The sequence below is a fragment of the Vigna unguiculata genome, chromosome 6 (genome assembly GCF_037176805.1).
Source record: "Vigna unguiculata cultivar grain cowpea cultivar isolate G323 ecotype 2 chromosome 6, ASM3717680v1, whole genome shotgun sequence".
In the NCBI taxonomy this organism is placed as follows: Eukaryota; Viridiplantae; Streptophyta; class Magnoliopsida; order Fabales; family Fabaceae; genus Vigna; species Vigna unguiculata.
The window spans coordinates 2,114,163-2,236,058 of record NC_140797.1 but is presented as its reverse complement, the minus strand read 5'-3'; the positions used below and the strand labels follow the sequence as shown (position 1 = coordinate 2,236,058).

Below are 121,896 nucleotides of genomic sequence, written 5' to 3'. Positions count from 1 at the left end.
GCCTACTTCAAAGAATAAGACGTAATAGGTTGATAACACTAAATTTAGAATATTACAGACAAGACCCCTGGTATCAACAAACACTAACACAGGGCTTGGGCCAAGCTTAGGCCCACCTAGAATTCAAGTATAGGCCCAGTCCATAAAGGTGACAACCACAATTAATGATTCTATAAATACACGTGGACCCTAACAATTAAGGATTATGCTTTCATTAATTCCCTAATCCAAGATTTGATTTTGAGAGACTTTTTTGGCTCACTCGATGTCATGTACAAACCAAGAAGGAGCCAACTCGAGAGGATGAGGATTGAGGTAAGGCATTGTTTGTGTTCCTAATATCTATTATTTGTTTCCACATAAATATATATATATATATATATATATATATATATATATATATATATAATTAAATAAATAAAAAATTAGTATACATTTTTTAATTTTGTCTTTTTGTAAATAATATTTTTTAAATAAATAAATAAATTTATTGATATTATATTTTAATTGATGTTCTCTTTTTTAATTCAATTATATTTTTCGATTGATTTTTATTTTTAAATTTAATTATTTTTAAAAATTAAAAGAAATTTTTATAATAGAAAATTATTTATAAAATAAATAAAAATTATTTATAATACAATTATGAAAATTATTTATTTTTATAATTATAATTTTATTATTTTTAGATTACTATATATATATATCATAAAAATATCATTTTCCTAAAAATATATAGAACATTAGTCAACTCGTTTAGTACCTCTCACCTCCAAATTTGCGGGACCCATCTATTTTTGTTGAATTGAGTTCAAGGGGTAATTATGTAAATTACTACTGTTTCAAATAAAGAAAAAGTAATCAAGAAAGAAAACTGAAATATGACGGAACAGAAGAGAGTATAACACAAGCGCATACCTTTCTTTCTGATTTATTTTATTACGTAAATATAAATATAAGCAAATATTCATGCTTTTACAGTTCACTTTATATCTGCACTTTATTTTGTTCTGAATTCTTCTTCTCTGTTTCCTCCTTCCTTCCTTTCGTTTTCTTTTTCACATGTGTATGCTTTTCTACTTAGTTTCCTTTCTCCCTAGAAATTCTTTCTCTGAATAAGCTTCAACAATGGCTGACATTACCCACCCGCCAATGGAACAGCTTCAGGACCTCGAGTACTGCATAGACTCCAATCCTCCATGGGGTATCTTGTTTTGTTCCTCTTTCTCCCTCATTATTGGGTTTGTTTGTTTTCAACTTTCCACACACAATCCACACTCATGCTAAACTCATAAAGGGTCCCTTCTCTTTCAAACTTTCTTATTTAACTCCTCTTTTTACACTTTATTTTTAGTTTCAAATGTTCCTTTCCATCCCAAAACAAGAGTTTGTTAATGTGACCTGTGTAAGCTTTTTTCTTTTTTCTATCTGCGAGCTCCTTGACGACGCTTCTTTAGGCAAATTGATACCTTTTACGGTAAAGAATTCCAATGGTTTGAAGAAATGATTGAAAGCTCTTTGCTTTACTTGAATTGAAGCTCTTTCGTGTGTTGCGGTTTTCTGTGATATGTCACTGAACGTTTGTTAGAAGTGTAAGACTACGCTGTTACGTTAGTTCCGAAAATGTGGATTTTCAGTTCAAAACTTTATGTTGTCATTTAGATAGAGTGAGACTCTGCACTTTTCTGTTACACTGTTTTTAAACATGTTCTCCTTTTATTAGAACCTATTCTTCTTTCTGTTTGCCTATGATTGCTCAGGAGGTTATTCTTTTATTTGAAACAGTGATAAGTAATAAACATAACAAAATAAAACTAGTAATCGTGACATTATATGCAGTTACCATTATGCCCTGTCAATTTTTAAGACAATTTCTACTACTTCTCGAGTAACAATGTCTTTAAAGCAATAGCCCGACTTATACTAATGTATTATTTACACATTTATTTCAATGGGTTATCTGAAACTAGATAAGTTTGAGGAACATGATACGATGTAGTAATCACTTCTGCTACGATGGAATTAACTAATATATGATGATTTTAATTTTCATGACCTTCACGGACAGTAACTTCCTTGGAATTTGGATTCTACTTTTTCTCAGTTATGAGAAAAGAAGACAATTTTTTTGCTGTGGCATGATCCTCCGCTAATTATGTTGGTGTCCAACAGTTTTGTTCAAAAGACTTGTGCTTTCTTTAAGGTCACTCTCAGCTATTCACTACACGATGGAATTTTGAGATCCGTTTCTCAGCTGGTTTTTTAAACAGTTAGTATACCTATAGTAAGCTCCTTAATTTAGTTTTGCTTGTTGAGAATAAAATATATGTTTTTCTTCTTTCATTTGGTCCTTTGCTAAAAGAAAGAAGGTTTAATTTTTCTGATGACTCTACCGAAGACAGATCAATAGAATTTAAACGTCTTCAATTTTCAACAAGTGGGTATCTCTTAAGGCTACAGTGTTCATGAGAAGTGAGTATCTAGGGCCACTCCCGATTTTGAAAACTAATCCTTATTTTTTGTGCTAAAGTTGTAGACAAATTCTTCAGTGTTGGGGATTGTGATATTGCTATTGGTCTGATGTTCTGTATAATTTCAAGGATATATTTTGAAAGTTAAAATCTGCAGTTACGGGGTTGATTCTCATACATCTTAATTGTTGCTACCGAGAAATCAATTATCTATTACTTTTCTACTTCCCTCACTGAATAACTTTTATCGCAGTGGAAACTATCCTCTTAGCATTTCAAAATTATATATTGATGCTTGGCACAAGTGTGATGATCCCTTCGATGCTTGTTCCAGCAATGGGAGGAAGTTCTGTAAGTTGAATTTGTGTTATTGTTAGTTTAGATGTTCTTCATTCACAAAGTGACACTTAGACATGCATTTGTTCTGATCTACTTGGTAGGATCATATAATATTCATTCATTGTGTCTCAGTTTAGCATTTGGTCTTGTAGGATTTAATTTTTTGTCCAATTTTATTCTAAGCGGTTTTTTCTTTACATGTTAATATTTTGGAAGGGATGATATTTAGTAGGATCTACCAGTTCATGTGTAAATCTCTTGTTTCTTTTCATAGTAATTTGATACCGATTTTAAATGTTACTGATTTTGTTTCTTGTTGAAACAGGGTGACAAGGCACAAGTAATACAGACACTGCTTTTTGTTGCTGGTATTAACACACTTCTCCAAGCACTCTTTGGAACGAGACTTCCTGCTGTAGTTGGAGGCTCGTTTGCATATGTAATTCCAATTGCTTATATTATTAGTGACTCGTCCTTGCAGCGAATTAATGATCCTCATGAAGTTAGTTTCCTGCTCCATCTATTTATATTCTTTTTGCAGTTTGAAAAACAAATATATATATATATATATATATATATATATATATATATATATATATATATACATGAACTTTGTTTAATCCATATTATGAGGTTGTAGATGACTGGTAGAATCCCATGATTTTAAGCATCATCTCTTGTTTAGGTTGAAATAGTCGTCTACGGATTTTGGATATGTGATGGATGACAGATATTCTGATAGAACTGATATATTCCACAACACTGTAAATTCTTCTTTATTGAACACAGGCTATTTTCCTATCAAAGTGACAGGAAGAATAACCAAGACTACAACGAAGGTTTACAAGAGATGCCAATGTGGTATTCTGAGAGACCTATTCTCAGCCCTTCCCAACAATTTCCTAAAACAAAAACAGACTAAAAAAAACACCAAAGCCCTTAACAGATAAGTCAGTTACAGTTATAATTTCTAACTGTTTCCGCTGTCTGTTTTTCCCTTCTTTTGTACACAATACCATATCATATTCTCTAAATGCCTTTTTGGGTCACAACCATTTCATAGGTCACAGAAGCCCGAATTTGATATTCTGCACTAACATCGGACAAAATAATTCAAAAGGGAAAATAGGAGGATTATAGTTGGGTATGTGTTAAGGGATTTTGCGTCTTTGTATGAATGGGTTAACCTTTTCATAACAATGGTATCAAAGCCTTGCAACAAATCCAATGTCTCGAATTCGAACCTTGGGGAGAAACCTACTCCAACAAAGGAGAGTTCCAAATTCACCAGGCTAGGCTACCAGCCCCAGCCTCTGAAGGAGGGGCGTTTGTTAAGGGATTTTGTATGAACGCGTTTTCTTAATACGATATGCCTATTGTTGTTGATAAACTCTGCAGTTACTTGACAGTATTTATGAATTTCATTGAATCCATATGACGAGTTTTAGATGACTTGTAGAATCCCAATACGATATGCCTATTGTTGTTGATAAACTCTGCAGTTACTTGACAGTATTTATGAATTTCATTGAATCCATATGACGAGTTTTAGATGACTTGTAGAATCCCAGGGTTTTTAAGCATCATGGTACTAGGTAAGTCCCAAATCATCAAACTTGACTTTAGTCTCAATATTTAATAGGTTTTCTGGTTTAAAATTATATGTTTCAGTGACATGTGAACAAGATGTTTGGATAGATGATTAGCAACCTGAACTAATTGTTGGGTTTTTAATAAACTTAAATGTATTAGCCATTATGGGTAACTAGCCGTTGTAAGAAACTAGCCATTGTGGGTAGTTAATGCACTAGTCGTTGGAGTTTAGGTAGTTAATGAGTTAGCCGTTTATAGCCGTTTATAGCTGTTTTTAGTACAACGGTCAGAAAATGTGACTCTATAAATTGTATTGTGTATTGTATGAATAAACAACAACAGCAAGAGGTGAATAAAGTTTTTTCACAAGTAGAGAGTTGTTGTCTACAAAGTGGTAACAAAGTGGTACTAAGAGCCAGTTAGCTTGAGTGTCTGAGTGGAAAAAACAAAGAGCTAGAGAGCTTGAGTGTTTGAAAAAAGAGAGCAACAGAGCTAAGTATTTGCGAAAAAAAGAGAGTGAGATGGCTAGTCTTACAAACAGTGTTTCCCTACCCAAGTTGACAAAGGCTGTCAACTATGACAATTGGAGTTTAAAAACAAAGGCTCTTCTTGGGAGATGGTTGAAGATGGTTTCGATGAACCAGCCAACACTACAGGTTGGTCAAATGCTTAATTGAAAGTGCTGAAAGAAGCATGTGTGAAGGACAAGGCAGCTTTGTACATCCTATACCAAGCTGTGGACGAGTCTAGCTTTGAGAAGATTGCAAGTGCTAAATCTTCAAAAGAAGTGTGGGACATATTGGAGAAGACATATAAGGGAGATGACCGAGTGAAGCAGGTGCGACTTCAAACACTCAGGGGCAAGTTAGAGAGCATGAGGATGAAAGAGACCGAAGGAGTAGACGAGTACATTACTCGAGTTGAATCGTGGCGAACCAACTTGCTAGAAACGGAGAGACGTTACCCGCTAGCCAATTTGTGGAGAAGATCTTGAGGTCATTGACAAACGACTTCGAGAATGTGGTGTGCGCGATTGAGGAGTCCAAGGACCTATCAAAGCTTACGGTTGAAGAGCTTGCAGGATCTCTTGAAGCACACGAACAACAAAAGAAGAAGTGGGAGCCACTTGATCAATTACTCCAAACGAAGATGTCAATTAAAGATGAGAAAGCTTAGAACACTCAAGGTCGAGGACGATATCGAGGAGATATAAGAAGCGGTCCTGGTGGTAGAAGCCAAGGACAAGAAGAGAAAGAACAATCCGGTCAACAAAATTGGCATGGAAGAGGACGAGGTCCATGGAGAGGAGGTCAATCAAGTAACTAAAATGTTGAGTGCTTCAAGTGTTGCAAGTATGGTCACTATGCAAAGGAGTGCTACTCAGGCAAGTGTTTTAGTTGTGGTAAGTCCAAACATTTTGCCAAAGATTGTGATCTGAAAGTAGAAAGGAAGAGAACCTCACAAAAGATGTTGAAGAAGAAGCGACATTGTTGATGATGGTGTGTAGCTCGGGAGTCGAGCATAAGCAAGTGGTGAACTCGGCAAGAAGACCGAGTAGCATGGAGAATTCAACAAGAAGGCTGAGTATAGTCGATAACTTGACAAGACAGTCAAGTAGTGTGGATAGCTCGGTAAGACAACCGAGTCGGTTGCATAGGATGGTGAGACAAGCAGATAGCCCACACAGGATGGTGGAGCATGTAGATACCCTGGACACCATGGTGGAGCATGAGGCCAACTCGGTTAACTTGGTGGAACGCCTACATAGCTCGGATAAGTTGGTGGAGCAAGTGAATTACTTAGATAGCTCGGTGGAGCACGTGAAAAGCTTTAGTAACTCAGAATTTGAAGAAGAGCTTCTAATCCAAAGGTTAGAGATTGTAAAACGAGACTAGCAACAAAGTATTGAAAAGGAGGTTAGAGACAATTTAATTCTACAAGCAAGCTTAGAGAGAAGAAAACAGGCTTTGCAAAAGTGGCGCTTGGAATTTGAAGAAGATGTTTCAAGTTTGCAAGAACAGTTACAAGTTGAGAAGGATCTGAGAGCTGCACTGGAGGTGCAAGATGAGAAGTGGCGACTTGAAATGGATGAAGAGATTGAGCACAACAATATGTGGGTGTGGTCTGATCTTTCAAAAGGAAGTCTGCCTATTGATAAGAACTTAGTTAACGACAAGTCGGCCACAAAGACAAAGAACCTAATGAGTAACAATTTGGCCAAAGAGAAGAACAAGTTTGCTAGTAAGAATGCAAAAGCTGAGAGAGTAGAGAACAAGTTAGCCACAGGGAAAGCGAAGTACAGGTCGACCATGAAGAAAGCGAAGAACTTAACTATTCATGAAAGGGACAAGCACAATGTGAGAAAAGTTATTACATGTTGGAAGTCGTGATGAAGAATAAAGGAACAAAGATGGAGAATAAAAGAAGCATTTAACTTTACGGGGAGTTTTGTTGGGTTTTTAATAAACTTAAATGTATTAGCCATTATGGGTAACTAGCCGTTGTAAGAAACTAGTCGTTGTGGGTAGTTAATGCACTAGCCGTTGGAGTCTAGGTAGTTAATGAGTTAGCCGTTTAGTTGTTTTTAGTACAACGGTAAGAAAATGTGACTCTATAAATTGTATTGTGTATTGTATGAATAAACAACAACAAGAGGTGAATAAAGTTTTTTCACAAGTAGAGAGTTGTTGTCTACAAAGTGGTAACACTAATTTGGGGATCTTCCATAAAATTAATTATGTTTTCTTTGAAATATACTTAAAATAATTTCTTATTTGGTGGGGTATTGAAAGAGATCTTGCAATCTGATTGGTTTGCAGAGATTTTTACGAACCATGCGAGCTATACAAGGAGCTCTAATTGTCGCCTCCAGTATTCAGATAGTCCTTGGTTACAGCCAAATATGGGGTCTTTTCTCAAGGTATTCTAGTTCCTTGAAGTGTGTTCGAAATTTGAAAATAGCAAAAAGAGTGTTCAAGCATTTATTATATGTATTTGTCCAGATTTTTCAGTCCTCTTGGCATGGCACCTATTGTTGGTTTGGTTGGATTAGGGTTCATTCAACGAGGATTTCCTGCGGTAGGTGTGGCTCAATCTATTTTATTTTTCATGGTTGTTTAACACTTGCAAAATGGTGTGGCTCAATATATTTTATTTTTCATGGTTGTAAACGCTTACAAAATGATCTAAAGGTAAATGTCTATCTTAGAACTCTAATACCATTTTGATAAGCATCTTAGCACTTGGAGAACTCACCTTTAAAAGTTAGCGGTTAAGAGAGGAGAATCAAATACTTGAATACTCCACTGAGCATCCCATACTATTTGATGTGGGGTTTAGGAACCCCATAATATCAAGGTTTAATCTAGGTTGTCTCCCTGAAAACATTGCATAATTTGTCAACTAGCACTAGTGTGGACCGAGTTTTCTTCAGAAAAATATTTGAATAACCATGCTCACTATAGCCTGATAAAAACAATTTTTCCAAACTATTTTCATAACTTTCTTTATTACTTTTGGTTTCAGTTGGGGAATTGTGTAGAAATTGGCATACCAATGCTGTTGTTGATTGTTGGATTGTCACAAGTAAGTGATTTAGTATAACCAGAAAGTGGTGTTCACAAAATTATTAATATTTTTCCTACAGGCAAGCTAATTTGGTTTAATTTGCAGTATCTAAAGCATGTGAGACTGTATAGAGACATTCCTATCTTTGAGCGTTTTCCTGTTTTGATTTGTGTCACAATTGTTTGGATATACTCTGTCATCTTGACTGCCAGTGGAGCTTATAGGCACAAAGCCACCATAACACAAAACAGTTGTCGCACAGACAGAGCTAATCTGATATCTACTGCACCATGGTACCCGGAAAAACTAATTTTGTATAATCTGATTTTCATTTGTTTTGGTGAGTTCTCAGTTTACTTATTTTCTTAAAACTAATAGGTTCATGTTCCCATATCCTCTTCAATGGGGTCCACCCACTTTTTCTGCTGGTCATTCATTTGCAATGATGTCTGCAGTTATTGTATCAATGGTGGAGGTATCTATTTCCTTCCTAGTAGTCTCTTATTTTGTTCCCTTCCCAGACAACTGTTATTTGGGTTTGCTTTTGGAACATTACTATATTCACCTGTATATTGCTTCTATAACTTCATTATCACAGTATTCTCATCTTGAAACCTGCTTAAGTTGTTGTAATGTATTTTACCGTAATCATGGTTAGAAGAGACAAAGTAATACTTTCAGATGGCCTCATTTGGTTGAATTTCCAACAATGGCTTGACGATGCAGTTTTCATGCAGTCAACTGGTGCATACAAGGCAGCATCTCGTTTGGCAATTGCTACTCCACCTCCTGCTTATGTGTTGAGTCGAGGCATTGGTTGGCAGGTAAGTTTACTTTGACGAGGGAAGGGAAGGGCATGTTTGAACAAACATCCATGTATGGATTTATAAGAGAAAAATATAACAAAAGAAAGGAAATTAGTTTTCCATTTGCTAAAAATTAGCTCATGTTCAAGTTAAAATAAAAATCTTAATTAAGTTTTAAGTCCCTTATAGTGCCTAAAACTTTTAATTAGATTGACGTGGTCATTATCTTTTTCATCTTTTCACTCGGAAGATAAGAATGACAAAATTAAATTTCAAGTTCTTCGCTGGTATTTTTAATTGAATCCCTGTTAATAATTTTCGTTCCATTAAAAAATTTTGTTTAATTGAAATATGTAAAGATTTTGGATATGCAATACAACGATTTTTTTATAAGGTGAACACAATTGAAAATATCCAAATTTACGAAGAACTTAAAATTTAGGTTAAATTATTTTTTTAATTATTCTATTTGTTAAATATGGTCCTCAAATTTTTTTTTGTCTCAATTTAGTAAAAAAAATATATAACTTTTGGACACACAGTAAAATAGAAATACCCTACTGAAATACCCAACTTTATGAAAGACTTAAAACTTAATAAAACCGAACATAAAATTTTACAAAAGTCATATGAGAGAACTTTTGCATAATCTAATTTTAACATTTGGTGAAACTTATTTCATTATTTTGCTCTTATTTTTCTTTTCTAGAAGTCCTTATAATTATAGTAATAATAATTATAGATGTATCTAAGAGCTTATTTTGTTTATGAAAGGGGATTGGTATCTTGCTTGACGGTCTATATGGAACTGGGACAGGCTCCACTGTATCTGTGTAAGTTGCCCTTTAGGAATCGCTAATACTAGTTTGTTCCCTGAATATGACCGTTATATCTTTCTATGATAGCTTGATGAATTGTGATGGTTGGTTAGGGAAAATGTGGGACTCCTTGGTCTAACCCGTGTTGGAAGTCGCAGAGTTGTTCAAATTTCAGCTGGTTTTATGATATTTTTTTCTACTTTAGGTAAGTATTGATGTTTCATACACAAGTTTCGAGTATAATAAGAGCAATCTGGTTCCAAATCATTTGATCAATCAAATCTGTTTCACTTTTATTACCTGCAGGAAAGTTTGGAGCTGTGTTTGCATCCATTCCCTTCCCGATATTTGCTGCAATATATTGTGTTGTGTTTGGCCTTGTTGGTAAGTAGTGAGATGCATTGTCACAATTTGTTCCTGCTCATATATATATATATATATTCACTAATACTTTCTCATCAGCTGCAGTTGGCATATCATTTCTTCAGTTCACAAACATGAACTCTATGAGAAACCTTATTATCACCGGGCTCACACTGTTCCTCGGAATATCCGTCCCTCAATTTTTCAATCAATACTGGACCAGTTCACACCACGGTCCTGTTCATACTAATGCTGGATGGGTGAGTGTTTGTTAATAATAGCTATGGACCTTCATTAGCTTTGCTAGTTACTCACATTAGGACCCATGTTTTTGGCTTTCCTAGTTACTATCACTAGGATAAATCATTGTCATAATTATAGTAACTACTGTCATTGTATTAATTAGTAGTTTTGTCTAAATGCAGTTCAATGCTTTCATGAACACCATATTCTCGTCCCCGGCAACGGTAGGTTTGATCGTAGCAGTGTTGCTTGACAACACTCTTGAGGTTGAGAGGTCGAAGAAGGACCGAGGAATGCCGTGGTGGGTAAAGTTTAGAACATTTAGAGGAGACAACAGAAACGAAGAATTCTACACTTTGCCTTTCAATCTCAACAGGTTCTTCCCACCTACTTGATGGAAAATGAGAACCAGCCAAGGTAGTTTAGGTTTTCTGAGTTGCACATGCCAGAATTCGTTACGATTTAACCCGATTTTTTTGTTGTTCTTCCTCCAGCAGAGGATTGTAAAGCATTTGGGACTATGCTGTGTAGATTCAATAAACTAAACTTTTCTCATCCCTTTGTGTGTGGGTACGAGATTGGCAAGGTTCTTCAAAGTAGAATCACAAGTAAATTTATGAATAATAACTTGTATGCCAACAATTGAATTTAGTCAATTTACTTTATTAATATCATAGCATGGTTGGGAAGGTAACTTTGCCTATGGTTTCATTGTTTATTTAAACTGAGTGTTTCTTGGATCTCAAATAATTCTTTAGTATCTTTCATTTATTTGAATAATTCTTTAGTATCTTTCATTTATTCTCAAATTACATCAGTCGAATTTGCAGATTTTTATTATGATGTGAATTGAAGATGTAACATCTAATTTTAATAGTATAATATTACTAAAATATAATATTTTATTATGAATATTCATAAGAAAGATAATTTAATGTATATATATATATATATATTAGTACAATTTTACCAGATAAAATTATAGTAATATTATATATATATATATATACTCTCAAGCTATTATATCACAGTTCTATTATAAAATTATACATAATTTGATCTAACATCGCTGAATCATCCAGATAGTTGACTCCTCAACATCAAGAAGTGTCTTTACATTAGTATCTCCATTTATTCACACCAATAAGGTGATCATTGCAAAAGAAAAGCACAACACATACAAACAACAAACAAGAGAGGGTAAGCTACCTATAAAAGAACAACCATACCTCACAAATAACAAATTTTATTACATGTATTGTATTAAACTCTTCAGAACTCTTTACCACACACAAGGTAAATCTTTTTTACTGTCATAGAACCTTGTGGTCGTTCCCATTACAGGACTTCCTACCACTCTCACTACCTAATCATCCTCCTCTACATGAGTATGAATGACTAGTAGAGTTTAGGACAAATTCCAAAGATGTAAGAGTTCTATCCTCAATGCACACCCTAAAGATTTAAGCATTAGATGAGATTGCCTCCTTGGGAATATCTTCACATTATCACCAATTTCTTCAATTTCAACCAATTACAATTATCGTAACAAAATATTTTTACAAGATCCTTATACCCACAATCATACATCAACATGCCTTATCGTACACATTTTTCATCAATTATTTTATACAACTTAGCTCATCACACTAAAACATACAATAACATATGCCTCAATCATTCATTATTCAACACAAGTAACAAATGTAAGGCTATCAACAACCTAATCTATGTGAACCTCATGAGGATATAGACCTCTAATTCGAGATTTGACCAGTCAAAGTGAAGAACTATGTGTCTAGGACCTATTGTTAAAATTTCAACTCGATCTAATGGTTAACGAAGCCGGAATCTGGATTCTACTAAGAGAACACAGTGTAGAAAAATTGGGTAGCACCCACGTCCGAAAGTGGCACCCAACGCTAGTTTGACAGTAAATTGGGGCCCAACAGTGAGAGGGTGGCGCCCGCCTGACACCACACGTGTAGTGGCTTCTATTTTGGGTTTCAAAAACTAGCTCCTAACACCTCATCAATGCAACTCACCTCCATGAAAAATTGTCGAAACTCCTCCTTGAGCTTGATTTGTGAAATCTGACATTCTTTGATCCAGTCCTTAGTTCAAAACATCTATGATGATAAATTTCATGATTTCAGGCTTAAAAAATGTCGGATCACACAAATTGAAGCCTCACAAAGAGAATTTATTTAGCTCAATCAAAATTCCATATACAATCTATAAATAATTACCAATCTAACCAAACAAAATACATCTAGTCATACTCACACCACATCAAATCCATCAATACAAACAAAGTATTAACTTATAAAACACAAGATTTAAGCTAGATTCCTTTACTTGCTAAAACTGCTCAACATGCTCTAATACACCAAAAACACCTTTAGCTCCATGGGATGCTCTATCTGTACCTAGGAGCAACATAAGAACGATCAGGACATACCGTTAAGATCATTGACCAACAGAGATTCAAACTGATGATTTAAAGAGCACATGCAAGCATGAAAAACCCATATGTAAGACTACTGGTCCAAATTGAAGAGCTCACAGCGAGGATTACTCCTACGGTCTCATATCTTAAGTAGGCGATTAGAGAACGAGAGCTCCTAGAGAGAAGTCAGATAACTCTAGAAAAGTGATTTCTAGAGTGATAATGTGTTTTAAAATAATGAAACTCGTTTATAACAAAACTATTTATACTAAAACCTTTTAATATTAAAATAATTGAGTCTCACTGTTTTTAAACAGCTATCACTTCTAAAAATTCCATTTTTATGGTTTTATAGAAATACATTAATGTAGTATTATTCACATTCCAATTTTGTCTCAAAAGAAGTATTGGTGGATTAAGATAAAACTATGTATATAAACTATTACGTGTCTTCACTTTTAAGTGATATTATAAGTTTTGGACTTATTAGAAAATATGCTTGGATTTATTTTTAATTTTTCAAAATTATATTAAATGTAAAACTTTAGAAAATTGTGTTTTAGAAGTGATAATGGTTTTAAAATAGTGAAATTTGATTATTTTAATATTAAAAGGTTTTATTATAAATAGAATTGTTATGAACGAGTTTCATTATTTTAAAACATATTATATCTCTAGAAACCACTTTTCTAGAGATCTCTGACTTCTCTCTAAGGGTTTACCTCCTTTGTTCGCCTGATTGAAGATCTGAGATCGTAGGAGTGATCCTCGTGGAGAGCTCTTCAATTTGGATCGATCAGTTTCTTTGTTCATGTAAGTTAAGTTTCAATCGTTTATCTTGGTCTTCTTTTATTTTTGTTCCATGTGAGGTTTTTTCTGCTTGCATGTGAGGTTTTCATCTTCTATATGAGTCTCTGTTGATCAGTGATCATAATGTTATGTCCTGATCGTTCATATGATGTTTCTTTGTGTAGATAGAGCATCCTGTGAAATTAGAAGTGTTTTGGTGTTCTTAGATTTGTTTGGGTCTGTGGAGCCATTTGTCAAGTAAGGGAAGCTATGTTTATGTTGAATTGATCATCTTGGTAGTTAATTGTGATGTGGTGTGTTGACTTGATGAGTTTTATGTTGAATTGTTTGATATTTGATTTGTGTTTGATCTTGATTTGGGGAAAAGTTTGAATTTGTGTTTTGAGTGAATGAGTATCAGTTTGAACTATCTAAAATCATTTGGAATCAAAAATACTAAAAGAAAAGGTGCCCAATTAGTCAAGTAAACAAGATCAATGTGTCCAAAATTGTTGTTTCTGATACACCGTCGGACATCGTTACAATGTCGTCGAGTGCTAGGTGTAAAATCCTAGAAAAGTAGGTAATTTTAAGAAAAATGTGTTTTATTTTAAATATTATTTAGAATATTAAATGTAAATGATTAGTAAAGAATGGTTTAGCATAGTTGGTTGGAACTTATTAACATAATTAGGAGAACTTGGGTTTGACTCCAAGGACATTCCTTACACTTTTTAATATTGTGGTTAAATGTTATTATGGATATAATGTAGGACTGCGTCGAAATAATTAATAGTCCACTTGGTTTGGTACTCGTACCTTGAATTGTAGTGCAGGGGTTCAATTCCTAGAAAGTTGGAAAGTTTTGAGGTTAAGAGCTAAACTTGTTTTGTTAAAATTATTTTTTTATTCAAGGATGTTATGAAAACTTGTTTTATAATATGAAATTGAAGTCAGAAGGTGTTTTATTTTTTAATTGTTATTTTTATAGAACTTAGACTTTATATATATATATATATATATATATATATATATATATATATATATATATTATTCAAAAGAAAATGCACCAGAGCCCTATATTTTTTATATAAGAGATAATATGTTGTTGGTGATATATATAACATGTATAAAATATTAGGAATATCTGGGATGATTTCCGGATGGTCTTGCATGATTGGATTTTTAGGCATGTAAGGGGTGTTTGATGATATTCATGTATGGGTATTCAAAGCATGAGCGATTTGACTTTTAGCAAAAGGTGACATAATATATTATAATTGTTGTAGATAGAAATTTTGAGGTTGGTAAATTGTTTTATATTATCGTTGTAGAGACAAATTTGGGAATTTGGTGTTTAAATATTACGTTTGGGAAATTTATTTCAATGTATTTTCTTTACTTGATAAAATCTGAATTTTCATAAAAATAAACAATTTAATTATTATTATTATTATTATTATTATTAGGATAAAAACGTAGTCTAATAGTGTTGTGGTATATAATGTATATAATTATATAAATATTTTGTTATTACCTTTATGTAATTAGTAAATGTACATTTTGTTTTGTATAATTTTTTTTAGTAACCGGCGGATTATATATTTAATTATTAGAAACTTAGTCATGGTATTGGATTTTATTAAAATACAGAACATACATAAATTCCAGCCTTCTTTAGTCATTCGCCGCTTGTCTATTATTTGTTTGGTGGAAGCATAAGCATGCATCAACGTTGTTTTTGAATGATTGATTAGAATTTCATTTGGGTTAAATATCTTTTTGTCTCCCAAATTTCAGTGAAATTTGAAATTTATCCATCTTTGAAACTTTTGACCAATTTAGTTTTTTATTTTTAGAAATGTATGGATTTAGTCCTTTTAACCAGATTTTGTTAAGTTTATCTAACGTTTCAAGCGCATTTCATGATATTATTTGAATTGTTTACATTGTTTGACCCATTTTCGATTAAATGCTAACTCAAATATTATCATAAAATGCATTTGAGGAATCTTCGCAGGTGGCCAATGCGTATCAACTCTTCAATCGTATCTTGTAGCGCCTTACACTCGTATGTAGTATGGCCATTGTTGCGATGGTACTTGCAATATTTGGTCATGTCCGCGTTGGGTGGGTTGAGGGTTTTGCGGGGTGGAGGGATAAGGTCCGCTTGCAGGGCTTCGTTTAGGAGGCGGGACCAGGGAACGCTTAGGGGGACGTATCTCGAAAATTGGGGTGGTCTAGGCTCTTTAGGCCTAGAGTATGATCTTGAGGGTGTTTTGTCGATTTTAGGAACTGAGGGCGTGTAGTCGGTACAGAATTTGGTGCGTAGGGTTTTCATTTCCTCCATACGTATGTAATCGGCGACACGCAACTTGAGTTCGTGCATAGAGGCCGGTGGTCGGAGATAGATGTTATCGGTGAATGGGCTGGGTTTAAGTGTGAGGGCCATGCATTGTAAGATCATTTCCTGGGTTAAGTTTGGCATTCGGAGGGCAGCTTTTCTGAAGCGGTCTATAAAGGCCCTTAGCATCTCGTCTTTTTCCTGTCTGACGTTGAGGAAGGACAAAGGTGTGGCTTCGCGAGGGTGGCTTCCTGCGAAATGGGTGGCGAAGAGATGGGAGAGAGTGTCGAAATAATCGATGGAGTAAGGGGCAAGGAGGAGAACCATTCCAGGGCTAGTCCTTTTAGGGGGTGGGGAAAGCCTTGCACATAATGGCATCTTCACTTGTCTATAAGGCAACATGGGTAACATACATTTTAAGGTGCTCGTTGGAGTCTTTGTACCCGACGTATCGTTCCAGCGTGAAGGATTCCCACTGGGTGGGAAGAGGGGTGGTGGGGATGCCATCAACAAAGGGATGGCAACGTTTGTGTGGATGCGCTAGTATGGGGTGTCAGATGATGGTGGGGAAGGTTGTGGTGTAATGATGTGGGGTGGGTGGATGATGAGTAGTTGGGTGGTTTGCGGGGAGGGTGGGCGTGTGGTGGGTGGTTGCATGGTGGGCAGATATGGTGGACGTGTGGTGGGTGGTGGTGAAAGTGTGTGGGGTAGGATTATATTCACTTCCCTCCTCACTAGTTTGGTGTACTAGGGTTTTGGAGTCCTCTTGAACCTCCTTGCCTTTCCCCTTCTGGGTGGGATTAGCTTTTATCTTCTTTCTCAGCCTCGAGTTCTTCTGTCTTAGTGCCTCCATCTCACCAACATTGCGCTTCTTAAAGTCAGTGAGCTCTTGTTGCATCTTGGCCTGCCCTTCCAGGATAGCGGCCAAATTCAGGTTGTTGCTTGCAGGCATGCTTGGTCCTGCCTCAGGTTCCTTTGAAATTCCAGTTCTGCTACGTGTGGAAACCATCCTTGCAAGTTCTCGGATTACTATGGTAAGATACTAACTCGGACCCCACGGTGGGCGCCAATTGTTTCTGTGGAAACAATAACAAAATATCAGGGAGCACAAATCATATCTTACCCCAATCACTAACTTCTCGAGATGGCTACTCCTTGGTTTAGATGCATCTTCTTTTAGTGTTGGCGGATTGGACCCTTAGGGGGTTACCTGCGGAAAGGACTCTGACGATCAAGTCAGCAAAGGCTCTCAAAAGTCAAATCACATATTAGTAAATTAATGAAAACGTATCTTTAATTGTTGGGGTCCACATGTATTATAGAGCCATTAACTATGTTTTACCCTTCTTATGGGTTGGGCCCTTCTTTATTGCATTGGGCTAATGTTCAGGCTTTGAATGGGCCTGGGCTAGGCCCAAGTTCCAAGCTTATAATCTGATATCAGAAGCCCAACTGTTATTTCCTAAGTTTGGAGTGGGTGACTTTTACTCATGCGTTATTTTGGAAGTAGGCAACGTTAGCCGTTATGTATGTGTCATCATTTTGCGTAGTTAACCAATTGTTCCTTTTTATTCTAGGACTATACGTTGGCGGTTTGGGCAAGGTAGTTAGCCATACTAGTCCTAACTGCCTAGGTATAGTACAATGATGTTTAAGGAATTTCATGGAGGATTTCCTGGTGGTGATGGTTGTGGTGGTATTGTTTATATATGTCTTGATATGGGAGAATGACTAGGGAAGTGGTACTAAACTCTAATAATCATTTATATTCAAGTATAGTAGAATGAGTTATGTGGTGAGAGTAGCAAGAGATCCAAGCCTTGGGACGTATTGGATCCTAAGCATGAATGAGATTAATCTTGTGTGTGGTTGGGTGGTGACTCCTTATGGCCAGACTCTACAAAATTTAGTAACCATCACAGGTTCACACCTCTTGTGTACTCTATATGAAAGATAAGTATCCTGATAATTGAGTTTAGTGCCAACTACTTGTGTGATTATAAACATAGATATATTTTATACCATATTTGTAGGTTTTTGACATATTTACATATAATTATGAATAATCCTTTTATACACTAGCTACCTTGTGTGTTTTGTGTTGTTTGTCTCTTCTTTTGTGATGATCATCTATTTGGTGAGAGCAAATGAAGTTGCAGGTGTAGAGAAACATCTAGAGTATGAGGAGCTATCAGTTAGAATAGGTAAAGGTTTCAAGGAGCTTTAATATTGACTAATTTTTTGTATAGAGCTTGTTGATTTAGTTAGTTTGTACAAATGATATGTTTTTTATAGTCCTATCTTTTGTAGAACTATATTAATATACTTTATACATTAGAATAACTGCTTTGAATATTATAAAGAAGCGTCCTATTTTATTAATTTTAATCTCTTAAAATGAGATGTTACATTAAACACCATATGTTCCCACATATATTTTTTTCTTATTTTTCAAGTCATGTCTAATTTATTACAAACATATGGATAACTAAATCAAAAAGTTGAATAAAGTTAGGAAAACCTAAAAATTGAAGATTCTAAATCTCTAATGGATGCGAAAATTTTTAAGCACCAAAATTGTAGATTTTGTAAAACATGAAAATAAATTTATAGGAGAATATTTTTTAATTCTTTTTCTTTCGTTAAAATAAAAAACTAGCAAATAAAAACATGTGAAAGATTTTTACATAATTTATTTCCTTTTGTTAATTTGAATATCCTCCATCTCACTATTTTTCAAGTTCTTAATTAGGTCCAGACATGATAAGTGCATGATTTATGCGTGTTGTCATTGTGTCCACGGATCCCCAAGATATTTGTCATGTCATTAGTTTTTAACTACGCCAATGTGATAGGAAAAATTATTTACTACATTTGTAATGAAAGAAATAATCAACTAAGAACTATAAAAATAGGGAGACGATGTTGATATGAATTTAAAAATTGTGTAATGAGACGTATTATTAAGTCTCATAATTTACTCACAAATTTAATATGAAAAAAAAAACTATCCTTATAGTTTCTTATAGATATCTCTAGACTTTATAAATTATAAATTTAAAATAAGCTTAATTATATTTTTAGTCCCTAAAAAATATGTGATGTAAGGCCCACTTTTTCTGTCATAAATGTTTAAGGGCCTAGCCTTAATTGTTGGGCCTAAGACTAGCTCATAGGGTACCCCAAGACCCCTTACAGCCACTTGTTTCCTCATTCTGCTTAGTCTCGCAAAATAGTTCCCCTTCCCTCACTTTCTCTTTTCTCCAACAGAGCTCTGCTAGGGTTTGGATCCTGTTCTTCGCCAAGCTAGCCAAACTCCATTTTTATTCCACGTAAGTTGGTCCTCAACTCATACATTCTCTTATCTAGCTTTATTTTCATGGTTCCAACTGAGGTTCATCTTGGTAACCTCATTTTCGATCTGGTATCAGTATTTCCAGCTCACGAATCTGCTCTTGGAGCTATAATGCTCATCTGTTGGGTGTTTGTGTGTCTTTTGATAACCTTTGTTCAAGTAAGGGAAGCTAGAGTTACACTGTTTTTACGATATCTCGCCTGTTAGGTCTGTTTTACGTTATGGGTGTGTCGCAACCGAAATCGCGACGGGAAGGCAAACCAAAAAAGAAAACGGGTTTTCAAAGAGATTTGGAGTCGCCACCATAATTATTCTGGAAAACTATGGAAAACCATGAAAATAAGACAAGTCTGCAAAAAACCAGATTTTGGATCTGGGAGTCGGTTACGCATAGGGAAGGTGTTAGCACCCTACCGTGCCCGCTCGAGGGCGGTGCCTTTAATTAAAAATGCAAAGTTGATGTGGTTTTCAAAATATTAATTTTCCCCAAAAATAAAGAGACAAAGATGCTAAAAAGAAACAAAAATATTGTTTTTATCTTATTAAATAGATAAAAACAATAATAATGAAAATAGGTTGATTCCACTACTTTTTCAAAATAGGATTCATCATTGATTTCCTAAAGATTATTGTTATTGATTTTTTTTTTAAGATTTCAAATTAATCGATGCAACTTCTCAATTAATTTGATCCTTAGGTGTAATGTCAATTTCAAAATATCTAGACAAACCATCAAGAAAATAATAATGGGATTTACCTACCAAGCACTTAAGCATTTGGTCAATGAAGGCAGGAGGGAGTGATTCTTCCTTGTTACTTGATTTAACCTCTTATACTCGATGTAAACTCTCTAGAAATTTTGCACCCTAGTGCGGATCAATTCATCTGTCTCATTCTTTATCATAGTGATAACATTGTCGTTGATGCAATCAAATTAATACTACTTATCTATAACAACTTCACTATTGTTAAGAAAGTAGTCAACAAAATAGAACAGGTAAAGTCAACCCTAAGTCGCGTCCTAGTGAACACGAAATTGATTTCTAACAAATTAGTACTTATAAAAACTATACAAAAGAGTTAGTGAAATAAAATAATAAAAATATAAGAGGATTAAGATAAATAAAGAAAAAAATAGAATTGAAAAGATAAAAAGAGATAAAAATAATAGTAAAGAAAATAGGTTGATTCCACTACTCTTCAACCCTGATTATTAGGAAGGCAAATTTTGTCTCTGAATCTCATAATACCATCAGTTCCCATCGCAAAATCCATAGCCTGACTTGTTCCAAGCAACTCCATTGTTTTCTGCAAACTAAGATCCTTCCTCTGTTTTTCTCTTATTAAACCGAGTAAATCATTTGATATAGTCATATGACTACACCTAATGACGTATTCTCCTACAGTCACTTGTAACTACATGTCTCTGAACTTTTCCACCGGCTCCAATTCCTTAATCATCATATAGGACACATGCACCTTCTTTCTACTCAATGCATTTGCCACTACATTTGCTTTTCCGGGATGATAGAATAGATCAAACTCATAATCCTTAACGAATTCTATCCACCGTCTTTGCCTCATATTCCATTCTTTTTTTATCAAACAAATACTTTAAACTTTTAAGGTTACTGAAAACTTGAAACCGAGGCCCATATAGATAATGCCTCCATATCTTTAAAGCAAAAACTACATCTGCTAATTCCAAATCATGAGAACGGTAGTACTTCTCATGAATTTTTAACTGCCTTAAAGTATATGCTACCACTTTTCTATCTTGCATAAGCACACAGCCTAAACCTTGATAAGAGGCATCACAGTAAACCTCAAAAGATTTACTTGTGTCAGGAATTATTAGTACTAGTGCACAAGTCAACCTTCGCTTTAACTCTTGAAATCTCGCTTCACAAGCAAACGGACGATCTTTGCGAGTTAGCTATGTTAAAAGTGCCACTATTTTTTAGAATTCTTCTATAAATCTCCTATAGTAGCTAGCTAAACCCACAAAACTCCTTATATTAGTTACAGATTTAGGTCGCTCCCAAAGCAACACAACCTCTACCTTAGATGGTTCCACTGTTATCCCTTGAGCCAAGATCACATGACCCAAGAATTGTACCTCTTTCATCCAAAACTCACACTTAGATAGTTTGGAATATAATTTCTTCTCTTTTAGTATGCCCAATACTGCCCTCAGATGATTAACATGTTCCTCCTGTATTCTAGAATAAATGAGAAAGTCGTCTATATAAAGACTACCACAAATTTATCTAGAAACAGTTTGAAAATTCAATTCATGTATAACAACTTCAGTATTGTTAAGAAAGTAGCAAACAAAATAGAAAGGGTAAAGTAACCCAAATTCGTCTCCCAATGAACACATAATTGCTTTTTAACAAATTAGTTCTTATTAAAACTATACAAAAGAGTCAGTCAAATAAAATAAGAAATTTAAGAGGATTAAGATAAACAAAGAAAGAAATAAAATTTAAAAGATAAAAAGAAATAAAAATAATAGTAAAGAAAATAGATTGATTCTATTGCTTTTTCAAAATAGATTCATCATTGATTATTTAAAGATTATTGCTCAATTAATTATTGTTCTAGATTTGTAAATTAATCAATGTAAATTTTTAATTAAGTTGTTAGCGTTCTCACTATTAACCGAAGTAAATTCTCAATCAAAAGCATGAAATTTGTAGATTAATCATAGTAAATTTAGCCAAATTACATTCTCAATTAAATATTACTATCCTTAATCATGTCCATTCTTTTACCTATAAAATCAAGCAAATAGATAATTAACCAAAGTACATTCTTGATTGATTCTAGTTAAAGTTTTCTCCTCTAATCAAAGTACATTCTCAATCATTGGCAAAAACTCATTCAATCACATGAAAGTTTCTAAATTTAATTAAAGTACATTCTCAACTAAAATTAAAAACCCTTGAGCTCATATGATTGATATGTTATGTAGATTTAACATCATGCTAACTTGCTACAATGTAAAAATCATTACTTTTACTTGATTAAAAGGCAAAAAACATAGATGAAAATAAACCGCAATAAAGAATCAAAAGAACAAACAAATTTATTCATTCTAACCTCAAAATCCATAATGAAATTATAATGGAATCAACCCAAGAAGTTTAACACTTCATGAAATCAAAATAAAAGAAATATAGAAGAAGAAATGAGAGAGAAAGAAATTAGCCCCCTAAGGGTTACTAAATTCTGAAGTGTCAAACTTGTCCTCTTCTACTCCCTTGGGTCTCTTTATATAGGCCTTGATTGGACTTGAATCTTATATTTTCTATTGCTGAAATCTTTTATCTTTTGATATAATATCTCTCATATAATTATCAGTTTCTAAAATATTTGGAAGATTTCCTTTGTTGATAATTTAAGATATATCAAAGATAATTAATAAAAAATCTTTAATTAATTATATTTCTGTCAAATTTTCATTTTTGCCCCTCTTATAATCTCCTCCAATTATCTTCTAAATAATCTAATATCTTAAAGATATATTCTTAAAGTGGAGATCTAAAAAGATTCAAGAAGTCTTGCCATATTTAAAAAAGATTTGGTAGTTATTATCTTTTGATATTTTATGATATAATTAAATAAGATAATTATTTAAAAATATTAATTAAAATATTTAAAAATATATTTTCCCAAATTATCTTTTATCATAAATTATGAATTATCAAAGCCCTTCTTTCGAAAAAAGATAGAGAAAATCGCAAGGTCCAATTTTTATTGCCCGTTCCCTCTTCTTGGCTTAGCCAAACTTCTTCACTTTTTCAAGCTTTTCTTGTCATCTTCATGCAATGCTTGGCTTGGATTTCTGTGATTTGGTAATTTCCTATTCTTGGATTTATCTTTAAGGTGTCATGAAGCTTTCAGCAATTTATTTCCACCCCTCCATGAGCTCAACTTAGCTACAACTGCACTAACACACCTCAAAATATCCAAAGAACATTTATGCAACTAAAAAGCTATTTTTATCATCTTTTTGTATCTCATTCTCAAGAAACCCAAATTAAAAAAATCCTAATTAAATCAATCTTTTAAGAACAAAATTCAATTAAAAATCCAATACTAAATACCAAATGAGGGCATAAATATGAACTCATTAGTCGTCTATAAAGACTACCACAAATTTATCTAGAAACGGTCTGAAAATTTTATTCATGTAGTCCATAAATAAGGCAAGAGCGTTAATCACACCAAATGGCATAACTACATACTCATAGTGACCATATCTGGATCTAATGGTCGTTTTCTGCACATCCTCAACCTTAACCAAAATCTGGTGGTACCCCGATCGTAGATCTATTTTTGAAAACACTATCGCACCGTGTAGTTGATCCATCAAATCATCAATTCTTGGTAGGATACTTTTTCTTGATAGTTAACTTATTCAGTTGCCGATAATCTACACATAGTCTTGAACTACCATCTTTCTTCTTCACTAATAGCACTGGTGCTCCCAATGGCGACACACTTGGTCGAATAAACTATTTTTCCAACAAATATTCTATTTGTTTCTTTAAATCTGTCAACTCAGCTAGAGCCATACGGTAGGGAGCTATTGATACTGGTCCCACTCTTGGCACCAAATCAATAGAAAACTCTACTGCTCTTTTTGGAAGTAAACCGGGTACATCATCAGGAAAAACGTCTGCAAACTCCTTTACCATTGGTATATCATTGTTTCTATCACCTGTCTCTACAGATAATTGAGTCAGAATGATGAAACATTGTGATCTTCTTTAACCTCTTTGATCACCTGATGAGGATACAACAACTTTACTTCTTCCAAACTTGGGAATAACAACTTCTTTTCTCTATAGTCAATAAGAATGTGATTGTTGATATGACTGAACCAATAAAACTTAAACGGCGCTATCAAATTCCATTTTAAAATTAGAAATATAGACTTAAAAAAGTTAGTAAATTTGAGTATTTTTAAATGAATTTTTATTAATTTTTTTATTTATTCGATACTAAAAATATTCTAGTTTTTAAATTAATTTTTACTATTTAATTTTTGTATTAATCGAGTGAAATAGTTTTTGTCTTATCAAATTTTAGACTTTATTAGTGTAATTGTTGATCACATCTTTAGTGGGTTATAAGTGTATCAAAAACTGGTATGATCATGTGATAACTCTCATAATTTTGTTATGGATTACAAACTTAAGTTTTGCTCCTTTGAAGGGCTCTTTGGTCAGGTTGTTCCAAACCTTGGTTTCATTGCCAAAGGTGTGTCGTTGCAACCAATACCATGAACATGATTACGTCTGCTTTTGTAAAAGGTTGGATGAATTTTGTGAAGTATGTTTTGATTACTCCTGAAGAACCAATATTATCTTTGAAAATTTGAGCTTCTTAGTAAGTGCTGGCAAGATTATAGCAGTCGTTGGTCCTGGTGGTTCCAAAAAGAGCACGATTATTTCATCGATTCAACCGTTATTTAAGTACGATGATTAGGATAATGACTCTAAATGTAGAGTTGTGTTCTGATATAAGAAATGATAATATTGCATTTTTTTTCTTATATTTAAACCTTATGTTTAATTAATGTAATTATCAAATCTATTTCCATGTAATTATTTTGTTATGTTGATCAATAACTAAAAGTTTGTTAATTTTATTGTAGTATCATAATTTATTTATATATTTTAAGTTGTCATTAAACTAATTTTATTGGAAGTACTTAATTGAATAAGAACGATCATGTGTTCAAAATGTAATAACGAGAAAGAGAGTTACTTGTACACAAAAAGATATTTACGTTTTTCACTTTCATGGGTACTATGGTATTGAGATAGCATTTGAAACGTGCTTTTGTGTTATAAGTGAAGGTGGGGTTGGTGAAGCTAATAATGAAAATTAGCAGCATTTTAGGAGTGAACATTTATTGTTATGGGAACTACTTAATTAAATAGGCACAACCTTATGTACCAAATCTTATTAAAGAAAAAGATAGAAGATTGTACACAGAAAAGAACTTACATCCTTCACTCATACATAGGTATGGAGTAAGTCTTTACAATGTGCTTTTGTGGTGGCAGTAATCGGTTCAGTTGGTAAAACAACTAATGAAAATTAATAGCATATTGGGAGTAACTAACTAGTGTTATTGGAATTACTTCATTGAATAAACGCGACCATGTGTACAAAATCTTACAAAGAAAAAGACAAATAATTGTACATAGAAAAACACTTACGTCTTTCACTGGTGTTGTGGTATAAAGTAAGCCTTTACAATGTGCTTTTGTAGTGGTAGTGAATACTTGAGTTGGTGAAATAACTAATGAAAATTAATAGCATATTGGGAGTGACTAATTAATGTTATTAGAACTACTTCATTGAATAAACATGAACATGTGTACAAAATGTTACGAAGAAAAAGACAAATAATTGTACATAGAAAAACACTTACGTCTTTGATAACGTTGTCGTTGACTCGATCAAATTAATATTACTAAACTATAGGAACTTCAGTATTGCTAAGATAGTAGTTAAGGAAATAGAAAGGGTAAAGTTAACCCTAAGTCGTCTCCCAATGAACACGAAATTGATTTTTAACAAATTAGTTCTTATAAAACTATACAAAAAAGTTAGTCAAATAAAATAATAAAAATATAGGAGAATTAAGATAAACAAGAAAGAAATAGAAAAGATAAAAAGAGATAAAAACAATAGTAAAGAAAATAGCTTGATTCCATTGCTTTTTCAAAATAGATTCATCATCGGTTATCTAAAGGTTATTGCTCAATTAATTATTGTTGTAGATTTACAAATTAATCAATGTAAAGTCTCAATTAATTTGTTGGCGTTCTCACTTTTAACCAAAGTGAGAATATTTTAGATTATTCACAGTAAATTCAATCAAAGTACAGTCTCAATTAAACTTTACTATGCCTAATCATGTCTATTCCTTTCTTTTCTCACCAACTAGAAAAACTTAATTAATCAAAGTAAAGTCTTGACTAATTTTAGTTAAACTTATTACCTTTGATCAAAGTAAAGTCTCAACTATTGGCAAAAACTTATTTAATCACATGAATGTTTATAAATAAAATCGAAGTAAAGTTTCAATTGAGTTTAAAAACCTTTTAACTCATATCATTAGCATGCATGTAGATTTAAAATCATTACTTTTTACATGATTCAAAGATAAAAGACATAGATGAATTAAAACCTCAACAATAATAAAAAGAACAAAGAAATTATTTCATTCTAACCTCATAATCCATAATAAAATTACAATGGAATCAATCAAAGAAGTTTAACAATCCATAGATTGCGAAAGTAAAATAAAAATAGAGAGAAGAATAGAGAGAAAAAGGAAACGAAATTAGGCCCCCCTAAGGGTTCCAAAACTCTAAAGTTTCGAGCTTTTTTTTTTCTGCTTTCCCTGGTCTCTTTATATAGGACTTAGACTGGTTTTTTTTTTGTTGCTAAAATCTCTCAAATATCTTTTAAAATAATGATAAAGATAAATATTTAAAAATATTTGGAGAGATATAGACTATTTGACAAATATAGTTGGTTGATAATATCAATATCTAATATGATTAAATAAATTAATTACTTAAAGCTATATGATAAATTATCACCAATTAATATTTGTATTAATATTCCAAATCAACCCTTTGCAATCTCCTTAAATTATCTTCTAAATAATCCAATATCTTTAAGATATATTTGTTTGTTGTGGATCTAAAGAGATTCAAGAAGATATTGTCATATATAAAAAGATTTGGTAGTTATTATCTTTTAATATTTTATGATATAATTAAATAAGATAATTATTTAAAAATATCAAATAAAATATCTAAAGATATATTTTTCCCAAATTATCTTATATCATAAAGATAAAGAAAATCGCAAGGTCCAATTTTTTTGTTGCTCTCTTCTTGGTTTAGCCAAATTTCTTCACTTTTTCAAGCTTTTCTTGTCGTCTTTATGCAATGTTTTGCTTGGATTTTTGTGATTTTGATAATTTCTTATTCTTGGATTTATCTTTAAGGTGTCATGAAGCTTTAAGCAATTTATTTCCACACCTCCATGAGCTCAACTTAGCTGCAGCTGCACTAACACACCTCAAAATATCCAAAGAACATTTATGCAACTAAAAAGCTATTTTTAACATGTTTTTGTATCTCATGCTCAATAAACCCAATTATAGGAAATCCCAATTAAATCAATCTTTAAACACACATATTCATAATTAAACACTGAATGAGGGCAAAAATACGCACTTATTAGTCTTTCACTGGTATTGTGGTATAGAGTAAGTCTTTACATGTGCTTTTGTGGTGACAATGAACAGTTGAGTTGGTGAAGCAACTAATAAAAATTAATAGCGTATGAGGAGTAACCAATTAGTGTTATTGGAACTACTTCATTGAATAAACACGACTGTGTGTACAAAATTTTACGAAGAAAAAGACAGATTATTGTACAAGAAAAGCACTAATGTCTTTCACTAGTGTTGTGGTATAAAATAAGCCTTTACAATGTGTTTCTGCCATGGCAGTGAACAATTGAGTTGGTTAAACAACTAATAAAAATTAATAGCATATTGGGAGTAACTAATTAATGTTATTAGAACTACTTTATTGAATAAACATGACCATGTGTACAAAATCTTACGAAGAAAAAGACAAATAATTGTTCATAGAAAAACACTTACATCTTTCATTGGTACTATGGTATAGAGTAAGTCTTTACAATGTGCTTTTGTGGTGATATTGAACAGTTGAGTTGGTGAAACAACTAATAAAAATTAATAGCGTATTGAGAGTAACCAATTAGTGTTATTGGAATTACTTCATTGAATAAACACGACCATGTGTACAAAATCTTACGAAGAAAAAGACAGATAATTGTACATAGAAAATCACTTACGTCTTTCACTGGTGTTGTGGTATAAAGTAAGCCTTTACAATGTGCTTTTGTGGTGACAATGAACAGTTGAGTCGGTGAAACAACTAATGAAAATTAATAGAAAATTAGGCATAAATAGTTTGATGGTACTCACTTTCGTTTTGATGTTTTAGTTTGCTCCTCACTTTTAAAAAAGTTTAATTTGCGTCAACTTTTGAAAAAGTACTTCAATTAGGTCTTTTTTCAGAAAAATATTTTTAATGGCGTGCCACGTGTCAGTCTCTGAATTTTTTTCATTTTTATTATTTTTTATTTTTTTAAAAAAATTTAAATTTTTTTTGATTTTTTTGTGCAACATGTCAGGTCCCTAGTGTGACACGTGACAAGGTACTGCCACGTGTTAGTGTCACTACCAACGGTCATTGTCTTGATTTCAATTTAATGCCTAAATATGTCTATTTGTTTCAATTTAGTCCCCACATATGTCAATTTTTTTTTCAATTTAGTCCCCATGTAACACCCCATTTAAATAATAACTTTAATTTAAATGAAATGCCAAACAAATAGAAATTTAGAGACAAGTCCTGGAGTATAAACGCTACTCCTTACAATATCCAGAAAATGCTAGGCGAGCCAAGGCACTCCATGCTGCCAGATACAAATGAAATCCAAGGAGCTAACAATAGTTAATAGAGTAATAAAGAGTAAAGCAGTACATGGGTCATAGCCCTAAACAAAAGCCCAATTAGAACATGAAGTCCAGTCCAGGCAGACTATGCAGCGGAATCATCCCTTCCTTATTGACCTCGAGTGCCTCTCGCATCTGCTCAAATCAATAAATTGATGATCATCGCAAAAGGAGAAAAACCACACTTAAGACAACCAAACAAGCAAACAGGGTAAGCTAGAGTAGAAACCGTTTATCAAGCGGTCACATGCTATTACCCAATCCAAACAGTATTTATCAACCAATCATGTTACGACTCCTCAAGCAATACACTAGACTCAGACTCGACTCATCCGGATTACATATAATCTGGTCGGATTCAGCGGATGCTTGCACTTGTGGTGGATATCTCTGCTCACCCCCGAATTGCTCACCCCGAGCTAAGTGTTACAAGTGTTACAATGTCTCAATCCCCCCACACAAGGTTAACCCTTAATGAGTTTCAGGCCTCCTGTTGCAACTGCAGCGACACACCTCGAGCTCCCACGCGTTCTCGCTTAGGCGAGCATCTCTTGCCTGAGCGAGATAGTACCTCGCTCAAAACAAAAGCACTCCACCTGAGCGAGAGCTCGAGTGCGAACTAGGGTTTGTTTCTATAAGTCTCACCTAGGCAAGACAGGGTCGCTTGGGCAAAAATGTCAGGTCTCGCCACTGTTCTCCCTGCAACAGTCATATACTCGTGCCCAAACAGCAATACCTTTCTATCCAAACGTTTACAGTAGCACATCAACCACACAATCATGCAAACATTGACAAAATAAGCATGAATCGAGCTGACATGAAATCCCTAGCTTCCTTTACCTGGAAAAGGGTTGATAAGGGACTTTGGCAAGCAAACATAGAGCACAACAGCTCTGAAAATAGGCTTGGAACACTGGAAAACAGTGGAACAGATCTTAAGATTGAGCCCACTACAAACCCTAATTGGAAAAACATGAAACATGCTAAGAAAAGGTGATATGAGTTGGAGAGTAACTTACATGAGTGCGGAAACAAGTTGAACTATGGTGAAGACAATAATGTCTCAAACCCTAGCAGAGAAACGACAGCAGCTCTAAGGAATGGGAGAGACTGTTTTCTAAAAGTGAGGAAATGGAAACGTTAGGCAGATTAGGGTCGTGTTTTCCTCTTTGGGCCAGCCCTTAGGCCCATTAGATTAAAGGCAGCCCTTAAAATAAAAGGTTAATATTTAAGTGGGCCTTACATTCTCCCCAACAACAAAAATTTTTGTCCTCGAATATGAAAACTTACCAACCAAAAAGATGTGGATGTGATTTCCTCATATCCTCCTCCAACTCCCACGTATTGTCACCTGTCCTCCGATCCCAGATGACTTTGACAAGATTGACAAATTTTTCTCTGTGTTCCTCAACTTTGCTATCCTCTAAAGCAACTGGTGGTACCTCTATAGTGAGATCCTCTCTAATATGCACATCCTCGGCTTCCAACACATGAGACGGGTCAAAGACATACTTCCTCAACTGTGATACATGAAATACCGGATGAAGATTTGCCAACTGAGGAGGCAAAGCTATCTCATAAGCCCCGGGCCTAATCCTCCTCGAGATCTGATAAGGACCAAGGAACTTAAGAGAAAGCTTCCTTGAGTGGAGAGCCCTTCCCACACCGGTGGTTCAGGTCACCCTCAAGAACACGTGATCTCCAACCGTGAACTCCAAGGGTCTTCTCCTACGGTCCACATAGGCCTTTTGCCTACTCTGAGAAGCCTGCATCTTGTCTCTCACCAATCTCACTTTCTCAATGGTTTGCTCTAACAACTTCAGTCCAACCAACACTGCCTCCCCATCCTAATGCCAAGATAAGGGAGTCATACACTTCCTGCCATAAAGAGCCTCATAAGGCACCATGCCAATGCTCGCGTGGAAGTTGTTATTGTAGGTGAACTCTATCAAAGGTAGGACTTCATCCCAAGCACCCAGATGATCCAGTACATGTTTTCAACAAATCCTCAAGCGACTGAATCGTCTTCTCAGACTAGCCATCGGTCTGAGGATGATAAGTTGAACTCATGGTGAGCTTGCTACCCAAAGCACTCTGTAGCGTCTGCCAAAACCGTGAAGTGAATCGTGGATCTTTGTCTGATACAATACTCGAAGGCAGTCCGTGCAGCCTCACAATCTCCTTAAAGTACAACTAGGCCAACTTGGCCATTGACATCCTCAAGTTCATTGCAAAGAAGTGAACACTCTTGGTTAATCGATCCACTATAACCTAGATGGTATCATGCCCCTTAAAAGTCTGTGGCAAATGGGTCACAAAATCCATGGAGATGCTATCCCATTTCCACACTGGTATTTCCAAGGGTTGTAGAATCACATCGGGTCTCTGATGCTCAACCTTCGCCTTTTGACACGTTAAGTAGGCTGATACAAATTGTGCTACGTCTTTCTTCATACCCTGCCACCAGAAGTTCTCCTTGAGATCTTGGTACATCTTAGTCACGCCGGGATGCAAACTAAGACGACTTTTGTGTCCTTCCTCAAGGATCAACTTCTTCACCTCCACGTCGCCAGGTACACATACTCTGCCTTGGAACCTCACTATACCATCACTACCCAAAGCAAATTCTCTCGCTTCATCTGACCCAAGATGTTCTCGCACCTAGTTCAAGCTGGCATCTAATAACTGCCTCTCCCTAACTGAATCCAAGAAATCACTATATATAGTTAAGGTACTACACCTAATGGACTCGGATCCCAACTCCACCTGTAGCTTCATATCCTTGAACTGCTCTAGTAGCTCCACCTCCTTTATCATAAGATGCGCGACGTGCACTGTCTTCCTAGTCAAGGCATCTGCTACCACATTTGCCTTTCCCGAATGATACAAAAGTTCAAAATCATAGTCCTTCAGAAATTCCATCCACCTTCTCTGCCTCATGTTCAACTCCTTCTGATTAAACAAATACTTAAGACTTTTGTGATCGCTGAACACACGGAACTGGGCACCGTAGAGGTAGTGCCTCCAGATCTTCAAGGCAAACACAATAGCCGCCAACTCCAAGTCATGAGTGGGGTAGTTTCTCTTATACACCTTGAGTTGCCTCGAAGCGTAGGCCACTGCCTTATTCTTCTACATCAACACACAACCCAACCCTAGATGAGAGGCATCACAATAAACCTCAAAGGGTTTTCCAACATCAGGGATCACTAGGATTGGAGCACTCATCAACCTCCGCTTAAGCTCTTGAAAACTCTCCTCACACTTGTTTGTCCAAGTGAAAGGTTGATCTTTCCGAGTGAGCTATGTCAGAGGTGCCACTATCTTGGAGAATCCCTTTATGAATCTCCTATAGTAGCCAGCTAACCTCACAAAGCTCCTGATCTTGGTTGCTGACTTGGGACTTTCCCACTTAACCACTACATCCACCTTTGCTGGATCCACCGCTATCCCCTGAGCGGAGATCACATGCCCCAAAAACTGTACTTCATTCATCCAGAATTCACACTTGGACAACTTGGCATATAGTTGCTTCTCCCTCAAGACACCGAGCACCAACCTCAAGTGTTCTGCAAGTTCTTCCTGAGTCTTGAAATAGATGAGTATGTCGTCTATGAAGACTACGACAAACTTATCTAAGAAGGGCCTAAAAATTCTATTCATGTAGTCCATGAACACCGTTGGAGCATTGGTCACACCAAAAGACATAACCACATACTCGTAGTGTCCATACCAGGACCTGAAGGCCGTCTTCTGCACATCATCCGCCTTCACTAGGATCTGATGATATCCCAACTGCAAATCTATTTTTGAGAACACCGACGACCCATGCAACTGATCCATCAAGTCATCAATTATCGGAAGAGGATACTTGTTCTTGATCGTCATTTTGTTTAACTGCCTGTAGTCCACACACAGACGTGAATTCCCATCTTTCTTCTTCACTAGCAACACTGGTGCTCCACATGGCAAAGTACTGGGTCAAATGAACTATTTCCCCAATAACCCCTCTATCTAATTCTTAAGCTCGACTAACTCTGCCAGAGCCATGCGATATGGGGCCATCGATACTAGACTGGTTCCAAGCACTAGGTTGATTGAGAACTCCACCTCTCTACTAGGAGGTAATTGTGGTACTTCATTTGGGAATACGTCTTCAAATTCTTGCACCACCGGTATGACAGACTTCATCTCCCCTCCCTCCACCTCTAAATGTGTGAAGATCATGAAACATTGCACACCGCCTTGTAGCTCCTTCCTAACCCCATGAGATGATAACAACACAAGTTCCTCTCAGTTGGGAAATAACAACTTATTCTCTCGACAGTCTATAAGGATGCGATTGGCAGGGAGCCAATCCATTCCTAGGATCACCTCCAACTCCTGTAGAGGTAGGCAGATCAGATTTACCTTGTACTTGCGTCCCTCCACCTCCACTAGACACCTAGCACACAAGGACGACGTCCTGATTAAGCTTGACGCTGGAGTAGATTCCACAAGTTCACACTGCAGCTCACACACCAGCAGACCCATATGTTTCACACAAGCATCTGACACAAAGGAGTGTGTCACTCCAGAATCATACAACACAAAACATTTCACCCCAGCAATCACAAAATACCCCATAACAAGGTTACTTGAGCCTACGACTTCCGCTCCCATCATGGCGTAAACTCTGCCTGTCGCTTGAGGCCTGTCGCCTTTATTTCTTTGCTGACACTGGTGGGGAGTCTGAACTGGAGGGCGTGTGACTACCCTAGCAAGAGTGGGGCAATCTTTCCCAAAGTGGTCTTCCTTCCCACAATTGTTGCACCTACGGTAACCTTCCATGCGTGGGCAGGCGCTCCTCAGATGAGGGCCCCCACATATGTAACACTGCACTCGACCCTACTGAGGAGGAAAGCTCCTAGGCCCTTGGGACTAATGGTGGGGTCTATCATACGGTCTTCCCCACTCTTCATCTCTCGACTTGGACCCAGACGGTCCACCAATCCTCTGTGGTTATTGTGGTTGTTGTGGGTGCTGACCTTCTATTTCACGCTTCATCTTCTCCATCACTCTGGCCTTTTCCACTAGAGCAGCAAAATCCTTGACGGACAATGGAGCCACCATCAAGCGGATATCACCGCGGAGACCATTCTCAAATTTGCGGCATCTCCATTCTTCGTCGAGCGGTAGAGTGTAGAAGTGGCTGAGGTGCTTAAACTTCTCAGCATACTCAATAACAAATTTCCCTCCCTGGGTCAACTAGAGGAATTCTACCTCCTTGGCATACCTCTCGTTGTTAGGGAAATATTCAGAGAGAAATTTCTCCCTGAATGCCTCCCAAGTCACAGGCTCGTCTTTCTCCTCCATGATGGATTTGGTGTTGATCCACCAATGCTCCGCTTCTTCGGTGAGCATATATACAGTAAATGCCAGCCTGTTATCTACCGGACACATCTTCGCATCAAAGATCCTCTCCATATCCTTTAGCCATTGGTATGCGGCGTCAAGACTCGTCTTGCCTCCAAACTTCATGGGGTGATGTTTCAGAAAGTCCTCCAGACTCCACTCCCTAGCTGTAGGTCGTGGCTCGAGACCAAAAGTAGGTGCAGTTGTCCTGTTCTCTTCCAGCTACCGGAGAGCTTCCACTCCCTACTCTTGCAGCCTCTATCTGTTACATCACCAACTGTTGTTGGTCTAGCGACGCTGTCTATCGCTGCATTGATGCCTCGTGTTGTTGCATCATGACTGTACTCTGTTGCGTCATGGCAGCTACCATCACCTCTATTGCCCTGGCGATATCGGGTACTTCACCTTGGGAGGATTGCGGAGTCCTACGAGGAGGTGCCATAGTTCACTGACACATAGGAAATCACTTGGTTAGGCTTGATAAGATAGGAATTTAACTAATAACACTCAAAAAGACACATAGAAAGCTAAAAGGACATCCAAGTCCACAGACCTAAGGAATGACCGCTCTGATACCATAAATGTAACACCCCATTTAAATAATAACTTTAATTTAAATGAAATGCCACACAGATAGAAATTTAGAGATAAGTCTTGAAGTATAAATGCTACTCCTTACAATATCCAGACAATGTTAGGCGAGCCAAGGCACACCATGATGCCATATACAAATGAAATCCAAGGAGCTAACAATAGTTAATAGAGTAATAAAGAGTAAAGCAGTACATGGGCCATAGCCCTAAAGAAAAGCCCAATTAGAACATGAAGTCTAGTCCAGGCAGACTATGCAGCAGAATCATCCCTTCCCTGTTGACCTCGAGTGCCTCTCGCATCTGCTCACATCAATAAATTGATGATCATCGCAAAAGGAGAAAAATGACATACAAGACAACCAAACAAGCAAACAAGGTAAGCTAGAGTAGAAACAATTTGTCAAGCAGTCAGTCCGCTCTAAGTGAGACTAATTGACTCCTTAGAGTGTCAGGATGCAACCTTACCTTGAATCCTTACCAAATTATATAGATGGGGAACCACCATGAATTCTCACTAACAGGGGTCATGGAATTACGTCCCGACCACTGAAGCACGACTAAGAAGTCTCATTTAGAGACTCATTGATTTATGTATTGACCTCATACCAAATATATTCAAAGAACCAAATAATATCAATCATGCATATAAAACCTCATGCCATCCTTATTCATATTCCATGTTTAATCCATACCATCTCATTCTTCCCAATTCGTGAATATAAAGTTTCATCTCATACCAATACCATTGCCACTTTAATACCAACCATATCATTCATTTTACACGCCAAGATCACACCAACATATCAATTCAATTCATAACTACATATATCTCATGCCTTTATCAAACTTCATATTTTAAATATGTAAATCAATCAACCAAACAGTCCATAACAACCAAGTGCAGAAAAACAGCGAGGCCTACAACAGGTCTCGCTCAAGCTAGAAGCCCTCGCTCAGGCGAGAGGAGTCCCCTCGCTCAAGCTACAGGCCCTCACTTAGGCGAGATCGCGACAGAGGCCTTGGGAGGTTTTTTGCATACTCGTGCGGCGAGCCCTCCTCACCTGAGCGAGCCAACTCCTCGCCCAAAGGTGAGGTTCCTCGCCTGGGCTGCAATTGTAGCGATACACCTTGAGCTCCCACGCGTTCTCGCTTTGGTGAGCATCTCTCGCTTGAGCGAGATAGTACCTCGCTCAAAACGAAAGCCCTCCGCTTGAGCGAGAGCTCGAGTGCGAACTAGGGTTTGTTTCTACAAGTCTCGCATAGGCGAGACAGGGTCGCTTGGGCGAAAATGTCGGGTCTCGCCATTGTTCTCCCTGCAACAGTCATATGCTCGTGCCCAAACACTAATACCTTTCCATCCAAACATTTACAATAGCACATCAACCACACAATCATGCAAACATTGACAAAATAAGCATGAATCGAGCTGACATGAAATCCCTAGCTTCCCTTACCTGGAAAAGGGTTGATAAGGGACTTTGGCAAACAAACATAGAGCACATCAACTCTGAAAATAGGCTTGGAACACTGGAAAATAGTGGAACAAATCTTAAGATTGAGCCCACTATGAACCCTAATTGGAAAAACATGAAACATGCTAAGAAAAGGTGATATGAGTTGGAGAGTAACTTACATGAGCGCGGAAACAAGTTGAACTATGGTGAAGACAAGGATGTCTTAAACCCTAGCAGAGAAACGACATCAGCTCTAAGGAATAGGAGAGACTATTTTCTGAAAGTGAGGAAATGGAAACGTGAGGGCACATTAGGTTCTGGTTTTCCTCTTTAGGCTAGCCCTTAGGCCCATTAGATTAAAGGCAGCCCTTAAAATAAATGGTTAGAATTTAAGTGGGCCTTACACCCCACATAAATCCTTTTGATTTAATTTAGTCCCAATTTTTTTTTTCAAAATAGAGAAATATTGTTTCTCTTAATACGAAATTATTATTTATATATATGTTATATTGATATTTATTATTAAAAATACTTACAAAATGTATTGATATTTATATTAAAATTTAAAACATGGGTGAACAATAAAAAATATATAATATGTTATAATGGCATTTTCAAAATAAAGCAATATTATCTCTTTCTTAAATTTGAAATTTGAGACCAAACTTATTATTTATATAAATGTCATACTCATTTTTTTTCTCAAAATAGTGCAATATTGTCTCTTTCTTAAATTTGAGACCAATCTTATTACTTATATAAATGTTATACTTATATAAGAGATACAATATTTCTCTATTTTGAAAAAAAAAAATAGGACTAAATTGAAGTAAATAGACATATGTGGGGACTAAATTAAAACAAATAGACATATGTGCGGACTAAATTGAAATCAAGATAATAATACTTGGTAGTGACATTAACACGTGTCAGTACCTTGCCACGTGGCAATAATAATGCCACATGTCACACTAGGAACATGCCACGTGGCAAAAAAAAATTAAAAAGATGAAAAAAATCCAAAGACTGACATGTGGCACGTTATTAATGGCGTTAATAATGTTTTTTCTGAAAGGGACCTAATTGAGGCACTTTTTCAAAAGTTGGAACGTAATTGAAACTTTTTTAAAAGTAGGGACCATACTGGAACATCCGAACGAAAGTGAGAATCATCCGATTAATTAAACCTAGAATTTAAGAGTGTGTTAGGAGTAACCAATTAGTGTTATTAGAACTACTTCATTGAATAAACATGACCATGTGTACAAAATCTTATGAAGGAAAAAGATAGATAATCGTACATAGAAAAACACTTATGTCTTTCATTGATATTGTGGTATAGAGTAAGCCTTCCCAATATGCTTTTGTGGTATTAGTGAACATTGAGTTGATGAATCTATTAATGAAAATTGTAGCATATTGAAAGTGATTGGAATTTGGGTTCACTTTTTTGGTTCATTTCGATCTAATTTGGGTGCACATTAACCAACTACATAATTCTAAAAATAATAGTGATTGGAATTCCGTTTAGCATTATCTACCTCTCTCTTTCATACTTTTTATACAATATAAAAAACTAATAGTGGTAATTTTCATGCACATTAATAAGAAAATATAAAAATAAAAGAAATTATAATTAAAATAAATAATTATACAATGATAATCATTTATCATTTAAATTATAATTAAAACAATAAAAGAAATTATAATAATGGTAATTTAAATTTTATAAAATTAATTATAAAACAAAAAAAAAATATTAGTATACAAATAAAAATGAATAAAAAGAAAAAAATTCCTTTTTTTTAAATAAACAAATTAAAATAAATATATTCTACTATAAAAATAAAATAAAATAATTAAAATATAAACTATTAATCAAAATACTTCTAATATACAATTGAATTTAAAATTTGTCCATATATCGCAAAGGGTATTGTAATATTGTCTTTACTTTCATAAGTAATTACAACTATTTGAGAGTATTATGTTCTAAAAAAAATACAATGTACATTTTCATTCCTCTTCATCTTGATCTTCCTAAGGTAAGAGACTCCATCCAATGTTTCTTACACATAAATCACAACACCCTCATTCTCCTTAAGTTTGTTTTTCTTATAGGATCTGATTGGTGGCCAACCCATTATCTTTGTCTTGTAATACATGTAAACACATTCAATGAGTCACTCAATTCAAAATCATCAAACACACAAAAAACTTCAACGCATCCCCACTCATCAACACAACATGAGAAAAAGGCCTTTGAGTTCTAATAATAATATGTTAATGGAACTTACTTGGCTGGAGGTGTTGCCTCAATTTTCAACAATTTTTGAGCATTAGAAATAGTCTTTTGAGAAGTTTTAGTTTTGTTGGTAATTCTAACCGCACTAACACAAAAAAGGCCTTCAACGTCACCTGTTTAACGTTTGCTCAAAAGAACACCAACGTAAAAAATGACCGGTGGCAGTTTTGTAAATAACTGGACAAATTTAACGTCTACCCATCAACGCCCCGACGTCAAGTAACGTCGGCCCACCAGCGCCCCGACGTCATCTTCAAAAGGACGTCGGCCCTAGAGCTCCCTGACGTCAAATTACATCAGCCCTAGAGCTCCCAAACGTTAAATTACGTCGGCCTGGCACAACACAGACGTTAATTTTTTCCTAAAACCAGCGCGAACCCCTCTTCTCCCCTCTGTTACGTTGCGCGTTCTTCTCCTCCGTGCCGGCGAAATCGAGAGCCACCATTGCAGGTCAGTTGTTCGTTTTCCACCACTGAAAGTTGTTGGGTTTTGATTTGTGGATTGATTTAGGAGTTTTGAACCGAATATTTTTCGTTTTTGTCCCCATTTTGCAGTGTTATTCTTCGTCTCCGTGGTGTGTGAAACGGAATATTGGCCTCGCACATTCTCCCCTCCGTGCCGGCGACGACGCCATTGCAGGTACATTTTTTCATTTCCACCACTGAAAGTTGTTGGATTTTGCTTTGTGGATTGGTTTTGAGTTTTGAGCCCAATATTTATCGTTTTCGTTCCCATTTGGTAGTGTTTTTCTTTCCCATATTTGGCCAGCCAGTAGCACGTTCGGCCCCTAAGACCACTCTCCTCCAACTTCGATTTTGGTTTTGCAACAAGAGGTTAGCTTTACTTATCCTTCTTTTTGCATTTTGTTAGTGTGTTCATATTGTATGTATGAAATTGAATTTTTTTTACCGTTGTAGTTTAACATTTTGAATATTTTTTAGTTAGTTTTTTGGGTCTACTTTTTTATTTTGAATTTTTGTATTAATATTTACATAATTTTGAAAGAAATTTATGTTTATTGTTAGATTTCTTTTATTTAAAATATTTTCAATTTTATTTGATTTTTTAATACTATGGTTGCATTGTTGTTTTATATATGAAGATTTATTATAATTTTAATTAAATACTGAGCGAACCTTAGTTCCCGTTTAAGATTTAGTACAAATGATTAAATGTTTAATCGTTTGTATTAAATCTTGAATTGTCTGATCGGACAGTTTGAAAGAATTATTTTTCATAATTTGTTATAACGCATACATTTAGGTTTATGCATAAATTTCACAAAATTTCGATTGAGGCTAATTTGTGTTGTTCTCTGGATGCATACTTGATTGTGATCATGATTAATCACTTTCATTTCGTGTACTTCAGAGACCAATGCGAAATGCTGTCAAAATTTTGTGAAATTTATGATGTTTGACTTATTTGTATATGTGTTAGAAAATTATGAAAAATAATTTTTTCGAATGGGTAGGGCCTCACCTAGTGAGAGTTAAAAGTTTGAGATTGATTGAGTTTTTTACGAACATAGTATGGATCGAAGCTGGATGAATGAGCTTCGCATAAGTGAAGAGTATGAAAAGGGGGTTTCTGATTTTTTGCAATATGTTCAAGAACACGCAATCTCAAGTAACGGGACATATTTTTGTCCTTGTGTTCGTTGTCTTAATCAAATACGTCATGACTTGGGAACAATGCGTGATCATCTATTCATCTTTGGTATAATGAGAAGTTATACACTTTGGACTTGGCATGGAGAAGTATTAGACAAGCCTACGACGTCACGAGGAACAAATTATGTAGACGACTGGATGAATGATCATTTAGAAGATATGGTACGTGATGTTGGGGAGGAGAATTTTGGAAAAGTTCATTTATATGATTCTCTTAAGTCCGATTCAGAGGAAGAATTGTACCCAGGATGCACTAACTTTACGCGACTGTCAGCAACTTTGAAATTATTTAGTTTAAAAGCAAGGCATGGATGGACGGATACAAGTTTCACAGAATTGTTGGAGTTGTTAAAGGAGATGCTTCCAGAAAATAACATGTTACCTATCCGTAATTACGAGGCGAAGAAAGTTTTATGTCCAATGGGTTTGGAATATCAAAAGATACATGCATGCCCAAATGATTGTGTTTTATACAGAGACGAGTTTGCTTCACTGAAGGCGTGTCCAACATGTGGTTTATCGCGATTTAAAAAGAAAATTGATGGAAATAGTGGCGATGAAGACAAAGATGGTCCACCTGCTAAGGTGATGTGGTACCTTCCTATAATACCTAGATTCAAACGACTATTTTCCATTAAAGAAGATGCAAAAAACCTGAAATGGCACGTTGATGGAAGAAAGTGTGATAATCTTCTTCGACACCCAACTGATTCTCCACAATGAAAGAAGATTGATGAAACATTTCCAGAATTTGGTGCTAAGCCAAGAAACTTAAGACTTGGACTTGCTACAGATGGTATGAATCCTTATGGGAACTTAAGTAGCAAACATAGTTCATGGCCAGTTTTGCTGATGATTTACAATTTATCTCCTTTGTTGTGCATGAAGAGGAAATATATGATGTTGTCTATGATGATATCGGGTCCTAGACAACCTGGAAATGACATTGATGTGTACCTAAAGTCGTTGATCAATGATTTGAAACTGTTATGGGAAGAAGGTGTCGATGTGTATGATTCATATTCTCAAGAATTGTTTTGTTTGCGTGCAATGTTGTTTTGCACCATAAATGATTTTCCAGCATATGGAAACTTGAGCGGTTACAGTGTTAAATGTCATTTTGCATGTCCCATTTGTGAAAAAAACACGACTTATATTCAATTGAAGCACGGTCAGAAAACTGTGTATACAAGACATCGAAAGTTCCTTCCTTGAAATCATCCTTATCGTAGAATGAAAAAAGCATTTAATGGAAGTCTTGAGGATGAAGTTGTAGCGAGACCCCGCAATGGTGAAGAAATATACAACCAAGTGGAAAACATTGACATTGTGTTTGGGAAACATCCAAAGAAAAAGACCACGGAGAAAAGCATTTGGAAGAAACGATCAATCTTCTTTAATATTCCATATTGGTGTAAACTTGAGGTACGACATTGTATAGACGTGATGCACATTGAAAAAAATGTATGTGATAGCGTCATCGGGACTTTACTAAATGTAAAAGGAAAGACTAAAGATGGAGTTAAAGCACGACAAGATTTGGCTGAAATGGGCATCCGTTCTGAGTTACATGCACAATCAATTAGAAGACGAACCTACCTGCCTCCAGCTTGTCACACTCTTTCTAGAAAAGAGAAGCAAATTTTTTATGAGTATTTAAGAAGTGTGAAGGTCCCCCAAGGTTACTCTTCAAATATTAGTAGCCTTGTTTCTATGCAAGATTTAAAGTTAGTCGGTTTCAAGTTTCACGATTATCATGTGTTGATGCAACAACTTTTACTAGTAGCTTTTCGAGCCATCTTACCTACTTCTGTCAGAGGTATTCTAACACGTTTGTGTATGTTCTTCAATGCCATATGCAAGAAGTTTATTGACCCTCGAGTGTTAGACGATTTGGAAAATGAGGCCATTAGACTATTGTGTCAATTGGAAATGTATTTTCCACCTTCATTTTTCGATATCATGGTTCATTTGATAGTTCATCTTGTGAGGGAAATTCGATTATGTGGGCCAGTTTTCTTGAGATGGATGTACCCAGTGGAAAGATACATGAAGATCTTAAAGGGATATGTCAAGAATCAGTATCGACCAGAAGCTTCAATTATAGAGCGGTACATTGCAGAAAAAGCCATTGAATTCTGCTCAAGTTATATGCCAAGTTGTGAACCAATTGGAGTTCCTAAGACTAGACATGAAGGCAAATGTGAAGGTAAGGGTGTGCGTGGAGTGAAGATTCAAAGTGTTAGTAGAAAATTAGTTGATCAAGCCCATTTGTACATCTTAAACAACACTGTAGAGGTCATTCCTTACATTACGCAACACATTGATGAAACGAAATCAGCAAATCCACGAATGAGTGAAAAATGGACACTTAATGAACATAACAAAACATTCTTATCATGGTTTAAGAAAAATGTTTACGCGACTCCAAATGTTTCTAAAACTCTATTGAGGCTAGCTCATGGACCGAACAATGATGTCATTACATATGGCGGGTACTACATAAACAATCATTGTTTCTATTCAAAGATGGAAGATGACAAAAGTAGAGTTCAAAATAGTGGGGTTACACTTCAAGCTGAATCTATACATTTTGCCAGTTCTAAGGACAAGAATCCAATTACAACATCCATGAGTTACTTTGGAAAAATACACAAAATATGGGAAGTTGATTATGTGACTTTTAGAGTGCTAGTTTTCATGTGTAAATGGGTTGATAGTAATTCGGGTGTTAGCACAGATGACTTTGGCTTTACTTTGGTGGATCTTAACAAGATGAGTGATACAAATGAAACATTTATTATGGCTAGTCAAGCAAGACAAATTTTTTATGTCATTGATCCAGCCAATTAGAAATTGTCAGTTGTATTAGAAGGAAGAAACATGCACGTAAATGATGATGAAGATTGTCTAGACATACTTGAGACAACGTCTTTCTCATCAAGAACCATTCAAGACAAAGTTGATGATGTAATTGATGACATCCATGCTATTCGAAGTGATCACAATGAAGGCATATGAGAGAACACAATTTCTTGATAGGTGTTTATTTAATAATATTGTCACATTTACAATTTTTTATTTTTCTTGTTGTTTTAATATAATAGACGTTAATTGAGTATATTTTCATTGTTAACATTTCCTAATGATATGTTTTAGGCATGACAAGCTCCGGATCAGACCAGGAGGGACCTGGTAGATATATGACTCGGTTGTCGGATGTCACAAACCGATGAGAGAGGATGCCGGTCCACATTGATCCTCGATCGGGTGAACCCAGTGGCCCTTGGGAAAAAAAGTATCGTAGCTACATAGGAATGTTGGCCAAAACGAAAGTTTCTATTGCAATTGCATGTTGGGATGACGTCACGGAGGTTGAGAAGAACCTCCTATGGCAGAATCTTGTGGTATGTTTACTTAAACCAACTATAGTATTTTTTTTATGTTACTATTAACATAACATATTTTATGTTTCAAACAACACAAATTTGAGATTACTCCGAACACTGAGCGAATTAGAAAGATTCACATAGCCACCAGATGGAGAGACTTCAAGGCAAGGCTCACACGTTTATATGTGTTTGGAGATATACAACATGACACTCCTTGTGAGAAGTACAAAATCTCTGAGGAGGAGTGGATGCAATTTTGTGCATGTAGAGAGTCTGGAGACTAGCAGGTTTGTTTGTTAAATTTGTTTATAGTGACACTAGTCATACATTTGTGTATTAAAACTATTAAATAATGTTATGTGTGACAGGAAAAAAGGACAACAACCCAACAAAGACAAAAACTTAATGATACATCACACGTACTCTCTCGAGGTAGTTATGCATTATTGGAGAAAAAATTGAAAAAGTCTCGTGCACAGTCTCTGGGACTTGAGTCCCCTGACCTAGTGGATGCAATTCCTAGGTACGAGATGTGGAAGGCTGCTCGGACTAAGTCCGATGGGCAAAAGACATCACAATCAGCTCAAATCATATCTCAAAAAATAATAAGTACAAACCTTATTTGACTATCATAGTTCATATGTTTCTCCTTTTGATTAAACTTTCTTTTTTGGTGTAGGATGAATTAATTGAGCAAGAGACTCAGGGTTTGTTTGTTGGCCATGGTCGGGACGATATACTCACAACGACAATTGGAAGGCCAGAGCACCCAGGACGTGTGTGTGGTGTTGGAGGTGCCATTTCGAGATTACTTTGGTCCTCCACAAAGAAGTAATGAATCGTTGAGTCAAGAGGCCTTGAGGAAGATGGAGCAACAAATGGAGGAAAGATTCAACCAACGCATGGGAATTATGGAGAAACGTTTTATGGAACAACTTCAACAACAACAACAAATACAAAAAACACTTGAAGAAAAGCTTCAGTCCATGCAGCAACAGAACATGGAATTACCCACTCAAGCTCCAACAGGACAACGTGTGAGTACAAAAGGCTCATGCTCTGGTGTAGATAATACTAACTACACAAGTCAGTATGAGCTATTGGTTGATGAAGACCCCCCGTGCGTAGTGGCCATAGGATGACAACTTCAGGGTGGGGAGACTATCCATGGTGTTCCTCTATTGCCCTAGTATGCGCGTGTGATGATTGATGAAGTTCGAGATCCCCATGCTCAAGTGCCTGTGCCAACTTCAGAAATCCAATTTGTTGGGGAAGCTTTAGGCACATTTATGGCTTGGCCTAAAGCATTGATCATGCCATACTTTAGCCTACCAAAGGTATTATGACATCATGTTTTTAGTAGTTCAATCTTACAATTTATAAAACTTTTAATGTTAAACCTTTCTAAATCTTTATTTCAATCCACTCGTCCTGAAAAACAGCCGGTCCGACGTCCACGTGTAATACGTGAAGATGATGAAATGACAGAAGCAGAAGATGATCCTCTAGGAAAGCTGCTTCTGAAATTACACAAGTTGAAAAGAGGACCGGTAGAGCTAGAGTGGGAGTTAAGAGTATTTGGCCTCCATTATCATGTCCCATTGTACATAAACCTGAATGATGCACTAGAGATCATTACAGGTGACAAGATGTTAAATATTTCAATCATACAACTATGGTGCATGTAAGATTTTTTTTATTGTATTTCATATTTAAAGCAAGGAATTGGTACCTTTTAATATTATACCTAATTGTCTTCTTGTAGGTACATGGACAAAGTCATTGTGGACCAAAGTCGATCTTCCGTCTATGGATTCATTGAACCTCAAACAATTCAACCTTCGGGAAACTTACCTGACCACATCAAACTTTATTTGCAAACATGGATGGTTGAGTCAAATAGAGAGATCTACTTTGCACCATACATTGATTCGTAAGTGTTTTTGCTAATAATATTTTGTGAAGTATTATTAATTATTTTGGCTAAGTACTTGTGATTGATGGTAGGTATCAGTGGCGGATCTTGACCTATATCTTTGGGGGAGCCAAAATAATACATTCAAAATTTGTATTATTAATACAATAAAAACATGAGTATAATTGTAACTATAAAAGAATTCACACACATAAGTAAAATATAAGTATATATAAGTATATAAATGATTGTCCTTAATTTCTTAAGATCCTTAATCAATAGTTAAGTTTCTTAAAATCTTTCTTCAATAATTAAAACAAAACTAAAAGTAATTGAATCAGAGCTAAAATTGTCTACAATAAATTCATCTTTCATTTTATTTTACAATATATATATATATATATATATATATATATATATATATAAACTTAAGACTGAAAAATAATTTATCATAAACTAATAAAAATTAAAATATCTAATTCCTAGAAACAAAATATATGATAATCAAGTTACACTTAAAAATCGGTTATGAAAAAACATATAATACATTACTTTTTTCTTCTATATTATAAACAATGAATAAACCAAAGACTTATATTTCTTCAAGTGAGACAATACAATTACCTTTTTTTATCTTCGATAATGGAAGAGAATAAAGGAGAGAGATGAGAACAAAAATAATGAATTTGTGTCTAATTATTTTTTTTTCATAAATAAACGAAAGAAACACAAGTAAAGAGAGAGATGAGAGCAAAAATAACGAGTTTGTGTCTAATTTCATTTTTTTTCATAAACAAAAGAAAAACACTCACAAATGAGTGTGAGAAATCACTACAATATATAAAAAATTAAAAAATAATTGGAAAAAAATAAATAAAAAATAAAAATAAAAAAATATTTTTTTATCTTTTAATTCTTTATTATATTTAATTTATGTTTTATTATTTATTAATATTAAATATTATACTTTATAAAATGAATAAAAATATATTCAATTAAACTTTCATAAATTTTCAACATTTTCAATATATATAATAAATAATTTAAAACATTTTAAAATAAAATATATAGTTTAAACTTTTTTTAAATAAAATATATAACTAAAAAAATTTCAAAAAAAATAGAGGGGGCTAGGGCACCCGCCTGCCCCTCTTATAATCAGCCATTGGTAGGTATCATTGGCAACTTTGTCTCATCATTCCAAGACAATGCCTAGTTGTATGGTTTTGTTCATGCCATAGGAAGATTCCACCAGCTTTTAAAAACATGTTACAAGAGTAAGTATTATTTTTTTTTCAATTCTAACCTATGTATCTACTTAGTTATAAACACTTACATATGTTTTATGTTTCCAAAATTTCATTAGAATTGTGGGTAAGCCTAGAGGCCAACAACTTAAAGTCATATATCCAAAGATTAGAACTCATTCATTTTAAAGTTATTAATTTCTATATGTCAACTTATGACTTTGATGTGTTTATTTTATTTGTAATGTTCAGTGTAACAAGCAAGAAGATTCATGGGAATGTGGATATTATGTCATGTCTTGGATAAGAACAATCATTCGAGCTGCAATTAAGGATGAATGGATAGAGGTAATTATATATATCTTTCACATATTATAACTCATATCAAACTTTAAAGAATGATATTCATACATAATGAAATTGTATTACTTTTTCAGCAATTCAAGAATCCATCACCTCTGCCAGATGACATTATCCACACACTAAGACAGGAATGGGCAACATATCTATTGGAGAGATGGAGTTGATACCACATGAATTAGAACTCGTTTTAAAAACTTTATTGTGCAAGAATTTCATGTTGGAACTTTTAGTTTGTTGTTATTTATATTAGTTTAGAATATATGTTGAAACTTTAGTTCTATTATATATAACTGTAACTCTAGAATTGTTCTGAAAGTATTATGAAATTGTTCTGGGAATTTTCTGATTTTCAAGTGTGTGGATGTTGTAAAAACAGTCAAATTTTTTTTAAAAAATGGAGCAGTTTGACGTCTAGTGTGGCCTGACGTCTATCTATACCAGGGCCGACATTATTTAACGTCTGACGGGCTTTGACAAACGTTAAATTGCTCAAGTTTTTCCCTCTTTTCAGCGCGAAAATTGACGTCTGCTGTTACTGGCCCCGACGTTGGATAACGTCGGACTCTTAAAGGACCGACGTCAAGTGACGTCTGCTATTTTTTCGACGTTATTTTGACGTCACCCGGTATGACGTCGATGTTTGAGCAGACGTCAAAAGTCGAAAATGTCGGATGTTAAAATGCTTTTTTGTGTTAGTGCCGGTGAATGCAGTGTTTTTTCCTAAGTTCCTTATGAATTCACTGTCATGTTAGCAAAAGCACCTCCTACAAGTTTTCTACAATAGAGAGCTAACTATCCTTTCACTTGATTATTTCCTATGAATATCCAAAAGTAATACTTCAAATCAACATGCAATAATTTTTTTCTTCCTTTTCATTGCACATACCACAAAAACAAGAATGTTCTCTAAAAAAGATAACCTAAAAAAACAATGATGTTTAGGTAATTCAAAAACGAAAATATGAATCAATTGACCCTACCCAAGTATATATATATATATATATATATATATATATATATATATATATATATATATATATATATATATATATATATATATATATATATATATATATATATATATATATATATATATATATATATATATATATATATATATATATGGTTTGTATAAACAAAGGAAAGAATACGCATTCAATTAATCCCTTTGGTGACCCTTCAAAATTCAAGCCACTCTTTGCCATTTCAAAAGAGAAACAAGCACCTAACTTGAGTGACAACCACACACTTACATTTCTCTTCAAAGACCATCTTTCTTATTATTTCAATGCTAGTATCACTCCTTAGCTATAATTATGACTACATCTTAACCAAATTTTCACATTTACAACTACCTTAAATATTTAGAGTCTGAACTCCTTCCCCCCACAGTACAATAATTCTAAGTGAACATATAATCAGTTATTTAACTCTTACCTGCAATGCCACTAAAAAGAGGCACTCCACAAAGCTTTCGCACCTTTACCATATCTCTTGTGAACCTATTTGATCCTTTCAGCAGACCTGCAAATTTCATTGCAAGTCTAATTAAATGAAGCAACACAAGTGTCTCACTATACTTTGTCCTAGTGTAGCTAAAAAAGGAGTGAATATTGTTGTGATATGCGTAGTATGGAACAAGTGTAAAGAATCCAACAATTTTAATGACAAAGTCCTCATACGAGGTTAGTTTATGGGAGATTGAGAAAGCTTGAATAGCTAGCTATATTTACATGAACATCATCATCAACTTTGATATAGAAGTCAACATCCCATAAGTTAACAACCACTTAACCAGAAAAGATGAGATTTTGAATACTACACATGATTTATAAGAATCATAACAGAAAGATACTAAGACTAAGATTGAAATTAAGATATATAGCACCCAGTCAAAATTGCACTATCAAAATAAATTAGAAACCCCGAGATTCCTTCTACTAACACAATACAACACTATTCAAACTACCATCAAATCGGAGTTCCCAAATCAGTGAAAATTGAAAACGAAGAAATGTTCAATTCTCTTTTGAGCAAGTGAATATTATCAGAACCCAAACCATACCATTAAAAACTGAAACAGATAGGAAGAAACAAGACTTCACGCTACAAGAGAAAACGGTCCTCATTGACGCAGCATCGCCAAGAGAACGCGAGATCCGATGTTGGCCCGGTTGGACAAGAGTCTACAAAAACCTACGTCAAGAATAAATGAGAAAATATATCAAAATTATTATTTTCTTTCTAAATATTTTTATCTTTTCATTTTATTTTCTATTTTTACCAAGCAACATATATTTCACTTTATTTTACTTTTCTTAATATCAGTTTTCTCCTATTTACAGAGTCTGTGGACGATAGTGCTTTTCTCACATAAGATTTTTTGGCTTTTGTAGAAAAATAGAAAGAATGTTATTCTATTACTTGTAAGAAAATTATAAAAAGTTATTTGCAAAAGGATTAGATCCCTCCATTGTATAAGGTAAGTTTAGCTTACTAATTAGAATTCATAAAAGTGTAAATAAGTTAATCAAACATGTTTCTAATACATGTTTAAAAGTAATTTCTTAATTATATAAAATTTACTATTCCGAGGAATCATAACCTCGTAACAAAAGTAATAAATGTTTTTGATGGCCGTAGAAATAATTTTGGTGCAGCCCAAATCTGTCCGAATAACACGCGCGATGTGAAAAGCCATAATATCCAAACAAAAGCACTAAATTCTCGCCCTCTTCCTATTTTTAAGGTTTTAATAACAGCACTAACAAACAAAGCATCCACACAAAAAGAAAGAAAGAAAGAAAGTAGAAAACACAAGGAACGTGCTCTTGACGAGTTCAACTACTTTCTCTCTCTAATTCTCCTCTCTCTATACGGTGAATCAACGGTGAACCAAATTGATTACAAATTAATTAGCCTCATCGCCATCAGAAAAATTGGTTACAAACGAGCATACATGCATTCTTCTCCCAACCTCTAACTCTTTCGGGTTTCTCTTTTTTTTTTTCCTTATCTTATATATTCTTTGTTATGAAGTTACTCGCTCCGGGTTCCACTGCCTTTCGTTCTTTTTCGTTTTCATGGAACACCCATTCCTCTGGTCCTCTTTCTACGCCTCTTTTTCTTTTAAGGGAAATTAAGAGAATGATTATCAAGAATTAATGGTTTTTTTTTTTCTTTCTGTTAATTGGAGCAGGTGCTAGTGAGAAATCTGGAGAAGAAGGTTTTGGTGATAAGAAGGGGTTGGGGGGTGTTGTTTATCTTAATGGGGAAAGGTGACCATGGACGCTGCATTTTTTCTCTTACGAGTTTGCAAATTGGGTATGTCTTCTTCTTTCTTTCTTTTTCTTCTTTTAGTATTCACGGTTAGTTCTGATGATGTGCGATCATGGTTTGTTGTATATTTTATCACATGATTAACGAATTTCTTCTGTTGTTAAATTGATGCTGGATTGAATGTATTTATTTGTTTATTTTTCGCGTGAAAGGGGTTGAATTTTATTCGATGAGGCATGATGGGTTTGTTTTTCTCCCCGCTTAATTTATTAATTATTATATCTGAGAAAAAGTATTACTTCCACGCCCTCTCCTTTTGAATTTTTAAATTAAATTTTGTTGGTTCTTTCATGATCATGAGCTCTGCACAGCGTTGTGCTTCTTTTTTTATTTATTTTTGGATACATTTGTGTATGAAATTTGAGTTCACTGATGCAGTTTTACAGTCAACTGCAAATGGTATTCCTGATCTTCTAAAGAAAAATATCGTGATGTTCTGAACTCTGTTGCCAGTTTACCTGCATTTTTATGGTTTCTGAAGATGCAAATGAATCAGGAATGTTTTTGGCGAAGTTCTTTATGTAATTTTCAGTTCTTACTGCTTTTAGATTGTCATATTGCAAGTCACCTTTTACATTATCTTCAAATATATATCGTGTAGAACAATTGGAAAATGTGGTACAACTGTTATTGCTTCTCCTCAACCTTTAGTTATAGCAACTTAATGATTCAGCATTTAAAAGTTTTCTTTGGCTATCCAAGAACATTTGTCACAGCTGGGTGGTTGTTATCTGCTGTATTTTAATTGATCAACTATGCTGGGTTAGAAGAGTTGTTTTGTTTTTCTGTTTTTCTAATGCTGATTTATTTCTTCTTCGTGATGTGTATTCTGCAGAGACTTGCAATCTTATTTTGCAGATCTTAGCCTTTTCCTCGCAAATGATAGCAAAAAAATGTATATTTTGGTTGACAATAGACCATGGTTGAGTGACCTTGGTTCACGGGGCATACACATTTGGCAATTAATGGTTACTAAGGTTTGTAAACTCATTATTTAAAGTGATTTTCAAGTAGTTGTTGTCTTTGAATATGAATTATATAAGTATGTTTTTGCAGTCAAGGCTATCTCCCTTTGCATATTCCAAAGCTAGAAGAGAGAGGAACGAAGGCAAAGAAGTTTGTCCTCAATCAAGCTCAAGCAATCCAAAGAAACTTATGAGATGGTTATCATTGATTGAAGCAGTGGTGTTATCAAGGAAGAGAGTTTTGTTGCCTGTGAAAAACTTAAGGAATTCTTTACAATTGAGCAGTGAGCTGCATAGAACTCTCTATGGTTTTATCATATTTGAAGTTGCATGGTCTAGTGTTCGTGGTATCAACTACTATAATGAGCTTCAGGTACTCTCTTTGGCATGTTTCTTTTTATTTTCTCATTAGATTCCACACAATTTCATGTATTGATTTTTTCATTTGTTTTACAGACCGATACATCACTGGCTATAGAAGCTAAACTGATGAAAAGATGGGAATTTGATAATATTGCTCAAGCTGCAAGGTGCATGTCTTCATGGTTCTCAGGAACCCCTTCTGAGCAGATGCTTCTAAAAGAACGCCTGGATTCTGCCTCAGGTGGTAATTTGGATTCTCATAATTTTTTTCTTACCTAGTGTGCATAATGCATATGAATTTAGGATAGCCTTTATGGCTGTAGCATTTGTATTTCATGTGAGTAGGAATATAGTAATGTATAAAGAGATGCATGCACCTATTTGTATTTCATGCAAGTAGAAATATACTTATGTGTCGGAAGACATGCATGCATGCATGTCTTGCACATGCACTCACTCATATGATAGAAAATTGCTGTAAGTTACATAACACTTAGGTTGTGTTGATAGTAGTGCCGAGATATTAACTTGTTTGAATGGTAAGAAATTTAAGAATTAAAGGGAAAGGAAGGATCTCATCCCCAGATAATCTTCTCTCTAAGCATCCAATCTTCTTTTTCCTTTTCTGAGGTGGTGGGTATGAATAGTGACACTTTCATTAAAAGCTTTTAACCTTTTCCATTCCTGGCTTTTTAAACTCTATCATAACCCTTTATCCCCCATGCTCATCCTTTCATTCTTTTTATAAACCCTTGTTTTGTTGTGGCTATCAACTTCCAGCACACATAGCCTAATTCTGAAAGGTTTCACAGTCTAACTTACATTATAGCAACTAAAGGCTATAGAAATTTTTTAAATTCTGAACGAATGGGTTTTCAATGAACATTACTTCTTTGTCTGCAACTTTAACAGGGGAAATATTTTATGATGCCAGTGAAGATTTTTCTGGTGTTGTATCTGTTGATGATGATGACGACGGGGACAATAATAATGTCTGCAGAAATGTCACTGTTGAAGATATGTTAGGTACCAATGTTGCTGTATGTTCTGCTGATATAGAAGACACAACAGAAATGTTACACACACCTCCTCCTTCTGAACCTAATAAGAGACGAAAATTAATGAATTCCTTGAGTGCTGGAGTTGAAGCTGATAGCTACTCTGCAGGTGAAATTGATGACTCATTGGATTATTCTCAGACCTCTAGCTGCTTTTCTGATGATACAGCTGAAGTCACTCAAGATGATTCAGTTGAAACCACTCAAGATGATGCAGATAAAGCAACACAATATAGGGATGTTCTACTGTTATTTAGGTTTGATGATCACGACCTCCCATTTAAATTACGGGAAGTCATTGTATCTGATCTGCGATTGCTTACTTTGTTGGAGGCTGGTCTTCCATCTTGGGTCATCTTCCTTCAGTCATATCCAGTGTTATGCAATCTTTATCGTCCTTGGATGTGCCCACTTGCAAGACTTTTATATGTTTTGATATCATTTGTTACTGTTCTCATTGGATTCTACGATTTATACAAAAATGTTCCTGTTCTTAAGGCAACTGCATCTCGTATATGTGGTCCTCTTTTTGATTGGATTGAAACTTGGGAGATGGTTTCAAGGGTCAAATACTTAGGGACAATGCTGTTTCTACATAACTTCCAAAAGGCTGTTAGGTGGTTTCTTGCCTTTTCACATGCTATGAGGTCATTCTTTTCAGTTCTTGTTCAACCTCTTGTAGAATCACTGGTGGAGATTTTTGGATTTCTTCTCCCAAGCTTGAAGTTTTTGTTTGACATAGCTGAAAGCATCTTTTCTGTTATTTGGCTAGTAGTTGATACTTCTTTTGATATAGTGGGAAATGTACTGGAGCTACTATTTTCACCTTTTTGGTTTCTGTTCAATGTTGTTTGGAACATCGGTAAGTCATACGTTTTAGTTTTCTGGTACTGTCTGTTATTTGTTAACTTTATACTTCCTTTTAGCAACATAAATTGTCATCTGATATTCTACTAACTGCCTCCATTTACCTTTTTTGTATGTACTGCAGCTACATGTATCTTATATCCTTTATTTTGGGTTCTCTGGGAATTACTATATGCTCCTGTTCGTCTCATCCTGATGACATTCAGATTTTTGCCCTCAACATGTTTGTACATTTTTAATATACTTGGAAAGTTGTGGCAGTTTTTTAGTAGCATTTTTCAGTTTGCAGCAACTTCTGAAGCTACAGTGACTGCCTCTGAAGTATCCATGTGGCGAACTCTTTGGAATGATCTTTTTTCCCAGGTTTTAAGGCATTACAATATTATTTTGGATGTCAGTGGTTTCATTAAAGACTATCCTAATTTGGTATATTTTTCTTTTTCCTTTTCCAGATTTTCCGTGCTCTCAAGAGCATAGTCTATGGGTTTGTTGCCTTCTTCACAGCCTGCAATAGGCATCGACTAAGGTACAATGTTCTGTTTTCAAAATAAAAGAACATAAAATGACATTTCAAGTAAAATGTTGGTCGTGTGATAGTCGAATTATGCATTATAGCTTTAAGGACAGAGGTTGGTAAACTTGTGTTGAGCAATTGTGGTTGTCATTAATTTTGGCCAATGATCAATTTTAATTTTAAGAATAAGGTGTTGATGGTCAATTGTAAATATTGTGTATGTGTACTTTGTTAAACTCTAGGAAAGAGAAAACATTAAGCCGAAACCATGTGTTTCTCAGACAACACAGGTGCTTTGTTTACATTTAAAATAAAAATCAATATAATAAATAGAGGAGACTTGATATCTTGTAATTACAAAGATGAGTGAGAAATAAATAAAAGCATTTCTAATATATATATATATATATATATTATAATTATCTAAGCTAGACATTATTCACCATACAAGATTATATAATTATTACACTCGCACAAGCTAGAGCATATAAATTGAACATGTGTAGCTTGCTGCAAATATAATCAATCATTGGTCCTCTTAGAGACTTGGTGAATATGTCAGTCAACTATATTCACTAGAGTTGACAAATCTAGTGGTGTTATCCCGAAACTCGAGTTTTTCTCATATGAAATAACAATTCTCCTCAATATATTTGGTCCCTTCTTGAAAGACAAGATTAGAACTGATGTCGAAAGCATTATCTAGTTGTCTCACACACAATGTGCATTTTGGAAACTTTCTTAAAAGCTCTTTAATGAGTTGCTTTAGCCATATTATCTCACATGTGACTAGTACACTTGCTCTGCATTATTATTTTGCACTTGATGTAGTACCAAAGTTAAGGGATTGAAATGTTGGGCAGTACCAAAGTTACAAGTTTGTGTTTGTGAAATATTTCTAGCAGTTATAAACACACATTGACAACAATAGTAAAGGTGGAGAAAAGATAATGATTACCAAAATTGTGATCAATTGTACTAGAGTCAATGATCCAAGGGCTAAGGGAAGGAGATTGAGAGTGATAAAAAAATGAAATACCAATGTGTGCCATCAAACCAATGTTACTAGTGGATTGGTTGGTGTGTCACACACCATTTGAGAAAGTCCTCAAACATTACTAGAAATTGGTCAGCCGGTAATGTAGGAGCAACATATAGCTTAGCAGTAGATATTTGAGCAATATTATCTGAACGAGGGGGTTTGAGGGTGTTTTCCTTGCAACTTTCAACACATCAATTATATATCCAAATCGATGACAATGTTCACATTTTGGATGATTTTTAAATTAATTGTGAGAGCATACATAATTATTACTCTGCGATGCAGTGTTTCCCTTGCAAAAGAAGTATTTGTCCTAGTGTTTATTTTTTGAGAAATATAGAGGAGCGTAAGTGATGCTGAAGTCATAATAGGGTTCACTGCTGATGGGAGCTCATTAAAATCACGTAAGGCAACATGAAGCCGCCTAAGATATGCAGACATAGGACCATCAAAATGTCATGGTGCAAGAACTGTTAAGAAATACCATGGTGCAAGAACTGTCATCAAATGTGTGCCTTTGGTATAACAAGCATGACCCTCACTCCTAAATGAACAACATATATCGTGGAGACGAAAAGTAGATTTGAGTGAGGTGTGAATAGTGGTGCTATAGGGTTGAGCAACAATCTTTATCCATTGTTCTCAATTTGTGTTGGAACGAATTTAGAAGTGATAATGAGATGGGATTTGTAACTTAACCTACGTAACCATGACTTGATTTCGGAAACCCATGTGAAATAGTTATACTCGTCTATCTTCTCAATACTTACAATATGGTTAGAAAAGACAAAAGAATCTGTTTTGGAGGTTAATATTGTGTTGGAAGATTTTATTTTATTTTTCTAGAAAGCTGGAAAACAATAAGATAACCTAAGAAGAGGGAAAACTAGATGAGATCACCAAACAAACTAGGATGGAGCCACAACCACGCGGTAGGAGGCGACTTGGGCGTGGGTTGGTTGGCCATACGTGGCACTAGAATAATGAATGTGGTTTTGGGAGAAAGGTCCACAAAAAAAAAAAAAAAAAATCCTTGGAGACAATTGGTAGCTATTAATACAAGTCATGGGTGTAAAAATTTATGTTTAATAGAGGTAGTATACTTGATAATCCCACAAAGTTGAACATTAATTTTACTTCATTTAGTTGAGATGGTCAAGATAATCTTGACCCTCAGGCCTAAGAATCATAATTACTACTTTTCAACTTGTTAGTAATAGTAGGGCAATGACAAAGTTGATGAATCATAGAAGCATTAGGTTTTGGAGTGGTCATGGATTAGCCTCGGATAGGAGGCAAACAACCAAAGAGTGTTAAAAACATGTAGATAGAGAATAACCAACCCAACAAAGAATAACTAGCCAATGGTGATGTTGTAATGGAAGGAGGAATACATATCCATAACTAGCATAGTAGGGCAAGTCTAATTGCAACTACAAAAGGACTTGCTAGAAAGTTCATTGAATGAGTTGTCGTGTGCGACAAAGGTGGTGATGGAAAATAAAAAGTTGCAAGTAGGGTTCGAGGGCATAAGGTGAATCATTTGTCAGAGGAGTCATTGCTAGGGTTTGTCATTGCACGCCATGTGATGCTGATGGTGGTCGTTGATGGTGATTATATCGATGGTGAATAGTGAATTTCAATAGGAAAGAGCAATCTTGTCAAATCCAAGGATTGTAAGTGGATCAGAAAGAAGACAAAAATCGTAAAATGGGTTCATAAAATTATGTATTATTAAAAATAATATAAATGATAAAAATAATTCATACATAATTCATAAAATGGGTTCATAGTTCATAAAAAGCACATGTATAAAACTAATAAATTTATAAATTCATAAAAAATTGTCATGCTATTTTTTCTCTTCAAATTCTAAATAGAAGCTAGGCATAACATAGAAGAGCAAAACCAACAAATGTGGGGAGAGAAAAAGGAGTAGAAGAAGAATAGAGGGCAGTGAGGGCGACTACGAAGGTAGCGAGGCGGGGGGCGTTGGCGATAGCTGTTGTAAATGCTGATGAAAACACGAATAAAATGGACTTGCTGAGGCATGTATATTCAGTGCGTTTAAGGATTTATTTGTGGTGTATTGCGCAGATCCCCAAGGATATAACAATAACTTTTCAGATATTTCCAAGGAACACAGAACTAGCGAGATAAACTCTGTAAGAGTAATAACTCACAATATAAGAGAAGAAATAAAAAGGAGAGAAGTTGAGAAAGTGAGAGAAGATCTGTGTTTTGGAGGAGGGAAGTGATTCTGTTTGTAGGCAAATGATAGAGTCAGCAATTTGTGTCGCACAACGAAGAACGTGGTGTCACCCAAAACAAGTGGAGCAACGTTCTAATCTTTCGTGTGAGGAGGCACCCCTAACGGAGAAAATCCCAAAACTGGAGGAACTGCTTATTTGTTGATCTCGTGGCTGAGGAGAAACCGAAGCTATCTGGACTAAAGCAAGCAGCGTGGATGAGGTGTGGTTGCCTCCAATCTCGCACAAAGATACATAAGCCACATCTTGCTCATATCTCGCTTTTTGATTTAGAGATTTATTGTTCTGGAAAGGAATAGAAAAGAAGTAGAGTATAGCACATACCTTTTGCAATATCAATTTTTGCAGCAATCCTCGACATATTACAAAAGGTAGGGGATAGAAAGAACAAAAGAAGAAAATCATGGGTCTCATATAAGATGTAATGTATCAAAGCTTGTATTACAAGCTATATGAACCTGTCCTAGATTGAGAAATTTAACACACAGTATAGTTGGTACAATAAGCTATATAAACCAAAAACACTTAATGTGTGTTAGCGGTTTATCAATCACAATATACCCTCCAATTCTTGTTGTTAACGCTGTTTTGTGCTTACTAGGTCATGCACGTGCTTGATATTCATGAGTGCTTTAGAGATCTTGCTAATATCTCATGCAAGTTTCCTCACTTGATACTCATATAAGTGATTTTATCAAGTGTATGCCTTGAATCATACCCTACCCATAAGGGATATGAAAATTATTGAAAACTTTGTTAAACTAAAATTCTTACACCATTTAATTTTATTTACAAAGTTTAACCTTTCATGGATGCAGTATCTAGAACTTTCACATACACCATTGTATTAGACAAAATTGATTTAAAATCAATTTTAGTGCTAGAAGAACTAACAAATCACTTGTTTTTACCCATATGAACCTTATTTATAGGATCTCAAATAACAAAGGTTGGGTTACCATCACTGGTTTTTTTGCAAGTGGCTTGAGTCCCATTCTCCTCGATGTTTCTAAAATCATGTTTCTCCTTAGGGGTTTCATCTGAAAACATGTTAGATTCTATTCCAAGTTCACATAGTCAATGGAAATTGTTGCACTTTTCAAGAGCTACTTCACTAAATTATGTCTCAATTGTATATGTTTGTTATTTCCATTGTAATTTTTGTTTCTGGCTATATCTATTGCCAATTGGCAATCACAATGTATTGATACAAATGGGGTTCGTTTCATTCCTAGTGGAATGTTTGCTAAGTTTTTCATGCACTCATCTTTACTACCAACCATTTCAAGAGCAACAAGCTCTGATTCCATTGTTGATCGTGCAATAATTGTTTGTTTGACTGATCCATTGACCTTCTTAAGTATGTCATAAGCCTTGCAAGTGCATTCCAACGTTCCTGACTAGGACATTGAGTCTACCTACTCAGTCTAGCTACCGAATAAGCAATGTCTGGTCTAGAAAAGCTCATCAAATGTAGTATGTTCCTAATTATCTAGGCATACTGAGTTTGAGAAATGGATTCTCCTACATTTTTCTTTAATTTAGATTTAGCATCATAAGGGGTACTCACTAAATTGAAATGATAACATCCAAACTTGCTAAGAAGTTTCTCAATGTATTGTTCTTGGGATAGTAATATATTATCTCCTTCCTTATTCTAACACCTAAAATCTCATTGTCTCACCCATGTCTTTCATTTCAAATTTAGATCCTAGAAACAACTTAGGTCTAGGGACTATCTCATTCCATGTAGCAAAGATTAGCTTGCATCCACATCTAAACATATAATGACAAATTCACCGTTTTCAGATTTAGGACACACACATTTATCAACACTATTAGGTGAAAAACCATCACAAACAAATTATCACAACCCATACAAAGATTTTTATTCATATTAATTCATTTAAAATTGTATATCAGTCTCTATATATACAAAACTCTAACACTATTTAGTAATTACAAAAAGATCACTAGAATCTTCTAACAACATTGAACAAATTCTATTAGTTTCTAATAATACATTTAATATTCTACTAACTTATAGTAGTGTATTTAATATCCCACTAGCAACACCCCAATCTTGCACAAAGATTACGAGGGCGGTGATCGCCGTTGATCGTGATGGTGGCGAGTGTTGGGAGTGCAAAGGCGGCAATTGCTGGTGGCGGCAATGGTGGTGTCGACAATGGTGATAGTGAAGCTCGTACTTTGTGTGGGTCTTCTCCATTGAATCTGATATGCGAAACACAACCCTTCCAGAAAAATCAACATGACCACACGATCCTCCACTCCAGCGAACATGCTCGTATAATCGCTTCGATCCACCCAACTTCCGATTCGACCTCCATGTCAATTCGCTACTTGGTGAGGCAAACTCAGGATCGTGCGAGTTTGCAAAACAATAGGAAAAAAAAAAAACAGAAACCGAAAACATTTACAATTTCTAAAATGTCTAAACCTACGAGTAGTGGTTCCATAAGGAAAGGAAGGATTAGAATTCACTTCTCAAAATAGGAAAAAAAACAGAAACTGAAAACATTTACAATTTCTAAAATGTGTAAACCTATGATTAGTGGTTCCATAAGGATTAGAATTCACTTCTCGTTATACTCTTGATACTAAGTTGAGAAGATATGAAGAATGATGTGTTTAGACGACAATCGAGAGCTATTCAATTTATAAGGGAGAAAACAAAATTATAGAATAATTAGTTACCGTATTTTAGGTTAATAACATAAAAAATTACAGAATCAATATAATTGATCCTAATATCATTAGTTACTATATACATAACACTCTAAAATCTACAAGATTCCAACAATAGGACATAAGGAAATTTGGAGAAATAAAGATTTTTTGATCTGTTAGGATATTCCCTGAGATATTTTATTATCTACAACACTAATAGTTCTGAACAGTCACTAATCAATGAAGTAATGTATGTGTCTAACCTTGATTTGACGTAATCCTATGCAGCATCTATAATCATGTACAGGAGTTTATCCGAAGACTATATCGTGCGTGCCAAAGATCGCGGCAAGGTAACTCTGGAGATCGTGGAAAAAATGGTTTGACACTAAAGTTGGTGAGAACTCTAAAATGGAGTGTGATGCAACTCTTGTATAATCAGCTTTGTGACTTTTCAAATTCCCATTCCATGCTGATTTGATATTTATTTTAGAGGGTAGCTGAATATCAGGTTTGAGAAAAACTGGCTTATTAAATGATTTTAAATTGGGGTTGTTTGAAATTGCATAAAACAAATCCGTAACATGTTGCTTCTAGGAAATTTAGTTAGTTGCTTCTCCTCAAGTCAGAGCGTTGCTCCATGTTACTTATACTAGTTTGTTGTTGAAATTAAAGATTTTTATTTTTTTAGACTTTTAAAATCCAAATGTCTTTGATGGCATTCCTTGGTACTTTCATGTTGCTTCTGTGTGTGGAAATAAACTACCATTTCAAACATTTTATAATCCTTAACGCTTACTTTGCAGGCAGAAGAAAAGAAGAACGTTTGATTGTATTTGACAACAAATTATCTTTGACGATTCTAACATCAACACAACACGTCATTTTGGGTAAACTCAATAGACTGCTAATAGCAATTTAAGATTTTTTTCCTCTATAGACAAATTTTGATTTTACCTTCTCCCCCCTAGAGTTCTCCGAGTTTCTTTCTTACATTTGTCTATGTCTTGATGAGTTTTACAGTCCAAATTACATTATGTACATTATGTACAGTACACTTGTAAATTATACTCGATGTATATTTTTTTTTTTTCTATATAAACGTATTAATTGGAGAGTATGACATTCCAACTACGTTGGTACTTTACATCTTAAGAAATGTTCCTTGATGATATTTATTATTTAAAAAACAACAAAAAGAAAAAGGGATAAAAACAAAAATACGAGGATTAAACTAAAACTTATGTAATCAAGAAAATTTATACTAAATCAATCTGTTTCTAAAAAAATCTTGCTTTAGACAATATTTTCAAATCAAAACGAACTTTTGCTTCAAATCCACACCTAAACTTGCTAAACTCTATAAACACACTTATTACCTACTCTAAATATGAGAGATTTTAAAATTTAAGCATTCACTCCTGGCCGAACAACATTTCCATCTTCCTCTATAGTACCAAAAGAACAATATTAGGTTTAGCGAGAGATAAAACTGCTACCGTGGTCAAGCCATAAAGAAGTCAAACCGCGACCGCAACCAACTTGATAGAAAGCATAACACCCATAATCTTAGCCTTCAGAGCACTATCGATACTATGAAGAGAAACCACTTATGTGTTCCCCCTTGTTGCCTCTGAATATATTAGCAGGAGTTGTAAACTCAGGATTTTCATAAGCTGTAGTGAAGAGGAGTCATCTTTGTTTTCCCATTTGCTGCCACTAAAAATACTAGTAGAAGTTGCAAAACCAGGATTTCTGTAAGTTGCATCCCTTTTCCAAACAACCCTAAGAATTTTAGAAGCTTTGCTAACATGAATATTGATATTAAAAGTCTTCAAAACAACAAACTCATCAATACTATTACTATCACCTTTGTAGAGATTACCAACATCCCAATCCCTACTATAATAAGATTCTTAATAGAAGGAATGTGAATCAGATCACCAAACTTTTGAAAATTTCTCATTTTGTATATGCCTTAAATCACTTGAATGAAAAGCAGCCATTCATATGTCTTGAATTTGAGTGTTGCCCAAATCATTAATAACCTGTAAAAGTAGAAAAAAAAGACGGAGCTACAAAATATATATATATATATATATATATATATATATATATATATATATATATATATTATGAAATTTATGGATGTCTATTGAGTTGAAAGCAGTTACGTATGATTGATTGTTATTGATGTTATCATTAGTATTGTAACCATTAAGTTGTATCTCTTGGGTTGCCTTTTGTATTTATAAATAGAGACTTCTCCTATTGATAAATGACACACATAAAATCAGTCTCTACTCTCTATCAGCATGAATGCACGTTATCAGCACGAAGGCTATACAACTGAGTTAGTAGAAACATTTTCTTTTTAAGGACAATGCTATGTGTACCTCAATTCAGGCTATTTCTAATCCTTTCTTTATTGTCAATCTTTTCTTATATTCTTTTTTTTTTGTGATAAAAAATTATTTGACTTTATCAATTTTCATATTTGTCTTATATTATTATTATTGTCTATATTAATTTTATAGTTTCATAAATAAAATTTGATTATTATCAATATTTTATGAGTCAGTTTTAAACAAGTCAAACCTTACAAAATTTGAATTTGTGACTTTTGATATTACAAGGAAAAATTATTCATCTTGAGTATTAGAGGTTGAAATACATCTAGATGCAATGGGTCTTTGATGATACTCTAAAAAATGGAAAAAAAAAAGAAAGAAGGTGGAAATAAAGCATCTAAATATCTTCTTATGGTCAAACAAAACAATAAGTTTTAATGAAAAATCATGAGACCAAATTGATTATGCTTCATTCCCAGAAGTGAATGCAGCAATATCCATGAGACTAAATTGGTTATGTTTTTTTCCCATAAGTGAATATGGCAACATCTAATTCATATTTTCATGGTGATAAAGGAAATTTCAAAGAGACATTTTGTCATTAGAAGTGAAACAATAGTGTGAAAAGGGAAAAGAAAAAGATGAAAACAATGACAAATAATATGACAATATAATTTATCACTACGGTGGTAAAGGCCATTTGGGTCATACTTGTCTTACATCAAAGCATCCTAAAATCAGGGAGAAGAACATATAAACACACTTTATATTTATAAAGATGATGATTTTGTTTTTGGCCATATAGATGTCACTCATCTTGATATTATTATTATTTTTTTTTGCTGAACTAAATGAAATGGAAGATGGAAACATTAATCACCTCATTGGTGATGGAAGTATTAAGAATGTGTTTTTTTGTATAAAATGGCAGAAAAAGTTTCTATGTGACAGTATAAAATATATTTTTATATATTAAATTTTAAGGTGAATTCTCTATGATATTATTACTATATAAAATATGCATGTTTGATGTTGGCTATATATAAGTTAGAAGAATCAAATTTTCTTTTATATTATGTAATGTATATGTGAAATAAGTGTATAATGAACATTTATTATTATTATTATTATTATTATTATTATTATTTTATAAACTTTATCCTAATAAACTATTTAAAAAAATAAAAAGAATTCAATTTATAAGTAATTGAAATGTTATATCTTAATTTCTTAAAATTCATAAAATCTCTTGCCATATTCATGTTGTTAAGTCTTTGCTTCTCTTTTATTGCATTGGCATTGAGATTATTCTTATAATTTCTTAGTGCCTCTCATTTTAGTACACCTTTGCAAGTTGAGTGTTGCATGGTAAAAGAAGAAAGCCATTGGAGGAAAGGGCTATGGGTTACAACTTCTAATAAAGAATATGTGTTCCCCATTAGCTACATTTGGTTGTATTTTCCTTATTCCAATACTATATTCCTTGTTCGCTGACATAGCTTTTGTTCCTCCCTTTCTCTCCATTCTCCTATTTCAATGTGCTAGATTAACTTGGTTAGTTAGCCAAAATTTATTTACATTACATGTGTGTTGTCTTTATTGAATTATGTAATCAACTATGATCATTATATAATCATTTGTTTATGTTTGAAAAAAATAATTCACTTAATTGACTATGTGCATGCATAATCTTAATATTTATTTGCAATCTTAATATTTCAAAATATTAAATACATGTGAAAAATAATTAAAATATATATTTTCATAATATTTATAATAACTTATATTTTCTTAATTTTAAATATTCCAGCGTCCATGTACAATAATATATATCTTTGTGTCCATACTAATAGAATAAATATAATTAAATATTATATATTGTTATAAAAACGTAAAATAAATATTTATTATTAAATGTATAAGTTGGTTATATATATATATATATATATATATATATATATATATATATATATATATATATATATATTTGAGGTTTTGTTAAATATCGGAATATGCGACATTGTATTTTATTTGGATTAATTATTTGATACGGTGGGTTTTTAATAAAATTTGGTTATTAAAAAATAAACATTTTGTTTGGAGGGATTTCCTGATTTTTAATATATAATGTTATTTTATTTGACTCATGGTTTTGATTCTATATATAAGATATTACTATATTACGATTTTGTGTTTATATGGATATACGTAATTGAGTTTTAGTATATATACACATATATATATATATACATATATATATATATATGTATGTATATGTATGTATATGTATGTATATACATGTATATACATACATATACATACATATATATATATATATATATATATATATATATGTATATATATATATATATAATCATTTTGATATGCAGTAATATTGGATAGACTAAATATATTGTATTTTGTTGATAGTGCAAGAATTAAACTCTCAAGATTATTAATTTATTTTTCTCTTATTTGCTTATTCGAGAAGTGAATATTAACATTATTTTTATATCACAAATAATGTTTTAAAGACTCTAGAAGAGCTACTACACTTCTACAAAGAAGTCTAATAGAAACTTATTAAGTTCTAAAGATATTTGTCTAAATAGATATCATATTGAGACAAACAATGAAGGAGATATGAAATATCTTTATATCAATGGACTTGGGTTGAATAAAAAAAATATGTATTGGAGAAATTATCAATCTTCTCTTATGGCTTATACTACACATGTATTAGTACAATTGAAATGCAGATCATTGTAAAACAGAAGTTTATGAATCAAAAAGGAATTCCTTATTTGGCATGATCAGTTTGGTCATCCTAGATCTATCATGTAATACATGTTTACAATGAAAGTTGATAATAAGACTATCACCAGAAAACTTTAGAAATGAGTCAACCTCCTCTTTTGGAATGAATAAGGGTGATTTTGTGGTCCAATGCACCCATCATGTGGATCATTTAGATATTTTATGGTTTAATTGATGCATAAACTAAATGGTCACATGTTTGTCTATTATTAACTTGCAATCAAGCATTTGCAAAGTATTAGCACAATTAGTTAAGTTCAGAGATCACTTCCCAAATTATTCGTTTAAGAAAATTTGTCTTGATAATGCTGGTGAATTTACATCTTATGCTTTTCATGAGTATTGTATGTCAATGGGATTTGAAGTTGAACATCTAGTAGAACATATGTTCATGCTCAAAATGGACTTGTAGAATTATGAATAAAACATCTAAAGTTGGTTGCAAGACCATTACTTATGAGAGCTAATCTTCCAATGACTACTTGGAGATATGCAATTTTACATGCTACAGGATTGATTCACATCAAGCCAACAAATTATCATAATTATTCTATTATGCAGTTGGTTTTTGGTCAGTAACCTAATTGTCTCATTTAAGAATTTTTGTATATGATCGAATTTCCCCACCAAAAGGGACTATGATGAGCCTTTAGAGATGATTGAGAATATATGTTGGATATGAGACATATTTACAGTTTGATTTGTCAACTGTCATTTTTGATGAATAAGTTTTTCCAACATTAGGGGGAGGAAGAAAACAATTGGATAAAGATGTTGGTTGGAATGAATTATCATTATCTCTCTTGATCCTCAAACAAAAGAATGTGAACTCGAAATTCAAATGATAATTCATTCATAAATTAGTCAATCAATTATCAATTTGTTTTACTAACAAAAATAGGGTAATTAAATCACATATACCAACTGCTAAATGCTCCAAATATTATTGATATTAATTCATAACACGATTAAAGCGTGGTATGCCTATTGATTCCAAAGATAAAAAATCCTTGAATGAGAAAAGGAGCTAAAAGGACAAGATGACCTAATCGAGGAGGTGTAAATCACAAAAAGATTCATTTGACATATTTAATAATTTGGTTCCAGAAGAACCTTGGTTTCAGAAGAACCACATGTATCTGAAATTGTTGAAAATGATGAGATCTCAATAAATTATGTCATGAATAAGATAATATGGAACCAAAGTCAACGTTGACGATGTTTTAGCATATAATATAACGATGAATGTTATGAGTGACAATGAGCATCAAGATTGTCGATAAAGAAATGATTGACCAAATGGAAAGATGAAATATAAGTTGTACTACACCTAGGCGGCTTAGTCCGACTATAGCCATAAGACTCGTCCATATAGTTGCCAAGGACGTAAATAATCACCATACATATGTCAAGCAAATGAAAGTAACGAGCCTAAAGTGCTATAAGAGCAACCGGTCTAGGCCACTAAAGAAGTAGCCGGCCTAAGCCGGTATCTTAAAGAAACTAAACGACAACTTAGCATAGCGTTACCAGCAAAACCCCTAAGGCTCGCGATAGTCGTGCTAAGTGGCCTAGACTAAGGCCCAAGCCCACCTAAGGCCTAAACAGAGGCCCGACCTATGACGTGGCCAGACATAATTAATAATCTATAAATATGCATGGACCCCAACAATTAAAGGTACGCATTCATTACTCCCTTAATTACGAGATTTGACTTTCTGAGAGTTTTTTGCTGACTTGAGCATCAGAGTCTCTTCCGCAGGTAACCCCTTTCGGGTCCAAACCGGTCCAAACTGAGATACCCACAGATGGCATATGGCAGCCAGGAGGAACCCTACAAAGGAGATTGCGGATTGAGGTAAGGTAACGCTTGTGTTTGACATATCTTATTTGTTCTCCGTAGGAACAATTGGCGCCTACCGTAGGGCACAAGATAATACTTTACGAACCAACTCGCATTCTCTCGAAGATGGTTTCTACCCACAACAGAGCAGGAGTTAACAAGCAAGCTGAAGCAGGTCCTGCAGCACCTGCTACTACCACCCCGGACTTGGCTGCTATCCTAGACGGTCAAGCCAAGATGCAACAAGAACTGGCTGATCTGAAGAAACGTAGTGCTGATGAGATGGAGGCACTATGATAGGAAAACTCACAGCTAAGGCGAAAGATCAAAGTTGATCCCACTCAAAAGGGAAAGGCTAAGGAAACATCTGATGCCGCAAGGTCCCCAACTTTCCAGCCTACCGAAGAAGAAAGCGAGTACAATCCTACCCCGCACACCTTAACCACCACTTAACATACTCCCATGCTCTCAACCCATCATACCCACTTCCATCCCACCCTCCCAGGGAACATTGCGGCTCCTACTCCCGCTGCCACCCTCCCCACCACCCACATCCCACCTTACAACATCCCTTCCACCCTACTCACCACCCACATTCCACCCTACAACATACCTCCAACCCTCCCTACCACCCATATCCCCCCTCACAACTTTACATCAACTTTTCCCACTCTCGTTCACCATCCATCCCCCTCACCCGCTCCTATCCAAACAACCCAGACGTCGTCATCCTTTTACTGATTTCATCGCCAACACCCCCCTCCTTGCCCAGTGGGAACCCTTCACACTGGAACGCTATGCAAGTGAGACCAGAGGCAGAACTACGTTAGGACTAAGGGGGGCCATGGCCCCCCAATTTTTTTTTTGTTACATTTAATTTAATATATGATTTTAAATAATTTTTTTCAAATTTAATATTTTAATAAATATTTACACATTTATATTTTTTATGTTTTCTTTTTCACATTTATTTTTTAATTTAGTTTTTTAAACATTTTTTAAATAAAAGTAATTATTTTATTAATATTATTTTTAAATGGTTATTTGTTTAATTTAATTATTTTTTATTTTTTAAAATTGAACCATTAATTATACTAAAATTATAAAAATTATTTATATCTAATTTTATAATTATAATAATAATTATTGTAATTTTATTATTTTTTATTATCACAAAAAAAGTAAATACAATGTTTTGACTAGTTTATATAAAAATTTTAGGATTACTCTTTTGGTTCCTATTTTCATTCAAAAATATTAAGTTGGTCATCTAGTTTTTTTTTAATCTCAATTTGGTCCAAATTTTAAAAAATTATGTAATTTTGTCCTTTTTCGTTAAATTTATTAAATCAAATCAATAATTTTTCATCAAAATTGAAGTTGTGAATGATGTGCTTTGTTGGTATAATTGGCATAATCGTAGTATCAATTTTGATGAAAAATCTTTGTTCCGCTTGAAAAAATTTAACGAAAAAGATAAAATTGCATTAATTTTATGAGATCCATACTAAATTGAAACTAAAAAACACTATAGGACCAATATGATATTTTTAGACAAAAAAATGGATCAAATAATAATTTAACCAAAATTTTGGCACCCCCAACATATTGTATGAAGTGCCGCCACTGGGTGAGACCGATACAGATGAACACCTCAAGGTCTATATCACCCATGTCGACCTCTACACTTCTTACGATGCCGTTTTCTGCAAGACCTTCCCTACCACCCTTAAAGGCCCCGCCCTCGAATGGTTTACTACCCTTTCGCCATACTCCATCGACTGCTTTGACACCCTCTCCCACATTTTCACCACTCACTTCGCCGGCAGCCGCCCACATCAAACTACAACCATCTCCTTTCTTGGCGTCAGACAGGAACAAGATGAGACGCTCCGGGCTTTCATCGACCGCTTTTGTAAGGCTGCCCTTCGCACACCACACCTTAATCAGGAAATGATACTTTAGTGCATGGCACTAACTCTCAAATCCGACCCCTTCGCCAACAACGTCTACCTCCACCCACCCGCCTCCATGCATGAATTGAAGCTCCGCGTCGCGGACTACATCCGCATGGAAGAGATGCAAACTCTCCATACAAAATTTTGCAACGACTATACACCCTCTGCAGCAACCCCCCTACACAACCTTCCCGGCCTGACCCTAGACCTAGAGAACCCTGATAACCCCGCTTCACCAGATACGCACCACTAAATGTCCCTCGATTTCGTCTCCTTGACGAAGCCCTACAGGCCGACCTCATACCACCACCACGCAAGATGACCACTCCCCCAAACGCAGACATGACTAAATATTGCCGTTATCACCGAAACAACGGCCACACCACAGAGGAATGCAAATCACTCCAAGACAAGATTGAAGAATTGGTTCGTGTTGGCCACTTCTGCCGCTTCATCCGCAGAGACGATCACCCTCCACGTTCTGACCACCGAAGCCCTTCCCGCGATTCTCGTCACGACAAACGTCCTAACCAACCCACCAACTGCGACCACCAACCTGCTTGCACTAATATCGCCCCGACCGACCCCCCACTACGCGGGACCATTAACACCATCTCTGGTGGCTTCGCTAGTGGGGGATCCACCTCATCAGCCAGAAAGAGACATCTCCGCCATCTACAATCCATCAACCACATCACCCAGTCCCACCACAGATGTCGCATGGCCCCTATAACCTTCACAAACGATGATTTCCATGGCCTTGATCACGAACAGGATGACCCCATGGTCATCACGGTGGAGTTGGAAAATTATGCCGTCAAGAAGGTCCTCATCGACCAAGGTAGCTCAGTTGACATCCTCTATTGGGCAACATACCAGAAACTACAACTCCCCACTACCACTATGGTTCCGTACGATGAACCCATATATGGTTTCTCAGGGGAAAAAGTCTCCACCCGCGGCTACATCGACCTCCATACTGTCTTTTGTGACGACACTCAAACCAAGACAATCCTCATCGGCTTCCTTGTCGTCGACATGCCTACATCATATAATGTCCTTCTCGGCCGACCATCCCTCAACACTCTCGGCGCAGTGGTATCCACACCTCATCTGGCCATGAAATTTCCATCCCCATCCAACGATATCCTCACCATCCACGGCGACCAACAGCTTGCGCGCGAATGCTACATGGCCAACTTATGCCCACAACTTCCCATTCTTCAATCCAATCATATTGAGCGTCCACCCGGCTTTGACATAACCCTATTTGGAGATGATTTGGACCCTAGAGTAGGTCGGGATGCACGCCTCGAGCCGGTCGATGAAACTACACCATTGGAACTCCCTAATGGACGTACCATCAAACTAGGCACTGGCTTACAACCCGAGCATCGTGAAATCCTTACGCCTACCCTCATTAGCAATAAAGACCTCTTTGCCTGGTCCACCGTTGACTTTCCAAGTGTTGACCCTTAAGTCGCATCCCACAAACTTTCCATTTTCAAGGATGCCAAGTATGTATCTTAGAAGAAATGCAAGCTTGGTGACGAACGTCGACTAGCAGCCAAGACTGAAGCCGACAAGTTGCTTAACGTAGGGTTCATCGAAGAAGCCCATTACACCACCTGGCTCTCTAACTTAATATTGGTTAAGAAAGCTAACGGCTTGTCCTAGGGACGCCTATCCCTTACCCAACATCGACCGGTTAGTTGACGGTGCAGCCGGTAACAAAGTTCTCAGTTTTCTGGATGGATACTCTAGTTACAACCAGATTCCAATGGTCGCATCCAACATGACCAAAAAAGCCTTTATTACAGACGACGCCAACTACTTCTACAAAGTTATGCTATTCATTCTCAAAAATGCAGGAGCAACGTACCAGCGATTAATGGATAAGGTCTTCAGCCACATAATAGGCAAATGTGTCGAGGTATACGTTCACGATATGGTCGTCAAATCCCCAAGTCATCACCAGCACGCTCAAGACTTGTCCACCTTCTTCTCCACATTACGACAGTACAACCTCCGCCTCAACCCCGAAAAGTGCATCTTCGGCGTCGACCGTGGTAAATTCCTCGGTTTCATGATCACACAATGCGGCATCGAAGCTAATCTTGAGAAATACAATGCAATCATTGAGATGCGAAGCCACAACAGTGCAAATAAGTGTAACGCCTCATTGGCCGACTAACCATCATCTCCCGCTTCCTCCCCAAATTGGCCGAACAAACCCAATCCATTATTCAACTGTTCAAGAAATCAACCAAGTTCTCGTGGAACGACGAATGTGAACACGTTTTCCATAAACTCAAAAACACCCTAACCTCACCACCCATCCTCCATAAGCCAGACACTCATCAACCCTTACTCGTCTACATCATCGCCACAGATTACACTGTAAGCGCCACGCTAGTCCAGAAGGTCGATGGCACTCAACACACTGTGTACTTCATCAGCCAAACCTTGCAAGATCTTGAAACCAGATACCAGATGGTGGAGAAATTAGCCTTGTTCCTAGTACACGCAGCGCGACGCCTACATCCCTATTTTCAAAACCACAACATAATCTTCAAAACCGATTACCCCATCTAGAAGATACTTCAAAAGCCCGACCTTGCCGGTCGCATATCGTCTTGGGCCGTAGAGTTATCCGAGTTTAACATCCGTTACGAATCCCACGGTCCCATCAAAGCTCAATGTCTCCTAGACTTCGTCAACGATCTGCAACAAACCCTTGAAGAGGACCAATGGACACTGTACGTTGATAGTTCTTCAAACCCAAAAGGAGCAGGTGCTGGTATCGTCTTGGAAGGCCCCAACGACATCCTCATCAAAAAATCCCTTCACTTCACCTTCTGAACATCCAACAACCAAGCCAAGTACGAAGCCATCCTTGCCGGCGTCAAAACGCTGACGTGCAAAATCGATTTCAAACTCATAATGGGACATTTAAATGACAAATTCTAGATCAAAGACCCCACCCTCTTACAATACTATCATCTGGTCCGAAATGTTATACAATCTGCTTTTGGACGAGTCTCCATCCAGCACATCCCCCGATCCGAAAACGTCAGAGCCGACATATTATCCAAACTGGCCAGCACCAAGCTAAAAAGCCGACACTGATCCCTCTTACAACAAACACTATCCGCCCTTTCCACAACAAAAACTTGTCATACCATAACCCAACACCAAGCCGACAACTGGAGAACCCCTTAAATCCAGTACCTCCAAACTAGTAACCCCCCGCCTGACGCTAGGGATGTCAACGGGGCGGGTAGGGTACGGGTAGTAGTTCCCCCGTACCCTACCCGCTAGAAAAATATTTGCCCCGTACCCGTACCCATATCCGTCGGGTATCCGTTATGCGGGTACCCATCTATTTTTTTCATATCCGCGGGTATTTACAAAAATATTTTAAAAAATAAATATTTAACCATAATTAGTGCTTAGATCAACCAGTCTCCTTTCTCCGATTGATTCTTGAAAAACAAACAAATAAAAAATCACTACCAATTTATATTGTAGTTTATTTTTGAATAAAATATTAAAGAAATTATTAACTTCATCAATGTCCACCTCTTGCAACATTGTATAAAGTTTCATGTTGTCCAATTTTAATCTAGAAAAACCTTAAAACATAAGAAGTTCAGTAAAAATTTCTAACAATCACTTAATTAAAATATCTAAGTAAAAGTGTTAATTTCATTACCTTCCATGTTGGTCCATAACCAGTCTTAGAGACATCAATACCTCCACAGTATATGGAAGTAATTTACTCATTTGTGGGGTAAGAATCTGACCACCATTATTGGACGAAGACTCATAATGTTGTTTACTAATATATATATATATATATATATATATATATATATATATATATATATATATATATATATATATATATATATATATATATATATATAAGGTAAAGTTTAGCGGGTACGGGTATCCACGGGTACGGATACTATGATACCCGTACCCGCCCCGTTAACATGCGGGTATCAAAAATACCCATACCCGCGGGTAGCGGGTATCCATTTTTAATATCCATTTCCTACCCGTTGCGGGTTTTATCCGCGGATACCCGCGGGTACGGATTTTTTTGACATCCCTACCTGACGCCAACAAAAGTTGGCTTGCTAAAGCCGCCAGGTACACAATGATAGGTGATGACTTATACAAGTGAGGATATGGCCAGCCGCTTCTCAAATGTGTCACGATCGAACAAGCCCAGTACATCATTAAAGAGTTACACAAAGGCATATGCGGCTATCACTCCGGCGCATGCACCATGACTACGAGAATCCTCCGCGCGGGCTACTTCTAGCCGACCATGGAGGCCGATTGCCACACTTTTGTCAAAAAATGTATACCCTGCCAGAAACATGGTAACCTCATCCATCAAAAACAAGAATAGCTCCATTTTATACTTACCCTGTGGCCCTTCGTAAAGTGGGGAATGAACATTCTCGACCCTTTTTCCCAGGGAAAGGCTAAGTAAAATTCCTTATAGTAGCCATCGACTACTTCACCAAGTGGATAGAGGCCAAGCCATTAGCCACCATTACAACCTAACAGGTCCAACAATTCGTCTAGAAAGATATTATATGCCGATATGGCATTCCACATACGACCATCACCGACAATGGCCGACAATTCATAGACAAAGAACTCGCTAAATTCTATACCAGCCTAGGCATCAAACATGTAACCAACTCTGTTGAACACCCACAAACCAATGGACAGGCCGAGGCAGCAAACAAAGTCATACTAGTAAAACTGCGCAAACGGTTGGACAACACCAAGGGCCGATGGCTAGAAGAATTAGTGGAAGTGTTGTGGGCCTACAAGTGTACCCCTCAATCAGCAATAAATGAATCTCCATTCAGCCTAGTATACGGTGCAGACGCCATGATACCAGTCAAAATTGGCGAACCATCCCTGCGCCGAGAACTGTACGACCCAATTCAAAATCACCAACACATGAGCACCCACCTCGACCTCCTATCTGAATTAAGAGAAAAGGCCTAGATACGCAACTTAGTTGCCAAACAGAGAGCGACCGGAAAGTATAATGCGAACTTATGCCCAAGATCGTTCAGGAAGGGAGACTTAGTTTGGAGAATGGCCAGCAGCGTAAGAAAGAAGGATGGCAAGTTCTCCGCCAATTGGGACGACCCGTACCGAATACGCGAAGATGCCGGAGGAGGAGCGTATAAGCTTGAACAATTATCAGGCGAAGAGATACCAAATACATGGAACGTGTCCCATCACAAGTTTTATTTCAGTTAAAACATCTCTTGTACTGAATACTTGTAACCTTAGGTGTACTCTTTTTCCTCACTTGGTCTTTTTTCCCTAAAGAGGGTTTTGGCCAGGGAGTTTTAACGAGGCACCCGAACTTCATGAATCAAACAAAGGGTTGTTAACCTCACGTCTACTCCTTGTACTTCAATTTTAAATCGATTAAGTTCCCCACCCTTACTACAAGTAAGCGGCTTGGGTCGAACACCCTTAACTTAATTTTAAATCAATCAAGTTCCCCACACTTACCACAAGTAATCGGCCTGGGTCGAACACCCTTAACTTAATTTTAAATCGATTAAGTTCCCCACCCTCACCCAAGTAAGCAGCCTGGGTCGAACATCCTTAAATTAATTTTAAGTCGATTAAGTTCCTCACCCTTACCACAAGTAAGCGGCATGTGTCGAACACCCTTAACTTAATTTTAAATCGATCAAGTTCCCCGCCCTTACCACAAGTAAGCGGCCTGGGTCGAACACCCTTAACTTAATTTTAAATTGATCAAGTTCCCCACCGTTACCATAATTAAGCGGCCTGGGTCTAACACCCTTAACTTAATTTTAAATCAATAAAGTTCCCCACCCTTACTAGAAGTAAGCGGCCTGGGTCAAACACCCTTAACTTAATTTTAAATCGATTAAGTTCCCGACCCTTACCACAAGTAAGCGGCCTGGGTCGAACACCCTTAACTTAATTTTAAATCGATTAAGTTCCCCACCCTTACCACAAGTAAGCGGCCTGGGTCGAACACCCTTAACTTAATTTTAAATCGATTAAGTTCCCGACCCTTACCACAAGTAAGCGCCTTAGGTCGAACACCCTTAAGTTAATTTTAAATCGATCAAGTTCCCCACCCGTACCAAGAGTAAGCGGCTTGGGTTGAACACCCTTAATTCAATTTTAAATCGATTAAGTTCCCCACCCTTACCATAAGTAAGCATCCTGGGTCGAACACCCTTAACTTAATTTTAAATCGATTAAGGTCCCTACCCTTACCACAAGTAAGCGGCTTGGGTCGAACACCCTTAACTTAATTTTAAATCTATCAAGTTCCCCACCCTTACCACAAGTAAGCGGCATGGGCCGAACACCCTTAACTTAATCTTAAATCGATTAAGTTCCCTACCCTTACCATAAGTAAACATCCTAGGTCGTGGACCCTTAACTTAATTTTAAATCGTTTTAAGTTCATCACCCTCGCCATACGTAAGCAGCTCGGGTCGAGTACTCTCATTAACCAACAAACGCTAGTAATACTTATTCAGGTAAATAGGCATAAAACATAACATATAGCATACATAACAATATTACCCAACAAGCGCATTCCTATCACGTATGCTATCGTCAACAACCATAAAACAAATATATCCATAATATGCATCATATTAAAAAGCAATGAAAAATATTGTACGGGTTATTACAGACTTGGGATTCATTGTGAATAGAAATCATAAAACTACATCCTAAGTCGCTTTGTTGTCATCACCCTCCATGGTCGCTTTCGCGTTCATGTCCTCATCCGCCATGGTCTTCTCTACCTCCTCCTCAAGGCTGCTCTCGGCCTCATTGATGAGCTAGCCGTCCACCACATCTTTGTTCACATCAAACCTCGGATCGGCCACATCTACATCCATACAGAAAAAAGGCTACCTGCCTCACCCCTTTCTGAAAGCCATTTATATGCTCTTGGATGATGCAGCTTTTCAGGTCCTCGAGCTCGACTTCTAACCCTTCATGTTTTTCGTTCAACTCATCATAATCCGCCTCAAGGTTAGTAATCTTCCCTTTAAATTTCTCCTCTGAGTCCAAGCAGTGAACCTTCCAGGTCCCCAACCTCTTTTTCTCCTCCTTCCACTCTTCCCTATCCTTCTCCCACGCAGCCTTTTCTTCCGCAAACTTATCAACCTTACCTTGATGTTCCTCCAACTTGTCATGGTTCCCTTCCTTCAACTCTCTTCAGTACAACGACCCAACTCGACGCCCCAATATTAGCGCCTTGCTGCTAAACTCCACCATCGTCCTCACCAGATGGTCCGGCTCCATGCTATCAATTGAATTAATCAGCATCTCCGGCATGGTGATCTCAATATCCTTCCTAACAGTCGTCTGGCAACTCAATCAAACCAGCTTCCGGCCCTTTCGCACCACTGGACGACCCCTGCCCTAGCAAAGCGACCCTCACTTTCTTAACATCTTTGCCTCTGTCAGGCCTAGCCGGCAATTCAGCTTTCCTCTTTGTGTCGCCATGCACATATACCTCCACCAATGGATCTTGTAAATTTGGAACTTCAGTGTTCTCGACAGCTTTCGCCTTATACGTCTTTTCCTTCCATAGTGCTTGGAAAAGGGTCAGATTTTTCTTCCCAACTTGAGCCATATGTCTTGCATTGTACACAGAAAATGTCGATTAGTTAACTTAGACACATTGAAACATTTGAAATCATAAACATATATCTTCAATATCAATAATTGAATGAACCAAATTATAAACCCTAACTAAGCCCTTAGTGGGCAATCTATCTCTAAACTTCATCAGCACCTCTACCACCTCCCTATTTGCTGCCGACAACTCATTAGCATTCATGTCCTTATATCGCCAAGGGTTACCCGTCCAACTAAAAGGAAATTTAGTACTCCCATCCTTGTTGAAGAAATACGACCTCACTCCCTCCTTCACCACCACTTTGAAAAACCCATCCTTGAAGTGTTGGAACGATTGAGTAAACGCATCCAGCCTGCTTATACTTGGCCTGCTCACCAAAGATAGCCATGTTGTCGGTTGTCGTGGCCTTGTGTCACAGAAGTATAAAAACGCATGGGGAGAAGGTTGTGGATACAATGACTGAGAAAGGACATGGAAGGCCTGCAGATACGCCCAATTGTTCGAATGTAGTTGGGTAGGTGCTACGTTTAATAGGAGGAGCACCCCCATAGCGAAATCGTCTAGCGACAACCTCAAATGTAGTTATGAAAAATGACATATGTACATGTAGAAGAACTTGTCGACAACGCCTTCTTGCCCATGACAAACGCGCTCAACAACACTCACCCGCTTCAACGATACTACATCATGGTCAACGTCCCTCGCTATGACAGGAGTACAATTCAACCATGAGTTTAGTAGCCTAGACCATCGGAACAACGACGACTGGTTTCGAACATCAGCCGCAATCATATCGTAACCTACCTTCGGTAGCCAACTACTCTCCACTATCTTCTTGGGAGGGCCTTCCCTCACTTTAGTTATCGTCTCCACAGACTAACATTCCCCTCCTTAGGACGTCTACCTATATCCTCTTTAGACCGCATACTCCCACTACTCGATGATGACAACGACACACTATCACTAGTACTAGACATGCCTTTTGAGAAAAAAAAGATGTAGGCAGGTACAAGGAACTAATCGGACAACTCTAACGCATGCAGATCTCTGATTTCAGAATTCTTACAAATGAGCCAACAAAAAAAAACTCTCCATGCAACCCTCATTTATAAGCAATAATTCCAAACGACACAACTCCTTCCCGCAAAAGGTCACAACCCATATGAAGCGTCACAATGCACACCAAAGGTCACAAACCTCAAAAATGACAACGCAAAACCCCTTTGGATCAGACCTCTAACATCTACCACCCTTTCACCTGCCACCAACCTCTTCACATTTTAAGCTTTAACATTGTTTATCACATTTAAAGGCTGGGGGACTGTTGTACTGCACCTAGGCGGCTCAGCAAATACTACACCTAGGCAACTGGACTAAACACACCAACACTTCTCATCTCATCCTTTGCCACTATAGATACATCGACAAAGGCTGGGGGACTCGTGTACTACACCTAGGCAGCTTACTCCGACTATAGCCATAAGACTCGTCCACATAGTTGCCAAGGACGCAAATAATCACCATACATATGTCAAGCAAATGAAAGTAACCAGCCTAAACCGCTATAAGAGCAACCGGTCTAGGCCACTAAAGAAGTAGCCGACCTAAGCCGGTATCTTAAAGAAACTAAACGACAACTTAGCATAGCGTTACCAAAAAAACCCTTAAGGCACGCGATAGTCGTGCTAAGTGGCCTGGACTAAGGCCTAGGCCCACCTAAGGCCCAAACAGAAGCCCAGCCCATGACGTGGCCAGACATAATTAATAATTTATAAATATGCATGGACCCCCAGCAATTAAAGGTACGCATTTATTACTCCCTTAATTACGAGATTTGACTTTCTAAGAGTTTTTTGCTGACTTGAGCATCGGAGTCTCTTCCGCAGGTAACCCCTCTCGAGTCCAAACCAGTCCAAATCGAGATACCCACAGATGGCATATGGCAGCTGGGAGGAACCCTACTGAGGAGATTACGGATTGAGGTAAGGTAACGCTTGGGAACATAAGCAAAATTAGATTTGCTTGTTAAACAAAAAGGTTTTTGGACCTGTAGTCCGCACATTTGAAGGTGTAAAACTCATTGAGTAAAAGTGGATTTTTGCACAAAACAATATTATAAAGATGATAATTATATGAAAATCCCTGAAGGATTTAATTTACCCAACAATGCAAATTCTAAAGGGGATGATTCAATAAAGTTGAACAAGTCCCTTTTATGGATTAAAGCAATCAAGATGTATAGTTGTCCTTGTAAGTACTTGTTAAAAGAAAGGTACTAATCGTTGTATTTTTGTGAAAATATCAAAAAATGAATTTGTCATAATTGGTGTTTATGCATATAACATAAACATTGTTGAAACTCCTAATGAGTACACAAAAGCAATTATTGCTTAAAGAAAGAATTTGAGATGAAAGATCTTGGAAGTACAAAGATTTGTTAAGATTACAAAATGAGTATTTAAATACAAGTGTTTTTGTACATCAAGAAGTTTATATAATGAAGGTGCTTAAAAGGTTCTATATGGACAAGTTATATGATTTTTGAATTAGTGTAAAACATATATTTCGTTACCTTAAGGGTACTTTAAATACAGGCTTATTTTTATCCAACTGATTCAAAATCAAAAGAGTTATGTAGATGCAAGTTATTTATCTGATCCTCACAATGGTTGATCACAAACAAAATATTTCTTCACATGTGGTGACACAACGATTTGATGGCGGTCAGTGAAACAAACCATAATAACAACATCGTCAAATCATGCAACTTTAAGTTTTAGCATTACATGAGGAAAAATGGAATCAACAACCACATATGAAAACAACAGTATATGTATTGCTCAATTGAAAGAAGGATATATTAAAGATTTATTTACAAAGTCTTTGCCAAGGAGAATCTTTGAGCAATTGGTTCACAAGATTGGACTCGTCATCTTAAAGATGTAAGTTTATATGAAAGGGAGAAATAGAAGATGTGATGAATAATATTATATCAAAGAATGAAGAATGATGTCCTCTTTTTCCTTGACTAGGTTTTTATCCCAAAGGGTTTTTCCTAGCAAGGTTTTAACGAGGCATGTTCTCTTATCAATGGACACCCAAGGGGGAGCGTTATAAAATTTATGGATGTCCATTGAGTTGCTAGCAGTTACCTATGATTGATTGCTATTGATGTTATCATTAGTATTGTAACCATTAAGTTGTATCCCTTGGGTTGCCTTTTGTATCTATAAATAGGGACTTCTCCTATTGATAAATGACACACAGAAAATCAATCTCTATTCTTTATTTTCTTTCTCTCAATTATTTTATAACATATATATATATATATATATATATGTATATATATATATACATATATATATATATATATATATATGTATATATATATATACATATATATATATATATATATATATATATATACATATATATATATATATATATATATATATGTATATATATATATATATATGTATATATAACGTACGTTGGAACCAATACAAAGGTGAAAAGCATTCTTGCAACCAAAAAAGTAGATGATCAACGAATTCTGAAAGTTTAAAGCATAAACAAGAAACAAAATATAATTGAATGTCAGTTTTCTAAAGCTTAACATCTGAAGACAACCCGTCTAAAATCAATTTCTAAGGCAAGTCGAAGTGTCGTAACTTAAATCATGATGGAATAACGACAAAAGAATATAAACAGTCGAGAAACATATTTTAGAGTTACTACCCTAACTTATTTTGGACAATCACGGAAAAACCATAAAATAACACATGATCCGCAAAATTGGATTTTGAGTTTCAGAGTGGATTACGTGTAAGAAGGTATCAGTACCACCAACACCCGCTCCAAGGTGGCACACATTTAATTAAACATGGAAAAGTATGCGATTTTTTTAAAATGTTTATTTTTTTACCGAAAATAATAAGAGAATGTATAAAAGAAACAAAAATATTTTTTTGATTTTTTTGGGTCCGACAATGATTGATTGTGGTCCTACGTATTCTCATTCTCATTCAAAATGAGAAATCAAGGTTACATAGTTGTCTTGGATAAAACATTTGTGAGTAGAAACACTTTAACATTTTTTTTTAATTTTCAATAATTTTCAAATAACCAATTTAGAGGTGTATCAAAGGTGGTTTAAAATATTCAAAATAACCAAATTAGAAGTGCATCAAAATGGTTTAAAATATTAAAAACCTAAATTAGAAGTGCATTCAAAGTGGTTTTCAAAATATTAAAAGTAAACGACACAAAATTACATATAAAAGGATTTCAAGTAATTTTAAGACAACTAAATTAGAAGTGCATTTGAAGTGATTGAAAATGTTAAAATTAAATAACCAAATCTAAAGTTACTTAAAGTATCAAGGCTTAAATACCTTTTTGGTCCCAATTTTCGTGAGTTTTGTTTTGTTTGGTCCTCATTTTTTCGAAATGTTTAAAATGCTCCTAATTTTTGTAATTTGTTGTCAATTTGGTCCTTTTTGCATATGGCGTCTAAATCGTTAACGGAAGGTGAATAGTAATTGCCATGTGTCACTCTGTGGTTTTTTAATTTTTTTTAAAAATTTTTTAATTTTAAAAATGTTGTCCACATGTCAAGTCAACATTGTGACATGTGGCAGTATCTCGTGGCTTATACTCAATTTGGTCCTAATTTTTGTTAATTTTGTTTAATTTAGTCTCAATTTTTGTTATTTTTGTTCAATTCAGTCCCAATTTTGTCTCTATCCAAAGTGACCAAATTTATTTTTTATATAAATGTTATATTGAAAATTTTATTTTTATTAAAATTCACATTTATTTTAAATATTTCTTTCATTATTTTTATATGAAACCTAACTATATTTTTGGAGGGAAACTATTATATATGTTTGATTTTTGGTACATGTAAAAAATAGGGTTAAAGTTAGTTTAAAATTAGAGAAAAATTCTTCTTTGTTTTTAAAATTAGAATGAAAATTCTTCATTATTTTTTAAATAATTCAGTACAACATTTATATAGAAATTAAATTTGGTAAATTTGGAGAGGAGCAAAATTGGGACTGATTTGAACAAAATTAACAAAAATTAGGACTAAATTAAACAAAATTAACGAAAATTGGAACCAAATTGCATATAAGCCACAAGATGCTGCCACGTGTCACAATGTTGACTTGACATGTGGACAACATTTTTAAAATTAAAAAAATTAAAAAAAATTAAAAAAACCATAGAATGACACATGGTAGTTACTGTTCACCTTCCGTTAACGATTTAAACAGTATCTGCAAAAAGGACCAAATTGACCACAAATTACAAAAATTAGGACCATTTTGAACATTTCAAAAAAATGAGGACCAAACGAAACAAAGCTCACGAAAATTAGGACCAAAAAGGTATTTAAGCCAAGTATCAATAATAAAATAAGTGTTATGAAAACATGGGATGAAAAAAGTAAATAGATTGTCAAGAGTGTGAGGCTTTAACTAGTAAAATGTGGGTGTTTGCACAGAGTAAAAAAATACAAAAAGAAATAAAGGAAAACAGGGTGCATGATAGCAATAAGTGTGCACAAAATTAAAGCCCAAGAACAAATACGGATTGGGGGAAAGTAAAACAAGGGTGCATGAACTAAGATAACCTAGAAACAAAAAGAATAAAAGGGGAGGTTTAAGGTTGTAAAGCCATGGGTGCAACAAGCATAAGCAATGTCAAAGCCCAAGTGAAAATTGATGAACCCCTAACCGTAACCAAGCATGGAGACATATGCTTAAGGAAAATAAGCTTGTTTTTTTAGAAGGGAAGTTTCTTTACTTTCTTTCATTTGGTTTAGTTTTTCTTCTTCTTGTTTTATAATAAATCCTAGACTTATGAATTACTCCTTTGTTTTTATAAGACAGCTCTTTGACATCCTTAGTTTGCTAAGGGGCACACCTAGATGGATCAAGAAAGGTATTGGAGCTTGGCCCAACATGTAAGGCTGCATTTGAAAAGGAGAAGAGCTTGGTTGACCTTCTAGATGGTTTGGGCACTCTTGGAGAAAGGAAGAGAGAATGAGTTGCCTAAGTTGCCTTAGTTTCTAGAACGTAACATTTTGTAATTATAAAGATGTCCCTACCCATGTCTATTTAGGAGAACCTATAGACTACATGTAAAGGGGTTAATTAAGATTGAATTTGAGAGAAACCTTTGTGTGCATTTGGGAGTTTTGTTATTATGAGAGTGTTTACTCTTGGTCTTATCTTGAACCTTGGTTCTAGTGGCGACAACCACCACTTATCTTTTGTTGCCTAGTTTCCCAAGTGGTTTGCCTCATTCCATTCCTTATCCCCTTCCATTCTCTTCATCTTTTTTCTATTTTATTCCATTTTCTTTTATATTCTTGTTCTTTAAGACTTAAGATGATATAAGAAGTTGAAAATCCCCGGAACATTAAGATCATGGCTTATAGTTCACTTTTAACACAAATAGTTGGACCTTTATGGTTGGACCCATTTTTTAGCATCACTTTTAATACTGTTTTATTTTTTAAGTTAGTTGTTGAGCCTTTATAGGTGGGCCTATTTTTTGTAATATTTTGATATCTTTGGATATTTTTGGATATGTTTTGATATTTTGGATATCTTTTGAATATCTTTTGATATTTGGATATCTTTTGATATTGTGAATATATATCTTTTGATATTTTATTCCATTATCTTTTATCTTTTATCTTTTAAGGCCTATAAATATCAAGGTCTACAACAATTGTAATCACTTTTAGTCATTAGTAAAATTAGTTCATTAAAGAGATGATTTTCTTGGTTCTTGGCTTAGGCCTTAAGGTTTTTATTAAAGATAGGATTTTTTGTGGCGAATCCTCCTTGACTTATCAAAGACTGAATTCTTTGTGGCGTCAATATTATTAGGTTCTTATTAAAGACAAAGATCTTTGTGGTGAACCATCGTCAGACTTATTGATCTCGATCATGGCGTCTTGACTTATCAATCCTGGATTGGATTGTGGCCGTCTTGAATTATCTATCGTTGATTGTGGCGTCTACTCTTTTGATTGGGTTATTATAAAAGAAGGACCTCTTTGTGACTAATCTTTCTTTGCTTATCAATTTGCTAGATTATGGCGCATTCCATTTATGTCTTATTCCGCGTTCTTTACTTTTATTTTAATTGTTCTTTACAGAAGATATTCAAATTTAGAATAGATCATCATCATCTTTTTCGGTAAGGATCGTATCAAGTTGTTTTTCTTTTCAAAATTTTGGGTTTAGTTTTTAATTACTTTAGAAATGAAATTTTGACTTTGGTTAATAATTAAAGTGACATTGTTTTTTCCGTTTTGTTGTTGTAATTGAGTTGACAAATTGCAACAACGTTTTCCTTAAAGTAATGGTGGCTTAAAGGTGGCCTTTTGTTGTTGTGATTTATTTGATTATATATATATATATATATATATATATATATATATATATATATATATATATATATTGGTAATAAGATGACTTGTGAGTTTTTAATTTGAGCTTTGTGCAGTGATTAGATTTGGGGGAGGTACCTACTGTGGAATAGTTTTATTAGGTGCACCAATTTGAATAATTAGTTCCTAAATATTAGTGGATTTTTAGAAAAAAAGTTATTATTTTTAACAAAATGAGGAGGTTTAAGTTTATAGTAATGTTTTGAATGATTTTGGTGAAAGTGAATTTTCGGAAATTTGATTAATGGCGTAAGGGATGAATTTGTTGTATGAGAATGAATGGTTGATGATAAATAAAGTTTTGTGGATATCTACTATTTTTGGAAAGTTTTGAGAATTTTTGAAATTAGTATCGGTGAATAATAATTTGTGAAAAAAGGGTTTTATGAAAATAAGGTTTAAAGGATGAATTTTAGGATTTAAATTTGAGCATTAGTTTGAGGTAATTGAAATTTTGTGATGTTTGATTATTGATGTATGAAGGGAAATTTGTGGTCAATTGTTATTTTATGCTCAATTGTGGATGATAATATTTTTGATATATTGATGAATAATTGAAAGGATTCTTGAGCTCTTAAGAGAATAAGTTTAGGTATATGAATAATTGAGTTGATGTTAAAAGATGTCAACTCAGAACTAAAGGAAGACATGAGGAAGACCCTATCTATTTTTTTTTATGGTAAGTACAATTTATGAGGACAAAAGTTTCCAGGTTGGGGAGAAGGTAAGACCTAAGAAATATAATTATATTTTTCAAGAGGGATAATTGTACGCGAGGAGTATTATTTAAATAAATAAATAAGGAGTATTATTTAAATAAATAAATAAATAATTTTACAAAAGTGAAGTATAGTACATGATGAAAATCATCTCAAGGCCTTATAGCTTGGGCCAATGCCTAGTATAGGAAATTTCATTTTAGGCGTTGTATAATGAGACAAAATAGAGTAGGAAAGTGGGTCAACCAAAGTAAACTTGGGTCACGGCCCAAGGTTGACTAAAAGGTAGTGCACATGATGGTTGACCAAGGGGTCAAAGAATAAGTCTTTAAACTTGATGAGGAAGGCTTGAGTGGCCATGTGTCACTCTCCTAATGGAGGATTTTTCTAGAATTAGTTGCCATGTGTCATTCCATGAGTGGAGAGGATTCTCTCATGTAATTGCCACATCTCCACCTCTCATTGGAGAGGATTTCTAACTTACTCTCCAAGTTTTCCAAGATGACATTTTTATGGGTTTGCTCATCTAGGTTTAAGACAACTTGCTCCTATAAATAAAGGTCACTACTAATGTATTTTGAAGGTTGAATTTGAGAAATGAATTTTTTCCAAAATTGGTGCACCTCTCTTGTTTGAGCTCACTTTAGAGTGGAATTATCTCTAGAATCACTCTAGGTTCCTTCCTTAGAGTTGGTCTTGCCTCTCTTAGGAAACCTTCACTAAACACCACACCATAAAATTGAGACACTTTTCCTTTTCATCCCTTAGCTTCCGCACAACCTTCCATCATCCATGGAACTTCCACCTTGCGTTTTCATAGAGTCCCTCAGAAGAAAGCCATTAGTACAATTGGATAGAGCCTTCATGGGTTGGTGGTTAAAGATTTGATACTTGATATGTGAATTTGGAGTATTTTTATTTTAAATATTGTTTTATAATTGTTTTGGAAGTGTTTGTGTGTAATTGGAGTGATTTATATTCTATAATTTTTTTTATAATTTATTTTGAATTCATCACCGATTTAAATATTATTTATAATGTTTGTTGTACATGTAGTTGACAAGATAAATGTGATAGTCTATTTGGTTTGGTGTGGCTATTTGGATCATGGTGGTTGTGTGTTTGAAACTTAGGTAGAGCAAAATGTATTGGTTTTATTTTATTAATTTCTAGTAGTCATGGAAAGGTGGAGAGTTGAAGTTAGGTTCCTTGAATCTAGTCATAGGCACATAAAATAATTGCTCATTAAGGTGTTTAAAGTGCATAAATAAATATTAAGAATTTAATTTTAATTATTTTATGAGTAAAAAAAATGAACAGGTGGTCAAAATAATTTTTATTTTGGTGCAGCCATTAATTGTATTGTTTTATTATTTTAAAATGTATTATTAAAAAGGGAAATTAAGTAAAAAAATATTTTGAATGGAGATAGTTATCAACTTTAAATTTTAAGAGAAAATATAAGGCTTTTTTTAGTTAAGTTAAAAATTGGCATGTGTGGTGTGGTAGAGCAACATGCAATAATAGAGAGAGTATTCTAGAGTAGGGAGAGCTACACCTTGTTCTTATTCTAGAGTTGGAAAAATTTGTGAGTGGAAGACAAGGGAAGAAGGAGAAGGTCACTTTAGGGCATAAATTCTCTGTTGGAAGGAAGAATCTTTGTTCTAGAGTATTCCATGTAAGGAGAGCTACACCTTGTTCTTATTATTTTGTGGCTACGTGTAGTGAAATTTTTAGTATCTTTTTAAAGTTGGAATATGGAATTACAAAGGGGAATATTCAGTTTCTATGATCATTTTGTTATATTACTTGTGACTATGAGATAAAAATAAGAACGTGATAATGTTGGTGGAAAGCTTGGATTCTCTTGAGGTGAAATAATAATTTTGTTTTAAGGTGTATTCTTTGGGTGGTAGAACGGGTGGTCTAAGAATTTGTTTTGGTATGGTGAAATTTTATTGTCGTGGTTAGAAAGATTTTTTTTTAATGTTAAGTTGATATGATGATCTGTTATGTTTGTTAGGATATAGGAAAATTTTAGTTCTTAATATGAATTTTTGATGACATTGGATAAATATTGTTGTATAGACACTAGAAAGTTGTGTTGAGAAATTGTTGGTGGCAGAATTTGCGTATAAGAGGTAAGTTCATTGATTTTGGTTCATGTTCATGTGCACTTATAGTTGTGGTATGGATTATTGGTATATGATGGGTGTGATATAGTTTGGTATTTTAAGATTGAATTTGATGATGTGAATATGATGTTGGCATTGTTTGGTGGTAAAATTATATACCCAATTATTTTGTATGCTTCATTGTGAGTATGGTTAATAGATAATTGAGTACATTTTATTGAGTATCATGAAATGGTAAATGCAGCATTTTATGGTGCAGTGGGAGTGTAGGCTGTGAAAGATTGAGGTAAGGTTTACTAAGGGTTATGAATCTATTAGGTGCAATTCTATTCTAAATTGGTTGAATTTGTTGTGATGTAGCGGTGACTGATGTGCATGAAATGGAAGGTTGAAAGGTAAGGAATAAAGTATTGTGAATGTTTGTGCATGGTGAATGGTCATTTGGTATTTCTTTTATTTGGGTGCCTTTGAAGTGACTAAAATATGTGTTTCACGTTAGTTTTCGTATTTTGGCGAGTATGTATTTACTTATCTGTGCAGTTTTGGTAAAATTGTATTTCCCGTTTCGTTAATCGTTAGCTTAAGCTGAAATTTTGATAATTGATTGGTAACATGTTGTTCTTCAATTTGAATGGTGTGGTCTTTGTTTGGAGGTTTGTATTTTAAGAAATGTCTCATGAAGTCTTATTGACATTGTGTTTCGTATTCTAGGCAAATGTGTTTTTCTGGTTTGTGCAATTTTAGTAAAATTGACTTTCCCGACTCGTTAACCATTGGATTCAGCTTAAATTTGGAAAGTTAATCCGTAACATGATAATATTTGGTTTGACTAGTGGGATTGTCGATTGGAGGTCTGTAGTTTGAGAAATATGTCACACACTATTGCAGTGTTTTTGGTTTTGTAATGATAAATTTTGCTTAGGAACTTTGGTGTAAGAATTATGGTTGTGTGTTGTGCTTGTTTGGAATACATTTGTAGGGTTTGGTATGATCATATATGTGTATTAAGGTATAATGTGTCATGATATGATGAAACTGCATGATGAGTTGAGGTATGTTTGATCATGTGATGAGTTATGATATGTATATTGTATATGTGTGATAAGACAATATGAATTCTCTAATAACCATAAAGACAAGATGGTTCTTTTACCCAGAGGGCTTTATTGAGCCAGGGTAAAAGGGTTTCTTTCAGCCATAAGTTTTTAGCATGAGCTTAGGAAGAATGCTCTTACCTAAGGCTTTGTCAAGCGGGTAGAGTTGTTGCTTGTAAGTCTATGGAAAGTAGGGGAAATGGCATTTCCAATGGGCATTGTTGCGCAATAAAGGTAAAGTGATTGGTTATGAGAGAATTTCATACCGTTTATATTACTAAGTGGTAATATGTCGATGATTGCATGTTGTGGTTTTGGAACATATGATGGGTTGATATATTGGATGGCATGGGAGAGAATGTGATATAATTAATATTCTCGGTGATGTTTATTTCGTTAGTGATAACATTATCGTGAAGCGATCAAATTAATATTACTTATCTATAATAACTCCAATATTATTAAGAAAATAGCCAAAAGATTAATATGGGTAAAGTCAACCCTTAGTCGTCTCCCAACGAACACAGAATCGATTTCTAATAAATTACTTCTTATAAAAACTATACAAAAGAGTTAGTCAAATAAAATAAGTAATAAGAGAAATAAAATTGGTGAAAGATAAAAGATATAAAACCAATGATAAAGAAAATAGATTGATTCACTGATTTTTCAAAATAGATCCATCATTGGTTATCTAAATATTATTGCTCAATTAATTATTATTGTAGATTTGCAAATTAATCAATGTAAATTCTCAATTAATTTGATGGCGTTCTCATTATTAACCAAAGTAAATTCTCAATCAAATGCAAGAATTTTGTAGATTAATCATAGTAAATTTAACCAAAGTACATTCTCAATTACATATTACTATCCTTAATCATGTCCATTCTTTTACCTCTAAACTCAAGCAAAAAGCTAATTAACCAAACTACATTCTTGATTAATTCTATTTATAAAGTTTTCACCTCTAATTAAAGTACATTCTCAATCATTGGCAAAAATCCATTCAATCACATGAAAGTTTCTAAATTTAATCAAAGTACATTCTAAATTAAAATTAAAAACCCTTGAACTCATATGATTGATATGTTATATAGATTTAATAGCGTGCTAACTTGCTACAATGTAAAAATCATTACTTTTACTTGATTAAAAGGCAAAAGACATAAATGAAAATAAAATATAATAAGAATCAAAAGAGCAAACCAATTTATTCATTCTAACCTCAGAATCCATAATGAAATTACAATGGAACCAACCCTTAAAACTTATCCCTTCATGGGATGCAAAAGTAAAATAAAAATAAAAGAAGAAAGTAGAGATGGAGAATGAAATTAGGCCCTCCCTAAAGGGTTCCTAAACTCCAAAGTTCCCAACTTCCTTTTTCTTCTTCTCATTGGTCTCTTTATATAGGACTTGTATTGAACATTTTTATTGCTAAAATCTCTCAAATATCTTTTAAAATAAAGATAAAGATAAATGTTTATCTTTATAGTGATTATGAATATTTAAAAATATTTGGAGATATATAGACTATTTGACAAATATAGTTGTTTGATAATATCAATATCTAATATAATTAAATAAATTAATAACTTAAAGATATATAATAAATTATCGCCAACTAATATTTGTATTAATTTTCCAAATAAGTACTTTGCAATCTCCTCAAATTATCTTCTAAATAATTTAATATCTTCAACATATATTTGTTTATTGTGGATCTAAAAAGATTTAAGAAGATCTTATCAAATTTAAAAAGATTTGGTAGTTATTACCTTTTGATATTTTATGATATAATTGAATAACATAATTATTTAAAAATATCAAATAAAATATCTAAAGATATATTTTTCCCAAATTATCTTTTATCATAAAGATAGAGAAAACCACAAGGTCCATTTCTTGTCGTCTTCATGTAATGATTGGCTTGGATTTTTATGATTTTGATAATTTTGTATTCTTGGATTTATCTTTAAGGTGTAATGAAGATTTAATCAATTTATTTCCACACCTCAATGAGCTCAACTTAGTTGCAGCTGCACTAATACACCTCAAAATATCCAAAGAACATTTATACAACTAAAAATTTATTTTTAACATCTTTTTGTATCTCATGCTCAATAAACCCAATTATAAGAAATCCCAATTAAATCAATCTTTTAAGAACAAAATTCAATTAAAAATCCAAAATTAAACATTAAATGAAGGCAAAAATAAGCACTCATTAGTTAGCTCACCCTTGCTTTTGTGTGTTGTTGTGTTTGTGCGATGATCGTATAATGTGAGTATTATATTAGAGCAAATGTTGATGCAGATGCTAGTGGAGATGCGTAGCTAAGAGAAGCTCGAGGGAAAAACTTTGGAGTTTTATTTTAAAATCATTTAGAATTGTTTTTAGACTATGATTTAATAGTTGTCTATTTTGAGAATTATTTTCATTTGGAAAGATTTGTAGTAAGTTTTCTTGACAACTTATAACGAATTGGTTTGAGTTTTAATGATGTTTTATTTTGGATAATAAAGTTTTATTAAAAGGACATTTTGATAGGTGGTTTTCATAAATAAAATGGTTGTAAAGTTCCTATTTAATAGGATGGTATCTAAGGTTGTATTTTGAAGTTTTGTAAATTTTTAAATCACACATGGCATCTCGGAAGGGATGTTACATTATGGGTACCACATAATACAAAATTTGTTTTGCATGTCTTGAAGAGTAAAAAGAAGGATTTGTGGTATCTAGATAGTGGGTGTTCCAAGCACATGACTAGTGTTCAACTAAAAAATTTGAAAAATTGAGATTACAGAATGAAGGGTTGGTGACTTATGGATATAACAACAAAGGAAGAATTCTTGGAATAGGAACCATAAGCAATGGAACTTCATTCAATATCAAAGATGTTCTCCTTATTGTGGGTTTAAAGCATAATTTGATAAGTATAAGTCAATTGTGTGATAAAGGATATAAAGTAGTCTTTGAACTTAATCATTCTCTTATATTTCATGCATCAAGTCATATTGTGTTAGTAGGTGTTGTAACCTAAATCGCGACGAGACGACGAATAAAAAAGAAATTGGTTTGGGAAAAGAGTTTTGAAGTCGCCACCATAGTTTATTCTGGAAAATTATGGAAAACCATAAAAATAAAATGAAGTCTGCGAAAACCAAATTTAGGGTCTTGGAGTCGGTTACGCATAGGGAAGGTATTAACACCTTACAGCGCCCGTCCAAAGGTGGGTACCTTTAATTAAATTTGCAAAAGAGATGTGTTTATTTTAAATACTTATTTTTCCCATAAATAAGAAAATATTGAACAAATTTACTTTGGTCCTACGTATTCTCATGAAGATGAGAAATTAGGGCTATGTAGTTCTTTAAAAAAACTTGATTAGAATATTTAATTTTTAAAGTTATGTTTTGACATTTTTTAAAAATGAGTGTCATGCGACACATGCAGCCGGGTTGACACCAAAAACATCTTTATACTTTGTATTTTTGAAAGGGAGTGTTGTGTGACGTGAGCTGTCGATAGACACCAAAACAATTCTATAATTTTTATATTTTAAAAAGGAGTGTCGTTCGACGCGTGCGGTCGATTAGACAAAAAAAAATTATAATTGTTTTTTAAAAAAAGAAGTGTCGTGCGACGTAAGCGGTCACTAAAAGAAAAAATAAAGAAAAAAATTTTAAATTTTTATTTATTCTTACTTTTCAATTTAAAATATTTTTATTATTTTTGAAAATGACGTTATGGAAATGTGAGATTTAATTAGAAAAAAGGTAAAACTGGAAATAAAAAAAGGAGTGCTTAAGTGAGTATGTGGGTGCAATGAGAAAAACTATACACATGGGAATGATGTGCATAAAGAGAAACACGTGGTGCACAAGATAAATGCTTCCTAGCCTAAAATAAGGAAATTAAAAGAGCAAAGTGTGTGCTTAGTGAAAATGCAGGTACATAAGATAAAATAAAAACTTAATGTAAGGGGTGTGGGGTTAATACATTTGGGAGTGTATGAAAAGTCCAAAATAGAATAAAGGTGGAAAAATGAACAACAAAGGAGTAGAAAGTATTAAAATCAGTAACCCAAAAATAGTGGTGCAAGAGTTGATTATGGGGTACATGCCAAATTATTGGAATTAGTAACTCGATAGTGGTGTAAGAATTAATTATGGAAATACAGACCAAAAATTTAAAGTTATTAACCCAATTAATATAATGGTGTAAGAATTAATTATGGGTGGTTGTCGCAACCGAAATCGGGACGGGACAACGAACCAAAAATTAAATTTGCAAAAACAACAGTTTGGAGTCGTCACCATAGTTTATTCTGGAAAACTACGGAAAAACCAGTAAGATAAGACAAGGTCTGCAAAAAACCAGATTTTGGGTCCAAGAGTCAGTTACGCATGGGGAAAGTATCAGCACCCCTCAACATCCGTCCTAAGACGGTACCTTTAACTAAACATGCAAAAGGATGTGGTTTTCAAAATATTTAATTTTTCCCAAAAATAATAATAAATTAAATTACAAAAGAAACAAAAATATTTTTTTGGTTTTTTTGGCTCGACGAGGATTAATGCTCGCTCCTACGTATCTCCATTCACAATGGAGAATCACGGGTTACATAGTTCTTTAGAATCTTTTAGAAATTGTTGATTTGATTTTTTTTTATAATTTTGAAAACTTTTTTTATGTTTTTTGGTATTTTTAATTAGTTGAAAATGAGTGACGTGACGCGAGCGGCCAGACAGACACTAAAATTAAATAAAGAAAATTGTTTTCTACCTTTAGTTCTTTTGATATATTTTCTAGAAAAATAAATTTGAAAATTGGTGTCACGCAGCACGAGTGGCCGGACAGACACTAAAAGAGATGAAAAAATAGTTGTTTATGATTAAAAATATATATAATGAAAAATGAAAAAAATAAATCAAAAGAATTAGAATTTGGCAATGACGTACCTTCAAAATTTTTTGATATATGTTCTCTTCTATATCAATCTCACCCTCTTGTTTTCCCAACAAAGGTAAAATGCTAGTGTGTTTATGTGGGTGGTAATGGAAGAGAAAGAGGAAGTGTAGCGAATATTTTCTTTCAATTTTCTACCTCCTTCAATATGTTTTTGTGTTGTACCTAGGCAGCTAGGACCGATATTACTAACTACCCGGTCCAAACCGCCTAAGACTAGTCCTATAATAAAAAACAATAGATGGTTAGTTAGCCACATAAAATGATAACACATACATAGCGACTAACACTGCCTACTTCAAGAATAACACATGAGTAAAAGCCGTCAACTCTGAACTTGGGCCTGGCCCAGGCTCGCCAAAGCCTGAACACTGGCCTAACGCAATAAATAGGGCCCTAACCCATTAAAGGGGTAAAACATAGTAAATAGCTCTATAAATACATGTGGACCTCAACAATTAAAAGGACGCTTTCATCAATTCGCTAATATGTGATTTGACCTTTGAGAGCCTTTGCTGACTTGATCATCGGAGTCCTTTTCGCAGGTTACCCCCTAAGGGTCCAATTCACAAACATTAGAAGAAGATGCATCCAAACCGAGGAGTAACTAGTCTGAGAAGTCAGTGATTGGGGTAAGTTATGATTTGTGTTCCCTGATATTCTATTATTGTTTCCACAAGAACAATTTTTTTTAAAGAGAGATAAAAAAAGGGGATGTGTATGTGGGAGTGATGATTGGAAAGAACTAAAGAAGTGTAGAAAATATTTTTTTTTCAGTCCCTTTTCATGGAATAGACTGTCTATTTATATTCACAAATTGCAATCCTACCCTTGATTATAATGAACAATATAAGGAAGAAATTGGTCAACCCATTATGGAAATCAAATCATAGCAAATCAGAGCAAATATCAATCAAGATCGAAAATATTGATTCTAACCATTAACAAATCAGAGCACAAAAACCACTACCAAGTAGAGGGTCCCAATTCGACACAACATTTTTTTACTTTTTGAAAAACAATAGACCAATCCCGAGGAGAGGGTCTATATCTAAAGGATTCAACGGCCATTACCATGTAGAGGGTCCCGATCCGAAAAACCATATTCTTTTTTGTACTTTGACTTTTTGAAAAAGAGATTAGACCAATCTCGAGGAGAGGGTCTATATCTAAAGGATTCGATGACCATTACCATGTAAAGGGTCCCGATCCGAAAAAAATATTCTTTTTGTAAATTTGACTTTTTGAACAAGAGATTAGACCAATCCCAAGGAGAGAGTCTATATTTGAAACATTCGGTGACCATTACCATGTAGAGGGTCCTGATTGTAAGACACGGGAAAAATTAGACTAAAGGGAAACACATGGAAAAATTAATGAATTGATTAAGATTGTTGATTTATTTAATTTAATTAGGTCATTAAATTATAAAATATGAAATCAATATTATTTGAGTGGTTTTAGTTATTGTTGTATTTATAATAATTGTTTAAGTGATGTAAGTTATTGTTTTATTTATTTTAAATTTTGATGTTATATGTAATATTGAGAATATATATATATAACTAAGTGTGCGTATAATAACATGGGAAAGTAATTGGTCTGTTGGTTCGAGAGTGAATATGTTCATGCAGGTTCTTGGGTTCGATCCTGGATGTGTTCATTTAGTGGTTTTAATTATTTTAATATTGATTTATGGCGGATGCACAATATGGTTTATATTATAAGAAAGCTTGTAGATGGGTGGTTGTTGTGCATGCCACTGATTCGAAGGTTCATGAGTTCAAATTAATGGTTTATGTTTATTTTATTTTTCTCTCTCTTCTTTTTTTTTGGGGCCCATGAAACTTTCTTAAGTTTACTCTCTCTTCTAAAATATAAGAAAACAATGACTTCTGGATATTACCTAAATACCCCAACTTAAACGATTGACACTTGTCCATTTTACAGGTTTTTTGGTCAATTACCCGTGTCTTGAAGAAGTTTTTCGTGTTTTAAAAACTTGAATCAGTATTTTACCGTTATACCCTTCTTGCCCAGCTTCCTTTTCGTTTTTTGTTTGAGTTAAAATTCCTGTCCAGCTTCCTTTTTGTCATTTGGCTTTTCCCGCCTCTGGGATTGTTGGGTGGAGGGAATATTGTACACTGAGTTGATGGACGTTCCATCTGTTAATAAATGTTAGGTTAGAGTTGGGTTGTTATAATTTTTTATTTTGTAAGGGTGTTGTTGCGTGGTTCCTTTCTCTAGATTTCCTACCTTTGTAAAGTAGTGTTGGGTGGTTGTCTGCACTCCTTCTTCTTCGTTCCCCTAGTTTCCTGAGGTATGCCATTTTTTGTTTGTTTGTGTGTTTGATTTTTTGGTTGGATTCTCTATCTCAGTTGTTTTGAGACCATTTTAGATTTCGCGTTTGTGTTTTCTGAGTTTCGTACGTTGGTGTTTGGTGCTTGGTTTTGTATGTTTTACCAAATATGTATTTTAATATTATGTTTTCAATTTTTCTTAGTACCTGTGTTCTAGAGTTTTCTAACATTTCTTATTTTTTTCCCTATGTTCTTTCGTGTTTTCTTCTTCTATTAAAAAGAATATCGAAGATTTTTGAAGATCCAAAACGAAGTTCTCAAGCAGAAGGATGAAAAATCATTATTAAAGGTTTTATTTTTAAAAGGTTTGTTTTTTATTATTTTTCCATCTTTTCAGTTTGATTTTAATCATTTTTGTTTTATGAGCCAACTCATCCTCCTGATGGTGTTCCAATGGTGTTCCTCACATGGGGTCTACGAGGTTAAACTTGAATGATCTGTTGTTGGGTTTTCTGTTCATGGAAATTGTATTTTTTCCTTTTTAATGGTTTGTTTTTTTTTTATGTATTTAGGTTGAAGTTCTTTTCTGATAACTTAAATTAGTATTTAAGACCATTTAATAGCATGGAAAACATAAAATCTATTTAAGACCATTTAATGCAATAACTTACTCTTTCATGATTTTGTTGTATTCATTATGAGCAGATTTCTTCTTTCTTCATTGTTCATTGCTCCTAAATCTTTCTTATTCTTCTCCCTGCAAGTCCTTTTAAAGAGGCTTACTCATATTTCTCTTTCCTGTTAAAAGGTATGATCTATATATGTGTCAGTTTCCATTTTAAAGATATTATATTTTACTTTTATAGTTGCTTCTTCCGAATGTCCTTTTATAAGGGTTTACTCATTTTTGTTTCCAGCTTGTAGATTCAGCTACTCAACTTTTATACCATAGCTGTTTTTGAAAAAATATTTCATTTTATTATTAATTAATAATTATTTTATTTTATTTTTACTCTTATTTATGAAATGATTTTTACTAACAAAGTGCAATAACAGTCATGACTCTTGAAAGTTCTATTCTTCAATATATAATTTTTTATTAATTATCTTTTTAATCAAGGTTTTATTTGATAAATATTATTTATCGATATGTTCTAATTTTTTTATATTATTTAAAATTATTTAAAAGAATATACTGTTGTTTTTAGTATGATGTAAATTGTCACTGTTTCAATATGTATAAATTTAATTTAATATAGTGTTTTTATATTTATGAATATATATTTGATTTAATATATTTAATTAGTTAGTCATATCTATATATATATATATATATATATATATATATATATATATATATATATATATATATATATATATATATATATATATATATATATATATATATATATATATATATACCCTAATGTTTATCAATTTTGTATTTCTTCATTAGCAATTAAATTTTAATATTCTTCTTCTCTTAACAATCTTCTGTTTTTTATAAACATATTCCAAATAAAATAATTTTTATAAATCAAGTAATTAATATATTATTACAAATTTAATAAATGGTTTCGTATACCAAGATTAAAATTGTTTATATTTACCAATTCATTAATAAACATTTATTAAATAGTTTACATAAATGGCTCATAAATGGTTTCATATTCCAATATTATAATTATTTTGATTGAATTACAAATGAACACATTCCAAGATAATGTGACAGTTATGACAATGTGACAGTTATGACCGTTCAAGAAGCAATGCAAATATCTTGGTATTACTACATTACTAAATTTGAGCATATTCAAACTTATGCAAATACAACTTCCAATAAAGATATTTTTAAATTTTTTGTAATAGTATTTTTTTGAAATAATTAATTGTTTTTCTTATTATTTGGGTTATGAATAGATTCTAGAATCCACATTCATTATTGCACTGTTAATATCATATTAAAACATTTATTATCAAATCTTATTATTTCTACTATTTTTTTTAATTAATTTCACTAAAATAAATATATTATAGTTAATTAAATCAATTATATGCTAAAATAATGAATTAATAATTATATACAATTAATCCTATAAAAATAAAATTTAAATTATTTTTTTATTAATATATAATAATAATGAAATCTATTTTAAAAATTAAAAAAAAAACAGAAAACATGACTCCTGCATATGCACCGGTCTCCTCTTTATATATTGTTATATATAAAATGTTTTAATTTTAAAAATAATATTAAGGGTAAAACTAGAATAATAAAAAGTGGACATAAAAGAGGGTATCATCTTTATATATTGTTATAGATATACTTTTATTTTTTTTATTTTATCTATTATTATTTATTGAGTATTAAAAACAAAATTAATTACCATAATACTTTCATATTTATTGTATTATGTTTAACTTTTATTATAAATTCAATGTCTACGTTAATAACAACATCTACATGTATTTTTGTTTAAAAATTTTAACATCAATTTCAATACTCTAACTTTTAATAGGGACCATATCATCTCACAATATGTTTGTATTTTTTCATTTTTCTTTAAGTTGATTATTCATATGTGGACGATACTTTTGGCACGGGACAAAAGTTCACAATATGCACGTGATAAAAGTTCACAAAACACCTGATTACTATACCTTACCGCCAAAATGACATCCTTCAAATTTATTCTCAAATGTAATTATTTGAATATTTCAATATAAGTTAAGTATAACTATAAACTATGTATTGTGTAAACTATGGATTATATCAATATATAATGAACCGAATCAATGGTCTTGAATAATTATATAATGAAACAGATTGTCATAATTAACCAAAATCTAAATGATATATTTATAAATTTACATAAATTATACCGATAATAACAATACTTTTATTTAATTTTTTACTAATATAATATATAATATTTAAACAAAATACTCACAATAACAATAACACAAAAACCTAAAAGACGCCTGTGTACGCACGGGTTTATACCAGTTCGTATTAAATTCATGTGCAGTATTCCATTCAACTTTCAATTTTCCTTTATTTCTCTCTCCTCCGTTGGTTTTTATTTTATTGTTATGGTTCTTTTAAAAACCAGAAACGTTGTTGCATGTGAATAAAAAACGTCCAACAAAATATTGTTTTTTTAAATCTACAAAATATTAATTAAATATTTAGGGTACACCTTTAGGTTAAAGAGTTTGGGTATAGTTAAGGGGAAAGGGGAGGAAAAGAGACCAAGAGACTTGGAAGGGCTGAGAGTGGAGACAAGTGTGCAAGTTGAGGTGGCTCTACATGCAGTATTCGTAGACTAGAGAAGCGTATTTTGGAGGGACTTCTACACAAGGTAGGGGAAGTTAACTTTGTGTTCTATTTTGTTTGAAACTAAACTTGTTTTCAATTTCTTTGGTTTGGTTGATTGTTCAATGAATGAGTCTTTGAATTGGTTGGTGCTGTCAAATTAGTGTGGTGAATGTTTGAGATTCTTGTTATATATGGTGCAACTTTAATGGGTTGTTGATGCAGTATTCTTTATACTCGTATGAGGCATGCCACGGACTGCATGGTTGTTTCAAGTTTCTATAGGTGCAGATCAAATGAATTGGGTTTCTCTTCTTTATGCATTACCTGACATCATTGTTTTATGGTGGTGATTTCCTTCCAAATCTTCTGGAAACTTTCTTATGGGGTTACCGAACATATACACATGAACCATGACTCATAAGGGTTGGTGGAGAGCTTCTTATTTATCATGCTATAACTTTGTGCAGGGATGGGTTCTGCATTTTTTTCTGCACTTGTTTTCTTTATAGCATGATTATTTCTCTTTCATAACATGTAGTGAAGATTGGATGGGAAGTGGTTAAGTCTTGGATGGTTAGGCTTACGGGTCTTTTTCTCTTATGTTTTATTCATGGGTTACTTTTTGTTTCTTTTGATTTTCCCTTTTAATTTTCCCTTTTACGAAAGATGTGGGTACATTGGAGTTTTTGACCATTGCTTTAATTACATCTATCTAGTTTTTCAAGTTTGCATGTTAGTGGATGCATGGGTGGGAACCACATGAAAATACAAATTCTCTTTCTTAAAAATGCTTGCATTATTTGTTTACGTAAATTCATGGTGCAGGCTTGACTTTCTCTTTCATCACACATAGCATGGGGTTTCTCTTTGGTTTTATTAATTAGTCATGTATTAGTTTTTCTCTTCTTTTCTATTCTCTCTCTCACGTAAATGTGTGGGTTCTAACTTTGGAATTGGTGGGCCACATATATGTTAATATTTTTGTTGTACGTAGGGGTACTTATTGTATAGGTTTCTCATGTTTTAAGAAGGTTACGTAAAAAAAAAACTAAGTGCATATATTAGTGTTCTATTTGTTGCAACCTTGATTTTTCAACCATGACCCACATTGACTTAATAATGTTCTTTAATTTCTTAGATATGTGGGATCCACTTGTGGCTTTTATAAATTCATATTGTATGTTCAAAATCATGTATGACAACTTTTGGTTCTCTTTAAATTCTCATACTTTTGGTTTAGTGCTTTTTATTGGATTTTATTAATTGTCTTTTATTTTAGTGTGTTGGTGACCATTGATGAGATGAGTATGTTGTTGGCTTTACTTTTTGGCTTATATAATGTGATGGTTATTTTGTTGAACGTGAGTTATATACCCATAGTTGCAATGTCAATGCTATTTCTTTTTCTTGGTTATATGTAATATTCGAGTTGCATGTTAGAGAATTAAAATGGTGGCTTGGTGTATTATTTGATAACTTGACGGGTTTATGTTATGGAACTTTATATTTTCAAGCATGATGTGGTGGTGTGTATTTGTTATGGAACTATTGCTATGCATGATGTGGTGGTGTGTTGTTGGCAATCGGTAATTCTCATGTGTTGTATGTTGGAAGTGTTTGCCTTGCTTGAAGAGCTCTTTGTGAAATTAAATATTGTGTGAGGTTTTCCGTACCTAGGGACCTAGTGAAGACTCTTTTGCCTGTGTGAAGCAGTGGGTCTTATTCGCCTGTGTGAAGAAGTGGTAGAGGATTGGTTCAAGTGTTGTACTCTCTCACCTGTGTGAAGCAGTAGGGAGGGGAAAGATGTTTCTCCTTATTTCGGCTCGTTGCGAGTATAGTGCCCGATGTGCAATGCATCAACGTTTTTACTCATAATTCCTTGAGGGATAAGGGAGACAGTCTGGCTACATTAAGCGGGACACATCGAACCGTCTGTTCTAGGAAACTAGATGTTGTTGTGGGGTTTAGAGGCTGCGAAAAACCAAAGTTGATTATAATCACTATATTTAAAGAATTGGGATGAATGTGATGCTATGTTTGGTTTGGCATGATTGATTGAATTTTGATTAAGTGTTACTTGAATGTGATGTTGAGTATTATTGGACATATTTTATTTATGAATTTCTTTTATGAATATCATTGTTTATGGTTAGCTTACCCTTATTTGTTTGTTTGTATGTTTGTTGTATGTGCGATGATCGTATAACGTGTGTGTTATACGGGAGTAGATGATAATGCAGAAGCTTTTGGTATGGAGTAGATCGACGAGAGGCTAGGGGGAACTCGGGAGTTTTTATAATTATTTAGTTGTTTTAAATCAGATAATAAAAATTATGTAATTTTCTTTTGGTTGCAAATGTTATTGGAAGTTTTTGACAAAGTGACAGTTTGAACTATGTAACTTACATTAAATTAAAAGTTTTTATTAAGTACATTTTCAATGTTAATTCCTTTTCTGCTAAACGCAAAAATTTTCTAACGTTCCGTAACATCCCAAAATTGGGGTGTTACACTGATAATACAAAGAAATCAATGGCCATTGCCTCGTAGAGGGCCTTGATGTAAAAAAATTGATGACCATTGCATCGTAGAGGGCCTCAATGTAAAGAAAAACCATGACCATTGCCTCGTAGAGAGTCTTGATGTAAACATAAGAAAATCAATGACCATTGCCTCGCAGAGGGTCTTGATATAAATATAAGGAAATCAATGACCATTGCCTCACAGAGGGTCTTGATATAAATATAAGGAAATCAATGACCATTGCCTCGTAGAGGGTCTTGATGTGACAAAAGAAATCAATGACCATTGCCTCGTAGAGGGTCCTGATGTATAAAAGGAGAACCTAAATTTTGTTCTTGATGTATGGACAAACACCGCATGAATGCCTAACATATGTGAGACTTACAAAAAAATGTCATTGTTGACTTTTTTTCAAATTTCTTTATTTTTTTTTGGGAAGTGATTTTCAATGATTTTGTGGAGTATGATGGATGACATGATATGATGATGCATGACATGTTATGATTTTCTTTTTGAAATTATATGATATGCTTACATGGATGCATGGATGCATGAGTGGAATTTTCTTTTTTTCATTTTTCATTTTTCCTTTATTATAATTTGAGAGTAAGGAAAACTAGGCTTAAAGGCTAGAAAAAATTGGGTTTGAGGCCAGACAAAACTGGGTTTGGGGACCAGTGTGGAAATTAAGCTTGGGGCTAGTATGGAAACTAGGCTTGGGAGCTAGTATGGAAACTAGGGTTATGGGACAATGTGGGAACTAGGCTTAGGGACCAGATTGGAAACTAGGCTTAGGGTATATTGGTCCTTCATATGAATGAAAAAGACCATAAATTTGAGAAACATCATAGAAACAAATTTGTGTATTTTTTTTTAATTTTCTTCCTTCTAAAACGAAAGGATTCTATAACGATTCATATGAGTGAAGATGGTTTTGATTGGAAAGGTGAAAACTATTTTATTCAAAAAGATGAATGACTCATATATGCATGTCTTGGTATGATGTATGAATTTTCCTTTTGCATATTTTTGAAAAAATATTCAAATTGATCCCCATTTCATTGTTATTTCGAATTCATAGAATCATTCAACTTTTATTTTTTTTTTACTTTTCCAAAATCATTTCTTTGGTCTAATCAGTTTACTAACGAATATTTTTTAATCATTTTTTTGAAACACTATATGAATGACATGCATGAAATTGCCAAGGGCTTGAAAAAAGCTTGGATGTTATGAAGATTAACAAGGAAGTTGCCACAATTTGAATTGGTGTCGAGGCACAAAATGTGTTTGGGCTTTCCCTAGATATTGATGGTATAAAGGAATTGATGGGGACTTCAAAAATTTGCCCTTAGTATGAGAGCCTAGAATGGTCTTATGGTGCAAAAGCGTGCTTGAATTTTCCCAATTGAAAAGATTGAAAAATGACGACGTCTTCACAAGTTGCCCCTAACATGATCACAGTCTTTGATGTAAATAAATGCCTCAGTTCAGAATGAATGATGAGAATATATGAATTACAAACAAAGTGATTGCCCTAGTTTGATTTTGTGATTAATAAAGATGGACTATTTTCAGCTTAGTCAAGGTTTAGGCTTAGAGCGGGGATATTGTAGGAGCAAAGATGGAGTTCCATGAAGAATGAATTGAAAGGGAATAGCCCAAATTTAGCTTAATTGTCTGATTGAAGCTTTGAAAATATGTCACCCAAAAATAAACTGCCTTAGTGTTTAAAAGCAAATCTTTGAACACACGTTTTTAATCGTTTTTTTAGAACAAACCTGTTAGCAAATCAAAATTTTCCTCTAAATTAAAACTTTCGAAAGATAACAACCAATCTTTGACCTGTGTGGACTTTATTAGGCTTGTATCGTGGTCAAGGCTAGGTGTATGGAAGTAAATGATAGTAAATGCCAAACAAATGATGTGAGGGTTTTTTCAAACAAGGATCTTTGAATAATGTTTCATTCAGAATTTGTTTGACTTCTTCTTGTTCACCTTTTGCTTCTCTTTTTCTTTTCCTTTCTTGATATAACCATTTCTTTTTTTCCTTTTTTTATATATTTTTGTATTGGTGAACTACCATTCGGATGAAACAAATACAAACATTATGTCAACCCTTAGTGTGAGGGTGATCCTTGTTTAGGGTAATTTGAAAGAAATTTTTTGGAAGGCTCAAATTGGGTAGCAAAGGATAATTACTTTTGTATTTTTTGGATAAAGAAACATGGCCAAAGATCATTTCATAACATGATTGTTTTTCTTAAAAAAAATCACAGGAAAATAATTGATTTCATATGATAGGATGTTCCTTGTTTTGTTCTATTTTTTTTTTACTTTTTCTTTACTTATTTTTGCCTAGACTATCCTTCAGAGTTTTCAATCTAGCTGATTTTTCTTTATTTTTTTTGTTTTTATGTTCAGAGAGTATTTGTTAATCGCTTTAAGGTATGTGTCCCCTTTATGATAATCCTCCATGAAAATGAAAACAAGGTTTATGGTGGAAGAGAGATGGAAAGGGAGATGGATTTGAGCAATTTCAAGCATGCAAGATTAGATGGGTACTTCAAAAGAAATGATAACAATCAATATTTTCTTTCTTTATTAAATATACTGATTTGACCAAAAAATGTTTCATTATTTTCTCATTTTTCATAAGAAAGATTCCAAGAATTTAGTGATAAGAAAAATGGGAAACAAATTGAGATTTTTGCAGTGCATTTTTTTTAAATATGCATATGCATGCTATGTATTTGAAACTATGGACAGGGTACCATGAATTACCACAAGATTGGAATGCAATGCATGACTGTGCATCAAAGGAGATGTATTCCTGTGATATGCTAATGAAATGCATGCTTATACCTTAGGAGGTGTAAGACCCGTGAAAATTAATTAATTAAATAAATAAATAATTAATAAATGTGAGAAGTGGGAGCCTTTATGGCATTAATTATTGATTAATATGACGTGGAATAGTACTAGCTTAAATGGTTGAGAGTATTTGATTTTGTGAGAGGACTTGGGTTCAAGTCCTATGTATGCCATTTATGTGTTGTTTGATTTATTATTATTTTAATAATATGATTGATCATGTGGAGTGATAATATAATCTTACAATTATAAGCATTACCACGAAGCATCAATTGGTTGAAATGGTTATGCATGGATTTGCCATTGGCATGGTTATGGGTTTGAACCTTGGTAGGACCCAATTAAGCTTTCTTTTGACCAATTTTTCGTTCAACATGAATACGAAAGGGTAGAGAAAACCCTAGCTGAATAGGCACAACCAAGGGGAGGTTAGAAAAACAGTCCATAATGGACTTTGAATGGTAATTAAGTTAGCTTAATGCCAATTCTTGTTTTTCTCTTCATCATTGCTAATTAAGGCAATTTTTAGTGGGAATTAAGGGAGAGAGAAAGAGTCTTGGTGCTGCCATTGTTGAGCATTGTGAGAGGTGCGAATTCAAAGAGTGTATGGTGAGAATTGAGTTCAATTGGGAGCTGAATTGAAGGGAAGTGCTAGGCAGCCTAGTGATCAAAGAGGAACTCTCCAAATTTCCAATTTTAAGCAAAGGAATTCCAGGTTAGGGGAGTTGAACCCGTAAATTATGTTGTTGCATTAATTGTATGATGTATGATGTGCAATTACATGTTTTCCTTTTGAATCAATTCGTAAATTTTGGGTTTCTGAAAATTTTCCAAAAATCGCCTAGTAGACGATGAACTACTGCTAGGCGAGTCATCCTGTTATGCTCATTTCTGGGTTTCAGAGATGGAACTGCCTGGCGGCACAAGCTTAGCCGCTAGGCGACGCTTGTTGTGCACCTAGTTTTCTGGGTTTTGGTTGAATGGCCTAGCGGTGATGAACACCCGTTAGGGGACATGAGCCAATTTTGGCTCAATTTTTGAGTTTTTGGTTGTTCTGGGCTATTCTCATCATAGAGGATGAATCTATACATGATGATGGAATGGTGAAGTACTATAACTAGTTGAACTGCATGGTGACTTGAATTAATTGGAACGCAAATTGGGAGGGATAAACTTTAGGGTGGCCAATTAAGGTTTTGGATGAATTGAATATAATTGTTGTTGATTTGTACTAGAATGGTGTTGGATATAGTCAAAATTGAATATTAGTACCAATGTTGTCATGTTCACGGATGAAACGAAGACAATAGGCATAGAAAAGCATGGAGGAACTATTAGGAGAGGTTGGGCAGTGCTGGAAATTCTGGGATCTTTTGAGAATATTATGCACCGCTTGGCGGTAATGATTAAGTCGCCAAGTGCCAGTGTAGAGTAATTGAACTGCGTGGCTGTAAGGTGCATTAGAGAGGCTAGGGTCTCGGTAAATTAATTGTTGGTCGAATGATGAATTGAGAAAGTATCTGTAATGGAGGTTTAGGTTGATTTTGCAAGTAAAATAGTAGCATGAATTTATATGAGTGTGTATGGGAGTTGGAAGAATCATGATTATAATAACAATGCAGTAGAGAGTATTACTAAGCTAAATGTGCTTCTGGATTGAGTGGTATGGTACAATTAGGGATTTGAGTTCCTCACGGAAAAATGGAGCAATTAGAAATGAGGTATATGTCATCGTATGATAAGAATAAATCTGTTAGGTGTTGCATTACAAGGAAGAGAGTAGTGTATGACTTAATAGCTAATGATAAGTACGAATAACTGGAATTGCCTAAGGGACAACGTTTAGGCGCTACAAGTGCATGAAAGGATTAAAGATAACTAGAATTGTTATAGACAGTAAGTAACCAAGTTTATGGTATGTGGGATAAGTGGCAAAGTGAGAGTGGTATGTGCAAGTGTGCCTGACCAGAGTTAAAACAAGTACTGCACAAGTACTGGTGTAGCGCCTGGCGGTGGTGTCTTACCCGTCAGGCGATAGCTGCATTCACAGAGGTTACTGGAACGTGAGGTGCCTGGCGGTGGTGCTCGTTCTGTCAAGCGATGGTTGCAATGTTAGTGGGTTTCAAGGCGCTTGGCGCATAGCGGCACGTGCGCCCCCGTGAGCAGCGTCAGGCGATATTGCTGTAGCAGATTTGGGTTTTTGTTTGCTTGGATGTGCGTGGTCTACAAGGCTTCTAGGATATCTTAAAGGTCGGCTTGCTAGTGTTCCTTGAGTTGTGGCTCAGAACATATCCCTTGAGTTGTGGCTGGGGATAGGGGTTAAGCATGTGGTATTCCTTGAGTTGTGGTTCGAAATAACACCTCTTGAGTTGTGGCTCAAGATGGCAGATGAACACGAGGAACTCTTGAGTTGTGGCTCGGGTTGGCGAGTGTTGCCGGTATGAGTTGTAAGACCCACTACTTTTATATAATTAAATAAGTAAGAATTAATTAAATGAGGGTAGTGGAAGCCTTTATGGCAATTAATGCTAAGCTTCATGATGTGGAAAAGTACTAACTCATGTGGTTGAGAGTACTTTATTGTGTGAGAGGACTTGGGTTCGAGTCCTATGTTTGCCAATTGTGTGTTGTTTAAATTTTTAATAATTTTTTGTGATATGTTAGAACGTGATCAATTAGGTTATAATCTTTAATGTTTGAATATTAGCATGAAACATGATCAGTTTGAGTTGGTTGTGCACTTGAATTGCAATTGTGGGGTGAGGGGTTCAAACCTTGGCTTAAGCAAAATGACTTTTTTTGGCTAAATTAAATTTTGGCTTGGATGGGAAGGGTAGAGAAACCCTAGCCGTCTATGAAGGCAGCTGGAAGGAGTAGGAAACCATTGGAATGATCATTGATTAATCATTAATCATAAGATTAATGTACATTTTCGTTTTTCTCTTAATGGCCATTAAAATTAAGGTTTTGGAATGGGAATAATAGAGAAATTAGAGAGGTAGAGAAACCTTTTTGCAAAAACACACCTATAACACTGAAATCAGAGAGTGGGGAGAGATTGGTAGCAAGTTGGGACGAAGATTGGAAGAAGTCAAGGAGAGACTCATTGCTAAGGATTTGGAAGTGTAGGAATACTCAAATTTGGCAAGGAAATCCAAAAAGGGGAGTTCTTATTGCACATTTTAATTTTGCTATCGTATGAAGATGTGTTCTGGGTCATGCTTGAAATGTAAAACCTATAAATTCTTGTTTGTTCGCATTTTTTGGATTTCTCCAGAAACCGCCTAGCGGTGCATGAACTGCCGCTAGGCGGCATATGTCTTTGCACCCAGTTTTCTGGGTTTCTCTGTGAACCGCCTGGCGGCTGTGGGTGACCCGCCAGGCGACGTACACTGAGTTTTCCAGTTTCCATAATTTGGTTGGTTGTTCGTGATGATGGAGTGTTTAAATTGAGTTTATATTGGAAGTATAATAGTGTCATGATGAATCAGTATTTATATTTATATTTGGGTGAAACTTGCATGAACTCTTGAGTGATTTCGATAATTAGGGTTTCAGTTAGGATTGTTGATAAATAAGCAATGAGTTTTGTCGATGATTGTATAGAAAAGATTATGTATGAACCAAGCATGAATCTATATGATGAGTGTGTATTAAATTATGCCAATGTGAAAATCGAGTATTGTGTTTGGGGGTTTGGAGGATCACGACTGGTGCAGATAAACTTGGGCAATAACTAGTTTTTCACGCACCGCCGGGTGGTACTGAGGCTGCCGCCAGGCGACCCATTAGCCCAACAGAAAAGTTATTTTGTGTGTGTTCACATTGTGGGAGTGGTTGATTGGGTGAATTCAATGTGTTGTGGTATGTGAGAAGTATGTATAATAGGGTTAGTGGGTTGATTTGTAATGTGGAGTGTGAAGTAGAAGGTGCATTATAGTTAATTAAATTATATGTTAATAACTGAGAAAAATGATAGGTACAATGTGTGTAAAAGTGCTTATCAGATTTATATTCATGAATGAATGATGGTGAGTGATGTCTTAAAGTGATTGAGATTATGTGCATCCATGTATGTGTAGTTAAAAAATTATATATTCATTATTGACAATCTTGATGGCATGATATATCTAATTGCTGATTGGTATGAATATAAGATTTGGATTATATTGAGTGGAATGAGATATGTTTCATTTAAGTACTTGAAAGAAAACATGGTGTGTATAAATGAGAATAATTGACTTATTAACATGATTAAAATGTGTGCATTGCGATTGAGTCATCATAGTATAATTGGAGAATCGTAAGTGTGATGTGAGTTTGAAAAATGTTCAAATTGAGGTTCCTTAGGACCTGTCTAATGTGCAAAAAGACCAGTAGCATTGTGCTACTGGTATAGCGCATGGCAACGCAGAGAAAATCCCCAGGCGAAGAAATATAAAAATTGTGGCAGTGGCCACTGCACGCGAGTGGCGCCTAGCGGATAGGTTGGTTCCGCCAGGCGGAATTCGGTAGCAGAGGTCCTGGAACGAGTTTGGCGCCTGGCGGTGTGAAATGCCCGCCTGTAACGTCCTAGCCGGATATTACGTATTAAAAATAAATAAGAAATAAGATTTAATAAACATCACATTTATTCTCGCAATTTCCCAACAACGCGGGAAAAAAATTAAGCCTTCAAATGTCGCATAAGTAGAAAATAAAAGGTATAAATACACATTTGGTACCCAAACTTTTTCGGAAAGTTCAATGTGGTACCCGAACTTTAGGAATGTTCTATTTGGTACCCCAATTTTCTAAAGAGGTTCAATTTGGTCCTCTCCGTTAAGTTGGAGTTAACACCGTGTCCGTACAGGACACGTGTCAAGCCATGTGGCACGATGATAAACTGACACGTGGCAGTTTTTTAAATTTTTTGAAAAAAAAAAAAAAAAGAAATTTCATGGCTTGACACGTGTCCTGTACGGACACGGTGTTAACTCCAACTTAACGGAGAGGACCAGATTGAACCTCTTTAGAAAATTGGGGTACCAAATTGAACATTCCTAAAGTTCGGGTACCACATTGAACTTTCTGAAAAAGTTTGGGTACCAAATGTGTATTTATACCAAAATAAAACCGAAATATTAAGTCATTACAAAAAAAACCAAATCCTCTAAAATAAACATTACAAAAGGAAAATCCATAATGAAATTTAAGAAAAACTGTTCCGTAGTGATCCCCACTCCGTCTCTCTATGCATCTGCATGCTCACCTGCATCAACATCTACTCCCATGTAACGAGTTACATGATCATAGCCAAACACACACAAATAGGGTGAGCTCATTTAAATAAAACAAACACATATCATAATAAATATAAATTACAACATCTTCATAACATAACCTGGGTTAGTATAATCTTTCCCTTTTTCCTTAGATCTCCATTTCCAAAACTTGCCTTAGACGTCTATCATTTCTATACCCTTTAGGTGAGAACAATGATCGATCTTCGCTGCACGAGTGTCTACTCGCCCCTCCGACTACAGGCCACCACCTGATAGTCCACACGTGGGAATAACCTTGTCACAGCATCTCACCATGACACCAAGTGGAGCTCCCCGAAACAAACATAAAGTTTGTAGCTGTTCTAGACTACCAAAACTCTATCAGAATACTCTGAAAAGGGCAATCACCCGAACCTCGCCGTACGAGCCACAACTCGCACACTCCACTGGACTTCCTCAACCACTAGGCTACAACCTAGAGTGGTCACGTGTTACTCCAATACGGGTTACACTCGTAACTGGACCCCCAGCCAAAGCCTCGCATCATGAACATCACCTAAAGCTGTGTAGAAACCTTTCCTCGCGCACCTTCACTGAAGCAAAACCGCCTAGCGCGCATCCCACGTCGCTAGACGGACACTGGGTCCAAACCACCTAGCGGGCATCACACACCGCCAGGCGCCACGCGCCTGCAGCATCATCACTGCATCGTCACCGCTGGGCAAACTTCACTATGCCGCTAGGCGCCACTCGTCGCCACCGCATGGCGTACCACTTGCGTCGCTACGCATCACATTTCTAGTGTCACCGCTACTGGTTTTTGGAACTTTGGAGTAAGTTCCAAAGAACCCCAAGCGCTCAACATACAATCCATAACATCAAATATGCTTATCCAGTCATAATCATATGACTGGATCATAATCTAGCAATCATGCATATCATATATATTCAGCTACAGACATCAAAATTAAGATCACACCGTTCAAACTAAAGAACAACATGTTATGAATTGTCTGTCAAAAATTCAGCTAAATCATACGGTTAAAGAACTGGGAAACGCAGTGTTACAAAATCTGCGCATACTAAAAAAATTGTAGTCGCCCAACGACTAGATCTTGTCGCCCAACGAAACAAGACCAGAAACCTGGCGCCTAGCGGCAGGAAACCACCGCCCGACAATCCCTGGTGCGTGAATAATCCGATAAACAGCATAATTGAACCTTCTTTGGACAATTTAAAGACACTCAAGCATGCATAATGTGAACTTAAGCATATAAGAAAAAGTGGTATAAATGCATTGTAGTGTAATTGAACCTGACGAAAGAGAAACAAAAATAAAACACTACAACAATAAAACCAATACTATGCATGCTAAGGTATTCCTCTCCCGACGTGATAAATCAAAGTCGGAATCCACTCACTCAACCATGCATGCGTCTCACATAACAACCAAAACAAATGGTAGGAGCCATTCAGTAAACCCAATTGCACTGCACCACATAGTATAATGAAAGAAAAACAAAAGCCTAAGATGAATATACTCTAATTAGTGCCCCCGACCCCACCACAAATCATAAATTTTGTATGACTTTTCTTTACCATCTAAGGGTCCTAAAGCATGGCTCACCAACGAAAGAGAAAAGACTGAATAAAATAACTAAAACTTCTAAGTATATATGGTCTGCACCATGAGCATAAAATAAAAGAGAGAAAAGTATACTAAACATTTAAAAAAAAAGTATTTACGTGAAAGTGAAAGTGATAAGCATGGAAGGAAAAGAAAAGCAATTACCGTGGCCCATGTTTTCACTCATAAAAACATTAATGCATAGATGAAACCAAATTGTGATATAAAACCAAGAGAAAAGCCAAACTCCAACACGTAAAAATAAGCCAATGAGAAAAGTCAACACATAAATTATCTCTCCTACAAGCATCATCATTACTTGGTTAAAATGGCACCCACGACTAAAATAGATAACCAATGCATGAGACCTTGCACTTCTTCTTCCTGTACGTATTGTCCAATCAAAGTTTAAAGATATTACTAAATGGAAAGTTGTTTGAATAAGCATTTAGTGTCTACACCAAACATAAATGAATAATGAACTAAAATGCATGTGGTGTATTATACTAATGAAACCCAAAACAGAGGAAATAATATGGCCCTAGAAAAACGTGTGGTTACACCTTAACCAAAATAGAAACCCTTCTATACATGCCATGGGTTTTCCACCAAGCCATTCATGTCTGCAGAAAGAAGAAGAAAACCACACTAATGATTCGCACTGTCAAGACTCCAGGAGAAAACGAGCCCAACTAAACACGTAATTGACTTTCTCTTCAACCCATAAGCCCTCCCCTAAATCATCCCAATGTGGTGCCAAACAAACTAATATGAACAAATAGAATAACACTCCCAATGTGAACCAAGCAAAAGAAACAACCCATTAAATGTAGACAAAGGGCCTTTCACCTATGACCGAAACAAGATGAAGGACAAGAAAACGCAAACCAATAAAGTGGCACCATGCATGCTAGAAAACGCAACAGTAGGCGTGAACCCCTATTCATGGACTTAATCCTACAACAAGGATGGGGATAACTCTCCAAGACAGACATATTCACATACCATTGTAAAGCCTCACGCACGCGAGATTAATAGGAAACGTTTAACATCAATGATATCTTCAAATATCAACAACGCAAATCGCACCATGAACAAAACTCGAGCCAAAACAAATCATAACATCAATTATGCAGGCATTAACACAACACAAGTAAGCCATTTTAATGCCTCAAACAATAATGATAAAAGAAACGAAAGAAAGCTTCCCCTAACCTGAATATTTCTTGCTCAATTGCTCTTTCAAAACCCCTTTACGATTCCAATTTGATTTCAAGCCCTTGTCTCCACCCAATCAGACTCACTCACTCTTTTTAGGTTCAATTTTTATGCTCAGAAACCCTCCCCTACACAGTCCTCACGAACTCCTTCTTCTCTCACTCTCTTTCCACTCCCTTGGCCAATTACTCAAGCCCTTAATGATGGTTTATGGTTCAAAACCGCAATTAGCATTCAAATTGGCTTTAATTGGCTTTCAAGACTCATTAGGAGTTGTGTTTTACAACCCACCTTGGCTGCCTCCTAAATTTTCCTATGCCTCTTCACATCCTTGCCAAAAAAAAATGTTTAGCAAAAAGAAAGTTAATTTTGTTCAAGCCAAAGTTTGAACCCCTCACCCCACAATTGCAATTCAAGTGCACAACCAACTTAACTATGTCATATTTCATGATAATATTCATACATCAAAGATTATATCCTTACTTATCACACCCAAGCATATCTTGAAAATACTAAAAATTAAATAACACACAATTGACATACATAAGACTCGAACCCAAGTCCTCTCACACAATCAAAGTACTCTCAACCACATGAGCTAGTACTTTTCCACGTCATAAAAGTTAACATTTAATGCCATAAAGGCTTCTCCTACCCGCATTTATTAAATAATTATTTATTTAATTATTTAAATTTAGTGGGTCTTACACTGCCAGGCGGTCTGGAACTAGGTTCCGCATAGTGATGCGAGAGGCACGCCAGGAGGATTTGGTGTAGAGTTAGTGCGCGAGGAACGGTTTCTACACTGCCGTGGGTGATGGTTATGATGCAATGCTTTGGCTGGGGGCCTAGTTACGAGTGCATTTTGTATTGGAGAACACGTGCCCACTCTAGGTTGTAGACTGGTGGTTTAGGAAGTCTAGTGGAGTGTGCGAGTTGTGGCTCGTACGTCGAGGTTTTGGATGATTGCCCTCTTCAGTACATCTGATAGAGTTTTGGTAGTCTGGGAACAACTACGAACTTAGGTTCGTTTTGGGGAACTCCACTTGGTGTCGCGGTGAGATGTCGTGGCAATGTTATTTCCACGTGTGGACTATCAGGTGGTGGCCTATAGTCGAAGGGGCAAGTAGACACTCGTGCAGCAAAGATTGATCATTGATCTCACCTAAAGGGTATAGAAATGATAGACGTCTAATGCAAGTGCTGAAAGTGAGGAACTAATGAAAAGGGGAAAAACACTAACCCGGGTTATAATATTGTGATAATATACTCATTATGTTATTTGTTTGGTTTATTTAAATGAGTTCACCCTATCTTTGTGTGTTTGGCAATGATCATGTAACTTGTTACATGGGAGCAGATGTTAATGCAGGTGAGCATGCAGATGCTTAGAGACGGAGTGAGGGATCACTATGGGATAGTTTATTAAATTTTATAATGGAATTTCGTTAGTAACATTTTGTTTGGATGTTTTGGATTTGTAATGTCTAAACACTGTGGTTTAAATTACTATTGAAGCGACATTTGAAGTTTTAATTTTCCCGCGATTTGGGAAATTGTTGATAATAAATGAGGTTGTTTTCTTGGCTTTTATTTTGTTTTATTTTAATAAGTAATTTCTTGTTAGGACGTTACATTTGGTATCAGAGTCATGCTTTCAATGATTTCTCAAGATCTTTGGGGAGTGAGCCTGTCGCGTGATATATATATATATATATATATATATATATATATATATATATATATATGTGTGTGTGTGTGTGTGTGTGTGTGTGTGTGTGTGTGTGTATGTGTGTGTGTGTGTGTGTGCGGTTTTAACTTTTTGTGTTATTAAAGTTAAGTTGTGTGATTTACCAGTTCAATATATGGCGAATCCAGGCTATGGCAAATAGAAGGAGAAGGATTGATGTCGGCGCTGACGAGATTACATAGGCAATCCATAGGATGGTTGACACTATGCAGCCTGTTGCAGCCCAACCTAGGACCATGGTCCTACCAGTGAGACCGATGACTATGGAAGATGTGTTGAAGCACAAGCCGTCAAAGTTCAACAACAAAGCTACTCCTGATGAAGCTGATGCTTGGCTCTAAGAGTGTGAGAAGATATTCCGAGTTTTGGCTTGTACAGAGGAGCAACATCTGACTTTCGCCACATTTCTGCTTGTTGGCGATGCCGAGTATTGGTGGACGGAGATGCAACAACAAATGCGGACCCGCCAGGAGGAGGTGCATATTCCTAGAGAAGTATTTTCCAAACTCGACCAAACATGCTCTAGAGGTAGAGTTTCTTACACTACAGCAGGGTAGTAAATCGGTGCAGGCTTACATCGATCATTTTGAATACTTGGTGAGATTCTACTCGCAGGAGATCACAGAGGAGTGGCGTTGTCGCAAGTTTGAGGGAGGCTTGAGGCACGAGCTGTGCAGATTCCTGGTGCCACTACGGATAAGAGAATTTCTAGTTTTAGTAGAGTAGGCCAGAACAGTAGAGGATCTGGAGACGGGACCCAATAGGGTCGTGAGGTCGTAGAAGAGTACTATAGAGACTAGGCAGCAGAAGATGCCATATAGTAGGCCACAGTCTTCCTCCCCAAGGCTGCGGTGTTATAATTGCGGAGGTGCACATCTTCACAGGAACTGTACTAAAGCCGCTGGTAGTTCAGGTGGTAGCGCTGATCATGTGAAGTGCTACAAATGTGAGCAAATGGGGCACTATGCGAGGCAATGTCCCAATAAGAAGGCGACTGGAGAAAGACCATCGCCGTAGAAACAACAAAAGGTGATAGCTGATCGACCCCGAGCCGCTGGGAGGGTGTTTGCATTGATCGGTACTAAGGCCACTTAGTCAGGTAACCTCATACTTGACCGATGTTTATTGTTTGATAACAGTGTTTTGGTGCTGTTTGACTCAGGAGCTACTCACTCGTTCATCTCACAAGAATGTTTAAGTAAACTGGGACTAGTAGCCCGTCAATTGGGGTGCGAACTGGTGGTCTCGACACCTGCCTCGGGGCAGGTCTTGACCAATTTAGTTTGCCAGATATTCTATTGAAGTGGCAAGACACAGGTTCAAAGTGAATCTCGTTTGCTTGTCGCTGGAGAGCCTGGACGTAATACTTGGCATGGACTGGCTGTCAGACAATCACATCATTATTGATTGTAGACGATGTAGTGTAGTATTTCCTGAAGCGGATGGGTTGTCTCTGATCTCCACTCGTGAGGCTATACAAGAGGAGGCCGATGGAGCTTCGTGCTATACGGTAGTGGTGCAGTCAGAGAAAAAGAGCACAGTTGATCTGATCAAAAGCATATCGGTAGTGGATGAGTATGCCGATGTGTTCCCTGATGAGGTGCCTAGATTACCACCAAGTAGGGACGTCGACTTTACCATTGACCTTGTTCCTAGAGTAAAGCTAGTGTCTATGGCCCCATATAGAATGGCACCAGCCGAGTTGGCTGAGTTGAAGAAGCAGATTGAAGATCTGCTAAAGAAGAGGTTCATTTGACCTAGTGCGTCGCCATGGGGAGCTCAAGTGCTATTAGTCAAGAAGAAGGATTGGAGTTCCCGGCTATGTGTGGATTACCGTCAACTAAATAAGTTGACAATCAAGAATAAATATCCACTGCCCAAAATTGATGACTTACTGGACCAGTTGAGGGGAGTAGGGGTATTCTCTAAAATCGATCTTCGATCCGGGTATCATCAAATTCTAGTCAAACCAGAAGATGTCCAGAATACTGCATTCAGATCGCGTTATGGTCACTATGAATATATGGTGATGCCCTTTGGAGTGACCAATGCCCCTACATATTGATGGACTACATGAATAGAATCTTCAGACCGTGGTTACATAAGTTTGTCGTAGTATTCATTGACGACATTCTTATTTACTCCAAGAACTGGGAGGAACATGCCAAGCATCTACGGGTTGTGCTAGATGTACTCAGAGAGCACCACTTGTATGGGAAATTGTCCAAATGCGAGTTTTGGCTGGAAGAGGTTCAGTTTCTTGGTCATGTAATCTCAACGCAAGGTATTGCAGTTGACCTGGCAAAGATTGAGACAATGATGAATTAGGAGCGACCATAAACAGTATCAGAGGTGAGGAGTTTTCTAGGACTGGCAGGCTATTATCAGAGGTTCATGAAGGGGTTCTTGAAGTTGGTGAGCCCTATGACGCAACTTACCCGTAAGGATCAGCCTTTCTCCTGAACGGACAATTGTGAGAAGTGCTCTGAGGAGATGAAGCGAAGGTTGACCACAACTCCAGTCTTGGCAATCCCAGATACGGCCAATACATTTGAAGTATACTGTGATGCCTCTTATCAAGGCTTGCGTTGTGTGTTAATGCAAGAGAAACGTTATGCATGTCGTCAGTTGAAGGTGCATGAGAAGAATTACCCTACTCATGACCTGGAGCTAGCTGCAGTAGTGTTTGCTCTAAAGACTTGGCGACACTATTTATATGGTTCACAGTTTCAGGTTTTCAATGATCATAAGAGCTTGAAGTACTTGTTTGATCAGAAGGAACTGAACATGAGGCAATGTATGTGGATGGAGTACTTAAAGGACTATGACTTTGAGTTGTTGTACCATCCTGGTAAAGCCAATGTCGTTGCAGATGCCTTGAGCAGAAAGAGGGTGCATGTGTCTGCTATGATGATACAAGAACTGGAGCGTATTCAGAAGCTGCGAGATATGAACTTGGGGTTACACACGGGAGCTAATTATATAAGGTGCAGTATGCTGCGAATCACTAACGAGTTCTTGGATGAGGTTCGGGTGTAATATGGTAAGGATCAGAAGTTGCAACAAATAATTAGTGAGTTGGGTAACGAAAAGAGGAAAGATTTCAAGATGGGTAAAGACGACATCCTACGGTTTAGAGAAAGGGTATGTGTACCCAAGAGTTGGGTATTGAGGAAAAAGCTCTTGGATGAAGGGCATAAGAGTCATCTTAGCATACATCCAGGTATGACTAAGATGTATAAAGACTTGAAGGCGACCTTCTGGTGGACGGGTATGAAAACGTGTGTGGCTGATTTTGTAGCATCATGTCTGGTGTGTCAAAAGGCAAAGATAGAGCACCAGAGGCCGAGAGGTACGTTGGAACCCTTAGAGATTCCTCAGTGGAAGTGGGATAATATAGTGATAGATTTCATAACTCACATGTCGAAGTCTACTAGGGGTTATGATGCGATCTGGGTAATTATAGATCGATTGACTAAATGTGCCCACTTCTTGTCGATAAACCAGGAGTTGTCAATGGATAAATTGGCAGAGTTGTATGTGAGGGAAGTGGTTAGACTGAATGGAGTGCCAGGAAGTATAGTATCTGATCGGGATCCGAGGTTTACGTCGAGGTTTTAGCAGTCGTTACAAGCAAGATTGGGTACACAGCTAAGGATGAGTTCAGCATATCATCCTCAGACTGACGGACAGTCAGAGAGGACTATCAAGTCCTTGGAGGACTTATTGTGAGCTTGTGTGTTGGACCACCTGGGTAGTTGGAGTGAGGTACTTCCTTTGGTGGAGTTTACTTACAACAACAGTTACCACTCCAGTTTCGGGATGGCACCTTATGAGGCACTGTATGGTAAGCGGTGCAGGACACCATTGTGCTGGAATCCGGATGCTGAAGCAGTGGTGCTTTGTCCTCAATTTTTACAGATGATGTGTTTCTTCGCGTGACTCCAACCACTTGTGTTGGAAGGGTTCTCAAGTCAATAAAACTGACCCCAAGGTTCATTGGGCTGTATCAGATCACTCAGAGGATAGGTCCACTGGCATTTGAGATTGCATTACCACCTCATTTGGCTAACTTGCATAACGTCTTCCACGTGTCACAATAGAGGAAATACATTGCAGACCATTCACATGTGTTAGAAGCGGACGATATCCAGGTTCGGGAGGATCTAACTATGGAGACGGGGTCGGTGCAGATTTTGGATTCACAGGTTAAGCAACTGAAAGGTAAGGAGATCATGATTGTGAAAGTTTTCTGGGACGAAGCCACGCAGGAGATGACTTGGGAGATGAAGGACCTAATGAAATGGTCTTACCCGCATCTCTTTCCTAGTAAGCTCTAATTTTCAAGGACGAAAATTTTATAAGGTGGGGGGAATGTAAGACCCACTATTTTTAAATAATTAAATAAATAAGAATTTAATTAAATGAGGGTAGTGGAAGCCTTTATGGCAATTAATGCTAAGCTTCATGACATGGAAAAGTACTACCTCATGTGGTTGAGAGTACTTTGTTGTGTGAGAGGACTTCGGTTTGAATCCTATGTATGCCATTTATGTGTTGTTTGATTTATTATAAATTTAATAATATGATTGATCATGTGGAGTGATAATATAGTCTTAGAATTATAAGAATTATCACGAAGCATGAATTGGTTGAATGGTTATGCATGGATTTGCCATTGGCATGGTTATGGGTTCGAACCTTGGTAGGTCCAAATTAAGATTTCTCTCTACAAATTTTTCGTTAGGCATGAATATGAAAGGGTAGAGAAAACACTAACTGAATGGGCAGCCAAGGGGAGGTTGGAAGAGCAGTCCAAAATGGACTTTGAATGGTAATTAAGTTAGCTTAATGCCAATTATCGTTTTTTCTCTTCATCATTGCTAATTAAGGCACTTTTTAGTGGGAATTAAGGGAGAGAGAAAGAGTTTTGGTGCTGCCATTGTTGAGCATTGTGAGAGGTGCGAATTTTGAGAGTGTGTGGTGAGAATTGAGTTTAATTGGGAGTTGAATTGAAGGGAAGTGCTAGGCGGCTTGGTGATCAAAGAGGAACTCCCCAAATTTCCAATTTTAAGCAAAGGAATTCCAGGTTAGGGGAGTTGAACCTGTAAATTATGTTGTTGCGTTAATTATATGATGTATGATGTGCAATTACATGTTTTCCTTTTGAATCAATTCGTAAATTTTAGGTTTCTGGAAATTTTCCAGAAACCGCCTCGCGGACGATGAACTGTCACGGTACGAGTTTAGCCGCTAGGCAATGCTTGCTGTGCACCCAATTTTTTGGGTTTTGGTTGAATGGCCTAACGGTGATGAACACCCGCCAGGCGACACGAGCCAATTTTGGCTCGATATTGGTGTTTTTGGTTGTTTTGGGCTAGAGGATGAATCTATACTTGATGATGGAATGGTGAAGTACTATAAGTAGTTAAACTGCAGGGTGACTTAAATTAATTAGAACACAAATTGGGAGGGATAGACTTTAGGGTGGCCGATTGGGGTTTTGGATGAATGGAATATAATTGTTGTTGATTTGTACTAGAATGGTGTTGGATATAGTCAAAATTGAATATTAGTACCAATGTTATCATGTTCACGGACGAAACGAAGACAATAGGCATAGAAAAGCATGGAGGAACTGTTAGAAGAGGCTGGACAGGGCTGGAAATTCTGGGATCTTCCCAAAATATTATGCACCGCCTGGTGGTAATGATTGAGCCGCCAAGCGCCAACGTAGGGTAAGTGAACTGCGTGGCTGTAAGGTCCATTATAGAGGCTAGGGTATCGGTGTTGGCACAAGCAAGCTTGAAGCAAAAAATTTATAAAGCCATGTGCATGAAGATCTTAAGTGTTTGATGAAGATTGATGAAGATCCTCTTAAAGATTAAGTTTTAGTGTGTTAAATGTGTATATAACATGTTAAATGTAATGTGTTAGTGTTATATCTTGTTGGTAGGCTATATGACATAGGTTAGATGTCTTGTGTTCCTTAGTGTGTCTCTTTTAATCTGTTAAAATGGGTTTTAACAAGTGAAAAGGCTTGCTGTATATAGTTTCTGGTATGAATGTGTTCAGTCACTTGAATTATTTTTCAATCGACTAATTTCGCTTAAGTCAAGTGAAATCAGCTGACTGTATGGAAAATTCAATCGATTGTTTTTAGTTAAACTAGACTATATAAACTGTGTTTTCACGAGTAGAGGTGTGAATCTGAGTTTTTGAGCATAAATTTTTGTCATTCATCTCTGGAAAGCTCTCTCTCTGCAATACACAACTACAACTTGTGTTTTGAAGATCTTGGTTGATCTATGTTGATCTTGGAGGCATTTTGGCTTGTGAGTAGCTTGAAGAACACATGTATGGTTCGCTGGGGACAACCACCATCAGGTTTGGATGTTCTTGTGCCTCTGGTTGGTTTGCCTGATGTGATTTCAGGTCTGCAAGTGTTATTCTTGTAGGGTGTATGTCTAGATTTTTGTGAGTCAAAAATCTTGTCAGTTTTGTTGTTCAAAAGTGTAATCTTGTTGTGTGATTTGTAAAAATTTTGAATATAGTGGAAACCAGCAAACAACATAAAATCTTTTTTCTCTTGAGTTCATAACATTGGTCCAAAGTCCCAAAAACCTCAGCTAGGACAACAACAACATGATTTTCATATTGAGTTTTATATGCCACAAATGCATTAATGGCGCCATAGTCAACAAAATTCTCGATATTAGGGAAGAATATGACACCATATAGGACGAGAGCTAGGACGTCCATAAATCTTGTCCATCTCTCCTTCTCCATCAAATTATGCAAGTACCACTCCAAGTATCCCTAAGGAAGGCCCATGACCTTGCCCTTCACTATGACATTTTTCTCCAACTTCATAGGATGTATCTTCATGATTTCTGCCAGTGTTAGGATAAGGGTGTATCGTTCAAGGTAGGTGTATGAAGTTTTTCTTCCTAGAGTTAAGTCCAAGATCTGCTCAAATTCTTCCACTATTGGTACCAACTAAAAGTCATGAAAAGTGAAACATCTTAAACGCGGGTCATGGTATTGAACTAGAGCAGAAATCGCTGGTATCTGGACATCCACTTCTAATAGGTTAAGCAAATTCCCATATCCGCTTCTAAAAGTATCCTTTTGAGTTGTCGTCATTTTCCTGACTAGTTCTCTCAAGCCATTCACATTTCCTTCCTTTACTTTGATAGGTATCCTTTTCTTCAAAGTGTTTGAACATGAATGCCCCTCAATTCCAACTCTCATGTTAATTTCCATTTTCTTTAGATTCAATCACAACTTTATAACTTATGACATCGTATCAACCAGATGTAATAAGATGATATGACAAAATGCATGCTGAACATGAACAAATTAAACAACATTTCATGAAATTATGTACAAATGCATGACTTTTCAAATTGAAAAGCAAAATGAGAATTAAATCAATGTTCACATCTCCCTTTGTGCCCTAGCAAAGGTTCAACGCTTTATTGGATTGAGATTAACTATATGCACTCACCAGGAGGGTCTCATACTTCCTAAGGATCAAGGTCACTAGACCTATGGCCCATTTCACGGTATTTCCCATAACAGTTAGTAACCAACACGATATGAGAGTACCAAATGAAGCAAACAGACTTTAGCTGGGGTTCTCATAATGACCACTTGGGAAGTACATTCATTGTGGCACTGCTACAGAATCCCCTTCTAATTCTAAGCTACTCAGACCTGGGTATAGGATCCCACTCATGTCATATACAAAATATAAAAGTGAGTGTGTGAAGAGAGAAAAATGCA

At 35.2% G+C, this 121,896-nt stretch overlaps 6 protein-coding genes, 1 long non-coding RNA gene and 1 pseudogene across 10 annotated transcripts; 6 read left to right on the top strand and 2 right to left on the bottom strand.

The window, feature by feature from the left end:
* Nucleotides 1–984: 984 nt before the first annotated feature.
* On the top strand, nt 985–10,876 carry LOC114186789 (Xanthine/uracil permease family protein). 3 transcript variants are annotated; one of them, XM_085674809.1, is made up of 14 exons: nt 985–1,204; nt 2,725–2,822; nt 3,136–3,312; nt 7,223–7,323; nt 7,406–7,481; nt 7,929–7,988; nt 8,076–8,263; nt 8,349–8,445; nt 8,708–8,794; nt 9,551–9,609; nt 9,708–9,799; nt 9,901–9,978; nt 10,083–10,217; nt 10,383–10,876. In XM_085674809.1, exons 1-13 carry the CDS (start codon nt 1,129–1,131, stop codon nt 10,205–10,207), a joined length of 1,314 nt encoding a protein of 437 aa, XP_085530935.1. In that variant the 5' UTR covers nt 985–1,128; the 3' UTR covers nt 10,208–10,217; nt 10,383–10,876. The 3 variants fall into 3 exon arrangements, with proteins under 3 accessions (XP_085530935.1, XP_027930607.1, XP_027930606.1); XM_028074806.2 differs by having other exon boundaries at nt 989–1,204; nt 10,063–10,217; XM_028074805.2 differs by having other exon boundaries at nt 991–1,204; nt 10,057–10,217.
* Nucleotides 10,877–15,428: 4,552 nt separating this feature from the next.
* LOC114187767 (uncharacterized) lies at nt 15,429–16,184 on the bottom strand. Its single transcript, XM_028076137.1, has one exon. The coding sequence runs from the start codon at nt 16,182–16,184 to the stop codon at nt 15,429–15,431; it is 756 nt and encodes a 251-aa protein (XP_027931938.1).
* Nucleotides 16,185–28,568: 12,384 nt separating this feature from the next.
* Nucleotides 28,569–49,268, bottom strand: LOC114189168 (uncharacterized). The gene is made up of 3 exons (XR_003605577.2): nt 49,134–49,268; nt 48,506–48,592; nt 28,569–28,867 (listed from the first exon to the last, which is right to left on the bottom strand). It is a non-coding gene; the product is annotated as an uncharacterized LOC114189168 (long non-coding RNA).
* On the top strand, nt 38,337–45,231 carry LOC146885378 (uncharacterized; annotated as a pseudogene).
* A 572-nt stretch (nt 49,269–49,840) lies between the features above and the next one.
* Nucleotides 49,841–61,297, top strand: LOC114187780 (G1/S-specific cyclin-E protein). Of its 2 annotated transcripts, XM_028076149.2 has the most exons (11): nt 49,841–50,171; nt 50,268–50,392; nt 51,243–51,384; nt 51,464–51,745; nt 51,829–51,976; nt 52,648–52,761; nt 52,903–53,655; nt 53,785–54,023; nt 54,113–54,186; nt 60,466–60,574; nt 60,984–61,297. In XM_028076149.2, the coding sequence occupies exons 2-11, from the start codon at nt 50,337–50,339 to the stop codon at nt 61,005–61,007; spliced, it is 1,941 nt and encodes a 646-aa protein (XP_027931950.1). In that variant the 5' UTR covers nt 49,841–50,171; nt 50,268–50,336; the 3' UTR covers nt 61,008–61,297. The 2 variants fall into 2 exon arrangements, with proteins under 2 accessions (XP_027931950.1, XP_027931949.2); XM_028076148.2 differs by having other exon boundaries at nt 52,648–53,655.
* Nucleotides 61,298–69,488: 8,191 nt separating this feature from the next.
* On the top strand, nt 69,489–70,625 carry LOC114187764 (uncharacterized). The gene has a single exon (XM_028076120.2). It carries the CDS (start codon nt 69,489–69,491, stop codon nt 70,623–70,625), a length of 1,137 nt encoding a protein of 378 aa, XP_027931921.1.
* A 43,903-nt stretch (nt 70,626–114,528) lies between these two features.
* Nucleotides 114,529–115,125, top strand: LOC114187763 (uncharacterized). The gene is made up of 2 exons (XM_028076119.1): nt 114,529–114,792; nt 114,889–115,125. Exons 1-2 carry the CDS (start codon nt 114,529–114,531, stop codon nt 115,123–115,125), a joined length of 501 nt encoding a protein of 166 aa, XP_027931920.1.
* Nucleotides 115,126–115,480: 355 nt separating this feature from the next.
* Nucleotides 115,481–115,864, top strand: LOC146885377 (uncharacterized). The gene has a single exon (XM_085674676.1). It carries the CDS (start codon nt 115,481–115,483, stop codon nt 115,862–115,864), a length of 384 nt encoding a protein of 127 aa, XP_085530802.1.
* The last annotated feature ends 6,032 nt before the right edge of the window (nt 115,865–121,896 follow it).

Bases quoted from the DNA above. Each gene is read 5' to 3' on its own strand.
- LOC114187767 (XM_028076137.1), bottom strand. From the start codon at position 16,184: ATGTTGCCTTATAGACAAGTGAAGATGCCATTATGTGCAAGGCTTTCC.
- LOC146885377 (XM_085674676.1), top strand. From the start codon at position 115,481: ATGGACTGGCTGTCAGACAATCACATCATTATTGATTGTAGACGATGT.
- LOC114187763 (XM_028076119.1), top strand. From the start codon at position 114,529: ATGCCGAGTATTGGTGGACGGAGATGCAACAACAAATGCGGACCCGCC. The intron at 114,793-114,888 runs GTGCCACTACGG...GTGAGGTCGTAG, and splicing joins ACGAGCTGTGCAGATTCCTG to AAGAGTACTATAGAGACTAG.
- LOC114186789 (XM_028074805.2), top strand. From the start codon at position 1,129: ATGGCTGACATTACCCACCCGCCAATGGAACAGCTTCAGGACCTCGAG. The intron at 7,989-8,075 runs GTAAGTGATTTA...TTTAATTTGCAG, and splicing joins TGATTGTTGGATTGTCACAA to TATCTAAAGCATGTGAGACT. The intron at 9,979-10,056 runs GTAAGTAGTGAG...CTTTCTCATCAG, and splicing joins TGTTGTGTTTGGCCTTGTTG to CTGCAGTTGGCATATCATTT.
- LOC114187764 (XM_028076120.2), top strand. From the start codon at position 69,489: ATGACTAAATATTGCCGTTATCACCGAAACAACGGCCACACCACAGAG.
- LOC114187780 (XM_028076148.2), top strand. From the start codon at position 50,337: ATGGGGAAAGGTGACCATGGACGCTGCATTTTTTCTCTTACGAGTTTG. The intron at 51,746-51,828 runs GTACTCTCTTTG...TTTGTTTTACAG, and splicing joins ACTACTATAATGAGCTTCAG to ACCGATACATCACTGGCTAT. The intron at 60,575-60,983 runs GTGAGAACTCTA...CTTACTTTGCAG, and splicing joins ATGGTTTGACACTAAAGTTG to GCAGAAGAAAAGAAGAACGT.